Source organism: Balaenoptera acutorostrata, chromosome 1 (genome assembly GCF_949987535.1).
Source record: "Balaenoptera acutorostrata chromosome 1, mBalAcu1.1, whole genome shotgun sequence".
Taxonomy (NCBI): domain Eukaryota; kingdom Metazoa; phylum Chordata; class Mammalia; order Artiodactyla; family Balaenopteridae; genus Balaenoptera; species Balaenoptera acutorostrata.
This window is the reverse complement of record NC_080064.1, coordinates 109,230,494-109,374,672: the sequence shown is the minus strand read 5'-3', so window position 1 is coordinate 109,374,672 and position 144,179 is coordinate 109,230,494. Positions and strand designations below refer to the sequence as shown.

General features: G+C 39.0%; 2 protein-coding genes across 6 annotated transcripts; both read right to left on the bottom strand.

The window, feature by feature from the left end:
• Window positions 1–31,386: 31,386 nt before the first annotated feature.
• Window positions 31,387–42,347, bottom strand: PLEKHO1 (pleckstrin homology domain containing O1). Its single transcript, XM_057527369.1, has 6 exons — window positions 41,992–42,347; window positions 41,161–41,307; window positions 36,466–36,606; window positions 35,579–35,683; window positions 35,101–35,202; window positions 31,387–33,413 (listed from the first exon to the last, which is right to left on the bottom strand). The coding sequence occupies exons 1-6, from the start codon at window positions 42,019–42,021 to the stop codon at window positions 32,709–32,711; spliced, it is 1,230 nt and encodes a 409-aa protein (XP_057383352.1). The 5' UTR covers window positions 42,022–42,347; the 3' UTR covers window positions 31,387–32,708.
• Window positions 42,348–46,986: 4,639 nt separating this feature from the next.
• Window positions 46,987–115,116, bottom strand: VPS45 (vacuolar protein sorting 45 homolog). Of its 5 annotated transcripts, none has more exons than XM_057548128.1 (16): window positions 114,871–115,116; window positions 114,097–114,231; window positions 105,433–105,493; window positions 101,454–101,539; window positions 100,318–100,386; window positions 100,059–100,196; window positions 99,510–99,620; window positions 96,788–96,922; window positions 96,235–96,348; window positions 95,652–95,819; window positions 87,292–87,450; window positions 86,976–87,083; window positions 86,044–86,165; window positions 80,331–80,357; window positions 72,559–72,690; window positions 46,987–47,621 (listed from the first exon to the last, which is right to left on the bottom strand). In XM_057548128.1, the coding sequence occupies exons 1-16, from the start codon at window positions 114,961–114,963 to the stop codon at window positions 47,534–47,536; spliced, it is 1,746 nt and encodes a 581-aa protein (XP_057404111.1). In that variant the 5' UTR covers window positions 114,964–115,116; the 3' UTR covers window positions 46,987–47,533. The 5 variants fall into 5 exon arrangements, with proteins under 5 accessions (XP_057404111.1, XP_007178023.1, XP_057404122.1 ...); XM_007177961.3 differs by having other exon boundaries at window positions 101,460–101,539; XM_057548139.1 differs by lacking the exon at window positions 80,331–80,357.
• Window positions 115,117–144,179: the final 29,063 nt, after the last annotated feature.

The window sequence follows — 144,179 nt, the reverse complement described above, 5'->3', positions numbered from 1 at the left end:
ACCTGAGTTTTGTCAGTGACTCAAAATCAGGTGCAGAAATGGGAAAGCTTCATAGTGGAAAAAGGGAAGGCTTCAGGTGTGTGCTGATTGGAGGCTGCTGGCATGGAGAAGCTTGTAGGCAGGCTAACTAGAAATGCGGCATCCTGCGTGATTGGTTAGGGGTACATATTTGGCTTTCTATGGTTGGTCACACATTGGAAGTGGGGACCAAAATTAGGGAAGCTGTCAGTTATTAATGAAGTCCTGGCCATTTTGAGCCATTTGTTATAGAAGTTATTGTTTAGCTTCTAGGATTGTCACTATAGATAGCAACCTGGCTTCCTGCAAGTCTGACATAGCAACCTGGCTTCCTGCAAGTCTGACATAGCAGGCTGGCTTCCTGGGTTGTTTATTGTAGATAAGGGGTTGGTTTCCTGGGCAGGTGGGTGCAGCTTGTGGGTCAGGTTTCTATTTTCTATATGGTCTGGCCATTATCCATTTTTATATTTAGTCTCTCAGTCACTATAATTTAAAATTGTTTTGAAATTTCTGACTCATGCAATAAGATAGTAAATAAATAAGTGGTTTAAATCCTAGGGGGAAATAGATGATAGAATTTTTATGTTAAACTGAACATTTGAATTAATAAAGTAGTTCAGGAAAAAAAATCACTCAACTATTCTGGCAATAATTAGGTAGAAAATGTAATGAAAAATATCTCATTCACTGTATCAACAAATAAAATTCATAGGCATGCCTTTATTGAGGAATGTGTTTGACCTATATAATCCAAACTATCAAATTATTACCAGAGAGAAAAAATATTGGAAACACCCTTTAATAGAAACACCCTTAGTTTTTCACCACTGAATGAAAGGAGAGGCATGCTAAGTTTTGGATGGAAACCCTAAACATTTTGAAGATTTCACACTATCTTAAGTCAACTTAAAAATTCAATACAATTCCCATTTAAATTCCTTATGGAGTTTTTTTTAGGGGGGAACTGAAAATATTTTATAAAGTTAGTCTGAAAGAATAAACAAAAAGACCAAGACAAGTTTATTCATTCAATAAGTACTTATTGATTTCTATGTTCTAAGCCCTAGGGATACATCTGTGAATAAGGTGTTACAATTTAAAAGTAATCAGGTGTAAGTATAATGTGTTTTCTTCTCTTCTTATGAATTGTTATTATCATTAGCAAATGTAATTTTATGAAGATAAGAAGACATAGACCTGATATTAAAAAATTAGTGATAAAAATTTTTAAAGAAATCAAGTTAAAATAAAACGTGTTATTTTTTTTCTTACTAAATTCCTATTATAGCATAATATTGCTTTTTAAAAGCAGGTATATTAAAATGATAATTTAAAATTCTCATTAGATTAAGAAAATTAAAAAAATCCTTATTACTGAAATATATTTACATAGGATTATTTCTAAGAATTTATTCTAAGGAAATAATCTGTAAAGCAGATAGTGAGTGTACTGGGATGTTCACTGCAGGGTTAATTATATTAAGGAAAAACTGGAAGCAGCCTAAATGTCCAACAGCAGAGTAATAGTAAATCATTCTTTACTCATAAGTAGGATATTGTGGTGTTTTGAAACAATTTAAATGAAAAAGGGAAACACTGGCATTGAAAGGAACATTGGTAATCATAGCCTCTTCATTTTACTAGATAGTCTGGAGAGGTAAAGTGATTTGCCCAAGGGTACACAGTAAGGAAGTATGCATTGTGGTTACCGGCATGGGCTCTGGAGTAAACTGACCTGACTTCGAATCTTTACCATTTACTAGTGTTATGAAGTTGGGGCTCATATGATCCCTGAGACTTAATCTCCTAATTTGTAAAATGGAGATGATAATAATAAGGCTTTGTGAGAGTTAAATGTACCTGTTGCAGATCAAGTCCTTAATAAATAGTTGTTATTAATATGCATGTAATATAATAAAGAATATATCTAGTCTTTGTTGCCAGTTCCTGGCACAAGCTTCAAAAACTTGGAATTTCCTGAGTATCTTTCGTTATTCATTACAATCCCCTTTCTACCATACCTGAATTTATGCTAATGAAATGACTCTTGGTGGGCCCTTAGATAGTTTCAAGTGAGGGACTGGCCATACCAGAAAGACCTAGCACATGATTAAAGGATTGGAACTTTCAACCGCACTCCCCTAACCCCCACTCCCAACCTCCTGGGAGGGGAGAGGGACTGGAAATTGGATTCAGTCACGTGGCCAGTGATTTAGTCAATCATACCTATGTGGTGAAACCCCAATAAATATTCTGGATCTGAGGCTCAGTGGAGCTTCCTGGTTCATAGACACATTAATGTGCCAGGATGGTGCTGCACTGGATTGCATAAGGAGAAGGCATGGAAACTCTGTGTCCCCCTCCTCCCATCCCCCACCCCAGACCTTGTCCTATGTTTCTCTTCCATTTAGCTATTCCTGAATGGTATTTTTTATAATAAAATTGTAATTGTAACTACAGTGCTTTCAGTGAATTCAGTGAGTTGTTCTGGCAAATTATCAAACCTGAGGGGTTGTAAGAAACCTGAGAATTTGTAGTCAGCAGATGTGCAGGTGGCTGGTGTCTGAAGCGAGGGCAGTCTTGTGAAGGACTTTGCCCTTTACTTGTGTGGCCTGCACTAACTCTCAGTAGATAGTGTCAGAGTCGAATTGTAGGACACCCAGTTAGTGTCAGAGAATTGGTGTTAAAATGCAATACAATTAACATACTGATAATAATCGTACCACTATTCTCCGAGTCCTCAAATTCAGCCTTACCTCATCTCTTATCTCCTATAACCAGTCTCTCTCGTATGTGCTATTCTTTATAGACCTTATGAGACCATTTTATTTGAGGCATCACAAACACGTTCTATTCCTAAAGTAACTCTCTGACTTTGCATGTTATTTTGTCTTTTTCTCACATGAGTTTTACATAATAATGACAAGTTAATTTTCCCAAATGGATAGTTTCATTAGTAATACTCTTTTACCTAAAAATATTCTGTGGGGGAATTCCCTGGTGGTCCAGTGGTTAAGATACTGGGCATTCATTGCCAGGGCCCAGGTTCAATCCCTGGCTGGCGAACTAAGATCCCGCAAGCTGCACGGCGTGGCCAAAAAAATTATAAACAAACAAACAAACAAATAAATAAATAAATTTACGAAGAAAGCAATTCTGTGGCACAACCCATTGCTTATTCATCAAGGTCTTCTACAACTCTTTCCTGTGTTATTTTCATTCTTCCCCAAGATGTAGTCTACTTTCTAGCCACATTGAACTTCTCATTACCATATGTTGTGGGTTGAATTGTGTCCCCCCAAAACACATGTCCAAGTCCTAACCCCCAGTACCTGTGAAAGTGATCTTATTTGGTAATAGAGTCTCTGTAGATGTAATCTTTGTAGATGTAGTTAAGATGAGGTCATCCTGGATTAGGGTGGGCCCTAATCCCATATGACTGGTAACCTTATAAGAATAGGAGAAGAGACACAGACACACATGGAAGACAGTCATGTGAAGAGAGACATACACAGGAGAATGTGATGATGGAGGCAGAGATTGGACTGATGTGTCTATAAGCCAAGGAACACCAAGGATTTCAGGCAACCATGAGACGCTAGGAAGAGGCAAGGAAAATTCTCCTCTAAAGCCTTTAGAGAGAGCATGGCCCTGATAACACCTTGATTTTTTATATTTATCGTTCAGAACTATGGGAGAATAGATTTTTGTTATGTCAAGCCACTTAATTTGTGGTACTTTGTTACAGCACCCCTTGGAAAACAATATACCATATTTCTCTGGTTTTGGTCACACTTTCCCCTTTGTCTGGAATGTCCCCCATCTCTATTCACTAAGATCCTATCCATCGTCAGGGCAGTTTCTTTTATGGATCCCTCTGGATACAGTCTTTCTCTAACATATCCTTGGATTGCTTGTCTAGAGCTCCCACATGATGGGGCTGTTAGTCTCTTATCATCATTCTTCCGGTCCCCACCAAAATGAAAACTCCTGGAGGGCAGGAATTGTCTTTGCATCTTCCACCTTTTGCAGCAGTGCCTTGTTTATAATGCTTGTTTAGATTTTTAGAATTCCCTTAGTTATCAGTTGCCTCATTACAGAAGTACAAGAAGGGAAAAATTTCAAGTATAGGTTAAAAATGGCTAGAGTTTACTTTTCTTGAAATATTTTTCCTTAAACTCATACTTTACTTGTTGCACTTTTATGTAACTTTATGTTACATAAACCATAAAGTTCTCTAGAGGCATTTTACCATATCACAGAAGGAGAAAAAATAAATTGTATAAAGCATTCCATAAGAGAAATACAGTAAAATCTCTAAATTACTATATATATATGTAATCCATATATTGCCAATTCAGATTAAACTGCTTAGTACAAAGGACACCTTGATGCCCAAAGTGATGCCAGGTGAAAATAAAGAAAATGTTCTGTAATGAATTAATTTACTCTGTAGACACTATTTTAAAAGTTTAACTCACCAGATGATATTGAAACCTGACAGGAGGAGATGAAGCAAGAGAATTTCTGAAGCTTACTTTCTTAAACAACAAGTGCTAAGCTAAAATAATTTCTTCCATTTCAAATCAAGGAATACACCTTTTGGCCAATTTAGGAAACAGCATCTGGATTAAAAATTCTTGTTTTTCTTAAGTACTTTGGAAAAGATGAGAAAACAATCTGTATACAGAGTTTTCTTCATAAAGTTTCAGGAGTCAAAATCATAAGCAGTAATGAACATTGTTTGGAATTGTATCTTTTCCAAATTTGTCAGTGGGTTGGCAAAGGTAGGAAAGTTGTTTTCTTCTGGGAGTATATGCCATTGTTTAGTTATTTGAAGGTATTGTAACCCTTAAAGATTGTAATTATAATTCCTTAAAGAGTGTCTGAATAATACTTCTCCATGAAAAGGAAGAGTTTATGGATGCTTGCCATCAAAAGGATTATTGGGAATTACTATATCAGAATGAGGCACCGCAGGTGCTGTGTAATGAGCCTTCACAGTGACAGCTTTCACTGTTAAAATACTAGTGAAATGAGGTGAGAATAAAATTTCAGCCAGTTCTCTCTACCTGCATGAAAAGGATAGGCCTATTTTTCATAATATATCAAGCTCAGTTCTCTCCTACAATGACTTAACTTGTTTTTAACAACTGCTACAAAGGTCAGCTTTCTGCTAAAGGGTCACATCAAAGTAGCATTGTTAACTTTGCCATTTTTGTCTTTTGAAGTCAGATTCGATTTTATGAATCAAATTTCAACTTGTTTAACAGCCAGTATAGTTGGGCTACTGGACTTTTTTTATCTCTTGAGATTTGATAGGTCGCTATTGCCACATATTTAAATGCATGTTTCATGTCCACTAAATTTTTCTTGCAGTGCTAGAGTAGATTCTACTCATTGTATGTGTACTAGCCTCCAGGTTTTAATCTTGAGATTCATGTTATTAAAGGTAAATAGCAAGTATGTTTTAGTAAAATGTGATAGTTATTAGCAACCAGAGAAAGAGAGCACCTGTACCTTTAAAAATTATAAACATGGTAATAATATGAGAGGTAATTACTCAAATGCTGAAATTCTGACAGGATATTAAAAGTTCTAAAAGAGTAATGAAATGTTCCTGTATTAGTTTCTTAGTGCTGCTACAACAAATCACCACAAACTTAGTCACTTTAAATAATACAAATTACTTTTTGTATAGTTCTGGAGGTCAGAAGCCTGAAATGGGTATTATGGGAATAAAATCAAGGTGTCGGCAGAGCTGTGTTCCTTCTGGAGGCTCTAGTGGGGAATTCATTCCTTGCCTTTTCCAGCTTCTAGACATGGCCCACATTCCTCAGCATGTAGCCTCTTCATCTTCAAAGCCAGCTATTGCATCACTGAGACCTCCACTTCCATCATTATATCTCCTCTGACTTTCCTGTCTCCCTCTTTCACTTATAAGGACCTTATGATTGCATTTGGCTCAGCCAGATTATCTAGGATATGCTTCCCATCTCAAAATTGTTAATGTAATCATACCAGCAAAATCCCTTTTGCCATGTAAGGTAGCATATTCACAGGTTCTGGGGATTAGGACATGGACTTCAGAGGAGAGGTGGGGCGATTATTCTGCCCACAGTGCACGGGCTTCTAATTGCGGTGGCTTCTCTTGTTGCAGAGCACCGGCTCTAGGTGTGCAGGCTTCAGTAGTTGTGGCACGCAGGCTCAGTAGTTGTGGTGCACGGGCTTAGTTGCTCCACGGCATGTGGGATCTTCCCGGACCAGGGCTCGAACCCGTGTCCCCTGCATTGGCAGGCAGATTCTTAACCACTGTGCCAGCAGGGAAATCCCTTCCTTTAGCTCTTTACTTTGATCCAAGTCATGTAACTTTTCTATGTTATTGTTTTTAACTTTTCTATGTACATTGTATTTAAACAATATACATTCTAAATCATTTGGTTGTCCTTTAAAAGATTAGAGCCTAAAACCTCTTTGTCCCTGGCTTTATTATATGACTAGAAGACTTTCTAAGTGAATTTAATTAGAGAGGATAGAATGAAACCAATATGAACATTCAGCAAAGCAACAGCCTCTAAGAAGAGGTCAGGAGTGATCACAAACTGCTCTGTGCAGCTAAAATAGATATCCACTCCAAGGTTCTGCTAATAAGAGCTTGACAATTGTAGAGCTTTAATACTTTCAATTTCACTAAGCAATAAATAAAATATTAGATCTGAATGTGTTAATAAAAATGATATGCTTTTAATTATATAAGTGAATTAAAATTGTTTATTGATTCTTATTTCTTGTTTATTTCTCCAGTAAAACCAATTGGGCCAGTGAGAAATTTGATGAGGGGAGGAAGTTTCATTCAATGTCGGTCCAAACTATTTTTTATTTTTAAAATATCTAGTCCTCAGTTATTTGTAGGTTTTAAAATTCGTAGAATCAGGACTTACACACATAAAGCACTTACATGAGGAAAAAGTCATTCATAGCAGATCTGAATAAACCCTCCTAATTAACCTTCCTGAAGTCCAGATTTGAAACATCCTATGGTATTTTATAAGAATTTTCACATTATGTTTGCGATCAATACAGATTCTCTGTTGCCTGACCCTCTAAATTTTGCTAGAACACAGTACAGACACTCATACCTCCCCCCACCCTTTCCCGATCATGCTCCCTATATTCAGCTAGAAGTGCAAGCTTTATTTTCTGAGCACTTTGAAAGGAAGTGAATAGATCTAAGAAGTGAAGCTGGAACATAAAGGTGTAAAGAATTTCCCACCAGCCGAGATTTTGGGGGTGGGGGGAAGAGCTGAAAATCTTAATTCTCTATTTTTTTTTGTTTTTCATGCAGAAATGAAAGTTTCTTTTATTTCACTCAAATGAATGAATCTAGAGAGACTTTTTTTGTTTATAATTTTCAGGACTAATATGAATGTTTTGGACAGCCTTTAGCAGTTCTCAACCAGGGACGATTTTGCTCCCCAAGGGACATTTAGCAATGCCTGGAGACATTTTTGTTTGCCACAGTTGAGGTAGGGGTGCTACTGCATCTAGTGGGTAGAGACGCTGGGGATGCTGTTCAACATCCAATATTGCACAGGGCTGCCCCCACAGCAAAGGCTTATTGGCCCCAAATGTCAATAGTGTGAAGTTGAAAAATCTTTGGTCAAGAGGATGCTATCTAATTTTTGACAGACTTTGATATGTCAGTATTTAAAAATTTTATTCTAAAAGTGTAAGCACTAGAGGGCAGTACCTGCCCAACAGTTGTGACTGATATTACTTTACTTTGGGGGTCTTTGATGTTAAAAAGGAGCTCGTGATTTTAGGTTACTTGAAGATAAGTGACTTTAGGAGACCCTTAAAGAATTATTTAAGTAATTCTAGACCAAAAGGCAGTTTTAATGACTACTCTTTCTGAAATCAGTAAAACCAGAGCAAGCGGTTTTTTTTTTTTCTTCTTTTTATAACTAATGCCTTGTGAACTTTTGCCAGAGAAAGGGGAAAATTCACGCTAGGTTTTTCACACACAGAAACACTAACGTCATTGCCACCTACACGTCTATTTGCTCTGTCAAAGCAGGTGGTGGAAAGTCGCTGTTCCTAGGGCATGTGGATCATTGTAATGCTGTGGAGGATGTGTCTGGAACAGGGGGACTAAGAGCAGACAGGCAGAGCTGATTGAACCCATTAAATGAGGTAGAGAGAGTCTGACTCAGCTCTTTGAGTCTCCGAAACAGATAAATAATAACCAGTTTGTTTGAAGGTATTTACATTAGTTAACTATGCAAGAACGCAATACCATTTTCTGTTTTTTTCCTAAGGGTTAGTCCACGTATTTAGAATGAAACAATATTTTCTCTTTTCAGTGTGCGACATCCAGGCTGAAGCCTAAGATTTTGGGTATTTTAATAAAAATTGAACCTCCCTCCCCTAAACAGGACAAACCATTTGCTAAACTCACATTAAACCTACACATTCCTTTTTATTTATTATTAAACATTCAAGGTATACAACACAGTATAAAGAATGGACATTTATGAACCAATCCAACTGAAACCCTCTGTGCACCCTTCTCCAATTGCATCCTTCTCTTCCTGTCTGTCACCCGCCATCATGCTCAGGTGCACAGGTAAATGACTTTGATGTTAAACAATCCCATCTATTTCTTCATAGTTTTATTATATATGCTAAATATGCACAGTAATATATAATTTTTGCATATTTAAAAACTTTCTATAAATGGCATTAACTAAACCGTAATTTGTGTTTCCCTTTCAACATTATGTTCATAAGATTTATCCATGTTGATACAAGTATCTCCAGTTATACCAATATTATTTATCATCCTCCTATTAGAGTTATTTAGGTTATTTCCAATTATTTGCTAATCCAAATAATGATGTTGTGTATGTTCTCATATGTAGCTGCTTTTGTGCATGTGTGAGAGTTCTCTAATGCAGGAGTCAGCAAACTATGACCTGGCCCATAGGGCTTTCCACCTGTGTTTGTATGATCCAGAAGCTAAGAATGGTTTTTACATTATTGAATGGCTTTTAAAAGTTTAAAAAGAAACACTGATATTTTAGGACACATGAAAATTACATGAAAATTTAAGTTTCAGTGTCCATAAATGAAATTTTATTGGAACAGCCATGCTCATTTGTTTATATATTGTCTATGGCTGTTTTCAGGTCCAGTGAGTAGTTGCAACAGAGATTGGATGCCCTGCAAAGACTGAAATATTTACTATCTGACCCATTATAGAAAAAGTTTGCTGCTTTCTGCTCTAGTGTGTACACATAGGATGGACTTGCTAGGTGGCACATATTCATATTTTGCTCTCTTATCAATTAAATCTAAGTTTAAAAATGCAAAATCCTATAATCTGTTGCATCAGATTGTATATTTTCTCAAACTCTGAAACAGATATGAAAAGAATTCTCTGAATCTTATGCTTTCATTTGGTTTAAGTAATGAGCTTAAACACATCTTTGTTGTAGCTTCTTTCCCCTTAGCTCTGGGTAGGTACTAATTGGTGCAGTGGTACAGAATACTAATTAGGTTTATCATTCTTTTGAAAGGGTGCTGGGAATGGGGAAAAGACTAGGAAAATTTTTATAATTTTTGAGCTTACTTTTAAGGCCTTTTTGTAAAAATGAATTCATTTATTTTTGTCTGCGTTGGGTCTTTGTTGCTGCAGGCGGGCTTTCTCTAGTTGTGGCGAGTGGGGACCACTCCTCGCTGTGGTGTGTGGGCTCCTCACTGCGGTGGCTTCTCCTGCTGCAGAGCATGGGCTGTAGGCGAGCAGGCCTCAGTAGTTGTGGCTCGCGGGCTCAGTAGTTGTGGCGCACGGGCCTAGTTGCTCCGCGGCATGTGGGACCTCCCTGGACCAGGGCTCGAACCCGTGTCCCCTGCATTGGCAGGCTGATTCTTAACCACTGCGCCACCAGGGAAGTCCCTTAAGGCCTCTTTTAAATATCCAAGAATATGTGATCTTAAAAAAACCCAAGTAGTTCAGATTGACTTTATTGGTCATTGGCTTTACTGCCCTCTACTAGAATGTAAACCCCATGAAGACAGCAATTTTTGTCTATTTTTGTTTATACTTGTAAAAATGCCTAGCACATAGTAGATGTTCAAGGAATACTTAGTAGTTGAATGAATAGATATATAGAACATAATCCATCTGAATTAAAGCTTGAAATTCATTGAACTACCTGGATATTTATAATACATCCCTTAATATTAAGCAACACTATATTTGGAATTATACAAGATATTTCCTGTTTTCATCTAGGTATTTTAAACAGTAAGGGCATTGTTTGTGACTTTGCTCTCCTTGATGAATAATAATGATGAAAATAGCTAACACTAGTCTGTAAGTGCTAGGCACAGTTCTAAGTGCATTACATGTGTACACTCATTTAATCCATACATTGATAAGAGCTCTAGGAGCTAGGTACTATCATTATCGTCATCTCCACTTTTACCAGTGAGGAAACTAAACACAGAGAGTTTAAATAACTGCCTAGGATTATAAAGCTAGTAAGTGGTAAAACAGAGATTTGAAGCCAAACAAATTTTGGAAGAATATATATATATACTTTTTGCCAAGTCACATGGCTGGAGGATCTTAGTTCCCCCACCAAAGATTGAACCCGTGCCCTCCGCAGTGAAAGCGTGGAGTCCTAACCACTGGACCGCCAGGGAATTCCCTGGAAGACTGTTTAAATCCAGGAGGAGGGGTCTTTGAAGTCCTGTAGTCCCTCAGGGCAAGCTGTATAATAGGAATATAACGTGAGCCAATTTTTAAAAGATTAATTAATTTATTTATTTTTGGCTACGTTGGGTCTTCATTGCTGTGTGCAGGCTTTCTCTAGTTGAGGAGCGCGGGGGCTACTCTTCATTGCGGTGCGAGGACTTCTCATTGCAGTGGCTTCTCTTGTTGCGGGGCACGGGCTCTAGGCGCACAGGCTTCAGTAGTTGTGGCACACAGATTCAGTAGTTGTGACTCACAGGCTCTAGAGCACAGGCTCAGTAGTTGTGGTGCACAGGCTTAGTTGCCCCGCGGTACGTGGGATCTTCTCCGACCAGGGCTTGAACCCGTGTCCCCTGCATTGGCGGACGGATTCTTAACCACTGCTCCACCAGGGAAGCCCCTGAGTCACGTTATTTACTTTTAAAATTTTCTAGTAGCCACGTTTAAAAAGTTTTTTAAAAATTGGTGAAATTAATTTTAATAGTATATTTTATTTAACCTAATTAACAAAATATTATCATTTAAATATATGATCAATATAAAGACGGTTAATATTTTTACATTATTTTTTCATACCAAGTCTAAAAAATGTGATATGTATTTTACACTTACAGCATATCTGAGTTTGCAGGAGGCGCATTTCGAGTGTTCCATAGCCACATGTAGCTAATAGCTACTTTAACTGAACAGTGTAGCTCTAAGTTATAGAAGAGGGAATGTAAACCTTGGAAGCACATAAGTTGTCCAAAGTCATGCAATTAGTTGGGTGGCTCACAGGTAAAGGTAAAAATTTTATGATTTTGGAGGTTGTGGGAGCAATGCCAGGGATGATGGCCAATGAGAGTTTCTAAAACTCTGAGAAATGGACTGGGACCAGGGCAGACCTGTAGAAATACAGGGGTAATGTGAAGTCCTCTAGAACCACTAAGTAGGTCTCAAATGGATTGATTTTAATGGCCAAGAGGTTATTTGTTCACATTCTGAATTGAGGTTCATTTAGTCGTCTGGCATTTATTTGTCTGCCTAATATGGCGAGAGTAGTATTAATATACTGCATTTTTAGTAACTACCTGTCAATTATAGAAACTGGTCTCAATTATATTTGATCATTTCGCTAGCTGCACTCTACTTACTAGCTCTTTACCAATTAGAGAAACAAACAGTCATCATCACGAAGTTCTGATTATATGCAGAAGAGCTGGGGAGTGGGGTGGTAGGTTCACTACGTAAAAAACATATGATCTTGGCTCTCATTAAGCTTGAAATCGAGTGGGAAAGTAATATTAGTATAGAGATTTAGTTAAATTTTAAACTATAATCCTAAACTGCTAAACTCCCAAAGTACTAAATTCATGGTTCCAGAAATGCAAGAGAGAGAGTTCATCATGGATTCTGAGTTAAAATGAAATAACTAGTTATTTCAAAAACAACTTCATATTCATCCTAGCAGTCACACTGGCATTATTTACACATTATAGAGACAGTATGTTTTATTTATTTATTTTTTTTTTAATAATTTTTTTTTTTCCCCCCTACTTTATTTATTTATTTATTTATTTTTGGCTGTGTTGGGTCTTCGGTTCGTGCGAGGGCTTTCTCCAGTTGCGGCAAGCGGGGGCCACTCTTCATTGCGGTGCGGGGACCGCTCTTCATCGCGGTGCGCGGGCCTTTCACTATCGCGGCCCCTCCCGTTGCGGGGCACAGGCTCCAGACGCGCAGGCTCAGCAGCTGTGGCTCACGGGCCCAGCCGCTCCGCGGCATGTGGGATCCTCCCAGACCAGGGCTCGAACCCGTGTCCCCTGCATTAGCAGGCAGATTCTCAACCACTGCGCCACCAGGGAAGCCCGAGACAGTATGTTTTAAAGTTAAGCTTAATCTGTTTTGTTCCATTATGAAAAGGACCCTTTGAAAATTTTGAAAATATGAAAAAATGAAAAACATTAATCCATAATTCTAAAGACAACTATTTCTGTATATTTCCTTCCAAGTCTTTTAAAAACATTAAAAATACTTGTGATCATGAAATAGAATTGTTTATTTTGTTTTTTTCCTTAAAATTATATCACAAGCATTAAAAATGTTCATATATATCATTTAAAATACCTACTTGACAATAGTGAGATGTCATCATTTGTTCAGCCATGCCCATTTTATGCTTCAGTGACCATCTTTGTAAACAAACTCTTTTTTGTATTTAGGTTTTTTTCTTTAGGTCCAATTCCTGGAAGTTGAGCTGCCAAGCTAAAGAGTATACCATTTTTAAGGTTCCTGATATATTTTGACACATTGCTTACTGGAAGTATTGTCCCCATCAGTGAGGCCCATTTCACGGCAGTCAACAGCACTGAAGTAGTCTCATTTGTTTTTCATTTGCTAAGTTGGGAGACAAAAAATGTTATTTTATTGTTTTAATATCAATTCTTTGATGACTACTATTAAGTACGAACAATTCCTCATATTTATGGTTATTTCTTATTTATTTATATTATTATATACTTTGTAATTTTCTCAGGTTTTATCAGTTTGTTTGAGTTCTTGATGTGTTATGACATTGCTAGTTTTTTTTTTTTTAATGGATAGTGTTGATAGTTCTTTTAAAATAATATTCCTTTAAACACCAGTTTTCAACATGTAGGGTTTTTGGGTTTTAAAAATATGTTATTTGGGGAAAACATTTAGTTTCCATTCTTTTTAGGCACTCTTTGAACTGCTTTCTTATGCTGTCAATGGGTGTGGGCTCAAGTGGTGTAAACTACTTATACTAAGCAATTAAGAAAAATGAAATTACAAAGATACATTTTCTGTAAAACATACATTGGGCATACCAAAGTGTGGTAAAAAAATGTTTTTGGGAAAAAAATGCTTTGGGGAATATTTACTACTTTGAATTATCTGCACTATTTTCCTACGGTAGTGCCAATAGAGTAGATTGTATGTGAAAAGATTTTTTGAGTTTATTTATTTATTTATTTATTTAAGTTTATCTTTTGAGATAAAATTCACATGTGAAAAGATTTTTACCTTCAAATTTTGGAAGGCTATATTGTTTGATTTAGAAAGGAGGCATGGGCTGTGTACCTCTTCTTTTGTACCCCAAAACCTGAAGTATGCCTTATTGTTAATTCCTAGTGCTCAGGACTGACTTTTTTTTTGTTTTAAATTAGTGCTCGTTTCTATGGGCTGCAAACTTTTCCCAATAGCTGAAGCAGAGACTTCTGGGCACTGTTTTATTTCTTCTTTCTTCACAGTTTTAAAAGAGCCCCTTGCCTCCTCTGTTTGTCATTACGTGTACTGAAGTACAGAATAGAAAATGCAAAACAAGACAGCTGTGCAGGAGGTTTTTCTTTTTAAAGAAGTTGATAGACAAATGGCACAGGGTTCACTGTTCTCGCCAGCTGAGAGTTTAGCTTCTAGAAACCGCTACTTTAGAGGAACAAGTGAAGTAGTGTGGAAGGCCTGAAAGGCTTCATTGACACAACAGCCGGGAGGCTCTTGTACTACTTTGTCTGGTATGCAGTGCCCTTCGGAAACCAGCTCTTCAGATCTCTACACCCCCGACATCCCCAAAAGCTTAAAATATTAGGCTTTTTTATTTTTTATTTTTGGTGGGTTTTTTTTTTTTTGCCACTATACTTGGTTTTCTAAGTGAAATTACTGAAAAGGAGTTTGTTTTTGTTTATCTTTTGCCTTTGAGTGTCAGTCAATGATTCACATAATCTCTTGGCTTGCTTAGTGGTAACACTGGGGGTCTGGGCAGTAGGGCCAAATAGTTGTCCCTAACAAATTAGTGGCCCAGCATTAGTATTTGCTTTCTGAAATAGAATCTAAGTGCTGCAGCAAAAAGGAGTCCTTGGGTGGGGGAAATAAGACAAATTTGAAGCTGATGATTCTCAGCTGTCTTGAAAGTTGATCTGGAGAGATTTAAGTTTATGCTAAGGAATAACTTTCCAGTAGAACAAGGTATTAAAAGTTGTTAGATTTGTATCAGTGAAGTTGTAGACTCACTTGTAGACTTTGAGAGAGCGCTTCAAGGAAGACACAATCATCTGTGGCATGTTGGTTTGGTATAGAAGGGCTGAGGCCAGGCAACCTTTTCATCAATGGTTTTCATTCAAGTATTAATAGAGCTCCTATTATGTGTCTAGCCTTGAGAAAGGATGTGGCCTGTGGTCCCGAACTTTGAGGAGCTCAGAGTCATTGACCCATAGACTATGGAAGAGCCTTAGAGATAAGCGGTTCAGCCTTATTCTGCAGGGAGCATTGAGGCCCGGAAAGTTGACTTGCTCGAGATTACATGGAGTTAGTGGCAGATTTTTGACTGGAAGCTAGATCATTTTACTCCCAGTTTGGTATTTTTCCATTCGACTATTGTTGAAAGTGCCTATTGTTGTCAGAGAACAATTCAAGATGAGATATGCTGAAGTGTAAATTGAATAATCAATTGCCATTGCACATGGGGAGAGTTCATTGTTACCTGGTGTTATTTGGAAGTGTGACAGATTTTGAAGAATGGGTATGGTGTGGACATTACAAAAGAACCAGAAAAATCTGGTCTCTGTTCTGTGTTGTTGGGGGATATTTACATCCTTCAGTTCAAGTACCAGCCTTTAAATGTTCTCTCTGTTGGAGCACGTGCACACAGGAAGTTCCCTTAGTAAACATCAAAATGAAAGCTGGGTGAGGATTGGGAGGTTGGAGGTGGGAGGGGAAGTGGAGTCCAAGTGATTCACAGATTTCTGAGTAAACTTGGCCATCACACACTGGAGGATGAACTTTGAGTTCATTGCTAGAACTTTGAGTCTATGACAAGAGGGGCCCTTGTGGAGGTCTTGTGGAGGTCTTGACGTAAAGAACTTGAGCGACCCCCCTGGAACTTCTGCCTGGCTGCTAGGAATTAGTTCTTGGCCTTAATATTTGATCTCTTCTCACTCTATGCCTATGCCTATAGGTTTCCTTTCCCATTTAAGAGCATTGCTAAAAGCAAAAGTAACAATCTTAACCATCTGCTACTTAAACAAGAGGAGATTTATTACTTTTAATCGAAAGGATACTTGTTCCAACAGGAGAAGTGTATGCCTCGGAGAGGAAAGCCTGTGACAGCACATGTATTTTGGTCACTGCTCTGCAGTCAAGTTGTGTGTGTGTGTGGTGCTCCCCAAAGTGCAAGCAGCAGATACAAGAGTTTAAGGCCGGAGAGAGCACTGCTGGTTCAGGGAACAGAAAGTTTAGTGCACATGCAATACGGCTGGATTATAGAGCAGGGGGCGGGGCCCTGAGGCATCTAGCAAAGGGAGTGGGGAGAGGGAGATTGAGGCTGAAGAATCCAGATCTGGAGGGCCTTGTAAACCGTGTTAAAGAAAGTAGACTTTAACTCAAGGGCAATGGGGATATGACTATGAGATTTAAATTTTAGATCTCACTGATTGCTGTATTGGGTTGGATTATAGGAGAGGGAGAATGAGAAACAGTAGAATCAGTGAGACTAATTAGAAGAATGTTGCATTAGTTGAAGAGAGAAGGGTTGATGGCCTGAACCTGCAGGGACAGAACTGTGAAAAGCAATTTTGGCACTCAAGGCAAACAGCTAAAAATTGACCTTCAAACAATTCTGTAATTCAAGATATGGCTTGTAAGTGGGTGTGACTGTGATGTGCATTCCAATAGCTTTCAATTTAACTAAATATTGTGGATAACCAGGTGCTATTCTTTTAAAATAATTGTGTAAAAAAAAAAACAAAAACCCCAGAACAAAAAAACTTCCCTCTCTGCATTTTTGTCTCCAAGGGAAAAGCACCGTCACTCCCTAGCAGTTAGTCTGGGGCAGAGGCAGTGGGAGGGAGGGAGGTGATCAGATTTAGGAGATAGTTGAGAAGTAGGATGGACAAGGAAATCTTTTGCGGGAAAAAATTTTGAGTTCATTTTTAAAGTTGTTTTTTAATTGAAAGAGTAATACATGCCACGGCAAAATTCAAACCGTACTAAAGCTGTACAATGAAAAGTATGTCTCCTTAACCAGAGTCAACCACTGTTACTAGTTCTTGTGTATTCTTCTAGAAGTTTTCTGTACCACTGTAAGCTTAAATTTTTAGTATTTTCATTAAAAATATCTCTTTTTATTAAAACATTTAATATTTTTCTTTTTATAAAAATGGGAGCATACCATACACCCTGCTCTTCCCTTTACTAATTCACTTAACGTTATATTGTGGCAGTCTTGCCACATCTGCTTCATTCTTTTTAACGACTGTTTAATAGTCTGTTGAATGGGGACTTCCCTGGTGGCGCAGTGGTTAAGAATCCACCTGCCAGTGCAGGGGACACGGGTTTGAGCCCTGGTCCGGGAAGATCCCACATGCCATGGAGCAACTAAGCCCGTGTGCCACAACTACTGAGTCTGCGCTCTAGATCCCACAAGCCACAACTACAGAGCCTGCGTGCCACAACTACTGAAGCCTGTGAGCCTAGAGCCCATGCTCCACAACAAGAGAAGCCACCGCAAGGAGAAGCCCACGCACTGCAACGAAGAGTAGCCCCCACTCGCCACAACTAGAGAAAGCCTGCGCACAGCAACGAAGACCCAACACAGCCAAAAATAAATAAAAAGTAAAATAAATTTATAAAAAAAAAAGAATGATGCATTTAAAAAAAAATAGTCCACTGAACGAATGTGTTATCGTAATTTATTTAAATTGGTCTCCAAACTGATGGACATTGGGGCTATTTCCAATTTTTGGTATTTGAATTAGATTTTTACATAAGAGAAGAGACATGAATTAATAAAGAAAGAATTTCAGGTCATGAAAAAAGGTTTATATATAAACAGGGAACCCTGGCATTTTTGTGACTGAGGAACTACTCTTGACTTGCCTAAGCCTTAGGGTGAATGTAATTATGAGGGTGGAGGTGGGAGAGTAGTGAGTGTTTATGCAGACCTTTGAATCTATGTGACTTAAGAACTGGGCATGTCTAACAGGGATGGATTGAAGCTGGCATAGTCACTTCTTCACCAAGTAAAGATCTTTCAGGGGAGGAGGCTGCCACAGCTGTGAACACTGACCATATTCCCCTCCAGTAGAAATGCCCTCTTGTCCACCCATGACTGTCAGTCACTGTATTGTATCCTAAATCTACCTACTGTCACAGTTGTTTATCTGGGCCCCCTAGCCATCGTGAGAAACTGGAAGTATTTGTAAAAGACAGAGAGTAGGTCTGATAGCTTGGGAGGCATGAGAAATGGGCCATTTTGTAAGGCTACCGCCCACTTGTTCTTCCCTTTGGTTTAAGCACACTTTGTCCTCTCCCACTGATGTTGGAAGAGTTAGTTTCAGATGCAACCATTTACCAGTTGCATGATCTTGGGAAAGTCTCAATATCTACAAACTTCAGTTCTCCCATCAGCAAAATGGGTATAATAATTCCTGGTTGGCACGGTGTTGGTAAGATTTAATAAGCCAATGGATGTGAAAGGGCCTGTGTTTCATTTTACTTTTTTCCAAGACCTTGCCAGAATGGAGTTTGTAAAGCAATATGTAATCCAACCCAAGACAGTGAAGCATATTCTGTTCTTTCCTGGAATGTGCCTCCCAGTGTAAGCCTCCCATACCCTCGGCTTTTATGCTTTATTGAAGCTATTCCTGAAAGTTCATCACCTTTAGGAAAATATTACCAGATTTCTCTATATTTCTATAGCACTTATGGCTGGCAAAGAGACCTTAGCAACAATGATCTAATTTGAGCCTCCCATCAAACCATCTGGGGTAAATAGGGCATGTTTTATTCCCATGTAAAAGATGGTGTAACTGAGGCTCAGAGAAATTGATATAAAGAAACTGAGACTCACAGAAGACACATTGGTAATAAATAGCAGAGAGCAGGAAGAGGTCCCTCTAGACTACTACAGGACTGATGAGGTGAGAGATAGCTTCCCTGCTCTCAGTCTGCTTAGGCTTGGAATTCTTGAGTCTGTTTCCCCAATCATATTTACATCCTAGTAAAATACATGTCACTGTAAATATTTGTTTATTTATTTATTTGGCTGCGCTGGATCTTAGTTGTGGCATGTAGGCTCTTAGTTGTGGCATGTGGGATCTGGTTCCCCCACCAGAGATTGAACCCAGACCCCCTGCATTGGGAATGTGAAGTCTTAACCACTGGACCACCAGGGAAGTCCCCTTGTCACTTTATTAATTTATTAATTAATTAATTTATTTATTTTTAAAGATTTTTTTGATGTGGACCATTGTTAAAGTCTTTATTGAATTTGTTACAATACTGCTTCTGTTTTATGTTTTGGTTTTTTGGCCACAAGGCATATGGGATCTCAACTCCCCAACCAGGGATCGAACCAGCACCCCCTGCATTGGAAAGTGAAGTATTAACCACTGGACCGCCAGGGAAGTCCCCCCATGTCACTTTAAAAGTAATTTCTCACTGGAAAAAAAAAGTTGTATTAGTAAGATATTTTACAGTTTGCAAAATACCTTAAAATCCACATATGCATTTGATTCTTACAATAACCCTATGAAGTAAGTAGAGAAAATGTGAGTAATTCCATTTTGCAGATGCAGAAATAGATTTAGGAATTGAGACCTGCCCAAGGTCAAACAATCAGTAAGGAGAAGAGCCAGAATGGGAACCTGGCCTTCTGGCCAGCAATTTCAATGCCTTTTTTAAAAAAATAAATTTATTTATTTTATTTATTTTTATTCTTGGCTGCATTGGGTCTTCGTTGCTGCATGTGGGCTTTCTCTAGTTGCGGCGAGCAGGGGCTACTGTTTGTTGCGGTGTGTGGGTTTCTCTTGTTGTAGAGCACAGGCTCTAGGCACGTGGGCTCAGTAGTTTTGGCTCACGGGCTCTAGAGCGCAGGCTCAGTAGTTGTGGCGCACGGGCTTAGTTGCTCCGTGGCATGTGGGGTCTTCTGGGACCAGGGCTCGAACCTGTGTCTCCTGCATTGGCAGGTGGATTCTTAACCACTGCGCCGCCAGTGAAGCCCCTTAAAAAATATTTATTGGGGGCTTCCCTGGTGGCGCAGTGGTTGAGAATCTGCCTGCCAATGCAGGGGACACGGGTTCGAGCCCTGGTCTGGGAAGATCCCACATGCCACGGAGCAACTACGCCCGTGAGCCACAACTACTGAGCCTGCGTGTCTGGAGCCTGTGCTCCGCAACAAGAGAGGCCGCGACAGTGAAAGGCCCACGCACCGCGATGAAGAGTGGCCCCTGCTTGCCGCAACTAGAGGAAGCCATCGCACAGAAATGAAGACCCAACACAGCCAAAAATAAATAAATAAATTAATTAATTAAAAAAAAAAGTGTTTATTGAGTACCTTTGTAAACTGCTCACTATGTAGTTGGGAGAACGGTAAATAAACAAATGGTTACAATCAAAGACAAAATATACTTTGCAGTTTGGAGACTTAATAAGTGGTTTTTAATGACAGCGTGATGACAACTTTTCCTCAAAAGTTAATGATCACTATTGACTTTTGTAAAGAGTGGGAGAAAGAAGCCACACATACACATACCCATAACGAGCCCCCACTCCCTGATATCAGTGAAAATCATCTGAATTTTACATTCCAATAAGTAACTGGCATTTTCTTGGCATGTTAATCTGTAGGGAATTACAGGCTGCAGGGTAGTAGTGTATCATCAGAGAATGTCAACTAGATTACAGTATTATTTTACTTTGATGTCACTGCCCAGCATTGTTTTAGTCTTTTCCTTACTAACAGCTACATTTGCTAGATCTTATTTCAGCAACATCATGTAAAAAAAAAAAAGAGAATTTGTAATAATTTTCTTTATAAACAGCATATTTCTTGTTTGATAATAAAGACTTTGCTTACTTCTGTCTTTTGCTTGTTTTCTCGGGGCCATAATTGGTTGTAGGTCTGCTCATCCTTCTCAGTTCTCCAGGGCAACATGTGACCTGAAGCAGACTCTAAAAGAGGAAAGATAGGTCAGACTTAGAGATTCAAGATTAAACAGGGCAGTGTGTTTAGAGCACTAGGCTTAGAATTAAAAAAAAAAAGGAAGAGTAAATTTCCCTTGTATAATGAAGAATTAACTTTACCCAAAGAGAGGCCTGGCCTTTGCCCTCAGCTACTGGGAGGTAATATCTAGGCCCCTAAAATGTCCTACCTGATAGGAGTGTCTTTGTCTGCCTGGGGGCTTTGGCCACTGACCAGTCTAACAATGTGATCTATGATGGTGGCTTTGGAATATGCTGTATCAGTTCTGACCTCCAGAGGAACAGGAGACTACAGGTCAGAGGTGTGGGCAGTGTGTGACTGAGCCTCAATAAAAACTCTGGACACCAGAGACTTGGGTAAACATCTCTGCTTGGCAACACTCTTGAATGTCGGCACACGGTGTAACCGGGAGGAGGTAATGCTATCCAGGACTCCATGAGAGATGACCCGAAGCTTCATGTTTGGGTCTCTCCCACATTTCACCCCATCTGTCTCTTCTTTCAGCTAGTCCTGATTTGTATCCTTTGGTAATAATACTTTAATAGTAAGCACAGTGCTTTCCTGAGTTCTGTGAATAGTTCTAGCAAACTCTCAAACTTGACGGAGTAGTGGGACTCCTGCTCTTGTGACTGGTATCTGAAGTGAGGGCAGCCTTGTGGAGGGCTGGGCCCATAACCTGTGAAGTTTGGCCTAAACCTGGTAGTTGGTGCTGGACATCACTGCGTTTTCCCAAAACCTGATTTTAGATTTAGATTTTGGCACTTTCTAGCTTGGTTACTTCTCTCAGCTTCAAATTTTTTTTTTTTTATCCTTAATTTGGTGTCATCTCTGCCCTACTTTCCTCACAGGGTTAATTCTTAAGATCAAAATAAGTAATGTATGTAAAAGCTATTAATAGCAAACAAGAATATGCTATTTAAAAACTGTAATGGGTCATCAAAATATATTAATATTATTACAATGGAACTAAATGGTTGCGATGAATTTGGTGGATGCGGGCATGGGTTAGGTACCATTTTATTCAGTCATTCATTACGCAAACAATTTTTGCATTTATATTGTGTGCAGAGTGCTAGGGAGAGAACAGTGAACAAGTCAAGGCCCTGCCCCTATGGGGCTTATATTCTACTCAGGGAGAGAGATAATAACACAGTAAATGAGGCAAATAATGAGACTGTGCTAATTGTTGTGAAAGAAGCAAATAGATGACATGATAGGGAGCAGTTCCATTGGAAGGGGTGCTTCTTGAGACAGAGTGGCCAGTAAAGAGCTCTCAGAGGAGCTGACATTTGAAAAAAGATTTTAAGGAAGAGAACTAGTGCTTTTTTAGGCGGAAGGACTAGGAAGGGCAAAGGTCTTGAGGTAGGAAAGAGGTTGGTGTGTTTGAAGAACAGAAATGAAGTCTGTGTGGCTGCTTCTGGGCAACATAAAGTGGGAGATGTGCATGGGTCAGATGATGAAGGGGAAGAAGTTTGGATTTTTATTTTGAGAGTGACGAGAAGCTTGGATGGCTTTGTGTGTGTGTGTGTGTGTGTGTGTAAAATTTTTTTATTTATTTGGTTGTGCCGGGTCTTAGTTGCAGCATGTGGGATCTTCATTGCCGCATGCGGGATCTTAGTTGCCGCATGCAGGATCTAGTTCCCTGACTAGGGATAGAACCCACACCCCCTGCCTTGGCAGCTCAGAGTCTTAACCACTGGATCACCAGGGAAGTCCCTTGGATGGTTTTAAGTAGGCAAGTAACATGAAGTGCTCTAAGAATTCCAGCTGCTGAGTGGGGAAGAGGAGAAGCAGGGGGAGCTCTCCAGGGTCCTAAGGGACTTAGAAAAAGGTCTATGGGACAACCACTGGCTGTTGCTGTGGTTGGTCTTGGGGCTACAGCTGATAATTTATTGTCTCCCTGCTCCGTTATCTACTCTAAATTCCACTCTCCCTCTATTCTGGAGACAAGCAGGGCTTCCTGTGGTGGTTCAGGTGAGAGATGGTGGTTGGGGCCAAGGAGGTGGCCATGGAAATACTTCTTCTTGCTAGACTACAAACTCCAGGAAGGCTCGGAGCTGTCTCTTTTGTGTAACTTATGTATTCCAAGCTTCTAGAACAGTGCCTGGCCCATAGGAGGTACTCAAAAAATATTAGCTGGATCAATGAGTGAATAGTTACTTTCTGGAGTTAGACTGGAATCAGGTTTAGGGTAAATAAAAGTGTAAGCTCTTCTAAAAAAGAAAAAAGCTGCAACTTTGTATGTCTCCGAGTATATGGGCTACAGCAGTATTCCTAGGGGGTGGAACATACTGTCTCCAGAACAAAGAGGTCCACCAGGGATTGTGTTTCCTTCTTTGTGGATGCAAGATGCAGCAATTTGCCTTTTCTTTAGATGGGTGTCCTAGCATACCCCTACCACTGGACCCCAAATGACTTTACTGAAGGGGCATTTCCCTGAATCTTCATAGAGTTTATATCCCACCCTCTTGAGTGCTTGTGTCTTACCAAGGCTTTAAGGTGCTAGCCACCTTTTGCTCAGTCTCCTGAAACAGCATAATGCCACATATCATGTACTTGAAGTCATATTTATATGCTCTAGCAATGAAACCATGTCCAGCATGGTGGCTGCAATCGGGGTTGAGTTGAACTGGCAACAGTCTACAGTCATTCTCCAGGATCCATCTGTTTTCTGCAGGGCCCAGACTGGTGAATTAAACAGAGGTATGGTAGCGACCACCATCTCTGCATCCTTAATATCCTAAAGAGTGGCACTGATTTCTATCTTCCCTCCAAAATGGGATATTGTTTTCTATTTACCATCTTGTCTGGAGAGCAGAGGAGTGGGGAGAGGTGCACAGTTTTGGAGGTTTCCATTTGTCCTTCTCCACTGTGAAAGCGCTTATCACATAAACCAATAACCCAACGTGGGGGCTTAGCCAACTGCCAAATATAGCAATCCCAGCTACACGTTCAGGGACTGGGGCAACGACCCACCGACTAGGTGGGGCCATGGACCCAGTGGACCCCCTTTAAGCTGACTTCAGCCAGGACTCCATTTTGACCTGGCCCATGTCCCATCACTCTAATGGGGGTCCACAATGACATTTTAGGTCTCTGAATATCAGTATCATTTCAGAGCCTGTGTCTTGCTGGATATTCCCCCCCAACCTCCTAGTTTACAGTCACCCAAGTAAAATGGCTGTGAGTCCCTTTGCAAGAAGGACTGGTAGAATTATTACAGTGTATACTTGCTGTGACATTGCAGGCTCCTTTCTCCTGGGGACTTGGACACTTTTTCATTCAATAGATTTCAGGTCTGAAAGCAGTTTCAGGTCTTTGAACTGGACAAGGGATTATGACTTTTTTATAAAGTGTTTTTAAAAAAATATATTTAGCTGTGGTAAAAAACACATAAAATTTATCATCTTAACCATTTTTAACTGTACAGTTGAGTAGTGTTAAGCATATTCACAACGTTGTGCAACCCAGCTCCAGTAATTTTTCATTTTGCAATATTGAAACTGCATCTATCAAAAAACAACCCATTTCCCCCTCCTTGCAGCCCCTGGAAACCACCATTCTACTTCCTGTTTATATGATTTTGACTATTTTAGATACTTCATATAAGTGGGAGCATACAGTATTTGTCTTTTTGTGACTGGCTTTCTTAGCAGTCCTCAAGGTTCATCCATGGTGTAGTATATGACAGGATTTCCTTCCTTTTTTAAGGTTGAATAATATTCCATTGTATGTATATACCACATTTTGTTTATCCATTCATCCTTTGGTGAACACTTGAGTTACTTCCACCTCTGGCCCACTGTTAATAATGCTGCTATGAACATGGATATGCAAATATCTCTTTAAGATCCTGCTTTCATTCTTTTGGATATATACCACGAGTGGGATTGCTGGATCATATGGTAATTCTATTTTTATTTTTTTGAGGAACTACCATATTGTTTTCTATAGTGGCTGCACCATTTTACACTCCCACCAACAGTGCACAAGGGTTCCAATTTCTCCACATCAAGGGATCATGATTTTTTTTTTATTGGGGCAACAGTGTTCAGCTCCCTGTTCACCTAGTCTTGCATTCTTTTTATATATTAAACATTGTCCATCTATTTTGTCCCTAGGGATATCGTGTTCTATTAACCAACTCAAATCTCTGTGGGTTAAGCCCCCTTGGTTGGCCCTTCAATCTTGCTGTTCATTAAGATAATTGTGACCCCCTGGCTCCTACTTGCCACTTGGCCTCAACTGATGGAGACGGGGAGGCGGGTTTGATTATCTCCATTGCTATCAATGATCCCAGCTCTGTGATTGCCTCTCCTGCTCTGCAGAGACGATCCACCACTGAACTTAGTGATGCTGGTGCCCCTCTAATGGCTGTGGTGAATGGTTTGTCTTCTGGACCTTCCATGAAATATAATCCTTTGGTGGGTCTTCAGGCCTCAAATAATAGATCCATTCCACTATGTCCACTCCCTAAGCTTTTTAATCCTTTCCTCCACTGTCTGATGTGGCAATTCCGCCATTCCAACTTTGCTCAGTGTGGGACATCACTTTTTCCAGGCTTCTAGGAGCACTCTAAGAACACATTGGAACCACCTCTGGTGTCCTTGCTGGAATGTAAACCCTATATCCCAAGAGAGTGCCCCTAAGTTAGTAAACTCTTTCTTATCCAGTTTTATATTCGGTACCCTTCATCAAGCACACTCAAAATCTAATCCATGGCATCCTCTCCCGCTCCTGCTGTTACATGCTGGGTGTTAGTTCCTTTTCTTCCTTCTGAGGTCCAGCATGTTCTCAGCTGAATCGTGCTGTGACTTAGCACCAGTTATCATCCTGGCAGCCAGAAAAGGAGATGGGGTCAGATCCTGACCTCTGCCACCTTTTAGGGAGGGGCCTTTACTGGGGACAGGTGGTGCTAGCTCTTAATGGGGAGGGGTGGATCACTTTTGTATGGGAAACCAAAATCTTCAGGGACATCTACCATCCGAGGATACCAGATGTCCCCACTCCATGTGTCAGGGTTCCAGTACAGGTTTTCTCAACTAGGGCCCTGGCCCTGGCACAACAGATCTACCCTGTCTGAAGGTTCTAGTTTCCTGCCTCAGGTGAAAGTTTGTCTTTGAAGTTCTGCATCTCTACTAGTTTCTGAGTTGGGTCTTCATTCTCTACTGCTCTCTTAACAGCAGGAGAGAAGAACCTCTTTGTAAGCTACCAAAGAAGTCTCAGGCTTTCACACTTAATTTCAGTTGGTCGGTAATTGCTTTTCCTTGTCTCCCCATAAGATGCCAAAGCAGTTTAGTAACAATCAGCCAATTTTCATGTCCTTGTATGAGTCATTTCCCTATACTTTTCAAATACCTGAATCATTTCACTGGCCAGGAGGGTCTCCTCCATCAGATCATTCTCCTGAATTACCACTGGTGAAAGTTTTTCTGGCTGGAGACTGTTCCTGTCTCTCTATTATTTTTCCAATAAATTTTGCTTGCAAACTGAATGGTTCCTTCTTTGGTTCCTTTCTCTTGCAATACCTTATCATTTACAGCTAAGAAAAGCTTACTGGTACAAAGTACCATAGGTGACAGTTTCATAAATTATTCCACCACTATTTAACACAAGGTAACCCTTTCTCCAGCATCCAATGGTAATTTCCTCCCCGATCATCCAGCCTCTACTAATAGTCTCTTGGCTGCCCTTCTAACCTCTGTTTGCTGCCTGGTCCCAATGCCAGTGTCCTGTGTTTTGGGTTTTAAGTATGGCAGTTTCCCACTTCAGTGTTTCAGTTTCTAATGCTGAATAACAAACCACCCTCAAACTTAGTGGCTTAAGACAACAATGATTTATTAATTTCTCACAATTCTGTGGGCTGACTGGATGGTTGGTCTTTGGTCTTGCATGTTGTGCTGCATTTAGCTTGTGTTTGCCCAGAGGCTCGGATGTTTGGGATGGTTTCGCGGGTTTCAGTGCCTCTTTCTCCATGTGGTTGCATATCCCAAAGATGCTCGGCCAGGTTTCTTACTTGCAGCTAAATTTTAAGAGGGCCAGAGAGGACACTGTGAGACCTCTTAGGGCCTAAACTCTGGAACTTACACAATTGCACATTCTACTGGTCAAAGCAAGTCACAAGGCAAACCCAGATTCAGACAGCACTTGGAGAAATAGCAATGCCTCTTGAGTGGGAGGAGCAGTAAACTCACAATGCAAGAGCATGGATGGAGGTTGATTCATTGAGGGCCATTATTTAAGGATCTACCACACTTAAATTTAAGGTGCCTGTTAAAATGGAATACTATTCAGCCATAAAAAAGAATAAAATTTTGCCATTTGCAGCAACATGGATGGACTTGGAGGGCATTATGCTAAGTGAAATAAGTCAGACAGAGAAAGACAAATACTATATGATATCAGTTATATGTGGAATCTAAAAAAATATAACAAACTAGGGAATCTAACAAAAAAAGCAGCAGACTCACAGATATAGAGAACAAAGTAGTGGTTACCAGTGGAGCAGGGGATATAGGAGTGGGGGAGTGGGAGGTACAAACTATTGGGTATAAGATAGGCTCAAGGATGTATTGTACAACATGGGAAATATAGCCAATATTTTGTTATAACTGTGAATGGAGTGTAACCTTTAAAATTGTATTAAAAGAAGTTAATAGATACTAAGAGTTCTCATCACAAGAAAAAAAAAAAAGATGCCTGTTAGACACCCAAGTAAAGATGCCAAATTGGTACTTAGCTGTAAGTGCCTTGATCCCAGAGCCGGGGGTTAGGCCAGGGAAGGAAATTGGGAATCATCAACATACAGACCTGATGCTTATGTGAATCATCCTGCCCTGCAGGTTCCTGGTTGCTGCAGCAGGGGACTGTGGAGGAGTTGTGGTGATAGCAGGGCGCAGCGCTCTGAACGAGGCTGGGTAAAGGCTGGGGGAAGAAGAACATTTTGCTCTTGCGGTGCCTCCAAGTCCACTTCCCCACTCGGGTGTAGAGGATTCCACTAGCCCTCTCCTTCCACCTCCCACCTTGATAGAGCCACAGGCGCTAGGGATGAGGTTAGGACAACTGGTCTGCACGCAGAGGATATAGGACAGGCAACCATTCCACTGCCTTGTTTTGCCATCTAAAGAAAGGAACCCAGTAAAACGGGGAACGAGCCACATTGCCCTGCTCAATCTTCTTTTTGTTGCGCTGCATTTGCTGCCAGGTAGGACAAATTTGCAAAAGCAACTGCATTCCCATTGTTACCACTTCTGGCCGTTTCCTCTCATTCTTCATCTAGAAGACAGTTTAGGCATCATCCCCAAATGTCCGACAACACTTTGTTAACCCAAAACTGATTACCCTTATTTTAGATTTTTCTGTGTTTCTTAGGAGGAAGGGGCTGTTTGCTGTCATGGTTTTACTGTCTGGAAGAGGAAAAGCAAGAATGAGGTTGAGTCTAGTATGTTTGAAAGAAAGAGGTGATTTCAGAGCTATTCCAAACCAGCAGGAAAGACAGGGGAGATAAATCCAACTTGTCCAAAGGAGAAAGCAAAGAGAAGGAGGGAATAAGTCGGAGGCTGTGATGCAGATCAAGAGTTCTATGTTACCTGCTCTTCTCTAAGTTACTCTTCTCCGTATTGTCTTTACGAAAATGAAAACTGCCTATGTCCCTCCTTTCTGTAGCTGCATCAGCCTCTCCCTCCTGATAACTTAGGAAGAGCAGGGAATCTATATTCTCCAATTCTCCCCAACCTTAACGCAGTTCTCTCCATACTCGTTAACTCTCCAAGATCTTATTTTTAAGCTGGTTTTGCTAATTTTTGCATTCTCCTCAAGCCTGCTTTCAAGCCCAGGCTGGGGCTGGGGCCGGGGTGAGGCAAGTACAAGAGTTTCTGGCTCCATCTCTCATTTCCTGAGCTGAGCTGGGCTGTACTAATTGACCTCGAGGGTCTCAGCTGTGCTAAGTTGTGTGTTTGTTAGATCTCGTTAGGATTGTAATTAGTGCAGAGAATCTAGGTCAGAGGCAACTGGTTGGATTGATGGTCTCAGGGGGCATGAATAAAGGCCGGGAATAGCAAACAGGTTCCTCGTTCTTGGGTGGGGTGAGCCAGGGGCAGGGAATGGTGGGACTTGTGTCAAACACACAGACAAATAGACACAGGGTCACGTGCAGAGAGGCGCTCAAAAACTGTTAGCGTGTGTGTGTGTTAGGGTGTGTGTGTGTGTGTGTGTTCGCTCCCGCATTTACTCGGGTTTCTTTTCAACCTCTCCATATATGGTGTGGCTCTAGAGCAGCCTGGGGATTGGCTGCTGTTGTTGGGAGACTCGGAGGTAGGAAGAAAGCAGAAAAAAGAACGAACCCAGCAAGGGGAGGGAGTGTCAAGGGGAGGGGCTGTAGCCGAGCTTTGAGGGTTGCAGAATGGGGCTGGGTCCCCTTGCCTGTAAGGTTTAGAAAGGGGAGAGATTCTTTGCGACTGCTTTTTGTGTGTAATGAGGTAGAGCTTACTGTTGGCAGAGGGTCTGGGAGAGGGCAGGGAAGGAGGCAAAGCTATTTCCCTAGGGTGGGCACGGCATGGTTTGTGAAGGCTGGAGCGGAAGTTAGAGAAACTTGGTTTTTTTTCCTTTTCTTTTCACCCTAAACAACCTACAGCTATGCTGTGGAAGTAGCATGCAAATTAATTCATTCAGCTTTCCAGGTCAACACCTCAGATATTCTTCCTAATGGAAGCCAATCAGGACTGTACCGCACTCTGTTCCCCAAACCTCTACAAGTTAATGGGGGAAGAACAGGAAAAGTTGAGGAAAATGTCATTGAAATAGGAAATGGCATTTAGTTCTTTACCTGTCTCTACCCCTCACCCCATTTCAACTCTGTGTACTGGATTTCCTCATCTCCCTTGCCTGGCGCCTCCCAAAAGATTCTCCCTTTTCCAGTTCATTTGTGTAAGAAAAGAATATAGCAAAGATGTTGGAAGAGAGGAAAGGAGGAAGAAAAATACACATCCTGAAAAATGTCTATCGGCAACTGTGTAGTAAGCAGGTTGCCCCACACCCCTACTCAATCCACCCATTTGCCCCAGAACACGTGACTGAGAGGAAGTAAGGGAAATATTTCAGGTAAAGAAACTGGAGTGATGCAGTGAGGGAAGAGGGATCTGGGAGGAGGGAAAAGCTAGGGTTCCAGCATCATTATCCTCCAGCCACAGTGCCTGTGCTCATGCTTCCTTAACAGAGCTCACGCTAGCAGCCCACCACCAGCGTACGTACGCTCTAAGCTGCTTGTCTAGCGGGGAGCCTGGCTTTGTGCTGAGCTCTGAAATTCTTGAAGACAGGAGATCAAGCTCTCCCCCTTCTTTCTATCTCTGGCCTTTAGCCCAGTACCTGGTATTCTCTCTCCTTGAAGAAAGGCTTATGGGCACAGTCCGTAGACTGGATCAGCTCGTGTACCAGAGCACAGTGACAGTAACCCCATCCCCTAAGCCTCATTCAAACTGTACTCCTACCACCTGAGCTACTGTTAATAGCCCACTGAGTCAAACTAATAATAGCAGCAGCTGCCACAGCAGCTACTTACCAGCTGGCAGGCATTTTCCATACATTGTCTTTACACTTCCACTTTGCAGATGAGACAACTGACACTTGGAAAGCTTGTGCCTTGCCCAGGGTCTCATAACTAAAAAGTCAGAATTTGAACCCAGATCTGTCTGGTTCCAAAGCTGGCCTCATTTTACCACCTTGTGGCCTGGTTTTGGTGCCTTAAGACTCCAGGAGCCCAGTGCCCAACTCTTAGTCTCCCGGGGCCCCTGATCTTTTCTGCTTCCCCTCACCTTTCTCCTCTCCGGTGTCTCCCTCCATCCTCTAGCTCCCCTGGGAGCCACAGATAATTGGCATGTTGGGATATACATGTCATTCTTGCTTTTGTCTTTTTCTTCATTATGTGGGAGCGACAAGGAAGAGAAAGAGAGAAAAGGGAAAATGCTGGTAAAATAAATTAATACAAAAATGCAGACTTACATATAGAAAGTAAATATCATTTTAACCTAGACTTTCAATATTTGTGACAACGGGTAGCTCTGCTGACCGTGCTTAGAGTTTAGGTGAGCGAAACTTGTTTGGAGGACAGGAAGTCTGGAGACCCAGGCTCCCTCCCCTCCTACCCCAGGAGACTCCGGGAATGACATGTAGGTGGCACTCTGGTGCACTCTCCTCACTCAAGGATACATGCGATTTAGTTAACTACAGGGTATATCTAGGGAAAATCTTCATGACTGTGAGTGGTGGGGACCGAAAGAGCATGAGAATCTCTCTTCCCTACAGATGTTCAACTTGGACAGATTCCCCCATCTTGCTTACGGGAGTTATGGAGTAACGTCAGAGCAGAAGAGTGGCAATTGAGGGTCTGTGTTTTGCCCGAAGGATTTTCCTTGTTTCCCTCCTACCCCACCTTCCTGAATGTCACACGAGGGCAGCTTTGTGGCCAGGATGTACACACAGTTTGTCCCCATTTTCTCCTCTTCTCCCCTCTCACCCTTAGGTGAACTCTAGGTTTTGGCTCTTGGAGGTGAGAGGGGATCTAGGGAAGAGGATCAAGAAGCAAGCAAGGGGTCTACAAGTGACCCTTGAACAACATAAGTTTGAACTGCGCAGATCCACTTACATGCGGTTATTTTTCAATAAACACTACAGTACTACACAGTCTGCGGTTGGTTGAGCCTTCAGATGCAGAGGAACCATGGATATGGAGGGCTGACTGTTAAGTTACAGGTGGATTAACCCTCGCACTTTTCAAGGGTCAACTGTACTTCAAAGTGTTTTTTTTAACCCTTCATTACTTGATTCATGGGGCTGTCCCCTTCTTTCCAAAAATCATTCATATGTCGCCTTCTTCTCTGGACACTATCACTGTTATTAAACCTGATCTTAGAAACTTCAGAGGGAAGAAGCAATCAAAATGAGTTGTGTAATATCTACCACAGACAAGAATGTCGGGGTGTCTGGCAGCTCCAGAGGTGGTCAGGAGGGTGGTGGTGTGAGCATAAAGATGGTTTTCTAAAGCTGGGGCTTGATTAGTGTTGGAAGCAAGGTTCGAGGACAGACAGGGAGAGGCTACAGGAAACCCTAGCTTGGCCGAAAGAGGAACCTGGGCATATATTTGGTTTTCCCCTTCATCCTACCCAGCTTGCATCACAAATCAGTTTCCTTTTTAGTTTGGTTCTTCCGTGGGGCTGACTGTCCCCGGTTCCCCTGTGCTAGGCGCCCCTAGCCAAATGACCAAATCCATCCCATCCGTCCAGGGCTGTATCTCTGAATCAGTGTTGGGAAGGGTGTGAGAGATGAAGGGAGAAACAACTCATACAAGAAAGCCAGGCAGCTTGATCTCAATCAGAGGCTGCTAGGCGTGAGAAGCCAGTGCCTGGCGGCGGGGCTGGGGGTGTTTTAATTGCACAAACCCTCCTCGGGGCTGGGATAAATTTCACTTGTGTGTGCGTGGAGAGGTGGCACTGGCTCCCACATCTCTCGAGCTACGGCTGAGTGGCTGAAATTTCACCCTCAGATCGAAAACTTGGAATGGGACACGAGAGACGCCCCACACCTCCCCCTCTAAACTTAGGAGCCCAGATACATCCTCGGGAGCAGCAGTATATTCCTCACCACACCCCAGAGGGCTGGTGCGTGTAACATGGTCAGACTGTGCCTTCGTTACCCTCTCTCTCTTCATCCAGGTGAAAGCTTCTTAATACTGCTGTAGGGGTCACCTCCTCCCCAGATCTGTGGCAATTTAGGTCTCAGAGAGATAGATGGGGGGAAAGGAGTTTGGGAAATAAGGGCTGTAGGAGGGTTGGGCAGCAGCAAGAGCAACGAATTTGATCGTGTTTTTGTTTTCTTTTTCGACTGAGGTAAATAAAAAAGCTGTATCCTGCAACACTTGGAGATAAGAGTCTGTCCACCCCCACACGTTCCAGACTCTGTCACCTTCCTCTACATCAGGCTCTTCCGGTACTGGCTATGCTGGCTGGGCTGTCTGAGGTGGGAGTCGGGGGTCTGCAGGTCCATCTGTCTGTACAGGTCCCTCAGCTCCCTGACTTCCTGCAGCACCCTCTTCGCCTGGCTCCAATTTGATGACGCCTCTCCCAGCAGCCGCTCTGTCTCCAGCAGCAGCTGTTCTGACTCAGAATCGGGAGGAGACCGAGGGGGGTCCTTGGCCTTTCGCTTCCCGTCTCCCAGTCCCTGAACCTCTGCCAGCAGCTCCTGAGTCTTCTCCAGTTTCCTCGCTACCAGGTCCTGGATCCGGGACAGCTGCCCCGGGTGGGGTGGGATGGGGGTCGGGGGGTCCTCGGCCCGCAGTTGGAGGGTGCGGGCTGCGGCAGTGTCCCGCTGAGACAGGATCTCCTCCAGGGAGGCACAGCGGCCTTTTTCTGAGGGGCTCAACTTCTTGGGTGCCTGGGGGGTGTAGGTGGCCCCTCTGTCTGGCTTTTCCCAAAGTCGGGGAAGGCCGCTTGCCCGGTCCGAGGAGGGCTGGATGCGGTCTGAGTCTGCCCTCCGCCGGCTGCCTGCCAGCTGGGCCACAGACTTGTCCAGGTCGACTCGAAAGCTCTCAGCACAGGAGGTTGGTTCCTCAGGGGAAGGGTCTTCCTCCTGGATCAGGTCCAAGGTCAGCATGCCATCCGAGGTAGAGGTTGAAGCCTGGAGAGGGAGAAGGAAGGAATGAAGGGGGAAGATTGTCGTCAGTGAGCATTTCAGGACTGCCTGAAAGAGAAGCAGGCTGTGGTCATTTCCCTCCTCAACATGCCTTCCCTGAATGAGAAGCCCCCACTCCTGACACAGCCCTCTGACTTTGTTTGCTATTTCTTATTCCTTTGATAGTGACTTTAACTTCTTTCTTTTATTTTTCTGTGATTTAAAGTAATTTCTCCTGGGGGACTTCCCTGGTGGTCCAGTGGGTAAGACTCCGCGCTCCCAATGCAGGGTGTCTGAGTTCGATCCCTGGTCAGGGAACTAGATCCCACATCCTGCAACTAAGAGTCAGCATGCCACAACTAAGAGTCAGCATGCCGCAACTAAAGACCCTGCATGCCGCAACTAAGACCCAGCACAGCCAAAGTAAGTTAGCAAATAAATAAGTATTTTTAAAAAATTACCAATTTATTAAAAAAAATAATTTATCCTGCTTGTTTCCCGTATTTTCCACTTTACTACGAGCTTCCTGAAGAGTGTTTTTTTCCTCTGTATTGTGGACTCTAAGCATCAGTTGGGTTTGACACATACAGGATGCCTGGCATGGCAGGGTAACTGTCCTTTTCCATCTGTATCCTCTGAGCCACACACCTCAACCCCCTCTGCTATTCTGACCTCAGAACCTCTTGCCTTAAAATAAAACTTGTTCTATTTCCAGAATACTGTAATTTTTAAAAAAGTGATAAGGGTATTCAGCACCTTATATGTATTGATACATATGTTGTTTCAATCATTCCTCACAGCAACCGTTCAAGTGGGCATGATTACTGCCCCACTTTACAGTTGGAGGCGGGCAGCTTCAGAGTACACTGCAAAGCTAGGTTCCAACCCAGCTCTGTCTGATTCCAAAGCCCATGTTCTTTCTTTCTTTCTTTTAATTAATTAATTTTATTTTATTTATTTTATTTTTGGCTGTGTTGGGTCTTCGTTGCTGTGTGCGGGCTTTCTCTAGTTGGCGGCGAGTGGGGCCTACTCTTCATTGTGGTGCACAGGTTTCTACCGTGGTGGCTTCTCTTGTTGGAAGCATGGGCTCTAGGTGCACGGGCTTCAGTAGTTGTGGCATGCGGCTCAGTAGTTGTGGCGCATGGGCTTAGCTGCTCTGCGGCATGTGGGATCTTCCCGGACCAGGGCTCGAACCTGTGCCTTCTGCATTGGCTGGCGGATTCTTAACCACTGCGCCACCAGGGAGGCCCCCATGTTCTTTCTACTATACCTGAGCACCTCTTTCCCTAGACACTTAGCGCTCAGACAAATGAAAGAAAATCCTTGCTCCTCTAAGTGCCTGTGATACATAATGCTGTTATCCGTCAGGATAGCTAGCCACCAGACAGTAGCTTATGTTGCCTTGTACTGTATTCATCTCTTCTACTTTTCACTTCCCTTGTGGGTATATCTCATTTTCCCCAAAGGATGATACATTTATTGAGGGCAGGACTTTCAAATTCACAGTAGGTGCTGACTAAATATTTTTGGTTTGGAGGAATCAAGGAAGGGAACAGGGTGGAGGGACTTCCCTAGCCTTTGACCTTGGTACACAAATGCCTCTGGTGGGCTGTCTGAGATACAGTCCTGTCTGAGATGAACTGACATGGAATTGGCCCTTCAGCAATTTTTACTTTTTTATAGTCTTACATACCACAGCCATTAGGTGTCCCCGAGTTGGGGGGCGCCGGGAGTGCTGGATTTTTGCCCTGTCTCGAGTTGGGTGTGCGAGATAGCTGTCCTCCTCAACGGTGACCTGAAGAGATGCACTGTGAGTCATAGGTGCTATTTGGAGACTCTGTCCCAACCCAGCTTCCCCTGAGGCCTGAACATGCCTGGACTGGGAAATAATCCCACCTCATGAACCGTTACTGAGCAAATCCAAGGGCAAGGGATGTATTGGACATGAAGCTTAAGCTCCTTAAGCTGGCCCATGCATCAGAAAGCAGGGAAAGAGGAGTTGGCAGAAAAGACTTAGAAGTTAGAAGGAGAATAGGGTTTCAAAAGGGAAATAAAGGAGCAGAGCTGGTGGGGAGCTAGTAAGTGGGGCCCACACCATCCTCTTCCCTCTTCAGTGAGTCATTCTGCTCCCTCTGCCTCAGCGTCCCCTTCCCCACAATAAGCCTCCTGACCTCATCCAAGATGCGGTTCTTGGCTCGGGTGATGGCGGAGTTGAGGGCATTGATCCATGATTCCTTCTCTTCTGGACTCACTGCCAGGAAGATCAAGTTGGGTGCCTGTGAGGAGAAGATTCTTGTTTCAGTCAGGGGTTTACAGTTGGCCTCACCTTGATAGTGAAGAAATAAGAAATTATAATCTCATTCTCTTAGACCCAGCTCTTGGAAGGAGAGAGATTCTACTTCTGGAGTCATCCGTAACTTAAGGAAATCAGCCTCTATTCCTGCAAAATGCCATTGCTTGGAGGCTGTTTTAGAAACGACCAATGAGGAGCTTAGAAGGGTACCAGATATTAATACGGCACTGGAGATAATGAGAGGAGGTTTGGTAAAGGACAGGTACTAAAATAAAGATCTTTAAATGTTTGAAGAAATAGAATGTGACAGGAATGGCTTCCCTGGGTTTCCTCAGACAAGAGAAATTAGATTCAGAATTTCAACCACCTATCACGGTCCAGGGAAAAGTGGCTGTCTCCCAAGAGGGGTGTGTGTGTGTGTGTATGTGTGTGTGTGTGTGTGTGTGTGTGTGTGTGTGTGTGTGTGTGTGTGTGTGTGTGTGTGTGTTTGACAGAGAGAGAGAGAGAGAGAGAGAGAGAGACAGAGAGACAGAGAGAGGGAGAGAGATATGGTCTTCGTGGCTGGACAGTTTAAAGGTTGGCTTGCCTGGAAGGAAGGAAATGGCCATGATATTCTCAGGTTAAATAATAAAAGCTGGCAGGAGAGCAATCATTCAGGGCCTCTGAGCCAAGAGAGCCGAGAGAGAGGTCCTGAAGGGGAAGGATCTGCTTCCCACACCCTGAGCTGGTCAGCGTCCCCGTGGCTGAGGCGGCAGAGTGGCATACCGTGGTCCCGGGCTGCTTGGAACGGGCAAGCGTGAACTTGCTGTGATTCTTCTTGCTCCTGCTCTTGGATTTCCGGAGCTCTTCACACTTCTCGTAGTCACTCAGGTCAAACACCTCTTGAATAGTTTTCTCATCTTTTACCTAGGGGAGGGTTGGAGGTGAGGTGCTGAGGATGAAATTACTTAGTCCCTTCTCCCAAATTGTTAGTTATAGACCAGTCTTGGGAACCAGAAGAAGCCTGAGAGGGAAGGGATGACCATAGGTTAGGGAAAGGCTGTCCTACCCAAGGCCCACAGAGGCCTGACAGTGGGGGGCAGCCCCCACGTCCTGATTCCTCAGGTGGGTTTCCATTTAAACCCCTTGTCCCCACTCCCCTCAGCCAAGCTACTGTTTCCAGAGCCCCAGGAGGTCTCTCTTCACTGTGACTCCCACTTTGTCCTTCAAAGGACATGGTTACAGGGCTAACAGTTTAATCCTATCATCCTGAAGTAAGCAAAACGCGGATGGCCCTTGATTGTCCAGAGGGAGGAGGTAAAGGCAGGGCCAATATCAGGGGATGTCTGGAGGGAACAAAGGGCTGCCTCCGCCCTTCCCTGTCTTTTGTTTATGCTGTTGCTTTCTTATCCCATTATCCCTTGGCTCCTTCCTTAAATATATACTATTATGAAGAGACTGATCTATCTCCTTCTTTTCAGAAGCTTCAGCACCACAGGAACAGCAGCCCCTGTGTTCAGTTTGTTGAGTTTGTTCAGACAGGGTGAAAAATACACCTGTAGTTCCTACCCCTCCTTCTTCTTTCCAAGGTACCGTGACAACCCAACCTAGCTCCTGTGGGCTTGAGAAGCCACTTAAATCATCCACTGCTCTCTAGGCAAAGATGCATTTATACTCTCCCTGGAGGACTACTTGGAAAAAAGTGTTCTGCTACCAGTTTCCATGATTCCAGTTTGAGCCCTTACTGCCAGGAAGTTCTTCCTTGTGTCTAAACTGAGCCCTTCCTGCTTGTAGAATCTATCTTGCACCCGGTTCCACTCTCAGCATTTCTATCCATCATTTGGCTCTTAACTCTCTTGTTGAATGTCTAATCAGAGACCACAGTTCCATCTACATCCTCCAACCCCAACCAGCCTTTTATGAGTGCCACAAAGCAAATTCTACTAACATTTCTGCCAAGGTCCGTTTTAAACTTCTCAGGGTTTTTTCTCCTCTCCCCTAAGGTATTCCCATAGCCCTGATCCTCTGAAGCTGTGATTTGGCTTGCAAGAGGAAAGAAGCCTTCATCACTGGCCTGGACGGAGCAGCCTGTGATCAGAAAACCCTTTCACCCTCTGCTACTTACGCCTGGGATTGGAAGACCCTGTGGGATGAGCTGTCCAGGCTTTCCTGGGATGAGGATGGAAACCACCAGCATTTGTCTTGTTAAAACTAAACAAACAGTCAAAAGTAGCCTCATATGTTCCTTGGAAGACATCTGACCTCCCTGACTGGAGGTATTTCACAAGAGTCCCCACGTCTCAAGCTCTGAAATAGGAATTGTGTGCCTGGAGGTGACTTCATCTCTCCACCTGGTTCTCTCTTCCATCCCCCAGCCAATCTCTGCTCTTGTATCTGCCTATCCTTCTGACTTGGCGCTGGACCCAGGGGGCTGACACAGACTCATTCAGGTGAATGGCTGCTCATACACCCACCTTTCTTTGTTTCCACGTGGCCTGGCTCCTCCAGGGCTCTCCCCTATCCTGAGCTCCCGGGTTTTGGACTAGGAAGTGACCAGAAGCCTTGAAGGCTTGTAGGTGAAAGTGGACAAGATGCTGGCAAGGGGTGTCCCAGAACAATTCCCAGAAACATGGAAGCAGGGATGCAGGGTGATGCATCACTCCTCTTCCCCTCCTCCCTCAGAGCTGAGACTATCAGCAGAGGCCAGAAATCTTGGAGAGGAAAGTGCTGGGTGTGTGTATGTAGCCAGGGGAAGAGAGTTACTTGTTCCGTTTTCCTTAGGGGAGGGGAACGGAAGGGGAGGGGAACAGAGGGGAAGGGAAGGGAAAGGGAGATATTCTGGCTTGGACACGACTGATAAGGAGCTCTGGGGAGCAGAAGACATTGACAGAGGTTAGCCCCTCATAAGGCAGGGGTAGGAGATGGGGTAAGGCAAGCAGTGAAACAAGCATATTCCAGTGCCCAGGGAAGATGGACAACTCCAAGACCCTAGTTCTCCACTGTATTGTTTTTGCCCATCTAATTCCCACAGTCTCATTTATAATTACCACCCACAAAAGTCAACCCTTTCCCCTGATTCTTTCTCCTTAGCCCACAGAAAGGAATTTTTCCCATGCTTGCCAAAAAAAGATGCCCTGAACTCAATTTCCTCTACCATGAGGTCTCCCTAAGGTCTAGTTTCTGTTCCTATACATCAGCTCCATGATCATAAGGTGCCCTTTGACTAAGAATGAAGAAAACGATTATTAACAACAAATACAGAAGGATTTCTTCGGTGGGGGCAGTTGCAAAAAAAGACTGTCGCAAATTCTAGGGGAGAGGGTTAGGGATTTCCTGCATTAACATGTAAATTACTGGGACTTCCCTGGTGGTCCAGAGGGTAAGACTCCGAGCTTCCCAATGCAGGAGGCCGAGGCCGGGGTTCAATCCCTGGTCAGGGAACTAGATCCCGTGTGCATGCTGCAACTAAGAGTCCGCATGCCACATCTAAAGATCCCACAGGACGCAATGAAGATCCTGCGCACCGCAACTAAGACCCAGTGCAGCCAAAATAAATAAATAAATATTTTAAAAAAAGCCCATGTAAATTACAAACATCTATTAAAAGAAATCTTGACTCGGCTCTGGAGCTTTTGGGAAGTGAACAGAATAAAGCCTATAGTCCTTGATCAGTTTCACCTTTAACCTAGGCCTTTGTAGCGTGGAAACTGGCCCCAAAGAAGAGTACTACCAACAGGCTTGTTCCCTCTTCTCCTATGCCTTTCTCAGCAGTGGGCAGTTGGCCCCATGATCGGTCAGATGCTCCTGACTCACAGGACACCAGACATCCTAAGCTGAGGTCATTCCGTCGTTTCCCCTGTCTCAGTACCCCTTCCTCCACAAACAAGGGTCAACTACGCTCTTTTGCCCCCTGACTCTGTTCTTTGAACAAATACAAACAAGAAAAAGATGTCTTGTTCCTTCTGCCCTTTCCCTGATCACATGTTTTCCCCACTGACGTGTGGGAAGTTCTCCCTGATCGCTCACTAGAGTTTCCTGCCATTATGGAGTTCAGGGAAGACAGGAGATACACTTTGACACTTGCCTAAGAAAAAAAAAAAAAAAAAAAGCCAGAAAAAAACCCTGGAAAGCCCACAAATTGTGGAAAAACCTTGGGTAGGATTTGGGGTTGGGTAGAGGTGACCCTTAAAAATAAATTCTCCTGTCAAAGTGTTTTCTCACCTCGCTCCATCACCAAGTTCTCAGCTTAGTGTAAACAGCAAGGTTTAAATACCCTTATGAGGGATCTCTTTGGCCCTGGCACAGCTTAGTTCTTTCTTAGCTGCCTCAGTAGATGTCCTGTTCAGATGAATACTTTCTCTAGGACTGCGCATGTGTCTACTTCAATACCATAAAAGGATTTATTTACCTAAATATAGTCTATGCAGAAAGCAGAAGAGGTTAGAACTCAGGGAGGACTTCCCAGTTAGCCCTGGGTGAGGGCATACAGAATGGGGGCGGGTGGAGGGTCATCCTACCAGGGGAACTCAGGACAGTCTCCTAGGCGATGCTGACACAGTCGCAGAGGTAGGGACTGGAATGACTTCTAACCCACGGAGGGGCAATTTCAGTTTCTCAATATTACTATGTGTCATTTATCCCAAGAATTAGAGATAACGGAGAGAATAATCTGGATTCCATATGTGGGCGCAGGTTCTGACCCAATGTGGACTGTGGTTTTCATTTTAACTATAGCCCCAAAGACACAGAGACACACAGGGGTTCATAACTCCATTCTCCCTTCTGATATAACTGGTGGGGGGCAGCTGGGCAGGAAGGAATGGAGAATGAGTTCCTTGCTTCTTTTTTTTCAGCGGAGTGGGGATGGAGAACAGAGAACATGTTGGTTAGGGACATTGGCTTCAACAGAAATAACTGCCACTTACAAATACTCTACCTGAGGTCATGTGAGACTGACCCTGGGTTGTATGTGTGTTTTCTGTGATTCAGGGCAGCTGTACTACTGATATGACTTGCATATGTCCCTGTGAGAGACAGGAAAGGGGAGGCTAGCTGGGTTGGGGTGGGGAGGGCAGGAAGGAGTGGAGAATAAGCTGAACAGTGTTTCAGCAGCAACAGCAAAGAAAAAATAATCCTACGATCAGCTAGAGGCCAGGATAGGGTAGGGGACAGCAGGGGACACTTAAAACTTTTGGGACATTCTTGGGAGGGAGTTATAATGGTTGTCAGAAAGATATTTCCAAAGAAAAATTTTTAAATAAGATGCAAACTCAACTTCTAATTCTAACTCCGGTCTCCTCATTAAAGGGTGACCTTTCTCTGCAGATAAGATGGGGGTAGAGACCAACCCGACGGCTGAACTAGCTTTTGGAACAAAATGAGGGATGAGGTAAGGGGGAGATGAGAAGTAGATAAGACCCCTGCGGAGAGAGAAAGTGGGGGCTGAGAAAACAAGGATAGTTAGCGGCAAAGGGCACCTACCTCTTTTTCGGAGATGTAGAGCTGGTCCCCTTTCAGAACCACGTAGCGGTTTTTCCAAATCTCCCTGAAAATCCCTTTCCCGCAGAATTTCCGGACCCAGCCGACCTTCTCAGGCGGTGCAGACTGATGATTTCCATCCTGAGGCCCCTGCCCCCCGAGCCAGATGAGAACCACACGGTTAGGTGATCACAGCTTTTTCCTCCTCCCGTTTCGTCCCCGGCGCCCCCCTCAGTCCCCGGTCCCCTCCTTCCCGCGTCCGCCCCGCCGCAGCTGGAGTCTGGGAGACCCGCGTTCGCTCCCCACTTCTTCAAAGCCTTTCACTCCAAGGAACTCGCTTCCCCATCGCTCCCCTCCCCCTTCTCCCAAATAAACAACTGGAACTGCCAGTGGAAGGGGTGAGGGCCGGGCTGGAGCCGAGGGGTGGCCTTCGGGTCTCCGCCGGGCCCCCCGCCCCCTCCCCCAGCCTCCCTCCTCGCCGCGCCGGGATTAACGGCATTTTATTTTATTTCTCATTGTCTTCTCGCCGCTGCAGAGCGCGATGCCGGCGGCCGCCCGCCGCCCGAGGAAGGGGAGGCCGGGGGTCGGGCAGAAACTCAGCCAAGTTAACCCCCAGCCCAAGTAAACAAACAAAAGCCCCCGCCGGTGCCTCGTCGTGGGGCCCAGCGCGCCGAGGCCGAGGCTAAGGGGACCGGCGACCGGGCCACGGGCCGGAAGGAGGGGGCTGGCGCGGGGCGTCCCCGGCCCCCAACCCAGCCGCCCGCGGCCCCGACGGGGCTGGGGTCCTCGGGGCACAAAGTCAGCGGCGGGCACGGGGCGGGCGGGCGCACTCACCCGCTTGGTGGAATTGTTCTTCTTCATCATTCCGGGCGGGCGGGCGCGGGCGCCGAGGGGCGGCCCCGCATCGGGGGCCGAGGCCGCTTCGAGGGGGCTCCTGCCCAGGGGGAGGGTGCGGAGAGGCCCCCGGAGCCGCCGCCGCCGCTCCTCCCTCCCTCCCTCTCCCCTTCTTTGTAGCTCCGGTTACACTAAAGGCCGGCCTCCCTCGCGCTCGCACACACACGCACGCCCGCTCCCCGCCCCTCGGCGCCCTCCATCCCGGCGCCCACGCGGCCCGGGCCCCCGAAAGCTCCCCCGCTGCCCGCCCGCCCGGCCCGGCCCGGCCGCTCCCCCGGCCCGGCACGCTGTGGGCGGCCCAGCCCGCGCCCCGCAGCTCCATCCACCCGCCCGCTGACGTTGCGAGTTCAGAATAAAGGGCGAATCGCCGAGCCGGAGAGAGTGCGCTCCCTCCACCCCCCTCCTTTGTTTCTGACTCACTGAGGGTGAAGAAGACAGACCTAAACCCCGCCGAAGGACGGCGTCTGGAGGGGCAGGGAGACCGAGACTCGCACAGACCGCCGGAGCGAGAGGTGGAGCCAGAAAAGACAGCCCGGGCCGACCTGCCGAGACAGACGGCAGGGGAGGATGGAGCGGATGATAGAGAGACAGGGAGGTTTATAAGACCGGCGATAACCTAGATCGGGATCCTCTCCCCCTCAAAGCCAAAACAAAAACAAGAACGTGAGCTGGGAGGGCGCGTTACCCAGGACTGGCAACTGGAATTCACACTCCCTAGGTGGTACAGATAGTGGTCTGGGCAGGTCAACCGTTGGGGAAAAGTTTTATGCTTCGGAGAGTACCGATGTGTAGGGCGACTCCGTGGAAGAGAAGTTAATATTAATACACATTTCTTACAGTTTACAAAGCCTCAGGCCTTATTTGAGCCTCAGGAGAATAGCCATAAGTATGAGGTACATATTATGCTCTCCATTGCACAGAGAGAAAAGTGAGATTCAGAATGGCTGAGGGATTTGCAGACACACTGTAAGTGCTGGCAGGAATAGAACTGTCTGTCTCTAGAGCCCTGGTCTGTTAGACCAAGTGGCTTTAAAGACAAGCTCCAGGTGAGGCTTAAACTTCCTACTACCTGGTACCTCTCCCTGATGCACTGACGTGTAAAAATTCCATCCTGTCTACCGCAATGCCCAGAGGATGCCCTGGCTGGGGAAGGCTCTGCTGATCACCCCTAAGCCAGATCTGCCTCAGAGCCCACACACCAGCATCTTGGTAACTTCATTTTTTCCCCAGTACCCATTTAATGGGAAGAGGAAAGTCAGGAAACCTAGGTTTGGGTACTAGTTTCATCACTGCCCCGTGGCCTTTGGTCAAGTCACTGAATTTCTTTGGGCCTCAGTTCCTCTACATATTAAGTACTGACTGCCAATTCCATCAACAAGGAAAGATAGGGGAATATATGAGATAACCCATGAAAGTCCTTTAAAAATACAGTATTGCCCTCTAGGGCTAATTACTAAATAATAATGAGCTAACGAACACATTGCCTGGCATATGGTAGGCACGCAGTAACTTCAAAATGAATAAAAATCCCTGGCACAGAGAAGCAGGAAAAAGAAAGAACCCCTTTTTTCAGAGATGTCTCAAGATAAAAGAAAATGTTGGCCAAATTAAGGAGTGGAGTGGTCTTGGCTTTTTCTGGTATCTGTCAAATAAAGGAGGGGGCTTCTCTCTTTTCCAAGCCCCCCTTTCCCCTAATCCAATAATATTCCTCTTAACCTCTTTTCATTTACCATACGAATTAATTCCTGTATTTTAGACTCATATAGAAATGTATCCTTTCAAAATGCTCTCATATACCATTTCTTTAAATCTTTAGTGCCACCTTGTGAGGTATATATCAATAGAATAAATATTATTCCCACTTGGAAAATGAGGAAACAGGGCATGGCAAATCAATGGACTTGCCCAAGTTTACACAGCAAGTTACTGGCTAAATAGATTAGAATCCAGGTTTTCTGACTCCACTCTGTTTAGGTTTCATACACACACACACACACACACACACACTCCCCTTCCCACCATCTCTATTTCCCACCCTCTCTATTTAAAAAGTGATTTAAAAAGAATGAGAAAATCCAGGGTATCTTCATAAGTAAGGAAGCAAAATGTCCCATCGTACTGGTGAGAACACTACCCTGTTTGATCTTTTGAGGGCTTGCTTGCCAGGTAGATAGGAGTGGTTTGAACTTTTAGTTTAAATAGATTCCAGTTTATGGGGAAAAAAGTAATTCATGACTTGCCCCATCTTCCTTTAGTCAGCAAATATTTGAGTATGTCCTGTATGCAAGGTACTAGGGTCCTATGTGCTATATCAGGCAGGAGCTGGAGCTTTGTGGAACATCAGGCAGAGGGACTCCTAAAAAATCAAAACCCTCCAAAGTAATTTTCAGATTCCAGAACAGATGCATGTGGGCTGGAGAACCTTCCCTGCCTATTTGCTCCTGGAGATGTTACATAAATCTCTGGTTTTCTCTCTCATTAACCTGCACCGCTGCACTGCCTCATCTTATCATCCTGCCCCTACCTTCCCTTACTCTGTCTCCCTTTGTCTTGCTACTCATCCCTCTTCCCATAAGCCATACTCCTCCCCTGGCCTGTTCTTCAAGCTTTACTTCTCTCCACCAGGTGAACCTTGTGGCACCTGACTTGGGATCTGTGAATTGAGACTATTTCTGAAGACCAACTCGTAAGTGAGAAATCTCAGAGTAACAGCTTATGGGTTCCTTTTCTCATTTTCACAGCACTGTCTCCTCAGTGAGCTTGACATTACTGCACATACAAACCACAAAAATAACTCAGATAACTCAATGTCCTTCTTTGGTGGAGATAAGATACTGGGGGTACTCATTGGGGGGTTACCTCCCTAACTGCATCACCATGGATAAGACACAACTGTCAGTAGCTTTATTCTTAAATTGACTATTTTATAAGTAACTCCACTTAAGCGAAGAAGTGAGCCATCAGAGATAAAGATTTTGAATTGCTGCCTGCATATTTACTGGGCAAAAACTGTTATCCAAACAGTTGTTTACCTAAAAACAAGCACCTTGGCTTTTGTAGAGTAAATGGGACATGGAGGTTTTGACTAGGCATTTCAATCTCTGGAAGAGAAGTCATTAAAAGCATGAGACCGTAATTAAAATGACGTTTTTAGGGACTTCCCTAGCGGTCCAGTGGTTAAGAGTCCACGCTTCCACTGCAGGGGGCCCTGGTCAGGGAACTAAGATCCCACATGCCGCGTGGTGCGGCCGAAAGATTGAAGAAAAAATAAAGGACCGATAATAATGTAATCAGCTCTGTAAATCTTAAATAAAAATATGAATCTTTGATCCTTAATAAAGAAATGCCAACTTCTGGCATAAAACATCCTGAAGGTAAGGCTCATTTCTTAGACTTAAAAAAAAATTATTTTTGGCTGCACTGCACGGCATGTGGGATCTTAGTTCCTTGACCAGGGCCCCCTGCAGTGGAAGCAAGGAGTCTTAACCACTGGACGGCCAGGGACGTCCCTAGACTTCTTGATATTGTTAGCTGAGTAGGCTCAATGGAAGCAGGTGAATGAGGAGAATGATATTAGAAAAGTCTCTGTTCTTATTCTTATTCCAGAGTTATCTTGCCAAGAGAAAGGCAAGCACAGGTAATCCTGCTTGGAGGAAGGTTTCTGTTTATTTGAAAAGACTATGTAACTTGTAAAACGCTGCATTTAAAACTTGTCTCCCCTAGCCTTAAAAGTAAGGCTGCCTTACTTTTTTTATTATTTAAAAAAAAAACAACCAAAACAGAACTTATTAGGTCTTAGCTCTTAGCTGTAATATAGACAAAAGGCTTAGGGCTTCGCATGAGTGTAAGGCGAAGAAACAGTGGTCGAGAGCTGAGAGGAATGGGGAAAGGGGGGATGGATCAGATGACCCTTCAGCTCTTCCCTCTACTTCTTGAACTGCTGATTAATGTAGTGGAAGGATGACAGGATCCAACCATTTTGTGTAGTGATTTTGTATCCCCAACTTGGAGACAGCAATCAATCTTATTTACTATTATTAGTCAAATTTCCTTGGGTGGTTTACTATGTACCAAAGTTCTAAGTGTTTAAATGTATTCTCTCATTTCATTTAGTCCTTATGCTCCTATGAGGAGGTACTTTATTACTCTCTTTTTATAGATGAGGAACCTGAGCCACAAAGAGACTTAGTAACATTCCCAAAGCCACATAACTTGACACAGACTTGAGCCTAGGCTATCTGATGCTAGAGAATGTTAATCAACATAAAAGAAAGGTTTAAAAAATTTATTACAGAGCACCAAGGAGAGACTGTGATATGATTTGAGCACACCATAATTTCCTGGTATTAATGACATTATCACCTTCCACTGCTTTCAAGAGAAGTGAAATTGACACCAGATTTTAAAAAAATAAACAAACAAATAAATAAATAAATTTATTTATTTATTTATGGCTGCATTAGGTCTTTGTTGCTGCACGCGAGCTTTCTCCAGTTGCGGCGAGCGGGGGTGACTCTTTGTTGCAGTGTGTGGGCTTCTCACTGCAGTGGCTTCTCTTGTTGCGGAGCACGGGCTCTAGGTGCGTGGGCTTCAGTAGTTGTGGCACGTGGGCTCAGTAGTTGTGGCTCGCGGGCTCTAGAGCGCAGGCTCAGTAGTTGTGGCGCACGGGCTTAGTTGCTCCGCGGCATGTGGGATCTTCCCAGACCAGGGATTGAACCCGAGTCCCCTGCATTGGCAGGTGGATTCTTAACCACTGTGCCACTAGGGAAGTCCCATTGACACCAGAATTTATTATTTGCCTTGACATACTTTAAATATCCTTTGGGTAGAGGCAATGCCTTCTCTAAGTTTGGTGTAAAGCCAGCTCATGGCTCATCACATAAATTCCCATAAATAGTTATTAACCTCAAAGAAACAAAAACAAATCACTTGTGTCTTTTCACAAAATGGATTTTTATTGTAGTCATACATGGTTTCTCAGTTCCACAGAAAATTGCAATTTAGGGACAATTTTTGGATGGTTCTTACAGAAATATGATGGGTTTTCAGAAATGAGTTGTTCAGGAATGTGGTTAATGAAAAATAAAAGGGGTCAAGAGAAGAGTCTATAGTATGTGCATCTAATTTTTACTTTTTAAAACTCCTTTAAGCTCTGATAACCCTTTTCTCAAGTAAGATCCCAACAAAATTCGCCAGAAACTGAAGTGATTGTGCTATCAAATACAAGGAATACATTTATTTATTTGATAAAGAAAACATGAGAAAAGTGGGTTGGAATGGGCTCAGACTTATTCTCAACTCACCACTGGAGTCTTGGTGTCTGTGCCAACAGTTCAGGAATCAGCAGGCTACCTGGAGATGGGTTATAACAAGAAGCACAAAACCCAAGGCTCTTCTCCAACACCCTTCTGGTCAGTGGAGAAAGCCTGCAGCGAGGCAAGAGGGGAAGTTGCGCCATTCTTCTCACCTCTCCATCACCATTTCATCTTCTGCTTGCTAACCTTGATGTAACTTGGGAGCTCTCCTTGCTTCGGCTGTGCAGTCCAGAAGCCAGAACTTCCTCTAGGAAACTGACCAGTAGACTTGAGGTTACTCAAGGGAAAAAAAAAAGCATCTCCAAAACAGAATGTCTTGCTCATGACATTTAACTAGATGAAAGGATATCATGAATAGAATGGAAGAAGCACTGGTCTGATATTTGGGTGCAGAATAGAAGCATCAGTTGAGCACTAAAACATCCAGACTAGAAGGAGAACCCCTTTGTGCGCTTCCCCAGGGTTCTCACTGTGTCTTTTAGTGTTAAACTTGTAAGATCTGTTAAGACTAATATTTCAAGTTTGAAATTTCTAGTCAGGAACCCAGAATTTTTAAGGGCAAGGCTACTATTGTACATCAACTCAGAACCATGTTATATCAGCATCTCTTATCTAAACTCTTGAAACTGCCTCAGAACTTGTATTGTGCCTCTAGCTTTTCTTTATCCAGTCTACTCTCCAAAGTGGCACCAATTTTCTAAGATACAGATTATATCCTGTTGCATACTCTCCCCTCTTCTGCTTTAAAACCTTTCTTTTGCTTACAGAATAACATACAGATTAAAATTCAAGGCCCTTCATAATGTGGTCTCATAATACTACTTGTATTTCTTTTGTTCTGAGAACTGGTTTAAGCTGTGTGTGTATACATATAAACGTAGTATATGTATATATGCTATTATCCTCATTTAAAAAATGAAGAAACCAAGCTATAGAGAAGTTAAGTGACTTGCCAAGGTCACAACAGCTAGTTAGTGTCTTAGCTGGGATTCAAACCCAGCTCTAGAATCCGTGCCCTTCAGTACCACACAATACTCTCACTTGTCTGGTTCTATCTCCCACCAACCATGCAGCCTATGTGCCTTCCATGCCCAACCATTCACTGTTCCCTAAACATGTCTTGAGCTTTCATACCTTTATGCTTTTGCTCTTATTATGTCCTATGTCTGAAATGATAGACTACCCCTTCTTTGTCTGATGAAATCCCTTTTATCCTTTAAGGCTGAGGATTAAAAGCCACCTTTTCTGTGAAGCCTTCCCAAACTCTCCTCCATGCTGAACTAATCACCCTCATCATTATTATCACTTTGTCCTAGTGCTATTTTAGCACCATATTATTATTAATTAGGTACTCTGTACATTATTGATGCCAAAATAGACTCTGAGTTACTTAGGGTGGGACTAACACTTATTCATCTCAGATCTCCAGGGTTTACCACAGAGGCTGACACCTAGTAGGTACCCAATAAAGGTATATGGAATAAATGAGGTAATTAAAATAGCTACCCATTGGCAAGAAAGCCTTCTCTATAACACAGGAGTTTGGGGGGGCATTACTTATAAGTATGCTGGACTCGTTCTCAGGATACAGGTCTATAGCAGATTGAGGGTTGGAGAAATGACCAGGTACCTTATTATTACCACAGCTGTGCAGTCTTAGACCTGGAAGATTCTAGGCTTAGAAAATTTAAATTCCAAACTCCTTTGCAAAAGAAGAAAATGGTGAAGTAGAGGGAAAGGAGTAGAAGCTAAATTCATCTATTCCTCTACTGAACACCTCTGTTATACTGGCACCTCTGTCTAGCCTGGCTCTTTGGCCAGTTGGACAGGAGACACTTTGAGGTCAGAAAACAAGTGTCAGGAAATGAGGCAGCATTGCCTTTTATTTTTGAAAGATAACACAAGAAGTTATTGATTAGGGACTTTCAATGAATGTAAGAATGTAACAATGAATGTAAGAATGAAACAAACATGCTGGGAAACCCTATAGGAATTTATGAGGTGATCTTTGCTTCACACGAGACTCCTACATGTGCAAAGGAAAGGAGTAACTTTCCTGAAATTATACTTAAAGATCCTCCTCTGTGTATTAACAAGACCCACATTCTTCTTTTTTTTTTTAATTTTAGGTGTTTTAGGTATCTTTTTTTAAAAAATTAATTTAATTTATTTATTTATTATTTTTGGCTGCGTTGGGTATTTGTTGCTGCGCACAGGCTTTCTCTAGTTGCGGCAAGCAGGGCTACTCTTTTTTTTTTTTTTTTTTTAATTTATTTTATTTATTTATTTATTTATTTATTTTTGGCTGTGCTGGGTCTTCGGTTCATGCGAGGGCTTTCTCTAGTTGCGGCAAGTGGGGGTCACTCTTCATCGCGGTGCGGGGACCGCTCTTCATCGCGGTGTGCGGGCCTCTCACTATCGCGGCCCCTCCCGTTGCGGGGCACAGGCTCCAGACGCGCAGGCTCAGCAGCTGTGGCTCACGGGCCCAGCTGCTCCGTGGCATGTGGGATCTTCCCAGACCAGGGCTCGAACCCGTGTCTCCTGCATTAGCAGGCAGATTCTCAACCACTGCGCCACCAGGGAAGCCCCAGGGCTACTCTTTGTTGCAGTGCGTGGGCTTCTCACTGGGGTGGCTTCCTTGTTGCGGAGCACGGGCTCTAGGCACACGGGCTTCAGTAGTTGTGGCTGACGGGCTCTAGGGCACAGGCTCAGTAGTTGTGGCGCACGGGCTTAGCTGCTCTGCAGCATGTGGGATCTTCCCGGACTAGGGCTCAAACACGTATCCCCTGCATTGGCAGGCGGATTCTTAACCACGGCGCCACCAGGGAAGCCCAAGACCCCACATTCTTGACTGCAAAGAGAAAACACTATTTATATTTGCCGGGCCTAATTTTGTTCCCAGGGCCATTGTGGCTTTTTAAAAAGTATCTATTTGGGGACTCTGATGAGTCATTGCAGAATGCTTTAAAAATTATAGGTGATGAACATATTGGTATCTGTACCCCAAACTTTAGACTATGTTTAAAAACAACAAAAAATAATGATTTTTCTTTTCTAGATTTGTTTTAAATCAGTCTTACTTAAAAAGCAAACTCAAAAATCCCCTTCCTCTGTGGTACTATAATCCAATTCAATTCAGCTCAGTTTCATTAAATTTAACAAGTATTTACTGAGCATCCATTATGCGGTAGGCACTGAACTAGGTGTACATATGAACACTTGTTATGACTCCTAACTTTAAGGGGCTCTCAGAGAGATACACAATCACAATGCAACATGAGAGATGGTATAAACAGTGATGGTACCAGGAGCTAATCTAGTGGATTAGCGCTATTGTTTGCCTTGGTTTGTGCTGTCATCAAGGGTGCTTTCCCAGCTCTATGCAGAGAAGGAAGGTGGGCAGAAAAATCCCTGATTTTAAAAAGTCAACCTCAAAAAGTCTTGCATCATACATTGAAAAACAAGTTTCTTCACTTTTAAGTCTTTGGTAAGGGACTAGACACTAACATTTATAGGATTTTAAATTTTAATTACTAAAATAATTGAGCTGAACAACTGTGTTCCTAAACAAAGCTACATCTTATAACAAAACGCTATCTATCTATCTTATCTATCTATCTATTTCCTCTTTTTTTTTACTATACTCCACAGATAGAAATTACATGTGAGTTTCTTATTATAACAAAGACATTGGAGGAATTTAGAATCAAATCTGAAGAGTGGTATGATGAAAAAAATGAATGGACATTCTGGGGAGCAGGAAAATAGAAAAAGACTTACAGGAAAATAATGAGAAAATAACCCAAGATATTTGCCTTAATGGAGTAAAAACCTTCTAATTATAGCCAAATACTTAGCTGGAACATAGGAATTAGTGAGAGAGAAGGATAAGATGGAACTTTTATTTTTCTTTTTAAGACTTATTATTATTTATTTATTTTATTTTAATTTTGGCCGCGTCGGGTCTTAGTTGCGGCACACGGGATCTTTCGTTGCGGCGCATGGGCTTCTCTCTAGTTGTGGTGTGCGGGTTTTCTCTTCTCTAGTTGTGGCCCACGGGCTCCAGAGCACGCAGGCTCTAGCTGGGGCGTGCGAGCTCAATAGTTGTGGTGCGTGGGCTTAGTTGCCCCACAACATGTGGGATCTTAGTTCCCTGACCAGGGATGGAACCCATGTCCCCTGCATTGTAAGGCAGATTCTTTACTACTGGACCACCAGGGAAGTCCCAAGATGGAACTTTTTTTTTTAAAACATCTTTATTGGAGTATAATTGCTTTACAATGTTGTGTTAGTTTCTGCTGTATAACAAAGTGAATCAGCTGTATGTATACATATATCCCCATATCCCCTCCCTCTTGCGTCTCCCTCTCACCCTCCCTATCCCGTCCCTCTAGGTGGTCACAAAGCACCGAGCTGATCTCCCTGTGCTATGCAGCTTCTTCCCACTAACCACCTATTTTACATTTGGTAGTGTATATATGTCAGTGTTACTGTCTCACTTCGTCCCAGCTTACCCTTCCCCCTCCCCGTGTCCTCAAGTCCATTCTTTATGTCTGTGTCTTTATTCCTGTCCTGCCCCTAGGTTCATCAGAACTTTTTTTTTTAGATTCCATATATATGTGTTAGCATACGGTATTTGTTTTTCTTTCTGACTGACTTCACTTTGTATGACAGACTCTAGGTCCACCCACCTCACTACAAATAACTCAATTTTGTTTCTTTTTATGGCTGAGTAATATTCCATTGTATATATGTGCCACATCTTCTTTATCCATTCACCAAGATGGAACTTTTAATACATCAAAATACTGATTACAGTTGTCAGAGCTACCGCTGTGTTTTATACCTCTTTGCTTTTTGCACATACTACTCCCTCTGTCTAGAAAGCTGTCCCACCCCTCTCGCATTTTATCTAGTGGAACGATGCATCTTTTAAAACCCAACTTGCTCTCACAATATTCCTCTAGGAATTTATTTGTTTACATGTCTATTTTCCATGTAAGCCTATGAGTTTTTTGAGGGCGCAAGTAATACATGAATACATTCTTTTTGTAAAAGTTTTAAATAGTATACATAAAGCTCAAGTCTTCCTTGACTCTTCTTCTCCCCATTAGTCTTTCTAGAGATAACAATTTGATCAACAGACATTTATTAAGCACCTATGTGCCAGGCACTGTTCCAGAAGCTGTGAATATAGCAGTAAGTGAAGTAAAAAAATTCTGCTCTCATGGAATTTATATTCCACTGGGGGAGGAGGGAAGATAAGCAAAATTGATAAGTAAAATATAATAATAATAATAATGGTGAAAACATATCACTTACTATATGCGAGGTACTATTCTAATGAGATAGAAACTATCCTACTTTACAAAGAAATTGAGGCACAGGAATCAAGTCTTATATCTTGAAAGTGACCAGGTTGGGATGCAAACCCAGACAATCTTGTGCTCTTATTCAAGAGAACTCTCTCTAGTATGTTAGATGGCTCTCTCTAGTATGTTAGATGAAGAAAATGCTATGGAGAAAAATAAAGCAGGTTTGAAGGAGACTTGGAGGTGATAGTGGTGGTGTGAGATTTTAAATCTAGTGGTCAAGGAAGACCTCACTGAGAAACTGACATTTGAGCCAAGACTTGAATAAGGCAATGGAAGGCATATCTGGGAGAGGAGCAAGTGCAAGGGGTCCAAGGCCTGGTACGTTCAGGGCACAGAAAGGAGGCTGGTGTGGCTGGAATGAAGTCGGGTAGTAAGAGATGAGATTAGAGAGATTAAGGGAAGGGGATGGAGGGGAGTGTGAAGAGGAGATCATGTAAGGCCTGGTAAGGATTGTAAGGATTTTGATTTTTACTTTAAGTAAGATGGGAAACATCTGGAGGGTTTTGTGCAGAGATGTGACATGCCCTGAATTACATATTTTCTCAGGATCGCTCTACTGCTGTATTGAGAACAGACTATAGGGGTTAAGGGTAAGGCAGTTGTAATGATCCGATGGGAAGTGATGGTGGCATGAACCAGGGTGGTAGTGGTGAGGGGGCCTCAGATTCTGGACACACTTTGAAGGGAAGGATCACAAGATTTACTGGTAAATCAGGATGTAGGTGAGAGAAAGAGGGGAGTCACGAAGACAACAAGGTTTTTGGCCTAAGAAACTAGAAGAATGGATAAGTCTGAGGGGTATATATGGTTTGATCATTGTTAAATATGGATGTTTATTAGACATTCGAGTAGAAGTGTCAAATAGTTGGATATATAAATCTGGAGTCTGGGGGAGAAGCTCAGACTAAAAATAGAGGGTCTCAATGGGGAAGGGTGTGATTTTATGCCCAGAGGACATTTGGCAATGTCTGGAAACATTTTTGGTTGCCATAACTGCTGGAGTGCTACTGGCATCTGGTGTGTAGAGGCCAGGGATGTTGCTGACCATCCTATAATGCACAGGACAGTTCCCCACAACAAAGAATTATCTGTCCTCAAATACTAACAGTGCTGAAGTTGAAAAACTCTAGACTAGAGATGTAAATCTGGGAGCCATTAGAGGATAAAATTTAAAGCCATGAGACTAGATGGGAGTGAGGTGCAGACAAGAAGAAAGGTAGTCCAAGGACAGAGTTCCAGGAATTCCAAAAACAGGAGAAATGAACAAAAGAGACAGAGAAGGAATGGCAAGTGAGGTAGGAGGACTAAGAGAGTACAGTTTTGGGAAGCTAAGTGACAAAAGTCTTTCAAAGTGAAGGAACTGATCAACTGTGTCAAATGCTGCTGGTATGTCAAGTAAAATGAGTACTAAAAGTTGACTCTGACTTTAGCCATGTGGAGATCCCTGGAACCACTACAGAAGCAATTTTGGGGATTGATGGGCATGAAAGCCTGAATGGAGTGGCTTAAGAGAAGAGGTAAGGTTTAAAAGAAGATGGAGGTTTAAGAGAACATATAAGGAGAGGAATCAGAGGCAGTGAGTAAAAACAAGTCTTGAAGAATTTTGCTATAAAAGAGAACAGAGAAATAGTACAGAACGTGGAAAGAGATAGGAGGTTAATAGAAGGTTTTTAGAGATGGGGATAAAACCTAGCATGTTTCTACGCTTCTGTGAATGATCCAATAGGGTGGGAAAAACCCATTCAGGATTGAGAGAGGAGCAGGTTTGGAGTGATGCCCTGGGGTAGGTGAGGGGATGGAATCTGGCGCCCCAGTAGGAGGGCTGGGCTTAGCCAGGAGCATTCTCCACTGTGATGTGAAGGCAGAGGATAGCAGCGGTAGTGGGAGCCGTGGAAGTTCTCTTCTAATGACTTCTCTTACCAGTTAATGTACACCTCAAGTAATAGCTTCTTAATGTGTGTATCCTTAGTATAAAGTAGATGTTGAATTAAGTATTTGCTGAAGGAATACATGAATCAGATTCATATTTTTTAAAGAAGTTAAGACCTCAGCTTAAATGTCACCTATCGTGCTACACTTTTCCTAAATATTCAACAGCAATTTTGTCAGGAGTAAGCAAAAAAGGCTGGCATTCAACATTTATGTCGGAAAATATTAGGAATCTCACACACACAGATTATCTTGCTCCTCACTGGATGTATATACTTTACCCAGAAAGAACTCATTATTTCTCAAATGGGCGGCACATTTCCCCACCACCTCCTGTCCTCAATTATGCTGTTTTCTCAGTCCTGAATGCTCTTTCTTCCTATGGAAATCCAACTTACTCTTTAAGGTCTAGCACAAATGCTATCTCCACTGTGAAGCATTTCCTGATTACTCTGCCAGAATTAATTATATCTATTTTGGATGCATTTTATTTAACTTACATACATTAACACTTCTCAAATTTCTGTTCCTAAGAACCTGTAACAACAGAAGACAATGAATTTATTAGTCCCGAGGGTACAGTCCAAATTGGTTTACCAGCTTACATCTTTCTTTGAGGTCTGGTATTTTGTTTTAAAAATACATAACGATTTTGTTACTTTTCATAAAAGGACCTTTTACATTTCAACATAAACATATTTTTGATAAGGAATTTACCAGTGGAAGTGTACTTTATATAAAGCAGCTACTTAATAAATATCTTCCCTCTTGCTCCCAAACAGTATAATCATAACATTCTGTCAATATCCTTGGCTCACATGTTTTTTCTTGCTGCTCTTTGACTGAAGCAATAGTAATAGCAATAGTAAACAAAACAAAACAAAACAAAAAACCAACAACTCAAATATCTATGGACAGCTGAATGGAGAAGCAAGCTGTGGTATGTTCACACAGTGGAATGGTACACAGCACTGACAAAGGAATGAACAAGGTTACATGGAACAATACAGATGAATCTTAGAAGCATGTTGAGTGAAAAAGTATGACATAATTTTTTTATTAAGCTCAAAAATAAGTAAAACTAAACAACGCATTGTTTAGAATTAGTGATAAAAATACGACTCTCCCCATCAAAGCAAGGGAATTAAACACAAAATTTAGGATAGTGCTTACTTGTTGTAGGGAGATAAAGGATGTAATTTCAGCAGATCACACAGATAGATCCATGTTATTGGCAGTTTTCTAGTCCTTAGGTGAAGGATCCAAGGGTATTCATTATATTATTATATTTTCTAACTTATATTTACACATACTCTTTAATAAAAACATATTAAGATAGAATTAAGAAAAAAAGCTTCTATATCTACAGGGTTTCTATACTCTGAAGTTTCTCACAATCTTTAGCATGCTAATGTGAATATCTCTCCTTTCCAGGAGGATACAGTGATTTTTCCAAACTTAGCTGGCTAAGAATCTTTTTAAATGGAATATCTATCAATATCTCCCCAAACAAATTTTCTATAGAACAGACCTTGGGAAACACTGAATTAAGATATAAGATATTTCCTTGATTATAACCAATTCCATTGAGGTTACTTTACCCCATGATACTTTCTTACAAACAGTGTAACTGCCTATTAAAAAATGTAGCTACTCCTTCCCAGTTCCCACCTTAGTACTGGACACCTGATTTATGAAAAAACAAAAAGCAAAGCAAAGCAAAACAAATAAATAGGAGCCCTTGGTCCTACTTCCTCTCCCCCTGAGAAGAAACAGGACAGAAAAGCAACCAATGGGATTCTGCATGTATCCAGCACCGTGCATGTGTCATTCACTGGAGTATCATGGGAGGAGAAAGGATTATCCTCATGGTCCACAGGGCAAAAGATGGACTCCTCAAAGACTGAACCACCTGTCATATCAGTTACATAAAGATATGAAAGGAGGTTATCATCTGAGAATGAAGAGAGCTACAGATGTACTTTCTCACCACTGGGAACATTCAAGACCACATCAATTTGTCAGAGCAACCACAACTAGAGGAGTAGAATGGTGACCGCCATATCAAAACAAACAAACAAACAAACAACCCCCCCAAACCCAACAAGAAACAAAGCTCCAAATAACCTATCTGTAGCAAACATGCATGTTGAAGACTCTGTGCAAGTCTATTAATTATAGAGGTACTGAGTCTGGAGGCTTCAAAGGGGAAATTTGTGTGAGCACAAAGGGAAATCAAGCTACTAAAGCTTTTTCTCCAAAGACCACAAAAGTCACCTGGCAATTGGACTACCGTCAGAGTAAATTTTAGCACTGCCCCAGTATATTCCTACCTGGCATAATAATATAATTCTGCTCTTGAATTACGTTAAAGTAGCTTTCAAAACAAGTGATTTGGAAGTATGGGTGACAATAGAGGTGGTGACAATGAGTATCCAAAGTCTTTTTTACTTTATTTCCCCCAAATGTAATAGTAATAATAACAGCAGCAGCAAGCAACACATATTAAGTGCTTATCCTGTGCCAGATTCTCCTCTAATATTTTATATATATCACCCAATCATCATAACAATGATATAAGGAGCTATTATTACCTCCATTTTACAGTTGAGAAAACTGAGGCCCAAAAAAGTTAAATAATTTGCCTAAGGTCATACAAGTGGACATATGGCAAAACTAGGATTTAAAAAAGGTAGTCAGTCTGTCACTAGAGCCCTTGCTCTTAATTGCTGTGCTACACTGCCTCTTACAGCAAAGAGTACAATAAGGTGATTTATAAATAACAGGTCTCATTCAAGCCCAGAAATTCTAATGATAATCCTAGTGAAAGAACTTATGTCCTAAAGGATGCATCATTCAGTTGGGGAAGGTAATACAGTTTTGCAGGACTGTGTATAGAGGATAATCAACTACATACTTTACTACTTAATAATCCCAAGGGACATCAAATTGACCTTTAAAAATTTGTAGAACATCTTAATAGTTTTTCTCATCATTAAAAAACATTAAAATGTAGATAACATAGGAAATAAAGCGTAAACGAGTCACTCGTGTGTCACTACACATAATTAGCATTTCTGAGCTTTTCCCTTCATTTAAAGTTTTTTGTCTAACCCAACAAATCCTGAAACAAATATGCAAACACTGGATAGGGTCTTACATACTACACAAAAAGGCACATCCTACAAACTTGTAAAAGATAATATCATTTTCCTAAACTGCAACCTTCTGGCTGCAAGAGACAGAAACCCATTCAAACTAGCTTAAGCAAAAGAAAAAAAGTGTACTCAACGACATGGGGGTGGGGGTCTATCACTGAACCAGTGTAAGATCAGTGCCTCATAAGAGGCTGGAATCTGGAACTGGAGGCTGCTTTGAAACCAGACAGTACATACCTCTCTGACTCTGTCTCTATTTCTGACTTTTTCATTTATTGGTCTCTTCTTTTAGCTTCGCATTATTTATCTGCTTTTTTCTTCTTTCTTTTGAGTTGAAGTAAAATGTTTTTTAACTAATTTTCTCCATACAACTTGATGATTTTTTTCTTTTCTTTAATCTATTTTTAAAAAATTATTAGTTTTATTTGTTTATCTTTTGGCTGCGTTGGGTCTTCGTTGTTGCACGCGGGGCTTTCTCTAGTCGCGGTGAGCGGGGGCCACTCTTCGTTGCAGTGCACAGGCTTCTCACTGCGGTGGCTTCTCTCATTGCAGAGCACGGGCTGTAGGTGCGTGGGCTTCCGTAGTTGTGGCTCACAGGCTCTAGAGCACAGGCTCAGTGGTTGTGGCGCTCAGGCTTAGTTGCTCCGTGGCATGTGGGATCTTCCTGGACCAGGGCTCAAACCCGTGTCCCCTGCATTGGCAGGCAGATTCTTAACCGCTGCACCACCAGGGAAGTCCCAAATTGATGATTTTTAAAATTTGTTTATTTTTAAGAATCAGGAGCAGTTAACTTCAGGGTTGGAAGGGCATGGTGTGAAGCTATAAACGTAAAATTTTTCTGGCTGGCAAATTAGTATTTAAGCATCTTAAAAATGTTAATATTCTCTGATGCAGTAATTTCATCTCAACATTGCTAGTAGCGCATTGAATCTAGGACCACAAAAATCTGAACCTGAATTCTAGCTTTGCACTTCCTTGCTATATGACCTAAGGCAAACTACTTAATTGTCTTCTCTTAATGTTCCAGTTTCTTCACTTGAAAATTGGAACCACAGCAATATTACCTTTCGGATCACGAAGATTAAATGAGATAATATATGAAATGAAGTCAGCAGATTGGCATATAGTATATGCCCAATTACTATTATCCCAAGTGAACAAATGGACAAGTGTGTAAATATGTATATAAAATCATGTTTGTTACAGCACTGTTTATAAGAGTAAAAAAATTATAAACAATGAATATCAAAAAATATGTTTTGTTCACTGCCATATATCTAGTCTCAAGATAGCTCTTGGAATACATAGGTGCTCAATAAGTACTTGTTGAGTGAACAAAAAACAGGATTGGTTAAATAAGTTGTGGCACAATTGGACAATAGAATGCTATTCAGTTATTAAAAATGACATATATATGTATTTTCATTGAAAGTACACATATAGTATATTCCACTTTATTTAAACATACATGTGTATACATTAATAGGAAAAAACCTAAAAGGGCATACATCAAGATGGTTGACATTTCCAATGGTGTGATGGTGGTAGTATGAATATTTTTATTACCTTATTTTTGCTTAACTGTATTAAATTTTTTTCCTATAAGGATTACGTATTGATTTTGTAACAAAAAGCTATTTTGAATTAAAAAATATGTTTCAATGTACAAATAAATTGGAATCAGGGGACACAGATTTGAATCTTGGCTTAAATTCAGTTTTTTTAAAAAGCATCTTGTTAGAGTTATTCATTTATATGCCTATTTTTCCATTAGACACTGAGATCTTTAACGACATAGGATATGTCTTCATCTTTCTAACACCTTGCACAGAACTTTACACATAACAGCGCTCAATAAATGCTTGTCAGTGACAGGTGATGCACTCCATCACAGCTCGTGGCAATGGTGTTTTAACACTTTGGTTACAGGAGAAAAGTAAACTCTCCCAAAAATCTCTACCAAGAGATGGTAGATGGTGATGGTTCCAACAGTTTCAAAACTGATTCTGAAATACCTACAAGTGAAGAAGTGTCCTCTGAATTCCTCTTCCTTTGAAATGTAAATTCTGTCACAGGATCCTAATTTTTCAGTAAATAATTCAGAGATCAAACCAACTCGTGGTTACAGGAGAAGGTCCAAGTTTCTAGTGTTACTTGTTTAGGTAGAAATCTATAAAGAACCTGTTGATAATATGAATCGGCATCCTCCCAGCTTCAAACCTATCTACAGAAATTCAAAATGCCAACTGTTTTCTAAGCTCTAAACTGTACTCTCTACAAAAAAACACGAATGTCCTGACTTTGTCAGAATTATGTTATTACCAAAGCTCAGGCATCATCTCGGGTAGTAATGAAACTAACAGCTGCCACTAGTTAATCAAGTTAGTCATTTTTATCCAAAGGGCAACACTGTCTTAAATCTCATTCTTAATTATCTCCGCATGACAGAAATCTTTAAACAAAACTAAATGATTCCTTACTTTTATACTGTTTTTTCCCTGCTTTGGTTTACAATATTTTTTAGTAGGCAGAAAGCTTCACATATTTTCCATTAGGTAAAAACATATTTTGCTATCTTATAAGTGACATTTATAAGCAAGGGATTTAAAAAAATTATAGCTAGATAAATCTTCCTAAAATATTATTTCAACTGAGTGCCCAGATTGGAAACAAACTGAGTTCAATTCCAGCTTTGCCACTTACTAGCTCTATGACTTTGGACAAAGTACTTAACTACTCTACGTCTCATCTGAAAAATAAGGTTGATGATAATAATAAAAATACCTACCTCACTGGGTTGTTATGAGAATTAAATAAAAATTTAATGAATAGAGCAGCACTATCCAATAGAAATGCAAAGCAAGTCACAAATGTGAGTGGCTATGTAATTTTAAATGTTCTAGTAAGCACATTAAAAAGGTAAAAAGAAAGAAGTAACATCAATTTTAATAGCATATTTGACTTAATCCATATATCTAAAACATTATCAACTTAAAAAATTATTAATGAGATATTTTACACTTTTTGTGTACTAAGTCTTTGAAATCCAATATGTATTTTATACTTGTGGCACACCTCAAACTAGACTAGCCACATTTCAAGTGTTCAGTAGTTACAAAGGCTAGTGGCTACATTTTGGATAGCACGGGTATAAAGTATTAAAACCGTGTCTAACACATAGTATATGCTAAATAAATTTTCCTTCTTAGTGTCATCATAATCCCCTCTTAGGAGCTGCTATGGATCAGTGTTTCTCAAATCATGTGCTCGTAACACCAGCTAATATCTGGTGGTTCTAGGGCATGTTACTAAATAACAGTGAAATACATAGTAAGAAAACTATTTCTTTTTATCTTTTTAGCTTTCTATCTTTCTAACCATATCAAGGAAAAAGTGTCAGTTTGGTACTACAGTGCTTTGTTTTGTAAACTTTTAATTTTTTAATTGAGATATAATTTATAGGCAATAAAATGTACCACTTTTAAGGATATCATCTGATGATTCTGACAAATGTATACAGTCATGTAACCATCTCCTTGATCAAGATATAGAACACTTCCAACACCTGAGTTAGGGCTTCTAAAAAATCAAGAAACTAAAAAAAAACCTCAGTAACAACAAGGGCCATGAAGTCAACCCCATGCCCTTGAATATATAATGTCAAATTGCTTTCCAGAAAAGTTATGGATTTACACTTCTACTAGCAATATTTGAGACTGCCTCACTGTACATTTATCTTGAGGAAATATTCAGAGATAGGACAAGGGTTTATCAATATACAAGATGTTTACTGTGGTATTTATATCAAGCAAAAAATTGTAAACAATCTAAATGTCAAATGGTAATGGTTAAACAGAGATACATCCTTAAAATTGAAACTATAGAGCCATTAGGATCATTTTAAGTAATTTTAATAACATGGTAAAATGTTCTCAGTATAATTAAAAGTGGGCAAAACAAGTACAAAACTTTATAGACAATGTAATGTGATCCTTATTATGTCAAAAACAAACATAACACACACAAAACTCAAAAACCTTCAGGTAAAGAAAAAAACAGTAGGAGAAAATATACCAAAATATTAACAGTGGTTAGCTCTGAGTTGTGTGGTAGTATGAATGATTTTGACTATTATATTTAATTATTTTTATTACAATGAGCATGAATTACTTGGGGGGGGAGCCCATTTTTCTTCATCTGTCTTTGCTAGTTAGAGAGAAAATAACTGAAAAATGAGACCATTAATTATTGTGCAGGCTTGTTAATGAGGGTTTATTTGAATCCAGTAGTGTTATAGAGAACCTACTATGTGTAGTCATTATTATTGGTTTGACAGGGAATCTGGCAGTAAGAGGATTGTTGATCTAGGGTTACTTTTCCTCCTTGTCAAAAGTCTTAAGAAAGTACTGAACTGACTGACAGCACTGGGAAAGACTAAAGAGTTCTCTTCATCCACAGTTCAGGCAGGGCTCAGGTAATGTTGGCAGCACTACTGACTAATACATTCACCTCACCTCCCTTTTCTACCCCACTTCTATCCTGTTTCTGAGAAGACAGAGGGATTTCTTCTATTGGGAGAACAATTCCATCCGTACTGATCTGGTTCTTGGCCTCTCAGCTCACACAGCTAACCTAACATGTCAACTGCTGCCAGCAAGGACCAGAACTCTTTAACACTGATTGACTTGTGAAGTGATAAGGCAAGCCAGCTCAAAACCCAAACCAAGATGCTCATTTATTTGCAAGGTACGATCATGTGCTTCAGAAACACAACAAGAATAATGACTCAGTAGGTGAATACATAATGGGTATAGTTCATTTATATATGTCTAGGAAACTTGCATTTTTATAATAACCCATATTCATTCTGAATATTTTAAGATAAATAATACTTCTCAATTCATATTAACTTGATCTCCAGGGTGATTCTGCTAAAATATAAGTCAGATGCCACGGTTCTACTCAAAACTCTACAATACACACAAAAACTTGTACACAAATGTATATAGCAGCATTATTCATAATAGCCAAAAGGTGGAAATGACTCAAATGTCCATCACTGACATATGGATAAACAATATATGGTATTTCATTTCACACAATGAAATATTATTCATCCGTAGAAAGGAAAGAAGTATTGATCTAGGCTACAACATGGATGAACCTTGAAAACATTATATTAAGTAAAAGAAGCCACTCACAAAAGACTATATATTGTATGATTCCATTTATATGAAATGTCCAGAACAGGGAAATCTATAGAGACATAAAGTAGATTAGTGGTTGCTTAAGGCTGGGGGATTCTTTCTGAGGTGATGAAAATGTTCTAAAATTGACTGTGGTGGTAGTTGCACATATCTGTGAATATACCAAAAACCAATGAATTGTATACTTTAAAGGGGTGAATTGTATGGTATATGAATTTTACTTCAATAAAGCTGTTAAAAAAAACCCCAATGTCCTACAATGCTCTCTAACTCATAGTGAAAACCAGTCCTCAAAATAGTCTACAAGGCCCTCCACGATCAGGCGCCTGATACCTCCCTGACTGCAACCCCAGACTCTTCAGTCTCCTTGAACACACTGCATGATCCTGCCTTAGGACACAGCGCTGCTGTGCCTGAGATTCTCTTCCCCGCATCTGTTTTTGGCTCATTCCCTCACCTCCTCCAAGTCTTTGCTCAAATCTCTTCTTAATGAGGCCTTTCCTGATACCATACTGAGTAGTGTGACTGAACCCTACTGCCTCTATGCATTACTGATTTCCTTTCACCTTGCTCTGCTTTTTTCCCCCATAGAATTTATCATCTTCTGATTTACTATAAAATATACTTATTTATTAAGTTATTGTTTATTTCTGTCTCTGCATTAAAATGTAAGCTTCTTGAGGATTAGGATATTTGCTTTTATTCAGAGGTATACCAATATTCAGTAAATATCTGCTGAAAGAGTGAATGAACTATTGACTTTATGCTCTTCTCATTTGTTCAATAAATGTTTATCTATTCTAGAACTCATAACTAGGGCAATATTACTTCTGACTGTTTCACAAAGACTTTGGAGAAAATATTTGTGGTGAGTAGAACACCCATGTCATATATAATTTCAGAAGTTGAAATTTGACTTATTCCCCGCTAACTGAGGATCTATTAGGCCAGTATGACTAATGAGACAAATGAAGAGGGAAGTAGTAAGGGCCAGGGGGAAGTATATCCATAAGATGTGCAAATACTGACACAGGAGATGACAGTCTGCACACTGCAAACCTGCATGGACCCCAGAGACATAACAGACTAACTGCTTAGGGCAAGCACTTGCATGTGTTCAGGCCACTGCTGAATCTATTTACCTAGATCCTTTTTCAGGGCAGGTTCTCTGCCTTGAAAAAGGCATGAAAATTATGCCTGTAAAGAGGTCCCTGTGATCAGTTACTATCTTTTATTTCTTTGATTTCATTATGTATAAAAGGAGAAGGGAAAGCAATACAAAATTCATATTTAACTTCATATGGCTATGGAGAGAGAAGAAAATATTGACTACCTCTCTCCATTCAGAAAGCAGTTTTATTAAGAATGTTGCTAAGGAGATAATTAGTTTCTGCAAAGTTCCTTGGTGTCTTAGCAAACACACACCATCTATTTTAAATAGTGTTTAAAGCTAAACAAAGATAATTACAATTACACATCATCAGAGCAGGTCCTATAGAAACAACTCATATAACTACAAAAGGCCTGTAGAACTCTGTTTCACTGTGATCAGTGCTTGAAGCACTGAAAAATATTGTCACAAAAGAACTATTTTAAAGAAATAAGGTACTTAAGAGAGAGCAGCTGAAATTAGAACTCTAAATGGCAAGTTGAATTTCAGATTCAACTAATGTATATTTCCTTTTAAAATCTAAGGGACATTTTAAGTAAAACAAAAAACTTAAGAAATAAAAAATGTTAGAATTTTCAATGCTTTCACAGAGAATGGCGACCACATTTAACATGGAATAATAGTCCTTTATTCTTAAAAATAAAGCAGATATTTTATAATAAAAAAAACCCCTCTAAGTGACATTTATCTTCAGCTACCTCCTGGCTTAAAACTTAGCTTACTTATACACAGGCCCTATTCTCTCACCAAAAGTTACTTTCATTTCTGGAAATACATACGTCAGGGAGGGAAGGAAAGAATTGCTTTTCATTTTTTTGTTTTGTTTAACACAGATTTTGTTTCAATTCACAGTGAAGGCAATCACAATGTATTTTAGAAACAGAAGGTATCCCAGGATGAAGGCTGTTCAAATTGCTACATGAGAGGTTCATGTGATTTTCTAAGATGCAAGAGAAGAGTTTTGACCCATCTACCTATTACATTAAGTATCTTGCTCCAAATCGTAAACTAGTAAGTGGTAGTGCTGGGATCTGACTGCAAAATAAATCTGTCATAATCGCAGATTTTATTTAATACATCAGGGAAATCAAGTGACCTGTATCACAGAAATATCTTGCAATAGGTATTTCCCACTCTGGAAGGATAGTAGCTTCTATATCAGCATATAACACTCTGAGCTACAAGATATGATTTCTTTTTTCTTTTTTTTTTTTCAGTTGCACCGCAGGGCTTGCGGTATCTTAGTTCCCCAACCAGGGATTGAACCCGGGCCATGGCAGTGAAAGCACGGAGTCCTAACCACTGGACTGCCAGGGAATTCCCAAGATATGATTTCTTTTCTGCTTATTGCAATGCTCACCAATCCAGATCTTTGTGGGGCATATCATATTTTACATAATTCCAAGTATAAAAAGAGGGCACGGGGCTTCCCTGGTGGTGCAGTGGTTAAGAATCCGCCTGCCAATGCAGGGAACACAGGTTCAAGCCCTGGTCCAGGAAGATCCCATATGACGTGGAGCAACTAAGCCCACGAGCCACAACTACTGAACCTGCATGCCACAACTACTGAAGCCCACGTGCCTAGAGACTGTGCTCCCCAACAAGAGAAGCCACCGCAACGAGAAGCCCGCACACTGCAACGAAGAGTAGCCCCCACTCGCTGCAACTAGAGAAAGCCCGCGCGCAGCAGTGAAGACCCAACACAGCCAAAAATAAACCAATCAAATAAATTAAAAAAAAAAAAAAGAAAAGCTTAAAAAGAGGGCACTCATCATGGCACATCTAAAAGTATACTCTGTCTCCTGGTTGCCACAGTCTCTCAAAATAATACTTCTGTATGGTAGAGTTTTGAGGTTAAGGCTGTGTCTTTGTCACTTATTCCTTTGGACTTTTAAGAAATAATCCATGTATTACATAGGAAATTGCACAGACTCCCACAAAAATTAAACCCTAACAATTCACAGAAACAAATTGTTCAACTTCTCCCCCCATATTTTATTGCTGCTCACAGCAGCCCTACTATATGCAGGTATAAAACTGAGTTTTAAAAAATATTAACCTGGGCTTCCCTGGTGGCGCAGTGGTTGAGAGTCTGCCTGCTAATGCAGGGGACACGGGTTCGAGCCCTGGCCTGGGAAGATCCCACATGCCGCGGAGCGGCTGGGCCCGTGAGCCACAACTGCTGAGCCTGCGCGTCTGGAGCCTGTGCTCCGCAACGAGAGAGGCCGCGACGGTGAGAGGCCCGCGCATCGCGATGAAGAGTGGCCCCCGCTTGCCACAACTGGAGAAAGCCCTCGCACAGAAACGAAGACCCAACAGAGCCAAAATCAATCAATCAATCAATCAAACATACGCATCTGATTCAAGATCCTCATTAAAAAAAAAAAAAAAAAAAAGTGCAAGACTCAAGATTATAAAAAAAAAAAAAAAAAAATTAACCTTCCCATTTACTGAGAGTCTGGGATTTCAATCTGTATTAAGAGTTGTGAACTCTTAATTACTTAACAGTCTAGTAATACCCAAGGTAAACCACATTCATCATGAAAATTGAGCCTTTCCTCTAAAAGTTCAAACTGTTGCTTTCAATTACTTAAGCCTTTACAATAACTGGACTCTGAAATACAAATTGCACTATCTTTTTACTGATAGTGAAAAATTTCACTATTTACTTATTGCTGGAGGCTATATATTTATGAAAGTAAATTTAAAAAACCAGATTTTGGAACATTTATGTATCACAAACATTAAATTTTTTCCAGGTTGGTAATTACCATAGCAACACCCTCTTCCTAAAAATTTCATTGATCAGGGACCAGTGAACAATCCCATTCAAGATTTTATTGACCCTTCTATTGCTTAAGGATATCTGCTCAAATGTAATTTAGTGTACTGCTTAGCATATTGTTAGGTCAGACAAAGAAATACTGAGCTGGCTAGTTGGAAGAATCTAGTATAAAGCTTTTACAAAGCTGCCTTACTTTTTTTTTTTTTTCTGCCTTTCTTAATTTTACATTAAAGATTATTTTCTCAGGACCTGGGACACTAATTTAAGGAAAAACCTAGATGTTTAGGTTCCCCCCCCCCCCATTTTTAATAGTAAAATGCAGTTTTATTCACAGTACTATTAATTAGCCAAACACATCTGAAAATATATGCATTTTTATTTGTATGTAATATGACTAAATTACAAAGAAATATATAAAAATCTTTGCCAATCTATCTTTCCATCTAAATCCAAAGTATTTTCAAAACTGAGATACAGATGTTTAGTTTTAAACGTCTGTTTCAAGTTAAAGAGAAAATGCTATAGTTCTTTTTTTTTTAATATAAATTTATTTATTTTTGGCTGCTTTGGGTCTTAGTTGCTGCACGCGGGCTTTCTCTAGTTGTGGTGAGCAGGGGCTACTCTTTGTTGTGGTGCGCGGGCTTCTCATTGTGGTGGCTTTTCTTGTTGCGGAGCACGGGCCCTAGGCGCGCAGGCTTCAGTAGTTGTGGCACGTGGGCTCAGTAGTTGTGGCACGTGGGCTCAGTAGTTGTGGTGCACAGGCTCCGCAGCACGTGGGATCTTCCCAGACCAGGGCTCGAACCCGTGTCCCCTGCATTGGCAGGCGGATTCTTAACCACTGCACCACTAGGGAAGCCCGCTATAGTTCTTAAGTATGGGCCATGGGGCTACAAATACTCAGTGGGAAATATTAACTCGCAGAAAGATCATTTAAAAGTCAATTAGTGTGGGCTTCCCTGGTGGCACAGTGGTTGAGAATCTGCCTGCCAATGTAGGGGACACGGGTTCGAGCCCTGGTCTGGGAAGATCCCACATGCCACAGAGCAACTAGGCCCGTGAGCCACAATTACTGAGGCTGCGCGTCTGGAGCCTGTGCTCCGCAACAAGAGAGGCCTTGATAGTGAGAGGCCCGCGCACCGTGATGAAGAGTGGCCCCCGCTCGGGGGAACAAGAGAAAGCCCTCGCACAGAAACGAAGACCCAACACAGCTAAAAAAAAAAAAAAAAAAAAAAGTCAATTAGCCTTTCTGAATTCTGATATTAAAGCCTATTTAAAAGCAGATAATTATATATACATTCATGAGAGAACTCATTTAGATTAAGAAAATAAAATCCATTATGCCTATCTAGTAATAAAACATTTTGAACACTAAATTATTAAATATTATTTAGAGAACAATACAGTGTCAGGCATTCAAGTAATACTTATGAAGGAAATGCATAGTGATTAAAAGCATGGACTCTGGCTTTGAGTCTTGGCTCTAACTCCTAGCAGCCATGTTTACTTGGGCAAGTTATTTAATCTCTCTGCCTCAGTTTCCATGTACAGAGTGGAGATAATAATAGTACATACCTTATATGAGGATTAAATGACTTAATATATGTAAAGTACTTAGTAAAGTGCCTAGCACATAGTAGATGCTCAATAAATATTTATTATGATTATTTTTATTAGCAGCAGCAGGAACAAAGGGAAAAACTTGCATAAAATAGTTCTGATAGTATTGTGTCACTCTGTGCTCAAAATTATTTAATGGTACCCCACAGACTACTGAATTAGGTACAGAATCCTCAGTCTGACATTTTAGGATGCACGGTTAAGCTTCCAAATACTACCTAAGAGTTTTCAAATTAGAGTAAACTTTGCATAATGTCATTACCATTTTAAACTTTTCCAAGATCATAACCACACTTATACTTCGACTTCTGAAATCAAGGCCAACTAGATAAGGCGAAATTAAATAAAACACATAGAAATGCTGGATAAAAAATGACCTACATACTTTTAAATGAATAGCTTTACCTCTTAAGAAATTAAGGGAAATCTCCAAGAGTCATCACAAAAAGGGAACCAAAATTTAGGTTGATAAGTATAAACCAATGCTTGCGACTACCCGATAGGTATATGCCAATGTTCATAATATGCCAATGTTCATAAACAAGGGCACTGTATTTTAACAGCTGCAGAGGGTCAGGAGACAGGGCTTAGGCCTCAGTAAGAAAGGGAATTAGAATTAAGACTCTCGCATAATGTAGAGGCCCTCACTGAAAAGAGAGAATAGAAAAACAAAAATCTTCTATCTGCACAGGAAGATGACAAGGAAACTTGAAAATAAACCAGTATAAGCTCTGTATGGTTCAGGAACCCTTCAGTACAGAAATTAACATTAAAAAAAGTTCTGAACTGATAATACTCTTTGGGTACCTGGCATAAATGAAAGACAAACTACGCAGAAGAGATATATCTTCAACTTAGGCTCCTCATGAGTCCTGTGAGTCTTCTTTAAGATAACTCGTAATACAAAATTACATGCAGAAATGAGCCATCATGAGCTAATGTCAGCAGACACAACAGCAGAATTAGACCTCCAAGTACTTCAGATTACAGAATTAATGTGGTTAAAGAAAAATTTGAAAAGGATTTGAAAACATGAGAAGGGAAGAAATTAATGAAAAATCAGGCAAATTTGAAAAAGAAGCAAATAGACATTACAGGCGTAAAAATATTATCTTTGAAATTAAAAACTGAATGGACAAATTAAACACAGATTATACATAGCTGAAGGGAGAATTACTGAACTGAAATACTAATGTGAAAAAAATTACACAGAAGGCAGCACAGAGAGATAACAGGTGGATAATATAAATAAGAGGTTAAGTGACATGAAAAATAGATAAATGCCTAACATATAGCTCCCAGGAGTTCCAGAAGGAGAGAACAGAATAATTGGGGAAAAAAATGCAATATTCAAAGAAATAACAACTGGAAAATTTCTAGAAATTATGCCAAACATGTATTTTCATACTAAGTAACATAAATAAAAATAAATCCACATTTAGATACATAATACTGAAACAAGAACACCGAAGACAAAAAGATAATCTTAAAAAGAGCCAGAGGAGAAAATATTGCCTACAGATGCAAAACAATTGTACTGAGAGCAGACTTCTTAACAGCAACAATTGAAAATAGTATTCCCTTGTCTTCTTTTTTTTTGGGGGGGGGCCACACGGTACTGGCATGCGGGATCTTAGCTCCCCAGGGATCGAACCCACGCCTCCCTGCAGTGGAAGCATGGAGTCTTAACCACTGGACTGCCAGGCAAGTACCAGTATTCCACTGTCTTCTGATATTCTAAGTGCTGAAAAAAAACTATCAACCTGAAATTCTAAACTTAGCTAAACTAAGATATTTTTAGACAAAAACGTCAAGTTGACCAGAACCTGAAAGAACTACTAAAAGAGGTTCTTTAGTAAGAAGGATATTGGATCAGAAAGAAGGGCCAGGATGAAGAGGGGGTAGAGGCAAATATGTAGGTAAATCTAAACAAATATTGACTATTGAAAATAATAATGATTCATTTGGGGATTATAAAAACAAAGTGGAACCAATATGCTGGACAATGATAGCTTGTAAGTTGGGAGGAAGGTGATTAGAGATTCTTCTAAGGATCTGTTTGCGAGAAAGGTAGAAATAGATTAATTTTAACCACTGTTTCTTCATTCATTCAACAATTACCTTTTACGGACAGGTAAAACTAATCTATAATAACAGAAGTCATAATATTATTTTGTGTGGAGTTGTGCAAAGGAGGGGACATGAGGAGTAAGGGAGGCTTCTAGAGGTACTGGTAACATTCTATTATTTGATCTGTGTGGTGGTTACACAGATGTATTCACTTTGTGCTATTTCATGGCTTATCATTTGTGTACTTTTCTGTATGTAATGAAGTATGTACATGTAATATTTCTATAAAATTTATAAAAGGAAACTACTGCACAGTTTACACCAAAATAAAATTTTGATAGATTATAAATATATAACTTTAAATACAAGTCCTAAAAATAATGGAAAAAATAGAGGTTAGTATTTATATAATCTTGACTGGAAAAGAACTTTCTAAGCATGACATCAAAGGCAGAAATCACTGGTAACTTTGACTACATAAAAGTAAAAAAAAGAAAAGTTTTATACAACAAAACACGGTGAATAATATAAAACAAAAATATCAAATAGAGGAAAATATATTTTGTAAATATATAATATTAGAAAAATGGTCACTATCCTTAATTATACAGATATAATTCTTGCAAAGAATATGAACTGGCAATTCACAAACAGAAATATATAAATGGCCAGTGAGCTCTGGAAATTGACCAAGAGGTTAACTAATCTGCCTAAATTCACAAAAATAGTAAGAGGGAAATATTCAAATCCAGCCAATCTTACCTTTCAATTAATATTTGTTTAATGAATGAATGATTATATATTTAAGACTATAAGATGTTTTTAGCATAGACTACAAAATGCAGGTTATAAAACAGAATGTACAATGAGGCAAATAATAATACAAAGTGAAAAAGTACACAAACACCTCTAATGCCTCCCTGTGTATCTATGTATACATGGCTCAGCATGGATCTCTCAGGGTCCCAATCATTAAATTCAATTATCATGCCATCGGTCTCTAGTTTCCTCCTCATCCTGTCTTTCCTACTCTTAGTTTCCAAATTAATCTTCCTAAAATACTATGACCTTCTTGTAATTTTACTGCTTAAAACTTTCAATGATTCCTCATTTTCTACACAAGAAAGTAGAAAAAAATTCCTCAGCATGGAATTCAAGACCTTCTACAATTATGGCATTCAATCAACATTTTCACTTATTACACACATTCCAGCTAATTGACTACTCGCTGTTCTTTTTCTATGTATGTTGCCTGTAGCTTTCTGTAACTTGTTCATGTGGCTAAATCTGCCTAAAATGTACTCTCCCTCCATATGTCCATTTTTTATCCAAGGCTCAGGTTATACACTATCTTCTCCATGAAACATTTGCTAGTTTCTCTTAGCCACTCTGAGAATCCATGGCTCTTTTACCTCTCTCTCCAGGCACTTATTTTCTTATTTTTTATGTTCTATCTTTCCTAATAGACAATGACTTACTTGAGGCAGGATCTTTATCTTCTTCATCTTTGTATTCTTCTTACTAAATATTTACTGAATGAATGTACTTAATCAACAAAACAGAAAAACTCACAGAATTCAATAGTATTATGTTTGGGTATCTTTAAAATGCCAGTCTGTTCCTTGAACATAGGAAACAAAACTGTTAACAGTGCAGGTTGGTCATTACTCTCCAGGTCTTTGACCGAATTAAGTGATTTATGAGCTTAATAGAGTATACATCCTTCATCTCACACAAACTCTAAATTATTCTATGAACTGATGCATTTTGGTCTACAGCAGTTTGGTCAGCACTGACCTTACTTTTCCTAGATAAAGGGAATTTAAGCCTTCCTCTCTGGGAAAGGGGAAAGAATTACAGGACTGAATGTTCTCCCTTACCTTTTCGTGTTATGCACAGTGGTTCCCCCCAGGACAATCCTCACTCCAGGAGTGGTACGGTTCAGGTTATAAACTGTTAGAGCCTCTTCATAGGTGGCTCCTCCAATTATAAACACAATGATATCCTGAGGTCTATAATAATGAAGGAAGTTAATATCATAGGATAAGGGGGAAAAAAGGCAAAATTTGCTGTTACTATCATATACAAAGTTTTAATTTCTGAATCTTTCTTTTTTGGTAAAGGAAGCAGAATTAAAGCAGAATAGAATAAAAGGTTTAAAAAAAGTTCTAATTATCTGAAATTGGCAGGAAACAGAGCAGGAAATGCTGAATAGTGATTTGCTTTCTGTTTATGAGCGGATGTCATAATTTCTGTGCTGTGGATTTCAGAATAGCACAATAGTATTTGCTGGAACCAAATGTAGGAATATTCTTTTATATTCAAGAGGCTGAAGAGTACTTCACTGTGATATGGTATCAATATAGCAGTAATTTATGCTTGTACTACACATCTCCTTTCATGTATAAGCCGTTCGTCAAATACTTAGTACAGTGTCATTACAATGGCCTCTGTCCAAGGACCTCAAAGTATTTTGGAAAGTACTGGTATATTTGGATGTCCCCATAACACGGGAACAAGAAACATTTAGTATTTTGAGTGCAAAAAAAGAATGGGATACATAAATTAATGGCGCTTCTAGAAATCCACCTCTTCTTAAAATCTTTGTTCCTCAATCCTTTGATAAACCAAGAAAAAGAAACCATGGAAACAAACAAAAAACCCGTGGGTGTAGTTTTGATATTGGACATGCTGACGCATCAGCTCAGTCACTAGCCTCATTTAGGTTGCACTGTGTAGTTTTACGGTGTTTCAACCTTTATCAAAATAGCTTTATAACAAAAGTGAGTGGTCCTCCTATTAGATCCTTCTGAAGATATGAACAAGAAGGAGATCACATTATTTTCAAAACTGTTTAAGTTTGCCTTGTTTTTCTTTTCTCATGCCACCAAGAGAAGATAAAATTACTTAATCTTAGTAGGCAAATGATTTTGTTAAATCACTTACTGGCCATTATTTAAAATGACATCAAGCAGAAGCAACCATTTTGGAGGTTATAGCACAAAACTAAATAGAAATATCTTTAGTCAAAGGATGTACATGCTTATGTATAAATCATGGAAAAAAAACCAACAACCAACCCTATATTTCCTTTCTGTTTGTCTCTCTGTCTCTTTCTAAAACACCTTGAAGGAATCACTAACTGAGAGAGTATTTGTTCTTGTGGGACTTCATGAAAACAGAATCAGATGTTGTGGCTATTTAAAAATGTTCTGGTGCAGCCACTATGGAAAACAGTATGGAGGTTCCTCAAAAAACTAAAAATAGAGTTGCCATATGGTACAGCAACCCCACTCCTGGGCATATATCCAGACAAAACTATAATTCAAAAAGATACATGCACCCCTATGTTCACAGCAGCATTATTCACAATAGCCAAGACATGGAAACAACCTAAATGTCCACTGACAGATGAATGGATAAAGAAGATGTGGTACATATATACAATGGAATACTATTCAGCCATAAAAATGAATGAACTAATGCCACTTGCAGCAACATGGATGGACCTAGAGATTATCACTTACTAAGTGAATTAAGTCAGAAAGAGAAAGACAAACACCATATGATATCACTTATATGTGGAATTTAAAATATGACACAAATGAACTTATCTATGAAATAGAAACAGACTCACAGACATAGAGAACAGACTTGTGGTTGCCAAGGGGGGGAGGGGGGATGGGGGATGGGGGAGGGATGGACTGGGAAGTTGGGATCAGTAGATGCAAACTATTACATATAGAATGGATAAACAACCAGGTGCACAAGGAACTATGTTCAGTATCCTGTGATAAACTATAATGGAAAAGAATATAAAAAAGAATATGTATTTGTATAACAGAATCACTTTGCTGTACAGCAGAAATTAACACAACATTGAAAATCAACTATACTTCAATAAAAAAGAAAAACTTAAAAAAATAAATATAAAAATGTTCAGATAATCTCTGAATTGCAGAGATACCCAACAAAGGCTCCCAATAATGAAGGGGTGGTTATTTTGCAATTGATTTAGCAGAGTCAATTATGACATTTCTATGTGAACTTGGGACTTAAAATCATGCCTTTGAAATGCTACTTTTTAAGACAATGTGAGCTTCATTCGAACCTACCCACCTGAAACAATGTATTTAGCATCACGATGCTTTAAGTGTTCCATAGTGTTATATATTCTACAATCATTTTTTGCTACTTTAAAATATACTGTTTTGGGGAATTCCCTGGCAGTCTGGTGGGTGGGACTCTGTGCCTCCACTGCAGGGGGCCCTGGTTCCATCCCTGGTCAGGGAACTAAGATCTTGAAAGCTGCGCGGCACGGCCAAAAAAAAAAAAAACTTATAAAGTAAAATATCTGTTTTTGACTAGATAAATGTTTGCACGTGGTATAATATAAAAAAAGGGCATATTGTAAAAAAAAAAAGTAAGTTTCCTTCTCACCTCAGTCCTCTTGCATCCCAGTTTCTCTCTAGAGGCAAACACTATTACTCATCTCTTATGAATATCCTTTCAGAGATACTATCTATGTGTATATACATATATTTACAAATTTACATATTCATATTATAAGATACATGCATATGTATGTATATATTTAATATATATTTTATATACAGTCTATAAACTGCATTTTATATACAGTTGTGTGGACATACTGTGCATTTTAAATTTTGGTAGGTATCTCCAAGGTGTTCTACAGATGTCATTCTACCAGCAATTCAGGAAAGTGCCTATTTTTCCACATCCTGACAGTACTGTGTATTATCAAGACTTCTGGTCCTTTCAAACTAAGTTGATCACTTGCTCCTCCTCAATACTTTCTTTACTTGGTTTCCAGGACATCACATTCTTTTGGTTTTCTTCTTACTTCATTAGTTGACATTTTTCAGTATCTCTTGATGGTCTCATCTCATCTCCCTGATCTCTTTATTTCTTTTCTTTTCTTTTTTTTGGCTGCGTGGGGTCTTAGCTGCAGCACACAGAATCTTTCGTTGTGGCACGCTCGCCCTTTGTTGTGGTGTGCAGGCTTCTCTCTAGTTGCGGCGCACGGGATTCTCTCTAGTTGTGACATGTGGGTTTTCTCTCCCTAGTTGTGGTGCGAGGGCTCCAGAGCGTGGGCTCTGTAGTTTGCGGCACGCGAGCTCAGTAGTTGTGGCACGTGGGCTGAGTTGCCTCGCGGCGTGTGGGATCTTAGTTCCCTGACCAGGGATCAAACCCACATCCACTGCATTGGAAGGCAGATTCTTTACCACTGGACCACCAGGGAAGTCCCTCCCTGAACCTCTTAATGGTAGAGTGTCCAGAATCCATTCACCGATCCTCCTTTCTTCTTGATCTATACTTACTCCCTATATCTGTGTAATGTAGTAGCTACTAGCCACATATGGCTATTTAAATTTAAATTAATTAAAATAAAATAAAAAATTCAGTTCCTCAGTGGAACTAGCCATATTTCAAGTGCTCAATAGTCACATGTAGCTAGTAGCTACCTTATGAGATAGCATGGATATAGTACATTTCCATCATTGTAGAAAGTTCTATTGAACTGCACTTCCCTAGATGATCTCACCTAGTTTTGTGGTTTTTAAATACATTTATCTGCTGATGACTCCCAAATCTCTATCTCCAGCCCAGACTGCTCTCCTAAATGCTAGACTTAAGCATCTGTCTATTCGACATTTCTACTTGGCTGTTTAGTTTATTTCTGAATTCGGCATGTCCAAATCCCTAATCCTCTCCCCCAAGCTTGTTCCACATATAGCTCTCCCCATCTTAGTGGATGGCTAACCTATCTTTTCACTTGCTTAGGACAAAACTTTGGAGCCATCCTAACTTCTCCTTGCTGCAGATATAGTGAGAGGAAGAGAGAGAGAATCTTGAATCTTATAGGCCACGGGGGGATCACCGAAGGGTTTTAACAGGTTACCATGATCAAACTTGCTTTTCTGAAGGATAATTTTGGCAGCTATGTGAGAATGAATTGGGGGTTGCTGGTGGGAAAACCTGGAGAACAAAAGGCTACTGTAAGACTTTTGGGAAGATATGATAAAAGTTGGAACTAAAGAAATACCAGAAGTGGAGGGTAAGGACTGGATATAGAAGACACAAAAAATGTAGACTCTTCATTCAGTAGTTGGTCAATGATTAAATGTGAAGGATGAGGATAAAGGAAGAATCTGTGATAACTTTAAGTATTCTGGTTTTGGTGACTAGGTATAGTGGTTTAAGTGTGAGAACAAAGAAAGCAAGACTGACTGACGTAAAGGAAGACAAAAACATGCTGTTTCTGAGATACCTGTGGAACATCCCAATGGAGATGTCTACCAGACATCTGGACATTGAGACCTGATGATGCCCTGAACACAGGTGGCAGCTGAAGCCGCAGGAATAGATGAGTTCTACCTAGGGGGATCATGTAGAATGAGAAGAGAACCAAAAGACAGAGTTTGGGAGGATTCTTTAACATCTACAGGATAAGCAAGAAGAGTAGCTAGCAAAGGCAATTGAGAAGGAAACTGTCAGAAATGTAGGAGGAGAACCAGAGGGAGAGGCCAAGGGACAAGTGAGTTTGAAGAAGAACAGAATGGTTAAGTGTTAAATGCAGTAGTGAGGTAAATAAGTGAGGATTGAAAGAGACCACTGTGCACATTCCTGCAATGTGATTTTGCAAGAAGAGTTTCAGTGTATTATAGTGGAGCAAGAAGCCAGGGTACATGGATTGAAGAGGTGAGAAGTGAAGATAGCGACTTTATCCAAGAAGCTTGACTGAAGAGAAGACAGGTTAGAGGAGAACCCAGGCTCAAGGGCTTTAAATACTTTACTTAACAGGAGAAACATGAGTATGCGTGTAGTCTGTGGAAACGTAATTAGAGGAAGACAAGCCAAAAATACAGAAGAAGGAAGGAGGGAGAGGGAGAAGAAGGGGGAGAGAAAGAGAGAGAGGAGAGGAAGTGCAAATAATTACAGAAAGTGCAAGTAAATGATGGTAGGAGTCTAAAACGAGTGTTGGCAGAGAGGTTAGTTCTGAATTGGAAAAGAGGATGTATTTCCTTTAGAATGAAGGAAGGAGATTAAGGTAGATATATGTAACTAAGTTTATAAACATGGGGGCTAGACACTGAGGGAGCTAATGTCTGACAGACTCAATTTTTTCCACTGTGAAGTAGGAAACACTGGTGTGGGTTAGGTGACTTAGACATTATGGAAAACATTCTAAACTGATGTAGTGAATGAGACAGAAAGAGAACTACTAAGTTTGACTGAGTATCCCTGAAGGCCCAAGTGAAGTGAGAAACAATGAATTTGTAGTGGCCCTAATCTATAATTTGTATGATTTCCTCTAGTAGCACAGAAAGGAGATATGAGCCTTAAGCCTAAATTATTAATCCAATATTAATCTGGTGCTTTAGGCTGCAGGGAAAGAGGTTCTTTATAAACTTATAGGAAAGCATTACCACTGTTCACGAATGACTAAAATTTTCTATACTATCAAGGTTTTTTCCTTCAAGTATTTGCCTCCAGTTACTGGCCAGCTTTTTCTTGCTGAAAAAGGTCATTTGCTTAGGATGAGCTGTATAACTGTGATAGCAATATTTTTCTACCAAGTATGATAAACTCTCAATTATTTGGGGACTGAATATTCAGGCAAAATACAGGTTCTTGTCTTTTTCTACATCTGATATGTGTTGTTTCAATTCTTACTAATATTTCTACAGAAGGGGAAGGGGAATATGAACATCTAAAACTCAAGTTCAGTTCTTGTCAGCATCTTTAGGGGTGTATTTCATAAGAAAGAGATCAAATAAACTACAATTGGTTGTAATTTTAAAAACTGATATGAGTCCCTGTAACTTTTACCATAGTATTACCCTCAAGAATATACACTAAATTTCTAAGGATATATATTTTTAAATCTTCCCACTATATTGGTTCTAGAGGTACCAATGATCTGAGATAATAATGGCTTCTGAAGTGCAGTCCCAACTGGTTTAATATTCATTAAAGGATGAGTTCTTTGGAAAAAAAAATTCCAGTGTTATAAGAATGTGCCATCAAGGAGACAGAGGACACTCTACCAATAGTTTGGTCTGTGTTGTAACTATCTAGGGTCAGCCTAGGTGCAAAACAGGAGGAAAAAAAAAAGGCTGTTACAGTATTCAGAAACAATAAAATCCTCAAAACTGAAATGAGTTTTTTTGCCAGAAAATGAGTAATTTTTACAGTAACATTCCATAAGCAGTGCTCCTGATGTTGAGGGACAAATCTAGCTTGAGACCCATTATGCAGCTTATCTTGAGTAAATACTCATGAATTACACAGAATACTCCATTAAGAAGAAGGGAAGTAGGTTTCTCCCTTACAGGGGTACAGTGACTGATGAGAAGAATTAGACAGTAACACGTTTGTTTTGAGCTCTTGATCTGGTAAGTCAATTTAAAAAGCAGCTGAGGGACTTCCCTGCTGGTCCAGTGGTAAAGAATCCGCCTTCCAATGCAGGGGACGCGGGTTTGACCCCGGGTCAGGGAACTAAGACCCCACATGCCACAGGGCAACTAAGCCCATGCGCCACAACTACTGAGCTTGCATGCCTCAATGAGAGAGCCCACGTGCCGCAACTAAGACCCAACACAGCCAAAAATAAATAAAATAAAATAAATAATAAATAAATCTTTAAAAAAAAAGAAAAGCAGCTGAGTGGAGTAATAAGGATCACCCTGGAAAATGATGTTGCTTTTCCATAGCTGCCCTCTGCCTATCACCTGCCTCTAGAGTACATATCTTTCTTACGGAAAAGAAAGACAAGAACTGGGAAGGAATAAATTCAAGCAGGTTTCTAACATAGCCAGAGAACACTATCCTTTAGTCTGATAATTTCAGGGTGCCAGAGTATTTCGTATTGATGGAGAGGGAAGAAGATGCCACGGGTGGTAACGGTGGGTGTAGGTTATATCAATGTAAGGACAAAACTTACATGTAGGGATAGGCTCTTAGAGCTTGACTCAGTTGTGTACCTAACAAAGATGACTATGTCACATTTGGTTATGAAAACATTAATAAATGTTTTCCTGAGCCTCCTACTACTTAGTCAGGCTGGCTTAAGCCTTAAGGAGGAACATCGGTGAAAAAAAAATTTAAAAAAACATCCCTGACATTTTTCCTTTTAATTCCTTCCCCTGGTGAATTTTAAAAGTAGATGTTCTGATGAGGCCAACAGTAAAACATACAGCAAATCATTTTTATATGATGGTTGAAGCTAAGTGGAATACACAAGTTCAATTCTTTGTACACATCTTCCTGTGCTCTGTAATTCACCATAGCAACCAAAAGCATTAATTAATGCAGATAGCAAACATTAGAAAACAGCAGTCTGTTCATGCTGTGTGTGTGTGTGTATATATACACACACACACACACACACACACACACACACACACACACACACACACGGACACCTTGAGAACCCAACCAATTTATATCCTATTGTATTAGAAAAATAAAAAATTTTTCACACATAGTGTTTCTGGAAATCATTACTTTAATCGTTAATCATTCAGTTAAGCAGAAAAACAAACTTTTAAGAGGCAGTATTTTATCTACTTTGTGGACTGTTACACTTATGGCTAAAATTCAAATTTTTGAATCTAGTACTTACAGGTAGTAAAGATCATATGAGCATCGACTGTAGGAAAAAAGGCCAATGAGAAAGGACTGCTGCTTTTATAGAAACAAAAACAACAAGATTCTACTAAATTTGTATAAATGTGAAAGAGTACTTCCTTTTTGAATTGACTAATTCTGGAATGCATGACCAGATAGCTCCCTTTTCTCACCAAATGTTTAAGTTGCTTGTTTTTATCAGGGGTAAGAAGCAATTCTGGAGTGAGAAAAAAAAAATCTAGCCTGATAAATAGGATATGTGGGAGTCCCATCTGCCGAGAAAGAGCAAACCCAATTTGTGGGTATAGCTATACTGCCAAACAGGTTAACCACTAACTTAAAGCTAAGGGCTAAAACATTCCTACAACTGTTCCTGGTTTTGCAAAGTTGTGTTCTTGCCAGATCTCCTTTGATATCTTCTAATATGACAATAACAACAAAACCAAGAAGTTCTATCATGATGAGACTTAAGTTAACCATAAAGATGACTAAAATCAATGACTCTTTTAAATGTGATAACCCAGTGTGAAGATGGTGCCTAGAGCCGAGGGTGGGTCTAAGTGAATACAGAGCCAAAATACCGTACAGGAAAACTGCAAAAGTCGAAATTGTCTGGTAACATCAACCAAATTTACTCTCTAGTTTATATTTCCCAACTGTAAATCTTGTCATATCAACTACTACAGATGCCTACATAAGAAATCTGACAATATCTATTGAACATCTATATGTAAAGCACTGTGCTAAATTGTGAAAAACCCAAATATTAATAAAACATAGTTCTTACTTCAAGATTACAATGCTTAATACAATACCTAGTGGGAAGGACAGATATGTATACAACTAACCACTGTCTCAGTATCCAGAGGTAACCATTATTAACAATTTCTTATTTATTATTTCAGAAATATTTACTGTATACATAAACATATACATGCTTGCACATATATATTATATATATGTATAGTCAAGCACAGACATTTATATACACATATGTACACAATCACGTTTATGCTTATATAAAGCTTTTTTTTTTACACAAAAGGAATATTATAGCATCTTAATTTTCTATCTAATATATCTTCGAAAGTTTTGATATTATCCCATGAAGAGTTATGCCATTTCTTAAGAAGAATGCACAGTAATGTATTGTAATCTAGGTAACCAGTTCTCTATTGATAAATATTTAGCTTCTTTCTGTTTTTTTACCATTACAAATAATGTTTTGGTAAATATCCTTGTGTACATGTCTTTGTGTACTTGTGCCAGTATATCTACATGGCAAACTAAGAAGTGAATTGTTTAGTAGGTCTTTTCAAGTCCTCTGTGGTCTTCTTTCTGTTACACAGGGCCAGGAGGTGGCATAGGTATCCCCTGTGCCCCCTACTATAGTTTCATAACCATTTCTCTGCCTTCTTCAAAATTTCCACTATCTTAGAAGCTTATGATAGAGTTGCACTGTTTTCTCCTGACCTCCTTTCCTGGTCACTTTCTTATTCCCTGAAGACTTCAGCTCTGGTTTACTGTCCTCCTTTTCATTCCTGCTCCTTTCAAGATTTTCAGTGACTTTAACACCAATGTGGATTACTCATCTCACATCCTGGTCTCCTCACCCACATTGATTTGTTCTTTCATCCCTCACAGCCACCAACATCCATGATTATAACATAAACTTTTGCATTACAAGTATCCACAATATGAAATCTTGAACTGAAGACCTTTTTCTCTAATAACCACTCCCTCAACTTTTTTTTTAAAATTTATTTGTTTATTTATTTTTATTTATTTATGGCTGTGTTGGGTCTTCGTTTCTGTGCGAGAGCTTTCTCCAGTTGTGGCAAGCGGGGGCCACTCTTCATCGCGGTGCGCGGGCCTCTCACTATCGGGGCCTCTCTTGTTGCGGAGCACAGGCTCCAGACGCGCAGGCTCAGTAATTGCGGCTCACGGGCTCAGTTGCTCCGCGGCATGTGGGATCTTCCCAGACCAGGGCTCGAACCCGTGTCCCCTGCATTGGCAGACAGATTCTCAACCACTGAGCCACCAGGGAAGCCCCACACTCCCTCAACTTTTAATTCACTTATGCTAATGCCTCTAGTGTAATATTTCTCTGACTTCATCAATACCTCCAATTCATTCAACAATATTTTTTTCACTATCCAATACCCTCCTTCTTTTTTTGTTTCCTAAAATCCTGGTTGGACCCAGCTATCAGCCTTCTCCTCATTTAATCTAGTGCAGCTAAAAGTTGCTAGAGAAAACCACACAACTAGGCTCATGGGCTGTATTTTAAATTAATGACCACAGAACTCCAGTGGGCACTCAGTCGTGCCTAGAAGTCCTACTACATTTCCCTAGTAAATCTGATTACAAGCCTACAAGATAACAATTTCACAGTGTTTTCTTTTTTTATCCTGTACTTTAGCTGATAACTTGACATCATATTTTACTGAGAAAATAGAAGTAATCAAACAAGATGGCCCCCATGTTCTCAACATCAAAGCTGTTACAGTGGGGACTTCCCTGGTGGCGCAGTGGTTAAGCATCCGCCTGCCAATGCAGGGGACATGGGTTCGAACCCTGGTCCAGGAAGATCCCACATGCTGTGGAGCAACTAAGCCCGTGTGCCACAACTACCAAGCCTGTGCTCTAGAGCCCGTGAGCCACAACTACTGAGCCCATATGCCACAACTACTGAAGCCCGTATGCCTAGAGCCTGTGCTCTGCAACAAGAGAAGCCATCGCAATTGAGAAGCCCGTGCACCGCAACAAAGAGTAGCCCCTGCTCGCTGCAACTAGAGAAAGCCCACACGCAGCAGTGAAGACCCAATGCAGCCAAAAATAAATAAATTTAAAAAAAAAAAAGCTGTTACAGTGAAAGAAGTACCTCTGCTCCTATCAAAATCTTCTCTGCTTGTGTTCTAGATCTCATAAAGACTTCACTTCTGCAACTCTTGCCCTTTCTCTTCTGCATTACCTATTCCTCCTTCTTTAGGATAATTCTCATCAGGTTATAAGTATGCTCTAGAATCTCTCATTCCCCTGAGCCTACAATCTCTTCTAGCTACAATCCCATTCTCTGACCCCTTCAAGCAAAACTTCTTAAAAAGTGTTACATACTGTTTGTTATCTCCATTTTGTCTTATCTCTTGTAACCCTCTCTAATTTGGCTTCCAAACTCATTGAACCTGGGGAACAGTCTGATGGATTTTTCACTGTCCTCACCCTTTTTATGTCTCAGAAGACTGGTCTCAGGTAACCACTCACTTCTTGATATTTATGACACCAAGTTTTTCTGGTTTTCCTCCTATCTTTCTGTCTCTTCTTCAGTCTCCATTGCTGACTCCAATCCTCTATTCAGTGCTTAGTCCTGCGTCCTCTTCTTTTCCCCTAAGTGATCAAGTCTAGTCCCATGGCTTTAAATCACCAAAATCTTGTTGACTCCCAATTTAGCATCGAACATTTCCATTTGATTATCTACCAGGCATCTGCAATTTAACAACAAAACTCTTGATTTCCCCCCAAAACCTGAGAGTTATTCTTGGTTTCTCTCTTACCCTTGTCCCATTACTCTACTCCATTAAATAAGTCTATTGATTCTAACCTTCTCTCCTAGGTTCCTTATCCAAAGCACTTTCATTTCTTACCTGGACTACTGCAGCCACCTCCTAAGTAGTCTTTCTGCTTCTAACTTTGTCTTCAATAATCCATTCTCCCCACAAGGTGATCTCTTAATACATAATTCAGTTTATGTCACTTGAATGCTTAAAGCTCTTCAGTGGGTTCCTATGACACTTAAAAATTTAAAAAACCTCTTTACCAGAGTCTATAAGACCCTATGTGATCCAGCCCTACTTATCTTCTCAACTTCTTATTTCCTTACTTGTTATGCTCCAACCACACTGGACTTCTTTCTGTTCCACGAACTTGCCAAGTTCTCTTTCTTCAAGGACTTTGTTCTGGTGTTCCCTCTACTTGTGATGCTTTTCCTCCTAATCATTATGAGATTGGTTCTTTCTTGTAATTCAAAGCTCATCTTAAGTATCACTTCTTCAGAGAGGTTCTCTCCATCTAAAGTAGCCCTCCCCACCTCTACAAAGTTCCTTTGTAGCTTATTACCCTATTTATTTCCTCAATAGCACTTATCTCATTCAAATTATATTCTTTATTTGTTTACTAGTTTACTGTCTGTCTCCTTCATGTAAGTTCCTTGAGGGCAGGTACCTTGTCTTTCCTGTCACTTCTATTTCCCCAGCAGTTCTTGACATATTGAAGGCATTCAAATATTTGTTATATAAAAGGATGAAGTAACTGAATTATTAACTATATATATATTTAGGTAATAGTGACAAATGCCAACAGATGCTGACAACTGATAAATGTGCGTTTCGTTGGAAGAGCCTCATTTTGAACTTTGTTTGGAAACGAATTCCCCAAATTAGAAAGGTTTGCTGTCATGAACTAATCATCCACAATATTCTTCTGGTGGTCTATTATGTCCCTTTAGCAATAAGTGGCTAATTTCTTATTCAATGATTCTTAGATGAAATTCATAAGAAAATTAATATTTTTACTTTTATCATGTTAATTAGAAGGCTATTTAACAGAGTTATACTGTTTTTCAAAAAGCCTCTCAGGTAGGTGAATAGCTTTGGGCTGGTTTTCATTCTTGCCACTTAGCTGACATTTCTAAATTTTGATGCCAAATGAGTATACTCTCTGAATTTAACCCCAGATGTTCTGCTTCTCAACCTTGGATTTTTAAAAAGATTTCTTTCTTTTTTTTTTTTTCTTTCTGTTCTGTTACCAAATTACAGTTGTTTTTTTTTTTTTAAGGAAAAAAGTGAAAAAATATATTTTATCATACAAGAGTTATTTATGTACCTCAAAATATTTTTCTCCTTTCAGAAATTCATTACATTTATAAAACACTATTCTTCCAAGGCCTTAGATTATGATTAGCTGAAATAATATAAGAATTATACCAACAGTAACAATTCTCACATCAATCTATACAATAGGATTCAGCTACATATATTAGGCTCTTTATAATATGTGGTCCCAATAAAAAATACACAAGAATATAATTTATAACTAGGTAGAATTTGTGTATATTTAAAATTTCAGGTTGGCCTATGTAAGTTGTTCTGGACAACTTTTGTTTTTATTAAAACTAACAAACCACTGGATTAAAATGACAATTAATTGCTTCCTTCAGTTAATACTCAAAAAGAAAGCCATCCTTTTCTCCTGTGTGACAAAAGGCCTTTGTCAATTAGGTCTCAGTTTACATACCGGCCACATTTGGCAAAGTCCAGTCCTCACCAAAAATAGTAACAACCTGCTCTGGATGGCAATCAAGCAGCAAATCTATTTTCGGCCTTAATGTTTGAAACTCCAAATGCTAGATGCCATGGAACTGAACCTTAAATGGCATAAGTAAACTGGTCTGATACTAAAGGACAGGGCACAGTATTTGGGGCTCTCCAAAATATCTGTTTCTTTATTCCAAAAGAAATAATGTTTCAGGCTTAGTAGGGGAATTTAAATCTAACTTTGACACATGTAAAACCAAAAGAATCTTAGAACTGAAACAACTGGGGAAGGAAGATTAGAATGATATAACCTTTGTTGTAGTCTCTTACATTACCCTAAATTTCCTATTTTCTTAGTGTCTCTGGTTTTTATTATTAATATCTTTGTTATCTTACCTGTCTCTGAGTGTGCTGGGGCCTAGATAAGGATACAGGTTTTCCTTGAGCTTTCCTTTGATGAGATGGTCCAGGGTCTCATATAAGAAAGGCTGATGCTGAGTATATACATTTTCTACTCCCTAAGACAGGGGGAAATGGTTCTTATGTCATTTTTTTTGGAACTTGCAATATAACAGTTAATGATACTCATATCAGAAAATGACATGCACTCAATAGAGATTTCATGGGACAAGAGTCAAGCAGGAATTTTAGGAGAATTTTATAGTTAATTATTTTCATCAATTAGAAATGTTCTAATCTTATGAAAAAACTCTGTAATTTAAGGTTAGCTATTATAAAGGAATTTTTTAAATGCAGTTGCTTAACTCCTTTATTATCTCTTCACTGACACCCTTCCTTTTGTGGAAATATTATATGATATGTAGAGCAAATAAAAGAAAAGGACTATGTAGCAAAGGAGACTAGAAACACTCAGGAAAATGGAAAAATTTCAGGAAACATAAGAAAGGCTAGCAGATTAAAACTAGTTTTTGACCATTTTAAGAAAATAGGTTAGTATTTTTAAAAGATCTACAATTGTTTGCTTCATCTTTAATTTCCGTCAAAAAAAAAAAACAACTGAACAAATCTTAAACAAATGGAGTAAAATAGCTATGACTAACAGAACTGTCTGCCTTTTTACTCTTGGGTATTTCCTGGAAATATCTCATTATTCCCTTCTCAGCTATTTGGGCCAATGATGATACGGTTCCAATACAGAAAGTATTTAAACAAAAAGCTTTCAAGAGGATGTCTGCTTTAATTTCCTTTAACTGACATAGTACTAGATCAGCAGCAATCCTGAAGTTACTTTGAAGATCATATTCATTCACTCTCAGCTTCAGGGACTTCAACTGTTTCTCATTTAGGAAAGCACAGAGATATCATACCTTCAATCCTTTGAGGAACTGTTTGGTAATAGCCACAGCATCTTTGGGGCTGAAGAGGTCACTTCCTCTGACCCGTTTACCACCATATTCAACAACTGTAGACACAAGCTTTTTTAAAAAAAAAAAAAATAGAGAAACAACCTCTTATTGCTTGTGGAACAGGAAGAAAATAACTTTATTAAGGAAATGAAAACATGAGAGGACAGAATTATACATTCCTGTGAAAAAAAACAGTATGACATCATTTGTCAGAGTTCAGGCTATAATACTAGAGTTTGGTTCCTGTTTGGTGGGATTAATATATAAATCTGGTTACCTTTCGATACTTCTCAGAAACACCTTTATTCCTAAGGTCCATCATTAATCCTGGTAGGCTATTGCTGCTGTGTCGCTCATAATGTAGCGCATAAAGCATCACCAGGCGCGCAGCATCAAACTCTGTCACTTTGGGGTTCTGCAGGAGCCTCTTTACATTCTGAAAAAAGAGAGAACTAATATTTATCCTCCCTTCACTTGGGTGATGTATAATATCTTAGTTCTAATAATTATTGAATGGTAGTGATACATCTGACTAAAATACATATGACTAAGATCACTACTATGGCAATGTACAAGTCATAGGTTTAGCGACTGTTTCAACTACAGAAAATTAAATGCCTTTTGCCTAAGATAAGAATTAAATAAGGACATAAATTCTCATTGTAATTGCTTTAAGACAAATATGAATTTAACTATGGTTATTTCCCCTTTTCTTTCCTTTGATTGAGATGGTCCAGGGTCTCATGTAGGAAAGGTTGAAATTTCCTCACTGAAATAAGGAACACATACTATTTCCACCACTATTTCTACCACTTCAATCAATACAGCACAGAAGAGAACTGACCAGTTGACTTGTAAGACTCTACTGCCTTTTTTAGTGTCAGTGACCAACCAGTGAAATGGAGACAATTTGGTAGAATTTTACATAGGAGGACTGGGCTTAATCTCCAAGAAGCATCATATATAACAATATGTCTCAACATGGCTGACAGAGATATGAATATGTAACAGCATATAATCTCTAAACTGAATACGTAAGATCTTAAGAGGGCAGGTACTGACAGCAAAGGAAGCTGAACAAAATCATGTTTAGGTTGTATCAGTCCTCACATTAAGGGACTTCCCTATACTATAGATTTATATTTATTATGCAGCAGAACAAACTAATTAGAGCCAACAAATACTTTTTTGATCGCTCTCTAAGCAAAAGGCACTATGCCAGGCACTGGAGGGGATACAGAGATGAGCTGGAGACAGTTTCTGTCCTCAGTGAGTTCACAGACAATGGGGTAAAGGGGGATAAAACAAGTATGTTCCATTCTGCTATAAAGTATGTTTCTTAATGCACTTAGCTCTATGAGATTGGTAACTATGGGAATAACACAGAAGGCATATTGGTTTACATGTAAATTTTTCAGCAAGTTAATATTTAGAAAAGATCAGGCACAAGTTTCCTCTTTAAAGAGGAAGCTTTACCAATATGTTAAGGAAAAAAGATGAAAATCCTACAGAAGTGTTTTTTTTAGAAGTAACTGGTTTTGTAGCTTTAAGAACTGCTGTGCTTTCCACAATGTTAAGCTATGTGGGGAAAGGGCAAGTGCAAATGAAAAGGATGCAAAGATATTTCTGTGTTAAAAAGCAAAACAAAACAACAACCCCAAACTGACTGATATCCCCATATTGTATTTTTAATTTTGATGACACAAGTCTCTATGAGAAGCAAATATTTTTGAGACCTTATATGTCGAAGAATAAAACATGAGCCCCAGGAGTAACCACAAAGGATGGTCTGAGTGCATTTCTAGGTGCAAATGCCAGCGAAATTTAACTGTGCTAGCATTTTAATTAGGATTATTATTTTATCAGGGCTCTGATTACAAAGTTATATAGATTTTTCTTTCTCTTTCTTAGTTCTATAAATTTTAAGTGATCTGCTTATAATCCTATTTTCCCATAACCTTTGTTTATTTTTAGTGCATGATTTTGCAGAATGTGAGGTTTTTTCAGGAACACATATGTGGTATTATAACAGAAACATATGCATGCAAAAACCAAAAACTGAAAATCAGTGCAATGGGGGACAGGGGACACAAAGTGAAGAGAAGTTCATCTGGTTACTGAGGGATCAATTATAAAAGGTCTTAAAAACTAAATTTTGGAATTAGTGTGAGAGACTGAAAGAGATGCTATTAATAGGAATATGGAAATCAGAGAAAGAAATGAGCTGGGTTGAAAGACTAGTAAGAGCCTTGGAGGGCACTGGATTCTGAGGACATAACAACTAACATCTGTATAGTACTCTGCAACTTACAAGATGCATTTACATACATTGTCCTTTTAGTACTTCACAACAACCAGGTCTAATGACTAAGAACTCTTTTTTTCACACTAAAGAGGGACTATGATGAAATGGGCAACCTCCCAGGTAGCTTTCAAGTAGAAAGTTCTCTGGGTAGGATTCTTATTGTTGCTTTTCAGGTGAACATTTCACTACCATCGTCCTTACAGGATCAAAAAGGAATAAATTTCTCTTCTACAGATTTAAACCCTGCAGTCATAAAATTTTCCTTACCTCTTTTTCCTTTTGTGGTAACGTTTCCACACAGCAGTGACTAAATACAGACTATTTAGAATATTTGTTTAAATGTTCCACTAATTTCTACTATAATATGGAGAAAGTTCAGGATACAAATTAATTATCAAGTAAAAATACACAATTTCATATGTATCTCAGTCAACCTGGCATAAGTTTAAAACATCCATCTGGGATCTCTGTTGTCGCTTTTCTTACAGGCACAATGTTTCATTTTCTGCCCTTGCAGTCACTCTCTTTTTACCTTAAATCTACTCAACTTCTGACTGACCTGTCCCTGTACTTCTAAGCAAATCTGAGATACTCAAGTTAACTGTAAACCCACAAAAACTGGTATGGGGACAAAGACTATTTGCAGCAATCAGTTTATACCCTTCCTATTTGCTCCTTTCTAATTACCTTTCCTTGAATCTTGACTCTTGGCTCTGTTTCCCATTTAAAAAATCCACTTCTAATCCTTGAGATTTGGTACTGGTATTTAGAGTCCCCGGCTTGACTCTTAGCTCTCCCTCAATGGGAGGCCTTCTGACCCGATAGCCCAGATCTGGTCCAAGACTACGCTGAGTAGAGTACTTTACTTACTTTTGAGCTCTTAGGACCCAACCCATGGCTCAGGTCAGTGTTCCAGTTAGACTTATCTATTCCCTCATGAAAAGAAACCTGTAGATACAAGCTGAATTCTTTCTTCTTTTTCAGCTATATAAGTACTTGAAGAAGCAGGGCCTTTTTGTCTGCCTGGATCCCACGTTATCCTTTGACTTAATTTTGAACTATTTCCCTCATGGCTACTTGACTCATCAACTTGACTGACAGTGACATACATTATATTGAGATTCCAGGGTACTAACCAGAGAAGAGGAGAAAAAGAATCTGAGAGACTTTAATTACATAGGAGGTATGTGTTACACAGTGGTATTTATATGTTGGAAATATGACTGAATTATAAAATGAACTTTTTGGTATCTCTTTTCTCATTAAATTTCCTGTAAACCTTGAGATAATCAAGGGAGAAAAGTATACTGTTACATAATAACAACGGCTGAATAAAGAGTGAAACAGAAAACTATTGTCCACTTATGAAGATGAGATTCAAAAATCTTCCATTGAATTCTAACATTAGTGTAGGCCCAATGAAGGAATAGGAAAAGAAATGCAAAAACACTATCTTTGAAGGTCAAGTTTCAAAAGGGAGCTAATGTTCATTCAAAAGACATTGATTACAAAACAATTCTTTTCTTCTGATATTTAGAGATTCTTCCATTATTTTGGCCTGACTACTTTTATACTTTTCTGTTTTCTTCTACCAAAACTATGATATAGCAGTACAAGAAAAAACTTTTGTAACGACATACCTATACTTTAAACCATTGTACAAATTACAGTTGAAGTCTGCAATTAAAGATAGTCCCCATTTTTTTTTTGCTTTAATTTAACCTAAAGAATAGGATCTGTACCTTGTTATCAACTATCACAGTAATGTAGTAAAACACTCAATGAATAGCATTATAAGCCAAAAGATTAGAACAGCAAGATGAAATTGGTGGACGTCTTCAACATGCTGGTATGATTAAATAATGAGTCTAATCTAACAGTTTGAGAGAACAGTGTTATGGGACTATAAAGAGCTTATCTAGGAAAAATGATAGAAAGTAGGCAGGACCCAATTCCACTAACTGGTAAATACATGAGTCAGTATTCTTTTACTTAATGACTAGTCAGATTTAGCTTTGGTGTAGGTCTTCTGCTGGTCAACACTGTTTCTGAAATACTTAGTCAAATGATAGTTTAGAGAGAAAAGGAAAAGTAAAATCGTCAGCTCAATGTGTCCAAAACAATTTTCTTACAATTTTAACGAGAAGCAAAAAAACCCTTCTAAAATCAGGGAGAGTTCCAAGATCATGAGTGAATTAAAGAACATGTCCTAGATGCCATAAAGAAAAGAGAATGTACCATCAAACAATAATACTGAAAATAGTGATAGTTAATATTCATTGAATGTTATAAGTACCAGGTACCATATTAAGTGCTTTACATGTATTAGCTCATTACACCCTCACAAAAATTTTTGAAGTAAGTACTGATATTTCCCCCCATTTTACAGACAAAGAGACTAAGACTTGGAGTGGTTAAGAATCATTTTCAAACCCAAGCCATCAAAGATTCAAGCTCTTAGCCACTATTCTATACTGCTTCAAACAGAACTCTTTATCTTTATTTCTCTAATGAATATTTATTGTCCTTACTACGTGTTATTAATGGGATGATTTGAGATCTTTTACCCAAGGTCAGGAAAGAAGGATATAAAAAGACTAGATCTTCCTTCCAAATGAAAAGCTGTAATATGACAACAAAAGGGGGAGAAATTATTTACTTTCTGAAGATTTTTCTCTTTATGGTATGAAAAAAAATCTTCCTTACTAATCAAATGAGTCTTTTCCAAGGCTATGCATATGTCCCAATGATAGTACATTGCAGTTTGGTTCTAGTGAAATTCTTCTGAATCAAATTTTTTTTACCCTGTAGGATAACTGGTTAGAAGTGGCAGCAATTTATAGGTTAATTTTTAGCAATGTATGAGCTTTTTTTTGCCTCACCATGATACAGTTACTATTCAATAAAGCAAACCTCATCTTTACTCAAAAGTCAATTCATTGCTTATTATCACCTAAGGTCAAGCCAAGGAATGCTGTAACCCATCTAGGGGTCAGGCCCCTGGCATCTACTCATTATTAAACAAAAGTTCTCTTTATTGACTATTTAAATCATGTTGTCAAAGAAATCCTTTATGATGGGGAAGTCCAAATCAACTGCTCACTGTAAAACCCTAATACCCTGGGCAAGAAAACCTTCAAAAGATAATTTTTAAAAATATAAAGTGGATCACAAATGGAATTCATATTTTAAAGTATCTGTTCTTCTTTTAAAATGAACAAAAAATAAGATTTCAGGCAAGAAATTACAGTAGCCTTTTCTAACTGCTTTCCATATGGTGAGATACAGATAAAGATACTAAAATTGGCTAGTGATTAAGTTTGGTTCTATTGTTTTAAAGGGAAAAATAAAATGATAAAGAAACATAAGGAAATTTAAATTTAGTTACAGGACACAATTCTATTTTTATTTAATAAGAGAAAAAAATTCATTTTATTGAGAAAAATAAAAAGTTTTCACAGGAATACTTCTATTAGGCCCACAAACCAACTATAAACTGTTATTAATAGTGCTGTTTAAAGTAAGTTGGCCAAGTTAAATAGATTGTGATGTATCTTTACAAAGAAATACTATTTAGTGATTTAATAGAATGAGTGTTTAGGTTCTGGTCTGGAACAATCTCTGAGATACACAGTTAAGTGAAAAGCAAAATGCAGAGCTATGTGTACAGTACGGTATCATCTGAATTTTAAAAAGAGAGAGAAAGAAATATACACACTCATAGAGGCTTGCACACACACAGAATAACTGTAAGGATGCAAGTGAAACTAACAGACTCAGTTTTTACTATGTATCTCTTTCATCACGTACTTATATTATCTATTTAAGAATTAGAATTTATGATAAACCATAATGGTTTATCATAACAATGATATAAATAATATAAAACAATGCTGATATATGTATAACTGAATCACTTTGCTGTACAGCAGAAATTAATACAACAGTGTAAATCAACTATACTTCAATAAAAAAATAGATTAAAAAAAATTAGCATTTAATACAACTAAAAATATAAAGTCAGCCTAAAAGTTCTTTGTGAAGATTTAAGAACACAGAGATAAAATTAAGTGTTGACAGAAATACTTTTCATAAATATAAAGCAAATAGCATCTTTATGATTTTCAAAATGATGGTGTTTTCAGAGGAACTCTTGATAAACATTTTTAAAAATTAAAAACCAACAACTATCAACATAAATCACAGTGAAGACTTTGGTATAACTAGAGCAACCACAGGTGGGTGAATTTCTTTCTTTTGATTGTACCATATCTTTAAAAAATTATGCTTAGAGGAAGGAAACTAACCTTTACAAAGTACCTACCATATGGGAAGCATTTTATATCTCATTAAATCCTGATAACGACCTAAAAGTTTGAAATCATTATCCCTGAGGCTTGGGCAAAATAAGTAATTTTCCCAGCGAAACTTTGATACCTAAATCTATAGGACATAAGCCAGGACAGTCTGGCTCCAAAGCCTGTGTTGTTTCCATTATACCATGCTGGCTTTATTTTATAAAGCAGAATTGCAGCAGGGAAAGAAACAGACTAAGGTTTAGAATATAGGGTCCTATTAATAAGGAAATGTGCTTCTTATAATAAGTGGCTTAGAAACAGCTATTTCCCAAAGGACTCTCATTCCTAAATTACTTACTGTCAGTGATACCACATTTTGCCACTTCTCAGGAATTTTGGAATTATCTCTGATTTGTTCTGTCTTGTTATCCTTATATCTAATCTGTCGCTAAATAGTTATTTTCTCCCTTTGAAATGTCTTTCATATTTGCCCTTCTGTACATTTTTACTACTATCACTATGAGTCTTCTAGCCTCTCTGACTTCAAATTTTTTCATCTCCAAAGCATCCTTACTAGATTAAATTTCCTAAAATACTGCTTTCATCATATCAACTTCTACGTAAGACTCTACACTGGATCTCTTTGCCTATCTCAGCAAGTACAAATCCCCCTTACAAGCATCTTCATAAACTAGTTCCTGTTTACCAATTCAATTTTATCTCCTATGTCTCTTGCACACCCACACCCACTCTCAACAGGTCATGCTGTTTATTATTTTCTGCATAGCTCTGCATCTTTTCTTTGCTGAAATCCTCCTCCAGATTCTATTCATTATTTATGGTCCATCTTAATATAACCTTCTCTAAGAAACTGTCCCTAATAACCTCAAATCTTATTATAGTCAGTACCACAATTTTGACTTAATTAAATATTAACGTGAAACACTGCCTAATTGTTACTCATGCTTTAGTTTTGTCTCTTCAACTTATACTGTAAATTTCATGAGGCTAGGGTTTGATTATGTCACTTTTTTCTAAAATCCTCTGATAGCTCTCATCATTTTAAGATTAAAGCCCAACCTCCTTTCAATGGCCATAACCAGGCCTCAATCTGTCCTTCTGGCTTATCTAAGACCACTCCTCATCTTATATCCAGCACTGGCTACATTGAATTAGTCTGTGTTCACTTAAAAAAAAATTTTTTTTTTTTTTTCACATCTCCATGCCTGCATTCCCTCTGCTGAGAATTTCCTTCCTTTTCTCTGGTTGGTGCACTTCTACTTATTTACTTGTCCGGAACCAAACCTAATATCATCGTCTCTAAGAAGCTCTAAGAAGACTCATCCTTAGGGAAAACAGTTGTCCTTCCTCTGTATTTCCATATCCCTTTGTAATACCTCTAGTATAGCACTTATTGCATATATTATAATTCCTGGTTTAAATTTCTTTCTCCCCTACTAAAATGTGAACTTTTTGAGGAAAAGGATGGTATCTTATTCATTTTTGTACCACTAGATCCTCACAGCACCATGAACATGGAGCAGGCATTCTCATGTTTGTGGAATAAACAGCAGATGTTCAATAATAAAAACCTAGATAATGCATTTTAATATATTATATCTTTAAAATCTTCCTAACAACCCTGTGAGATAAATATCATTATACTTATTTAACAAATGAGGAAAATGGCTCAGAGATTAAGCCAACAGCTCCAGGTCACAAAGCCAGCAGTGGCAAATCAAACACTGAAATTCAGATCTTCTGATTTTAGTCTAGCATTCTTTCTAGTTGACTAGGCTGCCCTCCTAAACAATTAATTGCCTGAACCCTTTGAGATTGCACATTTTTCTTCTACTATCCCTCTTATCATACATCTATCTTAAATAATACTAATTTGTGTTCTTGTCTCAACTCCCTGTTACACTGTAAATTCCATGTTGGTTAAGAAGGATTACTTGCCTTTGTATCTCTTGCTCTGCCTGGCACAGTGCCTTACACATAGTAGGTGCTCATCAAATTGGATTGAATAGATACCTGGAGAGCACTAGAATGGTCATTTTGACAGGCCAGTTCTTGCTCAACCTCCGAAACCTCCAGCAGATTCCGCTCACTGACCAACCGAGACAGCTCTCCAACCACTGTCACGTGCTTTGATACAGTTCCAGACATCTTCTTGAATTGTGGGTAATTCTCAACAAAGGCCTGCCATGGGAAAAACATCAATTGGGGGTTCTGTTATTTCTTGATGAGGATAGGCATGTATGAAGAAGGAAAAAAAAAAAAAAAAAGGCAGAGATTATTCTTCTGCCCAGACTAAGGCATCTAATACTTTCAGTCACATGGCATTTTGTTATGCTTAAGAAGAGAAGAACGAGTATATGTCAGTAGACTGAGTCTTTAAATAGTCCAAATATGACTGATGAATGGAAAGAAGTACATGGCTTATTATGAAGTTTTCACTATATTTTTTCCTAAAGAGAAGTATTACAGAAAATAATCTCAAACCAAACAAAAGGAATCAAGGCAGAAATCAGACCAAGAATATTCCAGAAATGCTGCTTACATGAATAGTTCCAAAGTCTTGCATGTTAATCATCCATGTACATGTTCAATTTACCTTCATGTCTGCTATTGATTCTAGTTTTTGCTGTTCTTTTGGTTTCTTCTTCTGAAAGTCTTCCATGAGATTCTTTATGTTGCTACCAATCTCAGCAAAGTTCAGGTACATATTCTATGAAAAAGGAAGTTGGAAACACAGTTCTATCAACAAGTCTGACTTTCAGACAATTTAAAAGAAGTGAAAAAGAACACTGAATACAGTTAGAACTGAAGGGCAAGAAAATTTCATTATCATTACCAAATCTGGATATTGGCCAGGACACTGGTGATGAATACCATTACCATTTTCACAAAGGGCTAAGGACAGGAGGGAAGTAAATAAATTGGGTTCTAATTTTAAAAGTACAAAACTAAGTATGTGATTACTGTGAAAAAATACTGTTAAAGGGTCAGAAAAAAGTCTGCCTTCCCTTGAGATGCAGTTTATCTACAGGATGCCTCTATCATCCTTCTACATGAAATCCCAAACCTGCTCTCATTCTAACAAATCAATATTAACCTTCTTACATAAAAACAACTAAAAAAATTTAAAAGAATTTTAAACCACTTACGTTAGCGTAGAATTCATCATTTTCAGCAGATAGGACCACCTCTCTCAAGTCTTTACTGATCCCTGGCACTCTGGAAAGATCAATCCGATTGTTGTTTATGCCCAGTAGTTCATGGACCATGGCCTGATATGTCCACTAAATAAAGAATTATGACAAAAAAAGAAATTGGTAACTGACAAAACATGGAAATAGTAAACGTTCAGGAAAACAAATAAAAACTGATAACATTCTTAGTAACTAGTCTTGTTTACATGGAGGTTCTCTATTTAGCTCAAATTTTATTAATATTTTGTGCTATACTAAGCATTAAGATTGTCATTTTAATTGGTTAAACATCTGAAAGTCAAAATACTTTTAGATTTCACACTTTTGGAAGAAGGGCAGCCAGATTAATATTCCTGATAGAAAGAAAACAAATTAGATCTATCATTAGCTCCAACTTTTGTCTGTGAATTAAGAGTATATTTTTGGCTTCATAGATAGGGCTATATTGGTACTGCAGTTACAAGCTGTACCATTTCCTGTACACTTCTGTGGTTTTCTGCAGCATGAGAAGTGTGCTCTTGCAGATCTGAGTGGTGCTATATTTATCCTGGGAACACTAATATTACCAGAAAAAAACCTTGTGAGTTGATCAAAACACACATATTCAGAAGCTTGCCTCTGAATCCATTTTACTTTATAGCTTTACTTAATATGCACTGTGAAGAAGGACCAGTTTCCAGTCTTAAAAAATGGGAACTTATTTCGTAAAACTGGAAAGGAGAAACCCCCAAATTTGCCTTCTCACCTTTTATGGAGAACAGGTTACTTTTAGTCACAGGCGCATTAGAGAAAACTAAGTATTTTCCAGCAAATTACCCTCTAAATCTAAACACTAGATTTGTTAAAATAACTTCAGAGGTTATAAAAGTAGGTGCTTTATTTCCTAAAATATTTGCCAATGAGTCCTTGAAAAAGCAAGTTTCATTATAGCATTTAAAGTAAGTACAACAAAATGTTTTATGCTTCCATAGACAGCATGCTGTGCATGCTTTTGCCATTAGCACATACTTCATAATTAAAATGATATTTACTTTCTCCTCATTGGATCATGAACTCTTTGAAAGCAGAGACTGTACCTTTTAACCTTTTATCTCTAGTACTTAATACAGTACCTGGCACATAATAGGTCCTCAGTGAAATTTGTTGAATGAATGATTGCTTTTCTTTGGGAAGCTAAATTATAAGCAATTATTTTTCTTTCTACTTTTTTATATCGTCAAAATTTCTTTAGTTATATTATTAAAATGTATATAAAATATGTAACATATAATATGTAATATATAGAATATTATTAAGTTATATTACTTTGAATTTTAGGAATATAAGGCTATCTATCATATCATAGAGAAGTTGCATTCCACAGCACAGATTTCCCCTAGCATTAACATTATTATAAGCTGGGATGGAACTTAAATACAGACTGTGCCTTTTCCTATAAATTTAGGGCCTCCCTGGTGGCGCAGTGGTTGAGAGTCTGCCTGCTAGTGCAGGGGACACGGGTTCGAGCCCTGGTCTGGGAAGATCCCACATGCCACGGAGCAGCTGGGCCCGTGAGCCACAATTGCTGAGCCTGCGCGTCTGGAGCCTGTGCCCCGCAACGGGAGGGGCCGCGATAGAGAAAGGCCCGCGCACCGCGATGAAGAGTGGCCCCCGCTTGCCGCAACTGGAGAAAGCCCTCGCGCGAACCGAAGACCCAACACAGCCAAAAATAAATAAATAAATAAATAAATAAATAAAAAAGAAAAATCCTTTCATTGCCTTTCCAGGCTTGCAATTAAAAAAAAAAAAAAAATTTAAAGTCACTATTAATAAAGTGTCTACAAAGTGTAAGGCACTGTGCTTGTATTCACAGAAGAACAAACATTAGTAAGACACAGTCTGCCTTGAAGGAATGTATAACCTAGGAGACTGTGAAAACAATCAAAGGTACAACATAGAAAGTGCAGCATGAGACATAAGATGTTTCAAAAACACTTAAAAGATGTTTCAAGTGGTTTTAAAGGATAAGAATTTTGAGAGGTGAAGATGGGAAGAGAATGTATTCCAAACATGCCAGAGTTCAAAGAGAGGTCACAACATGAATAAAATGATGGCAGGAAATCCTGAGGTATAGCTACACAGTAGTGAGCTGCAGGTTTTCTATAACGTTGAGCCTACATTGTAAAGGCTCATGGACGCCAAGTTCAGGAGTCTGTATTTCATCCAGTAGGCAAATGGGAAACAATTAAGATTTTTAAGCCAGGAGTAATAGGATCAGAACTGTGCTATAGTAAAAGTAATTTAACAACATTGTGTCCGTGAGATACGTTAGAGTGGAGAGAAATTAAAAGTGGGGAATCAAGAAGATGACTATTTGAGGATTCCTGTAAGAGATTAGATACAGCAAGATAATGGCAATATGAATGGAAAAGAACAGACACTGGAAAAGTAGAATCTACAGAACCCAGAAGTTGCCTTAATTAGGGATGGTGGCAGAAAGGGACAGGAAGGATGAGGCTGAAGATGACGGTGGCTGGAAGAACACTGATACCAGAATGCTAGGAAACACAAGGCAAAAACAAGAATAGCTGAAAGTAAGGAGGCAAATAAATGGACCATGTTGTTCATTTCCACATCTGCATTTTGATGAATGCCACTTGAAATCATCCTTTCATTATGCTAACAAAGGGCTCTGCACCTGGTTTAGCAATGGGGTGATGGCATCATCGCAGCGATCTAAAATAAGTAGCAACGGAGGAACCTCAGTCCGCCGGAATTCAAACAGTTCGTATTCTTTAGTTATCACTTGCTGTGGGTAAGAGAGAAAGACGGTTTGGTGAACCAATCAGTAGCAGATAGAGACGATATAAATAGAAAATTAATACACAAAAACCACATTTAACAATAGTTTCTTGCACTTTCATAGGCCTTCCATAAAAGGATTCAAAAGCTTGACAAAGTTTAGTAGCATTCTGTTTAAGGGGTTAGGATTTGAAACTCTATTTTACAAGCGGTTTAATAGGATCAAAAGAAGTTAAGTAGCTTGCAAATGTTTCTTGGGTTAAACCTAAGAATCTTAGCTCTAATTTGTTGCTTTTGGTCTTGAATTACAAATGCCTACCTCTTTGCCAGTAAACCTAACACATCATCTCCTTAGTTTTAGATAAAACATTCCTTTAATTTCTGAAATATGAAAAAGAAATGAATGGTCTTGATGTTTTGGAACTGGAGATAGAGAATGCCATACCTTAACACATTCTGCAAGTCTCTTTGCTGTCTCTGATGAAAGCTGGTAACGAATCATGGGACATTTCTTCAGAGATAAAAGGAGAGCTGTCAGTCCTTGAGTTGCTCTGGATAGTTGGACTGGATCCCAATTTCGACCCTTTTTGTTAAAAACATATATTCAGAGAAAATATTTGAATTTTATCTTACAAGTCCAATTACTTACTGAATTAACTCCTACCTGATAAATAAACTTAAAAATAAATCCTTTCTTTCCATACCTGGCAGCAACCCAGAATATTGAGGGAAAACAAATGTGGATTCACAGCAATGTAATCACCATAAAATTCCTGCAAACAAAGCACCAGGATCAGTCAGTCATTCCATAAACTCCTAACTGTATCATGCAATAATATTTTTCATATGTGATATAATACTATGTGATACAATCAAATTTGAGGAAATACAGGTATAAAAGAGAAAAATTGATCAATTAACAATTGAGTAACAATAGTCAATGTGAGAGAATTAATAAGATAATCATAAAATAGTAGCAATAATAATAAATCTTTAACAAAAAAACCAAAAAAACAAAGTTGTATAAATATACATATCATACTTAAGGAGACTTATCAATTAGTAAAAATAAAACACTGCTGAAGATATACAATGTTACACTCAGTTAGATGAATAAGAACTTTGCTGTCCAGTGTATTCTCATGAGGGAGAATATGATTTAAAATAGGTCATTCTTTTTTCATTCATTTATCACCTAGCACATCCTCCTGAAAATCCAAAACTTGTTTATTTGCTTCCCTGAGGACGATATTCTTCACTTAGGTGATAAATGTATTCAAACATCTGTGATAAATGTATTCAAGAACACTAAAGGGTTTAAGAAGGAAAAGGTAACATGAAATGTTCTAATGTGAAGTATTACATAGCATGCAGTATAAATATTTAGGAGTTTCAAGTTTTAACCTAATGACAAATCTGCTTACTACTTCCCAAAGCAAGATAATCACAAACAGAACTTTAATAAACCTCATTCACATCCTTTACTTCCTATTCTCTCCCAATCAGACATAAACTATAACTGTTTAGATGAATATTCTTATAGTATAGCTCATAAAACTAGCATAAGACATATCTGACTCTGTCCCCAACCCTGTGAAACCCTCCCTACCAATCCAGTACCTTTCCAATCTCCAATCTCATTCCCACTGCCTCCTTTAATTCTATTCCCACTCAATTTGATACCTCTTCCAAACTTTCTAAATATGAGTATAGTCTGGTGCAATGCACATTTATTGTGTCTGATCAATAGCTTCCTTTCTTATGAGACAACGCCTTCCTTATTTTTAGACTCAAATCTTTAGAAAGGGCCAATATAAGATATGTATTAGAGGACCAATACCTTTACCTGAACCTCAGCCACAACTTCCTGTTCATCAGCTTCAGCTAATGACTTCACATCACTCTTGCTGATCACATTACTGAAATCTGAAACAGACATATAAGTTGTGGTTGACTCAGAGGAGATCATCTCTGCTGCAATTAGACATAAATGGGCCTGACAGTTAAAGTCTAATGACTAAGTGAAATTTAGTATACATTGTGGTATATGTCAAACACCTTCACATTGGAATGAACAGCACAAATACGTTTAAGTCTGTAAATTCATAATACTTAAAAAAAAAAAAAAAAAAAAAAGGGAACCACCATTGTAGGCATTGGAGGATGCTAGGGAACCAAATCATTATATTGAAAATAGCAAATACTGGGAAAGAAGTAAGCTTTTATCCTTTTATATGCAAACTGTACCACCAGATAACCAAATGGCAGATGAGGGGAAACTCCTCTTTAAAGAAATTTTCCAGCTAAAAAGCAAAGAAGGAATGATAATGATAGAATTAAAACACCATCATTTTGGGACTTCCCTGTTGGCACAGTGGTTAAAAATCCGCCTGCCAATGCAGGGGACACAGGTTCGAGCCCTGCTCTGGGAAGATCCCACATGCCATGGAGCAACTAAGCTCGTGCGCCAAAACTACTGAGCCTGCACCCTAGAGCCCGCGAGTGACAACTACTGAAGCCCACGCGCCACAACTACTGAAGCCCATGTGCCTAGAGCCGGTGCTCAGCAACAAGAGAATCCACCGCAATGAGAAGCCCGCATACCACAACGAAGAGAAGCCCCCGCTCGCCGCAACGAGGGAAAACCCACGCACAGCAACGAAGACCCAACACAGCCAAAAATAAATAAATTAAATAAATAAATTTATAAAAAACAAAACAAAACAAAACACCATCATTTTTTTCAACCTCTAATGAATCAATGGATGGAACTAGGCATTGGGCATTGACCTCTGCTAGTATCATAGTAAGAGACAATCAGTGGAAGCACACAACACTACCTATGAAATATTCTCATCAAAAAGAAATTAAATCTGAATCTAATTAAGCCTCTGTATCCAAGTACCAATTTACAAGAACTAGAGGACAGAGGGAACATTTTAAATTGCAAAGAACATGTTAAAATACCCCATGCAGACGCAATCGGCAAGATCCAGGCTGTGGAAAACTTTAATAGAACAATGTAGTTTCTTCAATAAATAGACTGCATGGGGGTTGGGGTAGAGACAGGACTTATAGAAGATTAAAGAAACTTAAACAACATATCAACCAATAGCAATGTGTGGACCTTACTATGATCCTGATTCAAACAAACAGTGGTGAAAAAAAAAGGCATGAAAGAATTTGAAATTTGAACACTGAATGAATATTTGAATAAATAGGAATTTTTTTCATTATTTGGATATAATAATGGTACTTTTTAAAACAAGTCCTTATCATTTAGAGATGCACATGGAAATATTTATGGATGAAATCATGTGATGTCTTAGATTATCTTCAATATAATATTGATGGGGGAGTAGATAGCAGTATAGCTAAAACAAGATTGGCTATGGTACGATAATTGTAGAAACTGGGTGATGGGTACATTGGGATTTATTAGACTATTCTATTTTTACATATTTGAAAACTTCCATAATAAAGAAGTTTTTTTTAAATAAAGGAAGGGAGGAGGCTGTTATACAAGAATATACAAAAATAGAATTATTAAAAAATGACATGAGCAGAAGGCCAGTTTTGTGCTAATTAATATAAATTGTGCTGAAAGTCTGTAAAGAATAAAATCACCATATATAAACTCATTTTAGTTTATTTCAATCAAATAAAACTGTGAACTTGATTGCTCCACCCAAGACATTTCAACAGTCCATTTTTCCTAGGCTTTAGTGCTAACTACTTTAACATATATAATTTTTTTCGACTTCATAGATTTACAGCCCAAATCAAACAAACTTTACAACCAGAAGAGTAAATATTAGACTTATTATTGGTTATTAATCTCAACCACTGCATCAAATAACTCTTTTCAGAGGAAAAGGGAGTCTTTCATCTCATGATCTATTCAATTTTTAGCTAAGAGACTCAGCAAAACATTAATTCTGTTAGATGTCCAGATAAATTTGACAGCATGGGGAATCAATCTCTCTCTCTCTATAAATATATGTGTGTGTGTGTGTCTATGTGTGTCATTGAATACAAAAGTTTTTATACTTTCCTATCCTCAGTACCTAGCTTGTAATCAGACTTAAAAAATACTGGAATGACTACACACCTAGCAGGATGGCTAAAATGAAAAACAGGGACAACACTAAATGCTTGTGAGGATACAAAGAAATTAGATCACCTGTACACTGCTAATGGAAATGTAAAATTGCATAGTCATGCCAGAAAACATTTAGCAGTTTCTTAAAACACTAAACATGCAACTACCATATGACCCAGCAATTGCTCCCTGGGTATTATTTATTACAGAGAAATAAAGACTTATGTTCACACAAAAACCTATACACAAATATTTATAACAACTTTATTTGTATTAGCCCAAACTAGAAACAACTCAGATGTCCTTCAACAGGTGAACAGTTAAACAAATTGTGGTACATCCATACCATGGAATACTACTCAGTAATTAAAAAAAAATAAAATAAAATAAATGAGGACTTCCCTGGTGGCACAGTGGTTAAGAATCTGCCTGCCAATGCAGGGGACACAGGTTCGAGCCCTGGTCCGGGAAGATCCCACATGCCGCGGAGCAATTAAGCCTGTGCACCACAACTACTGAGCCTGTGCTCTAGAGCCCGTGAGCCACAACTACTGAGCCCGCATGCCACAACTACTTAAGCCCACGCACCTAGAGCCCATGCTCTGCAACAAGAGAAGCCACCGCAATGAGAAGCCTGCACACCGCAATGAAGAGTAGCCCCCGCTTGCAGCAACTAGAGAAAGCCCGTGCGCAGCAACAAAGACCCAATGCAGCCAAAGATAAAATCAAACAAATTTAAAAAAATAAAATAAAATAAAAAAAGAAAAAAAAACCTTAATTGAAAAAGAAAACCCATGATTATTAGCCAAAAATAAAACAATTACAAAAACAGAAGTAGGATGACAGAAAAGAATAAAATTGCCTGTTTTTACCTCCTGGGATTGTTTTAAGGGCTGAATAAAATATGAGAGAGTTCTTATAAACTACAGTGTCTTATCACAAATGTTAATTTTTTGTACCATTATTAAATTGTAGTATATGCGGAAGAAAGTATATATCTTAGACTATAGTTTAAGCCCTAAAACTCCAAAGCCTTCAAGTAAACAATACAAATGCTATGAAGATCAATAATGACATCTAGAGGAGAAAAGATGTAACTTCCAAAGCAGAATGTATTACATTAAAAAAATCCATATAAATTGTATAGTAACCACAAACCCAGTTTATTTCCAGGCTTCCACCCCCTTTCCCCTCCCCAAAAGTTATGCAAATAGGAGATATCTACCTGATGACTTGTACTTTCAAGTATTACATAAAGTTGCAAAGAGAAGTAGACTGTTTTCATCTGGTATGTAAAGTAAATCTCTGCTTTTCCAACAAACTCAAGTATATCCTCCCTACAAATAAATAAATCAGCTTCTATGCCTCAGTTCATAAGAGTGTAAAATAGAAATAAGTATACATACTTTTTTGGCAAAGGTGAAATGTGAAAGTTGACTACTTATAACTTTTGACTTATAAAGAAACTTGAAGGGCAAAGTAAAACTTAAAAAAAAATTTGTTTTTAACCTAAGCAGTCTATGATGAGTGGAAATCACATTTAGCTCTCAGAAACAGAATGTTGGTCCAACACTTTTAATACTTTGAAAGGACAAAAAAACTCACCAGACTCTTACAGTGATGGATTCAATTAACTTACTGATGATATGAAGTACCCAATAGAACATATTAGCTAGGATTTAGTTACATGATTGAACAGGTGAAATAACATACTTACAAATAAAATATATACTGTATTTGGGTCTTCGGAGCTCCTGAATCAGATAATCCACATTCTCCTAGAAAAGAACAAACAAACAAAATATGAGAACTGCTTAAGTGAAAAAGTAATAAATACGTATCATCCACTGATTTATTTAAGTATTTACTGAGTGCCTACTGTGTGCTGAGGTCTAGATTAAGTGTGTGTATGTTGGGAGGGGTGAGGGCTGGGGATAAAAAAGAGACACATTAAATATAATGATCAGGAATCATATGTAACATTAACTAGCTGCATTGCCTTGGCCAAATTAAGATTAAAAAATATAAAGGACATAGATGTTGAAATATAACATAAGATAGATAATAATTCTGCAAATTTGCCTCAAGCTGTTTGCTTATAAATTTTATTCATCTGATCAAAATTCTTATGTGGAACATCAAAATGTGTCTAGTCCTTTAAAAATCAACATTCAAGAGAAAATATAGGGGCTTCCCCAGTGGCGCAGTGGCTGAGAATCCGCCTGCCAATGCAGGGGACACAGGTTCGATCCCTGGTCCGGGAAGATTCCACATGCCGCGGACCAACTAAGCTCATGTGTCACAACTACTAAGCCTGTGCTCTAGAGCCCGTGAGCCACAACTACTGAGACCACGTGCCGCAACTACTGAAGCCTGTGCGCCTAGAGCCCGTGCTCCACAATGAGAGAAGCCACTGCAATGAGAAGCCCGCGCACCGCAATGAAGAGTAGCCCCCGCTCGCTGCAACTAGAGAAAGCCCGCGTGCAGCAACAAAGACCCAACACAGCCAAAAATAAATAAATAAATAAAATAAATTAAAAAAAAAAAAAAAGAGAAAATATAGTTAAATATATTCACTTGGGCTTTTAACTAATTGGGACCAGAGGCTGCAGAACTTCAATATTTGTGAAGTATCTGCAAACAGTAGGCTAAGACCTTTTGTATAATTACATTATTTAAAAATAAAACATGAAATTTAGAACTAAAAAACAGTTGATTTTCAAATGGTCAAAACATAATAATTCCAATTACATACGATCATAATGCAGGTCTTATCTACTTTTGATACTATAACATATGGTTAAATTTCAGTATAAAGTTGATCCCCAAATTATACATGATATAAAATATCATTTTTGAATGTTAAAAAAACATACATTTCCTTACAGAATTAAAAGTAACGTAAGCAATACATATTGCTTGTTAAATGGGAAAAAGACTTTAACAACTGTCATTTAAACTTAAAAAACACATTAAAAATTAACTTTATAATGTAATCTTAAGGAAAAATTGTTTTTAACAACACATTTTGAGTTTGAGAGAACATACATATGGCGCTGAAAGAGCTTCTCTAATAAAAAATGTTAGGAAATGATGGACTGATAATCTCTAAGATCCCTCCCAGAGCCAAAATTTCATGACTAATATGAAGCAATTGGAAACTACTGTATCAAAGAATTAATTGATGTATTAATTAATTCAGGAACTATTTATTGAGTATCCATTATGTGGCAGGCATTGGGGACATAACAGTGTGAAAATATGGACATCATCTCTGCTCTCCTGGAGCTTACTGCTGGTAGGTGAGACATATTAATTAATCACACAAACCATATGAGACTTCAACCACAACAAGTGATAGGGAGAGGAAGATGGTGCTGTAAGTGTTTATGAGAGGGGGGTTTGACCTGGTCAGCAAGGCCAGGAAAGATTTGCTTGAGGGAGTGAAAACGTTCCAGGCAAAGAGAAGAACCTGTGCAAAGGTCCTGCAGCATGACGGAATATAGTGGACTGAAAGATTAGTGTGGCTAAGAGCAAAAAGGGCAATGGTTTGAAATGAGGCTATAGAAATAGTAGGAGCTAGACCATACAGGGCCTTGCAGGCCATACTTAATGGAGTTTTGTCTTTATCATAAAAGCAATGAGAAATCATTCAAGGATTTCAAGTGTGGTGACATGGTCAGATTTGTATATTGGAAAGTAGATAATGTACAAGTACTGGAGTTAAGAACATGAATATAAAACAAGAGAATATACAAAATAAGATTGAAATAGTAAAGGATTTTTAAAGCAGGACTCAAGTTAGATTTAGAAGATGATGGATGAAAACTGACAGAAGGCTAAAGAATCTTTAATCAGGGGAAGAGAACAAACAGAGGAAAGGACTGAGCATGTAGAGGGATCATAAAAAGGCCTATCTGGCTGCAGTGGAGGAGCAGAGGTAGGACATAGGAGGTTGAATACATAAGGGCAGACCAGACCAGCTAAAGGAGGGCTCTGAGGGCTACTAAATATAAATTTAATCATGGAAGTAAAATTGAGCCATTAAAGGTTCCTGAGCATAGATGTGAATAAAATGATAAAGACTCAAAACACTGATATAAGTATGTAAGATTAAATGGCAATGGTGGCCCTGAACCAAGATGGCGGAGTAGAAGGACGTGCTCTCACTCCCTCTTGCAAGAGCACCAAAATCACAACTAGCTGCTGGACAATCATCGACAGGAAGACACTGGAACTCACCAAAAAAGATACCCCACATCCGAAGACAAAGGAGAAGCCACAATGAGATGGTAGGAGGGGCGCAATCACAGTAAAATCAAATCCCATAACTGCTGGGTGGGTGACTCAGACTGGAGAATACTTAGACCACAGAAGTCCACCCACTGGAGTGAAGGTTCTGAGCTCCACGTCAGGCTTCCCAACCTGGGGGTCCAGCAACAGGAGGAGGAATTCCTAGAGAATCAGACTTTGAAGGCTAGTGGGATTTGATTGCAGGACTTCGACAGGACTGGGGGAAACAGAGACTCCACTCTTGGAGGGCACACACAAAGTAGTGTGCATATCAGGACCCAGGGGAAGGAGCAGTGACCCCAGGGGAGACTGAACCAGACCTACCTGCTAGTGTGGGAGGGTCTCCTGCGGAGGCAGAGGGTGGCTGTGGCTCACCATGGGGGCAAGGACACTGGCAGCAGAAGTTCTGGGAAGTACTCCTTAGCGTGAGCCCTCCCAGAGCCTGTCATTAGCCCCACCAAAGAGCCCAGGTAGGCTCCAGTGTTGGGTTGCCTCAGGCCAAACAACCAACAGGGAGGGAGCCCAGGCCCACCCATCAGCAGTCAAGCAGATTAAAGTTTTACTGAGCTCTGCTCACCAGAGCAACAGTCAGCTCTACCCACCACGAGTCCCTCCCATCAGGAAACTTGCACAAGCCTCTCAGATAGCCTCATCCACCAGAGGGCAGACAGCAGAAGCAGAAGTTCTTCTAACTACAATCCTGCAGCCTGTGGAACAAAAACCACATTCACAGAAAGACAGACAAGATGCAAAGGTAGAGGGCTACGTACCAGATGAAGGAACAAGATAAAACCCCAGAAAAACAACTAAATGAAGTGGACATAGGCAACCTTCCAGAAAAAGAATTCAGAATAATGATAGTGAAGATGATCAAGGACCTCGGAAAAGAATGGAGGCAAAGATTGAGAAGATGCAAGAAATGTTTAACAAAGACCTACAAGATTAAAGAACAAACAAACAGAGATGAACAATACAATAACTGAAATGAAAACTATACTAGAAGGAATCAATAGCAGAATAATTGAGGCAGAAGAACGGATAAGTGACCTGGAAGACAGAATGGTGGAATTCACTGCTGCAGAACAGACTAAAGAAAAAAGGATGAAAAGAAATGAAGACAGCCTAAGAGACCTCTGGGACAACATTAAACGCAACAACATTTGCATTACAGGGGTCCCAGAAGGAGAAGAGAGAGAGAAAGGACCCAAGAAAATATTTGAAGAGATTATAGTCGAAAACTTCCCTAACATGGGAAAGGAAATACCCACCCAAGTCCAGGAAGCACAGAGTCCCATACAGGATAAACCCAAGGAGAAACACGCCAAGACACATAGTAATCAAATTGGCAAAAATTAAAGACAAAAAAAAATTATTGAAAGCAGCAAGGGAAAAACGACAAATAAAATACAAGGGAATTCCCATAAGGTTAACAGCTGATTTCTCAGCAGAAACACTACAAGCCAGAAGCAAGTGGCATGATATACTTAAAGTGATGAAAGGGAAGAAAGTACAACCAAGATTACTCTACCCAGCAAGGATCTCATTCAGATTCGACGGAGAAATCAAAAGCTTTACAGACAAGCAAAAGCTAATAGAATTCAGCACCACCAAACCAGCTCTACAACAAATGCTAAAGGAACTTCTCTCAGCAGGAAACACAAGAGAAGAAAAGGACCTACAAAAACAAACCCAAAACAATTAAGAAGATGGTCATAGGAACATACATATCGATAATTACCTTAAACGTGAATGGATTAAACGCTCCAACCAAAAGACACAGGCTTGCTGAATGGATACAAAAACAAGACTCATATATATGCTGTCTATAATAGACCCACTTCAGACCTAGGGACACATACAGATTGAAAGTGAGGGGATGGAAAAAGATATTCCATGCAAATGGAAACCAAAAGAAAGCTCGAGTAGCAATACTCATATCAGATAAAATAGACTTTAAAATAAAGAATGTTACAAGAGACAAGGAAGGACACTACATAATGATCAAGGGATCAATCCAAGAAGAAGATATAACAATTATAAATATATATGCACCCAACATAGGAGCACCTCAATACATAAGGCAACTGCTAACAGCTATAAAAGAGGAAATCGACAGTAACACAATAATAGTGGGGGACTTTAACACCTCACTTACACCAATGGACAGATCATCCAAAATGAAAATAAATAAGGAAACACAGCTTTAAATGACACAATAGACCAGATAGATTTAATTGATATTTATAGGACATTCCATCCAAAAACAGCAGATTACACGTTCTTCTCAAGTGTGCATGGAACATTCTCCAGGATAGATCACATCTTGGGTCACAAATCAAGCCTCAGTAAATTGAAGAAAATTGAAATCATATCAAGCATCTTTTCTGACCACAACGCTATGAGATTAGAAATAAATTACAGGGAAAAAAACGTAAAAAACACAAACACATGGAGGCTAAACAATACGTTACGAAATAACCAAGAGATCACTGAAGAAATCAAAGAGGAAATCAAAAAATACCTAGAGACAAATGACAATGAAAACACGACGACCCAAAACCTATGGGATGCAGCAGAAGCAGTTCTAAGAGGGAAGTTTATAGCTATACAAGCCTACCTAAAGAAACAAGAAAAATCTGAAGTAAGCAATCTAACCTTACACCTAAAGCAACTAGAGAAAGAAGAACAAACAGAACCCAAAGTTAGCAGAAGGAAAGAAATCATAAAGAGCAGAGTGGAAATAAATGAAATAGAAACAAAGAAAACAATAGCAAAGATCAATAAAACTAAAAGCTGGTTCTTTGAGAAGATAAACAAAATTGATAAGCCATTAGCCAGACTCATCAAGAAAAAGAGGGAGAGGACTCAAATCAATAAAATCAGAAATGAAAAAGGAGAAGTTACAACAGACACCACAGAAATACAAAGCATCCTAAGAGACTACTACAAGCAACTTTTTGCCAATAAAATGGACAACCTGGAAGAAATGGACAAATTCTTAGAAAGGTATAACCTTCCAAGACTGAACCAGGAAGAAACAGAAAATATGAACAGACCAATCACAAGTAATGAAATTGAAACTGTGATTAAAAATCTTCCAACAAACAAAGTCCAGGACCAGATGGCTTCACAGGTGAATTCTCTCAAACATTTAGAGAAGAGCTAACACCTATCCTTCTCAAACTCTTCCATAAAATTGCAGAGGAAGGAACACTCCCAAACTCATTCTATGAGGCCACCATCACCCTGATACCAAAACCAGACAGAGATACTACAAAAAAAGAAAATTACAGACCAATATCACTGATGAATATAGTTGCAAAAATCCTCAACAAAATACTAGCAAACAGAATCCAACAACACATTAAAAGGATCATACACCACGATCAAGTGGGATTTATCCCAGGGATGCAATATATGCAAATCAATATATGCAAATATATGCAAATCAATCAATGTGATACACCATATTAACAAATTGAAGAAGAAAAACCATATGATCATCTCAATAGATGCAGAAAAAGCTATTGACAAAATTCAACACTCATTTATGATAAAAACTCTCCAGAAAGTGGGCATTAAGGGAACCTACCTCAACATAATAAAGGCCATATATGACAAACCCACAGCAAACATCATTCTCAATGGTGAAAAACTGAAAGCATTTCCTCTAAGATCAGGAACGAGACAAGGATGTCCACTCTCACCACTATTATTCAACATAGTTCTGGAAGTCCTAGCCACAGCAATCAGAGAAGAAAAAGAAATAAAAGGAATACAAATTGGAAAAGAAGAAGTAAAACTATCACTGTTTGCAGATGACATGATACTATACACAGAGAATCCTAAAACTGCCACCAGAAAACTGCTAGAGCTAATTAATGAATATGGTAAAGTTGCAGGATACAAAATTATTGCACAGAAATCTCTTGCATTCCTATGATGAAAAATCACTGATGATGAAAAATCTGAAAGAGAAATTAAGGAAACACTCTCATTTACCACTGCAACAAAAAGAATAAAATACCTAGGAATAAACCTACTTAAGGAGACAAAAGACCTGTATGCAGAAAACTATAAGACACTGATGAAAGAAATTAAAGATGATACCAACAGATGGAGAGATATACCATGTTCTTGGATTGGAAGAATCAACATTGTGAAAATGAGTATACTACCCAAAGCAATCTACAGATTCAATGCAATCCCTATCAAATTACCAATGGCATTTTTTACGGAGCTAGAACAAATCATCTTAAAATTTGTATGAAGACACAAAAGACCCCGAATAGCCAAAGCAGTCTTGAGGGAAAAAAACGGAGCTGGAGGAATCAGACTCCCTGACTTCAGACTATACTACAAAGCTACAGTAATCAAGACAATATGGTACTGGCACAAAAACAGAAACATAGATCAATGGAACAAGATAGAAAGCCCAGAGATAAACCCACGTACCTATGGTCAACTAATCTATGACAAAGGAGGCAAAGATATACAATGGAGAAAAGACAGTCTCTTCAATAAGTGGTGCTGGGAAAACTAGACAGCTACATGTAAAAGAATGAAATTAGAATACTCCCTAACACCATACACAAAAATAAACTCAAAATGGATTAGAGACCTAGATGTAAGACTGGACACTATAAAACTCTTAGAGGAAAACATAGGAAGAACACTCTGACATAAATCACAGCAAGATCTTTTTTGATCCACCTCCTAGAGTAATGGAAATAAAAACAAAAATAAACAAATGGGACCTAATGAAACTTCAAAGCTTTTGCACAGCAAAGGAAACCGTAAACAAGACAAAAAGACAACCCTCAGAATGGGAGAAAATATTTGTAAATGAAATCAACGGACAAAGGATTAATCTCCAAAATATATAAACAGCTCATTCAGCTCAATATTAAAAAAACAAACACCCCAATCCAAAAATGGGCAGAAGACCTAAATAGACATTTCTCCAAAGAAGACATACAGATGGCCAAGAAGCACATGAAAAGCTGCTCAACATCACTAATTATTAGAGAAATGCAAATCAAAACTACAATGAGGTATCACCTCACACCAGGTAGAATGGGCAGCATCAGAAAATCTACAAACAACAAATGCTGGAGAGGGTGTGGAGAAAAGGGAACACTCTTGCACTGTTGGTGGGAATGTAAATTGATACAGCCACTATGGAGGACAATATGGAGGTTCCTTAAGAAACTAAAAATAGAATTACCATATGACCCAGCAATCCCACTACTGGGCATATACCCAGAGAAAACCGTAATTCAAAAAGACACATGCACCCCAATGTTCATTGCAGCACTATTTACAATAGCCAGGTCATGGAAGCAACCTAAATGCCCATGGACAGATGAATGGATAAAGAAGATGTGGTACATAAATACAATGGCATATTACTCAGCCATGCAAAGTAACGAAATTGGGTCATTTGTTGAGACGTGGATGGATCTAGAGACTGTCATACAGAGTGAAGTAAGTCAGAAAGAGAAAATCAAATATCATATATTAATGCATGTATGTGGAACCTAGAAAAATGGTACAGATGAACTGGTATGCAGGGCAGAAATGGAGACACTACTGTAGAGAACAAACGTATGGACACCAAGGGGGGAAAGCCGTGGGGGGTGGTGGTGGTGGTGTGATGAATTGGGCGATTGGGATTGACATGTATACACTGATGTGTATAAAATTGATGACTAATAAGAACCTGCTGTATAAAAAAATAATTAAAATAAAATTCAAAAATTAAAAATAAATAAATAAATAAATAAATGGCAATGGTGTTCAGTGTGATAGGTATGGAGGTTAATCCAGGAATAAAGTGATGTGGGTCTCTGTTAGTATAGTTAGTGGCTTTGGAAGTAGCTGAGAACCTTAAAGACATCTTGAAGGAAAAACTGGCTGTAAGCAGTGACAGATGTGGAAAGGAGGAGAGTCATGGTTATAACTCTGATAAACCAGGATAATTATGATGCCACAAATGATGATAATATAAATTTATTTTGCCTTAATAATACTTCCAGATCATAGTGTGCTGTATTTGCCTAGGCAGACGGAGCTGTTTATGTAGTACCTTTGTAGGTCGAAGAAAACAAATTGCTTTCAGGTGTTTCATGATCTCTCGATTTTGAGAATCAATGCGTTCAAAAAGGTACACTTCCTTCTGGAGAATTTCCGATTGTGTGTATACCATACTCACTATGCCGGTCTGTAAAGAAAAAGAATTAACTAATATTATGCTAGTCCAGAATAATAAGAACAAGCAGCCATACCTAAGCCTTAAAAATTTTTTTTCATTAATACTACTTAGTTGGATAACTTAAATACTAACATATGTGATAACATTTACTGAGCATCTAAAATAATAAGTAATGTACCACAATGAAACGCTCTCTCTGAACACGGACAACCCATAAATTTCCAAATAAAAAATTTCCCATCACCTTAAAGAGTTCTTTTTTTAAATTTTGTAACCAATAAATAATAACCTGTCACCTCAGTTTGAGCCCTAACAGCTTTCCTTTAAAAACATAATGCTGAGTGGAAATAACAGGACCATCCCAAAGTCCTCCAAGTGCGCTGTCTTATATATTATTTCTTGGCAGAGGCATTTAGAAAACGATTTCTGATTTCAATAAATTGTTCTGGGTACAAGAACCTCTGGCAGTGGTTAGAGCCATTCAGACTGAAATCCTTCTAGGCAAGCTTTATACAACCTTTCAGTTCCACACTGAACAGACCCTCACTTATAAATCTTTAATTAAATACTAAATCCTACAGTGGAATGGGACCAGCTATTCCAAGGGAGGAGGGTTCCCTCACAAACACTGAGCAAAAGCAAACTCACCGTCTCTTTATCCATGAGAAGTACTTTCATGCCCGGTCCGCTGTCCTCTATCATTTTGGAAATGTACTGCTTCACAGCAAAAACCACGTTCATGGTGGCGAATTGACAGGTTAGCCCTATAGCTCTTCCCGCCCCCCGTTTTTCTTGCTAAATTAACCCCCGGCCTCTTGGCCGGATCTCAACAGCTTCCTCCCCGCCCGGCTTTGGCTTCCGGAAGTCCGGTCAGCTGTGGTCCTGGGAGTTGTAGTTCAGCTACGCGGTTCGGACATCCAGCCTCCCGGCTGCATGGAAGAATTCGGCTGAGACACCCTAGGCCGCCACGCCCGGACTTGATTCTCGACCCACCTCCAGCCCGGAGGTGTTTGAGGCCCGGACGCTCAGATCTCTCCCGGCCCTTGGCCCGGGGTGCGGGCCGCGGCCTGACGCCCCTCCTGCTGGCTTGGGGAGAGGGTGGCGCCTCGCGGTGTGGAGGAACTTGGCATAATGCTGGCTCGGAGGCAAGAACAGCAGAGCTTGGCCGTGGTCGCTATTTGCCATTAACGCTTTCTTGGGTGGCAGTGAAGGATGGAGGGAAGGGAGGTGGCTTTATGTTCCCGGCAGATGCTAGGGACTCGGAGATACGGCATTTGGTAAATCTCACGCGGTATTTGCTAAATAGTGGCCGAGATTCGTCTTCCCCGGCATATTTGTGTCATTAGCAAGGCGAGGACACTGCACTGCAAGGTGAGGCCCGAATTGCTTTTCCGAAGACTGAGGGGCATCGGAAATTGAACAAATACTTATTGAAAGAATAAACAGAGGGAACGCCCTTTAGGAATGTTCTGGGAGAGGCCTCGGATCTCCCAGGAGGGCCTGGAGGTGGGGTCTGCCGCCGAACTCGCAGGCCGTGGGTCCAGCGGAGCCCGGAACCACCCAGTTTTCGGCTCCCCTGGGCGTTTGGATTCCGTGGGCTTCAACTCTCCCGGGGTGCTGGGGACTTGAGATGCTTAAACAGCGGCAGGAGAAGAGTTAACAGGGTCAAAAATGGGTAGGGGGCATGTATTCGGTGGGGCTAAAGCAAAGTAGCGCAGGGATTTTAAGGAAAAACTCAAAATTTTAATTTAAGAAACGACAGAAACTTAGCAACAAAATGAATCTTAAAGCCATCAACTTCCACATGTCTGCATTTGTGTTTCTAACCCGCAGGTCTTCTCTCCATCATGCCATTTCTCGAAAAGGATGGTAAATGTCAGTTTTCTGCACCTTTGCGTTGGGGAATTGTAAAATCAGGAAGACAACAAGAAACAGCTGCAAGAAATCAGTGATTTTAATTGCTTGTAAATATTTCTACCCAAAAAATGACCAGTGTTTGCTGTGTTCACAGTTTAATCAATAGGTTCAGCATTACCAAATCAATTTTCTTTCATTACATTGTATGAAGTTTACAGTTAAAACTAGACCCAGAGCACGTCAACAGGAATCGGGCTGTTAAGATTAATTTATAAAACTTTGTATACAATTTTCAAATCTTTTAAGGGAGATCAGAAACCACTTGAAATACCATAGGTTTTTGTCACCTCTGAAATTGTGAAAATGTGTTTATTTTCTTTCCTTTTCAATTTTTCTACCACATAAATAAAACTTTGGGCATTTTTTTCTATTTTTGAGATATATTTTGCAAGAAAAGTTATATTAAAATGAAAATGAATCTTTAAATGGATACAAATGAGAAAAATCTAATGTTATCTGAAAATTCTATTCTTATTCATTTAAAATGTTTAAAAAAATTTTTAGTACATTAAATATTTTCTTTAAAGTATATTACAATTTAAAATATAGAAAACAGCAAACCAATGCTAATGCAAAATTAAGTAACTGCAAATCCTGTAAGTTACCAATATTTGAAAATTAATTTCCACTCGTGTCATTTGGTTTTTGTTTTTTCTTACCTATAATTTGGATTTCAGTATAGTATAAGGTTGTTTTCCATTTTATGCATTTTTTAGAAAGAACAAGGAGAGAGAGGCTTGTCTATGAACTTTGTGCTTTTTTTAGACAATTGTCAATCTGTAAGTAATACATGGAAACTGCATCCTTTTAAGTATTTATATTTGGACAATTATAACATTTTAGAGGAGTAGGAAAAATGCCTATTTTGACAAAACTTACTGACTCATTCCGTTGTCCATGAAATTCCACTGATGTCAGTGGCAGTGTTATTTTACACGTGGGTAAGATACAATGTTGAATAGAATGTAAACATTTTGTACAAAATATTTATTATATATTTAATGGATTCTCTGATGGTCCTGAAGTTTGGCAGCCCTTTTCCTTTCTGAAGAAAACTAAAAAAGCCATTTTAAATGTCTCCAGATTAAGAACTTCTTTGTATTCCCATACCTCTAAAAATAGGACTGAAACCAATGATCAAGTCCAAACTGTTGCTCTGTGACTCATCCAGGATAAACCCAGTGACTTGTTTTGTTGTAGGCAAGACAGCAAATCCAGAAGCCAATATGAAGCACTTTACTTATTTTTTTAAAAATCAAGGATGTAAATAAACTGTAATAATAAGAAATATTTTTAATAATAGAAACTTCAAATTTAAAAAATAAATACTTCAAATATAAATGATTACATTAATTATAAACTTTCTAATGCAGTTACTTGAAAATTTTTTTACTAGGTTCAAGGAATCAGTGCTTTAAGGGTGGAAAACAGGAAGTTAAAAATTATGGTGTTTATATCTGTACATTTTGTTTAGACTTGTGAAGATGTGTGTAAATGAAGTAATCAAGAATGATTACCTTAATAATGACATGTGCTTCAGCTTCTTACAAAGTGTGTACTATTTAGAGGTTTAACTGTCCATTTTATATTTAATCAAAATCATGTTTCTCCATAAGAACTCAAAGTTTGATATAAAACAAAGGATATGTAAATAAGTTCAGTATAATTATACTATCAATATGGCCAACTCTTAATTATCTTAGATTATTAATTATTTACCATTCTCCTTGTTGCTGTGTGTTAACATAGCCCTGCATAGGAGGGAAGTGAAGATGAAAGTCAATGAAACTCAAATTAACTAGATTTTCTGCTTGTTAGCAATTGGAAAAATATTTAGAAAAAGAATGACAGTATTGCTTGTGTCAGACAACCCATCCTTATGCAGTGTTTTTAGCCTTTCTAGCCATTTACTCATCTGAGAAGTGATGGTAATATAATCTACCTTATGAAATTGTGAGAATTTAATGAAATAATGTGCAAGAAAAAAGTGTGCCTGGTACATAGTAAAGGCTCAATAAATATCAGCTTTAATTATTTGAAATCAAAAGGTACACATACCTTTTATTTTTTTACATATGGCATATTTCAGTTTCCTTTGTCAATAATATTTAAAAATAGAATGGATTTCAGAATTTGTAAACTATAGCTTCCAAATATAATTTCCATAATAACTGTATCTTGCATTGCTATACGATAATAGAAATATTAATGGGAATATTTGGCCTGCTCCATCATAATTTCTTTAAAGCATACAGTTTTCACGAAGACAAAACTTAGGAAAAATGCTTCAAGTGATTTCAGAGACTTAGTGCCTACCCAGCCTCAAATCAAACAGAATTTGTTAAGTTTTTGTCACAGTTGGTAGTTTAGTACCAAACTTTATGGTAACAAAAATACTGAAGAGCTTTAAATCATTAAGTAAAAATTATTTGCATGGAGGGTTCTGTCTGTACATTCAGTAATTACAGTGATTCCACCTTTCTGGTGGTGATGTTAACTTTGATCACTTTATTTAGGTTGTGTCTGCTGGGTTTCTCCACCGTAAATTTACTATTTTTCTCCTTATAATTAATAAATATCATATGGAGAGATGCCGTGGTGAGTTGCAAATATCCTATTCTCATCATACACCTGTTAATTTTAACTGGAATCCGTTGATGGTTCTTCCTTGCAACAGTTGGTGTTTACTGAATGATAATTATTTTCCTCATTCCTTCTATAGTTATTATTTGGAATTCTTCTGTAAAAAAGTGATCCTTTTCCCCCATTTATTTATACAATCATTTATGTCAGACTCATGGATATTTAAGAAAACTGTCACTTTTAAGTAATAGAAAGGTATAGATAGAGGTTGAGAGTGCAGACTCTGGAATCAGGCAGCCTGGATTTGATTCTGCTGTGTACTAGTTGCAGGACATTGGTAAGTTACATAAGCGATTAGTGACTCAGTTTCCCCATTTGTAAATGGAGAAAATAGCACCTATATCAGGTTAATGTGAGAATTGAGATAATACATGTAGTCTTTAGCCTAGCTTTAACTATTTTTTCTTAGTGAATATTTTGTACTGTGCTTAGTTTTGCTATTTATGTTTCCCCACCTACAAACTGAATAAAAAATTTTTTGTTATGTGCTTGCCCCCCCGAGAAATTATTAAAATTCACAAAATAAATTTTAAAGTGCTTTGTAATGTTAAGGAGATGCATAAGTTCTTATTTCTAAAAAGAAAAAAAAGATTGAACTAGAAGTTGCTAAGATCCCTTTTATGATCATGATTCTGTTCTTGGGCTGCTTTTATGTTAGAAATGTAGCTGATCATGAAACACAATGAAATTATTTTCAACATTTTAGATATTTCAAGAGAATAGGCAAGGCATATGAAGTAAGTACCAGAAAATGCATGTTCTTATGAATCCTAAATTTTGGTAGTGGTAAAGGAGTCTTAACTATATTTTTTATACTGAAATAATTCCTTTAGAAATGGCTAATTATTGATTTAATCAAGCACTTGATCAGGATCACTTATTTTTCTTCACTAGAAAGAATAATGTTGAAAAAAATGAGATACAAAATATTTTGTTTACGCATCTTTCCATTTGAAGCAAGTGAAATTTAATGTAGGATGCTGTTATTTAAGATTTCTCTTAATATTAATAAATAAAAACAACCACCTTTTACTGAGCTTTTACTATATGCTGAGTCCTTTGCAAATATCTCAGTTAATGTGTGCAACTTTCCTTTGAGGTGAGTATTATCTCCATATTACAGATAAACTGAGGTTCAGAGAAGTTGAATAACTTTCCTGAGGTAACACAGAAAGCAGCACTGAGAGAAGCATATCTTTTTCAGTGGACATCTTACCCTATATTTCTTTGTTCACATCCTTATTAAGAAAGTAGATTGCCATTTCTTTGAGAATAGAGAATTTTTTCCCGATCCTTTTCACCGAGTGCAGTGTCCTGTACACAGAGATGCCCAATAAATATTTAACATTGGTGATACTCATTACTGGGCAAACGGCTACAATGGCATGTTAAATAAAGTATAGAGTTTTACATGGACAGAACAAACAAAGAGATCAATATACTTACGTAGGTGATCCATGCCAACAATTTTATTGAATGATGTGGAATAAATTCTGGGGAAAATAGCATGGGTTTTCTTTCCAATTCCCAGGTAAATTATAGGGATGTAAGACCTGACCATTCTGGTACTCTTGTAACAATGACATTGTCTTTTCTGACAATATGTTAGCAGTGATTAAAGAGAAGATTAATTTCATAGACTTGTTAAGAATTTACTTGAAAAGCATCAGCTTTAAAAAAGTAATTTAGCATTGAACTTTTTCTGCACCCAGACAGAGGGCGCCCTTGGACCACTAAGAAGGTATCAATAATTTACAGGATCTTTTCTTCTTCCACTTACAATGGGGTTACATCCCAATAAACCCCATTGTAAGTTGAAAATATCATAAGTTGAAAATGCATTGACTATACCTAACCTACCAAACTTCATAACTTAGCCTAGCCTACTTTAAATGTACTCAGAACACTTACACTAGCCTATAGTGGGGCAAAATTATCGATCACAAAGCCTATTTTATAATAAAGTGTTGAATATCACACACACACAAAAAAAACTTACAAGATCTTTGTAACATTGGGTGCTGGTTCACCAAGTAATGGTTACACAAATGAGGGAAAAATGCATTGATTTGGCCAAAATAGATCACAAAATGCTTTAATGTTGAGTATAATCTGTTTTGGTTTTAAATCTTATTGAACTGTTACATGAATTCACTGCTTTATAATTTTTTCATTTCTTGAGGAACTAGATAAAGCTAATAACTACCAGGTTCAAATCAACAGGCATTCTGTTTGGGAGATTATTTTAATAAACATAAAGTCTAAAATTTGAAGGGTGGGAATCTGATTATAACTTCTATTCATGTCTGACTGCAATTGACAGTAGATCTGTCAACATGAATATGTATGTTTTAGGCCATGTGCTGAGTACTTTCCATTGCAACTAAATACAGCATGTGATCCTATTTTTTTTTTTTTTTTGCCACATCGCTTGCAGGATCTTAGTTCCCCAACCAGAGATTGAACCTGGGCCCTCGGCAGTGAAAGAGCAGAGTCCTACCCCTGGATTGCCAGGGAATTCCCTGTTAACTTCTTTTTAAAAATGAGAAGATTGAAGCTTAGAGAGATTAAGAAGATTTCTGCTAAAAAGTGACGGAACTGGGATATGAACCTGGGAGATGTGAACACCAGAATTCATGTTTATACCAGAAAACTATACTGCAAATGACAGTTTCCTCTGTTCATGGCAGGAAATATGCAATTAATTGTGAAACTGGTTTTTTTCCAGTTATTGTTGAAAGACTACAGCAACATCCAGGCTCACCACAACTTAATTTAGGCATAATATTGGGAAATTAGACTTTTAATTTCCTGGTGATGTAGTAATTTAAACTCAGATGCTATAGAACTCCTGGTCAAGGAACACTCAAGTTTAGAGAGTACCATGATAGAATGAAAAGAGTAATGAATATGGAGCCAAGTAATCTGATTTATAGCTTGTTTCACTACTAATATTTAGATGAGTTTCAGAGATGATTTAAGCTCACTAGACCTCTGTCTTTCAAATGAAGGAAACAGACTAGAAAACCTCAGTTCATAAATCTTTGAGTTTTATATTTTGCATATGGAAATCATTGTTTTATATCTTCATATTATACATCTTATTCAATTTCTGGGAGCAGTATATTAATAGAAATCTAACAGTGTCATGCGTCTGCTTTAGCACTGGTGTGGAGCCCCCAGAATAGTTCTACATAGGCATCTAGTTCTCAATACTGGTTACTAGAGGATTTGTGGAGGGTATTTATTCTATCAACAAGCATTGAACACCTACTATGTACTAGCCATGGAAATACAGTCATTTGTCTTTGACGTTTCTTAGGACATGCTGTCATTTTCTTTCTCTGCATAGGTTCCTGGGGATAGCTTGTTCTTGCTTTCTTAAATTTTGGTTAAAGCATTTCCTTAAGTGTGGGAAGAAGAAGGATGTATCTCCCTTCTTAAACTCCTGGAGGGAGGTGTGAATTTTATCAACTTTTTGAAGAAAGACTGTGTAAAAGTAAGGGCAGAGTATCTCTATTAATATTCTTTTGCTTTCTCCTGCAGAATATTTAGGAACTATTTCTTTCTGGAAGTAAAGTAATGGCATCCAGACTTAAGATAGGAAAGCGGTAAAGGGAATGGTGGTCTAATTTTTATGTGACTATTTAATGCTGCTATTTTTAATTGAGTTAAAACATCTAAATTGAATGACACTTAACTTCCCCAAAGTCATTTTTCTGTGTGGTTCTTAGAGAAAATTGTCTGGGTCACCTATATAAGCATCTAGTTCTCAACTCTGGTTACTAGAGGATTTGTAGAGTGTATTCATTCTTTCAAAAAGCATTTATTTAATACCTACTATGTGCTAGCTGTGGAAATAAGCATTGCAGGAATTCCCTGGTGGTCTAATGGTTAGGACTTGGCACTTTCACTGCCCTAGGCTGGGGTTCAATCCCTGGTCGGGGAACTAAGATCCTGCAAGCCATGCAGCTCGGCCAAAAAAAAAAAAAAAAGAAACAAGCATTAAACAAAACAGACAAAAATTCCTAACCTCATGGAGTTTACAATCTAGTGAGGATAGTCAGACAAAGAAAATAGGTAAAATTTATGGTAATTAGATGGTAATAAATTCTATAGAGAAAAACAAAACAGGTTTAAAGAAGGGAGATGGAGGAGTATTTATAGATTATAGATGAATTATAGATAAATCTATAAATTATAAAATATAAATTATAGATAAATCTATAATTTATTTTAATACTAAGTGTCTCTTTTTTATAAAGTTCACAGTTATAGATAGGGTGGTCAGGGAATCATTCACTGAGAAGTGGGCATTGAGCAAAAACCTCAAGGAGGTGAGAGGAGTAAGCCATGTGTTATCTAAATAAAGAAACTTCCAGGTATCAATCAACTATACTCCAATACAAAAAAAATTTTTTTAAGATATTTTCACTGGGTACAGAATTCTAAAAAAAAGAAAAGAAAGAAAGAAAAGAAACTTCCAGGTAAAAGGAAGAACAATTGCAAAACCCCTGAGGTGAGAGTCACCTGTTCATAAAAGAGCAAAGTGGCCATTGTAGCTGGAATTGAGGCCGGGAGGGGGAAAGATAGATAATGGGAAACAGTTTGTGTAGGACCCTATTGCGAGAGCGTTGACTTTTATTTTGAATGAGATGAGAAGTCACTGGGGAGCTTTAAGGAGTGGATCAATCCAGCTGCTGGGTTGCGAGTAAACTGCAGAGAGCAAAGGCAACAAGCAGGGAGACTAGTTAGCGGCATTTACAATGATCCAGGTGAGAGGTAGGAGGTCTTAACCAGGGAGACGGAGATGGTGAGGAAGTGGATGGATTCTGGAGACTGTGACAGAATTAGCTGGTGGTTTGGATGAAGGATATGTGAGACAGAGAGGAGTCCCCGCAAGATACCAGGTTTTATTTAGCCTGAACAACTAGCAGGATGAAGCTGCCATGAACTGAGATGGAGAAGACTGCAGGAAAAGAGGTTTTGTGAGGGAAGACTGCCCATCCCCCTTCAATTTCACTGTTACTACATCATTCACATGCCACACACCAGGAACTCTACAACAACAGATTTTTAGCTTCTTCCTTTTCCAATCCACCCTGTATGCCATAGGAATTAAGATTAGTTTGTTTAGATTGGGGAAAAGCAAATGCTGGGTCAATAGCTAATGCATTTATTTTGTTCCTATAATAAGGATTTGCCTTTGTATTTGTTTTTGAAGTTCTTAATTGTTCAATGAACGCTGAATAGAACTACAAGCAATATAATTATTGCCTCCGCTTTATTAGAGATGGTTTATAATCATGTTAATTATGTTTTAACTAAAAAAGGATTGCATCTCTTCTTTATAATTGATGTTTATACCTTCTGTAAGATAAATATAAAGCCTGTTGTTCACATTTTAATATTCTTGAGGACCTGCTGTAAGATTGCAGGGAGTTTAAAAGTTGGCAGTGGAGTGGATTTGTATTATTAGTCTGATCTTAATGTTGTAACATACTGATCATGTAAAATATGATCAGTTTTTGTTATATGATATGTTTTTGTTATTTCACATGCAGAACTGTAACAACACAAACTAGAGAAGATGACATAACGTACAAGAAAGCAAGTAAATTACTATCTAATTAAAACATTTAATTCTAATATTAGCAGAGTTCTCTAGAAAATGTTATCTTTCTCAATGCTTTTTTGTCTCCTTTTTCCAAAAACTTCCCTCAACTCTGGAGGGTGACTGTTGAGGAATATTTCTGATTTTAAGAGCTTAGTTTAAGAGCTTAGCTTAGTTTAAAAACAAATAAAATGTTATCTTTTTTCAACTAGAACTTGAAATCTGAATCTAACACTTCTTGATACTATTACGATCCCCTTGGCACCGCTGGACAATATTCTGTTTAGGGACCTTGGCTACAACTACTACATAAACATAGTGATATATAATTTATCTATTTTAATACTAAGTGTCTTTTTTTTCTATTAAAGGTGCACAATTGAAGAACCATTTTCACAGATTAATACATCTTGTCTCTGCTTTAAATTTTAAACTCATTTTTTCACCTTATAAAGATGGAAGGAGTAGATGAGTTATTGTGTAGATAGATTGTAATATTGGCTTGTTATATATAGTTTTCTTTGCCACATTTCCTTGACTTTCAGGTAAGCAATGAATGAGTTTATTTGTTCATTGCATACCTGATTTTGATAAGAGTTTTGTATTTTTAGCTCTTAGGTTGGGATTAGCCATCACATATATATATGCAGAAATATGATCTAAACTAAACCTTTAACAACTCTTAAATTTGAAAAAAATATAATAGTGTGAGATTTTATTTACTCAGACCAGTTTTTGTATACATTGTATTAAACCACCAAATGTATTTGAATACTTGATTATGGAGAAATAGCCTTCCAGTATCGTCTGGAAGTGTTATAATGATTATAACTCTTACTGAGATCATGAACCTAAAATTAGAGAATCTTAAGAATCCTAGGAGTTGGAAGGGAATGTAGAAATCATCTGGCCTGGTGTAAAGTCTCTCTTCATCATCTCTGGCACAAAATCATCTGTGATCTGCTTGAATATGTCCAAATAGAAGTGAACTCACTAATTCACAAGAAGGCTATTCCATTTTTGAAGAGTTCAAATTGTTAGAAATCTGTCTACCTCTAATTTTTGCCCTTTGGACTTACCCTCTAAAAATGATATGGCATAAATTTAAAGTATCTTTCATATGAGTGCCATCTCTTTTGTTCTTCCTATCAAGTTTTTTTCTAGCTTTAAACATCCTAGGTTTCTTCAAAATTCTTTATGTGACATGGTTCCTAAGACCTTCCTACCTGGTTGACTTGCTCTGAACTTACTGAAGTTTATCAGGGTTTCATGTAAAGCAATAGTTGTTAAATTTCAGTGTGCTAGAATAGACTCACATGGGGTGCTTGTTAAAAAAATGTAGATTCCAGGACTTCCCTGGTGGCGCAGTGGTTAAGAATCCGCCTGCTAATGCAGTGGAGACGGGTTCGAGCCCTGGTCCAGGAAGATCCCACATGCCGTGGAGCAACTAAGCCTGTGCGCCACAACTACTGAGCCTGTGCTCTAGAGCCCGCGAGCCACAACTACTGAGCCCGTGCACCTAGAGCCGGTGCTCGCAACAAGAGAGGCCACCGCAATGAGAAGCCCACGCACCCCAACGAAGAGTAGCCCCCGCTCGCCGCAACTAGAGAAAGCCCGCGCGCAGCAACGAAGACCCAACGCAGCCGAAATAAATGAATTTATTTTTTTAAAAAATGTAGATTCCTGGACCCTATTCCCCAGAGATTCTCACTTACTAGATCTGAGATGGGGCTGTAGAAGCTCTGCTTTTAATTAGTACTGCCTGGTAATTCTGATGCGTGAAGTCTCTGGGCCTCCTTTTGAGAAATATTGCTTCAAAATGAAGTACTAAGAGATCTCTGAATTCCTTACCAAAAGGCCTCAGCTGGTGAGAAAGATGAATGTGTAAAATGACCCTTAGAAGGCAGAACAGGGTGAAATGAACGTTGGGGACCACAGGCTGGACAAAGCTTGCTGATCTTTAGCTAAATTGATGGCGCCAGTCTTGGGGGCAGTCTTCCCTGAAGTGGGTGCTGGTTCTCTGGGCAGATATATGGGAGGGGAGGGGTGGGAGGAAAAAAATGTATACTGCCAACAAGTAGCTAAAAAATAACTATCTGCTTGTAAGGTAAGAAGAACTCTTGTAAATAACTTTTGGGTTGAAAAAAAGCAAAATTGAAATTGAAGACAATACTGAGAACATTACATAGCAAAACCTATAGCATACAGAAAGTAGTATTAAAAAGAAAATATATAGCTTTAGAAACGCACTTAGAGGGCTTCCCTGGTGGCGCAGTGGTTAAGAATCCGCCTGCCAAGGCAGGGGACACAGGTTCGATCCCTGGTCCGGGAAGATCCCACATGCTGCGGAGCAACTAAGCCCAGGTGCCACAACTACTCAGCCTGCGCTCTAGAGCCCATGAGCCACAACTACTGAGCCCGCGTGCCACAACTACTGCGTGCCTAGAGCTGGTATTCTGCAACAAGAGAAGCCACCACAATGAGAAGCCCGTGCACCCTAACGAAGAGTAGGCCCTGCTCGCCGCAACTAGAGAAAAGCCTGCATGCAGCAGTGAAGACCCAACGCAGCCAAAAATAAATAAATTAGAAAAAACCCCAAAAAAACTCTATACTGGGCTTTCCTGGTGGTGCAGTCGTTGAGAGTCTGCCTGCCGATGCAGGGGACCCGGGTTCAAGCCCTGGTCTGGGAGGATCCCACATGCCGTGGAGCAATTGGGCCCGTGAGCCACAACTACTGAGCCTGCGCGTCTGGAGCCTGTGCTTCTCAACTAGAGAGGCCGCGACAGTGAGAGGCCCGCGCACCGCGATGAAGAGTGGCCCCCGCTCGCCGCAACTGGAGAAAGCCCTCGCACAGAAACTAAGACCCAACACAGCCAAAAATAAATAAAAAAATTTAAAAAACCCAAAAAACTCTATACTGTCCAGATTATACCCAGAGTATTGACTTTTTATAATTAGCAAATATTCATGTAATTTTTTAACTAAAAAAAAAGGAAAATATATGATAAGGCCTGAAATTTGTGAAATAAGATGTGAAGTTTGTTAAAGTAGATACTTATTATCCAACTTTCAAGATTTTGTTGCTGTCATCTTGTCTCTCATTCTATTTGTTCCGGAACGCATATGTTTTTATTGCCATTTTAGTGGGGTTTACACAAGGTAAACACTTGAATCCACTGTCTATAATCTTTTTCTTCAGATTAAAAAATGAGCAATAAGATAAAAAAGCTTTTATTTTAAAAGGGGGGTGGTAGTATTTTGTGCTACTTGTTGAACATTTTGAGATCTATTCTACCAAGGGCAGCTAGCATACGTTCTTAGAGATTGATCTTCAGTATCACTTTCATTAGATAAAATTCTGAGTTGACTGGACCATATCTGACCTAATTTTTGCTAGCTCTTATTTTCTCATATATACTTGAAAATATGCATAACTAAAGAAAATACCTGATGTAAAAATTAGCTATTGTATTTTGTGTCTATAGTATGAATATTAGCACTGGAAAAGCAGTTTACCATTACTTTTTAAAGGCCTGAACCACAGAGTATTTATATTGCTTTAGTATAAATCTACCTGATGAATAATTCAATTCTAGGAGTGAATTAAAGACATACATGAGCTCAAACGATTCAGTTTTATGGCTGTTGTTGTTAAATTGTTGTGGGGCAAATATTTGTTAAGTAAGATGAGTTAATTATTTCTATCAATATGAAAATCACCCTAAAGCATATCTTAATTTCACAATATTTTTCTGGATTCATTCCCTTGTGGATTATTCCATTGAAATGATTTTTCTTATATTCACCATAGCTTTATTTATGATCATAAAAATTTCAGCAATGGATAAATGATTGATTACATAATGATGGCTGTCCTCCTTGGAATACTGAGCAGTCATAAAAGTTGTGATGAAGAACACACTTACATGGTAAATTCTCACAAGAGAACAATGTGTGAGCAAGTAGCAGGCAAAGATATTTCATGCGGGAGGCAGTGTGATGTCATGAAAAGACACTGACTTTGAACCGAAAGCAACCAAGGTCTCAATCTCAGCTTAACCCCCTCACAAGTTGTGTGGCTTGGCTCCCTGGACCTGTGTCCCCATCTATCCAATGAGATATTGTTAACTACTCTGCAAGTTTATTGTGAAGATGAGAATTAAACCCCTACCTAGCACTGCCCTTGGCACACAGTGGTAACATTATTTGAGCACCTACTAATATTGCAACCATAAAAAAGACTTAAACCTAAGGGAGCTAGCAGAAACATACAAATATGGTAACCCCAGTGCTAGGGATATGGTTGGCATGTTGCTTTTCTAGAAACTGGAACCCAGGCAGTTGACAGTCCCGTGTAAGAGGACATTAGATGTTCTAAATGTCACTGTATTTTGTAAGTGAGGGCACCCATGCCACACGCACCTGCACCTTGTGTTCCTCTCTCTGAGGCTTTGGCCTCGGGGACTCAGGTTGCCTTTTTCTTCCCCAATGCAACACCACTGGGCTCAATCTCTTCCAAGCCTAGCTCTGGATTGGAAGACTGTATTTATCATTCCTCCCAGGCCTTTTTCATTTAAAAATTTTTATTACAAACCACTTTGGGGAGTCACAAAGAGCAAACACTGGGAAATTACAAAGCACATGAAGGTCTTGTAATAGTGGCATTGGGCTATGGTGCCTGCTTCTCTTTGGGATGGTAACTCAAGGATGGAGCTCACTATGGTAAGCTGAATAATGCCCTCCTCCTGAAAGATTTTCTCATTAGCATTAGGATACTTGGAACTTGTGAATATGTCATGTTAGATGGCAAAGGGGCATTAAGGTTGCAGATGGAATTAAGGTTGCTAATCAGTAGACCTTAGTTAGCAAGAGTATCACTGACAATAGTAGTTGGTGACTACTATAGTAGTATAGTATATTGGTGACTATAGGAGTTGCAAGGTTAAACGACTTTCAAAAAATTTTTAGACATGATGTACCTTTTTCCCCCTTCTGTTGATATTACACTGATAGTGCAAAAGCAATTGTGGATAAAACTGTTAGTCCTTTAACACAAATTAAGCAATGGCACCAAACTATACTATTTGTAGTCATTATATTCTTCACTGCCAGGCAATTGCAGAAATAAAGAAGGGAGAGGGGAAGAGAGGAGAGAAGGAGCAAGGAAGGGAGGGTGGGAAAGAAAGGAAGGAAGGAAGGAAGAAGAAGGAAGGAAGGAAAGAAAGAAAAAAGAAAGAGGAAAGAAGGAAGAGAGAAAGCAAGAGAAAGAAAGAAATGCCAGTTTCACTTAAGACTGCTGATGAAGCAGGAAATTTTATTTTATTAAACTTCGACCACTGAGTACATGTGTTTTTGATATGCTGGGTGATGAAATAGGTGAACATAAGCACTCCTGCTGTATACCAAGGTATGAAGGTTGTTTTGTGGAAATGCATTTGTGCAATTGTTTGAATTGTGAGTTGAACTAGCCACTTTTTTGGTCATAGAACACCATTTTACTTGAAAGAATGTCTGACAGTCTATGGATATTGAGACATGGGTATATGGCAGGTATTTTCTCAAAAATGAGCAAACTGAGCCCATCACTTCAAGGGAAACAACTGACCAAATTTGTTGCCAATGATAAAATCTGGGCTTTCAAATAAATACAGGAATTTTGGGAAAGTTGTATCTGCCATTGTAAACTTGACAGCTTCCCACACTTAAAGATTTTCTAATGAAATTATATTCGTAAATGTAATATATTGATATTATACAATGAAGTGTGTTAACATTTGGAAGATCTGCATAATTCAGTGGCTCAGTATTTTTCAAATGACCAGTACAAAATAAGTGCAAGATAGAGTAATGGGTTTTAATGTAACAGAGTGTGAAAAATTCATTGATATGCTTTCAGATTCCATATTGCAACTAGCCTTTTAGAAACTACTACTTGTTGAGTTTTGGTGTAGTATCAAAGAAAAATATCCACAATTATTTGAAGAAACCCTTGAAATATTCCTCCTTTTTATAACTATACATCTGTGTGAGGCTGGCTTTTCTTCAACTATTTTAACCTTTTAAAATAACATATCCCAACAAATTGAATGGAAAAGAGATATGAGAGAGAATCCAGATGTCTTCTATTAAACCATATATTAAAGAGATTTGCAAAAATGTAAAACAATGCCATCCTCTTCTTTATTTTGAAAAATATAGTTATTTTTCTTAAAACGTTGTCTATGTTAACATATAATGGGTTTATTTTTAAATGAATTAATAAGTAGTTTTGACCAGATGAACTGTTGAGGTATCACTATGGCAGCACTGTGTTCAGGAAACTCTTATTTGACTTAAAAATGGCCCCAAACTGCAAGAGTAGCGATGCTGGCAATTCAGATATGCCAAAGAGAAGCTGTAAAGTGCTTCCTTTGAGTGAAAAGTGAAGGTTCTTGACTTAATAAGAAGAGAAAAAAAATCGTATGCTGAGGTTGCTAAGATCTATGATCACGTGGAACAGAAACGACACACTTAAAGAGAGTTGGCCTCATCCTCGAAGTTTCTGATGTTTTTTCCAGCATTTGCTAAATAGGTAAATATTTATAGAGCTCAAAACTTATTACAAGTTATTTTAAAGGTTTGGCTGATACAGATTTTCCATTTGTACTGGCAGTGTGACCACCAGTTAACAAAGCATCTCAGCTCATGAATCTCTGCTGCCACTCATCCAGACAAGTTGGAGAAGAAGAGGCTGCCTACAGGTGGTGTTTCAACCGTGTGGTTGACAGGGTCTTGGTGCTCTGGCCAGGTATCAGGCCTGAGCCCCTGAGGTGGGAGAGCCGAGTTCAGGACATTGCTCCACCAGAGACGTCCTGGCCCCAGGTAATATCAAACAGAGAAACCTCTCCCAGAGGTCTCCATTTCAATGCTAAGACCCAGCTCCACTCAATGACCAACAAGCTACAGTGCTGGACACCCCATGCCAAACAACTAGCAAGACAGGAACACAAGCCCACCCATTAGCAGAAAGGCTGCCTAAAATCATAACAAATTCACAGACACCCCAAAACACACCACCGGATGCGGTCCTGCCCACCAGAAAGACAAGATCCAGCCTCATCCACCAGAACACAGGCACCAGTCCCCTTCACCAGGAAGCCTACACAACCCACTGAACCAACCTTACCCACTGGGGGCAGACACCAAAAACAACGGGAACTACGAACCTGCAACCTGTGAAAAGGAGACCCCCAAACACAGTGAGTTAAGCAAAATGAGAAGACAGAGAAATACACAACAGATGAAGGAGCAAGGTAAAAACCCACCAGACCAAACAAATGAAGAGGAAATAGGCAGTCTACCTGAAAAAGAATTCAGAGTAATGATAGTAAACATGATCCAAAATCTTGGAAATAGAATGGAGAAAATACAAGAAACTTTTAACAAGGACCTAGAAGAACTAAAGAGCAAACAAACAGTGATGAACAACACAATAAATGAAACTAAAAATTCTCTAGAAGGAATCAATAGCAGAATAACTGAGGCAGAAGAACGGATAAGTGACTTGGAAGAGAAAATAGTGGAAATAACTACCGCAGAGCAGAATAAAGAAAAAAGAATGAAGAGAATTGAGACAGTCTCAGAGATCTCTGGGACAACATTAAATGCACCAACATTTGAATTATAGGGGTCCCAGAAGAAGAAGAGAAAAAAAAAAAGGGACTGAGAAAATATTTGAAGAGATTATAGTTGAAAACTTCCCTAATATGGGAAAGGAAATATTCAATAAAGTCCAGGAAGCTCAAAGAATCCCATACAGGATAAATCCAAGGAGAAACATGCCAAGACACATATTAATCAAACTATCAAAAATGAAATACAAAGAAAAAATATTAAAAGCAGCAAAGGAAAAGCAACAAATAACATACAAGGGAATACCCATAAGGTTTACAGCTGATCTTTCAGCAGAAATGCTGCAAGCCAGAAGGGAGTGGCAGGACATATTTAAAGTGATGAAAGGGAAAAACCTACAACCAAGATTACTCTGCCCAGCAAGGATCTTATTCAGGTTTGACAGAGAAATTAAAACATTTACAGACAAGCAAAAGCTAAGAGAATTCAGCACGACCAAACCAGCTTTATAACAAATGCTAAAGGAACTTCTCCAGGCAGGAAACACAAGAGAAGGAAAAGACCTACAATAACAAACCCAAAACAATTAAGAAAATGGCAATAGGAACATACATATCGATAACAACCTTAAATGTAAATGGATTAAATGCTCCAACCAGAAGACATAGACTGGCTGAATGGATACAAAAACAAGACCTGTATATATGCTGTCTACAAGAGACCCACTTCAGACCTAGGGACACATACAGACTGAAAGTGAGGGGATGGAAAAAGATATTCCATGCAAATGGAAATCAAAAGAAAGCTGGAGTAGCAATTCTCATATCAGATAAAATAGACTTTAAAATAAAGACTATTACAAGAGACAAAGAAGGACATTACGTAATGATCAAGGGATCAATCCAAGAAGAAGATATAACAATTGTAAATATTTATGCACCCAACATAGGAGCACCTCAATACGTAAGGCAAATACTAACAGCCATAAAAGGGGAAATCGAGGGGCTTCCCTGGTGGCGCAGTGGTTAGGAATCCGCCTGCCGATGCAGAGGACACGGGTTCGTGCCCCGAGCCGGGAGGATCCCACATGCCGCGCAGCGGCTGGGCCCGTGAGCCACGGCTGCTGAGCCTGCGCGTCTGGAGCCTGTGCTCCGCAACGGGAGAGGCCGCGACGGTGAGAGGCCCGCGCACCGTGATGAAGAGTGGCCCCCGCTCGCCACAACTGGAGAAAGCCCTCACACAGAAATGAAGACCCAACACAGCCATAAATAAATAAATAAATACATATATTAAAAAAAAAAAAAAAAAAAAAGGGGAAATCGACAGTAACACAATCATAGTAGGGGACTTTAACAGCCCACTTTCACCAATGGACAGATCTTCCAAAATGAAAGTAAATAAGGAAACACAAGCTTTAAATGATACATTAAACAAGATGGACTTAATTGATATTTATAGGACATTCCATCCAAAAACAACAGAATACACTTTCTTCTCAAGTGCTCATGGAACATTCTCCAGGATAGATCATATCTTGGGTCACAAATCAAGCCTTGATAAATTTAAGAAAATTGAAATAGTATCAAGTATCTTTTCTGACCACAACGTTATGAGACTAGATATCAATTACAGGAAAAAAATCTGTAAAAAATACGAACACATGGGGGCTAAAAAATACACTACTAAATAACCAAGAGATCACTGCAGAAATCAAAGGGGAAATCAAAAAATACCTAGAAACAAATGACAATGAAAATATGATGACCCAAAACGTATGGGATGCAGCAAAAGCAGTTCTAAGAGGGAAGTTTATAGCAATACAATCCTACATCAAGAAACAAGAAAAAAATCTCAAATAAACAACCTAACCTTACATCTAAAGCAATTAGAGAAAGAAGAAAAAAAAAACCCTAAAGTTAGCAGAAGGAAAGAAATCATAAAAATCAGATCAGAAATAAATGAAAAAGAAACGAAGGACACAATATCAAAGGTCAATAAAACTAAAAGCTGGGTCTTTGAGAAGACAAACAAAATTGAAAAACCATTAGCCAGACTCACCAAGAAAAAAAGGGAATAGACTCAAGTCAACAGAATTAGAAATGAAAAGAAGTAACAACTGATACTGCAGAAATACAAAGGATCATGAGCGATTACTACAAGCAACTATATGCCAATAAAATGGACAACCTGGAAGAAATGGACAAATTCTTAGAAAAGCACAACCTTCCAAGACTGAACCAGGAAGAAATAGAAAATATAAACAGACCAATCACAAGCACTGCAATTGAAACTGTGATTAAAAATCTTCCAGCAAACAAAAGCCCAGGACCAGACGTCATCACAGGTGAATTCTATCAAACATTTAGAGAAGAGCTAACAACTAACCTTCTCAAACTCTTCCAAACTATAGCAGAGGGAGGGACACTCCCAAACTCATTCTACGAGGCCACCATAACCCTGATACCAAAACCAGACAAAGATGTCACAAAAAAGAAAACCACAGGCCAATATCACTGGTGAACATAGATGCAAAAATCCTCAACAAAATACTAGCAAACAGAATCCAACAGCACATTGAAAGGATCATACACCATGATCTAGTGGGGTTTATCCCAGGAATGCAAGGATTCTTCAATACACACAAATCAATCAATGTAATACACCATATTAACAAATTGAAGGAGAAAAACCATATGATTATCTCAATAGATGCAGAAAAAGCATTTGACAAAATTCAACACCCATTTATGATAAAAACCCTCCAGAAAGTAAGCATAGAGGGAACTTACCTCAACATAATAAAGGCCATATATGACAAATTCACAGCCAACATCGTTCTCAATAGCGAAAAACTGAAAGCATTTCCACTAAGATCAGGAACAAGACAAGGTTGCCCACTCTCACCACTATTATCCAACATAGTTTTGGAAGTTTTAGCCACAGCAATCAGAGAAGAAAAAGAAATAAAAGGAATCCAAATCGGAAAAGAAGAAGTAAAACTGTCACTGTTTGCAGATGACATGATACTATACATAGAGAATCCTAAAACTGCCACCAGAAAACTGCTAGAGCTAATTAATGAATATGGTAAAGTTGCAGGATACAAAATTATTGCACAGAAATCTCTTGCATTCCTATGATGAAAAATCACTGATGATGAAAAATCTGAAAGAGAAATTAAGGAAACACTCTCATTTACCACTGCAACAAAAAGAATAAAATACCTAGGAATAAACCTACTTAAGGAGACAAAAGACCTGTATGCAGAAAACTATAAGACACTGATGAAAGAAATTAAAGATGATACCAACAGATGGAGAGATATACCATGTTCTTGGATTGGAAGAATCAACATTGTGAAAATGACTATACTACCCAAAACAATCTACAGATTCAATGCAATCCCTATCAAACTACCAATGGCATTTTTCACAGAACTAGAACAAAAAATTTCACAATTTATATGGACACACAAAAGACCCCGAATAGCCAAAGCAATCTTGAGAAAGAAAAACGGAGCTGGAGGAATCAGGCTCCCGGACTTCTGACTATAATACAAAGCCACAGTAATCAAGAAAGTACGGTACTGGCACAAAAACAGAAATATAGATCAATGGAACAGGATAGAAAGTCCAGAGATAAATCCATGCACATACGGTGACCTTATCTTTGATAAAGGAGGCAAGAATATACAATGGGGAAAAGACAGCCTCTTCAATAAGTGGTGCTGGGAAAACTGGACAGCTACATGTAAAAGAATGAAATTAGAACACTCCCTAACACCATACACAAGAATAAACTCAAAATGGATTAAAGACCTAAATGTAAGGCCAGACACTATCAAACTCTTAGAGGAAAACATGGGCTGAACACTCTTTGACATAAATCACAGCAATATCTTTTATGAATCACCTCCTAGAGAAATGGAAATAAAAACAAAAATAAACAAATGGGATCTAATGAAACATAAAAGTTTTTGCACAGCAAAGGAAACCATAAACAAGACTAAAAGACAACCCTCAGAATGGAAGAAAATATTTGCAGACGAAGCAACTGGCAAAGGATTAATTTCCAAAGTCTACAAGCAGCTCATGCAGCTCAATATTAAAAAAATAAACAACCCAATCCAAAAATGGACAGAAGACCTAAATAGACATTTCTCCAAAGAAGACATACAGATGGCCAACAAACACATGAAAGGATGCTCAACATCACTAATCATTAGAGAAATGCAAATCAAACTACAATGAAGTATCACCTCACACCAGTCAGAATGGCCATCATCAAAAAATCTACAAATATTAAATGCTGGAGAGGGTGTGGAGAAAAGGGAACCCTCTTGCATTGTTGGTGGGAATGTAAATTGATACAGCCACTATGGAGAACAGTATGGAGGTTCCTTAACAAACTAAAAATAGAACTACCATACGACCCAGCAATCCCACTACTGGGCATATACCCTGAGAAAACCATAATTCAAAAAGAGACATGTACCACAATGTTCATTGCAGCTCTATTTACAATAGTCAGGACATGGAAACAACCTAAGTGTCCATCAACAGATGAATGGATAAAGAAGATGTGGCACATATATACAATGGAATATTACTCAGCCATAAAAAGAAATGAAATTGAGTTATTTATAGTGAGGTGGATGGACCTAGAGACTGTCATACAGAGTGAAGTAAGTCAGAAAGAGAAAAGCATAGACTGTATGCTAACACATATATATGGAATCTAAAAAAAAAAAAAAGTTCTGATGAACCTAGGGGCAGGACAGGAATAAAGATGCAGAGGTAGAGAATGGACTTGAGGACATGGGAAGTGGGAAGGGTAAGCTGGGATGAAGTGAAAGAGTGGCATGGACATATATACACTACCAAATGTAAAATAGATAGTGGGAAGCAGCTGCATAGCACAGGGAGATCAGCTCGTTGATTTGTAACCACCTAGAGGGGTAGGATAGGGAGGGTGGGAGAGAGACGCCAGAAGGAGGGGTTATGGGGATATATGTATATGTGTAGCTGATTCACTTTGTTATACAGCAGAAACTAACACACCGTTGTAAAGCAATTATACTCCAATAAAGATGTTAAAATAAATAAATAAATAAATAAATAAAAGTTAGTAAAAAAATAAGTAGTTTTGAAATATCTCAGTTTTAATTTTTAATATGGTAAATATCAGTAGCTATAACCCACATAATAAAAAACTCTTTGAAGTCCTCAATAATTTTTTAGCGTATAGTGTTCCTGAGACCAAAAAATTGAGAGCACTGAAACAGAAGCTTAATATGACATTTTATTGTGTGTTGATCTTATGAAGAAGGCTGCTAAAATTAAGTATGCAATGAACCTTGTTATTACTCTAAATCATATTGACATTTTTTAAAGGCCCCTAAGTAAATAAAAAAAATAAAATATGCTATTTTGGAAAAGTCAAAGCTTGCATTTATATTTATTTTTTTGGCCTAATCTAATGCCATAACAGCCCCCAAAAATTTATAGTAAAAAACTTAGGAACTTTTATACAAGCATTGGAAAACAGATTTCTAGATTATTCTGACAGAGTCCTATTATGCTAAAAGCCAGAGGGCTGAGCTGCTTCGAATGTTTGCAGAAATGATTTCTTTTTTTAAAGTAGCTCTGTCAGCTGGAGAACAGAAAAAGAACAAACTTGCTGAACGAGGATGGTTTGGAGTAGGCCAGAACTCCTGTCATAATTCTGTAATTGGCATTCCTGCTGCCACTAGGAGAAACCTAATTGTGTGGGAGATCTATAAGGCTGTCATCTACATCTAACTCAAAGTGCTGATGTGAGTAATTTTTAAGTTCTAATGCAAGTATAGAACTGGTTATGACCTTAATGGAGAGTAATGACCATGTGAGATGTTGTGTTTCTTGTTATCCTGCAACAGACGGCTGCAGTAACATAATCTGTGAACTGATCACGAGGTCTCTTCATTATGTTCCACAGACTTATTATCATCAGCACCAAATGATATATGTGAAATCCTTTTGAGAAATTAAAAGCATTTAATGAAAGAGATTTATTTTTGATAACAATATTCTTAGAGACATTTTAGTATAGTGGTTTTGGAGTTAGACTAGCAAGTCTTGCATTCTGGCTTTGCCACCGATGATCTTGTAACTTGAAACGAGTTTCTTTAACCTGTGTGACCCTCAGTTTTATCTGTTATAATGCTTAAAATAATACTTATCTCCTGGGCTACTGTGAGGATTACTGAAATTATATTACAGCCCCTCAACATAATAAAGTGTACAGTAGATGATAGCTGCTGTTATTAACGATTACAATAATAATTACACTGATGGTAATTTCATACCTTAATGATAGAGGTTAGGAGAGACTGAAGATATTCCATATCTTACTCCTATTATTTACCACTGGCAAGTTCTTTGAGACATAGAGACATTTGGGTAATGTTGATATCAGTTAAGGACATAGCTAAGATTCTTATCTTCTTCTGACCATTTCACTTAGTTGTCTGGACAGCAAGGAAAAGAATGAGGTTGGCCAGCTGGAGGAAAAAATATTTTGTCCTCAAAAGGCCACATTTAAATGATGCTTATTATTGTTTAGTAGACCTTTTCTGGGCAGTATCAATAGCTGTTCAAGGAAATGAGCCAGTGGAAAGGTAAAGCGGTACAATATTTTGGTCAGGCAATTCAACAATATGTATTAAAGATCTTTAACCCAGCATTTCTATCCTTTAGGAAATTTTTCTAGGGAAAAGAGACAAGGATGTATAAAAAGATATGTGTTTATAGATGTTCTTCACAGCATTATTTACAATAGTGAGTTGGAAACAAGTTAAAAGCCTAACAATAGAAACAGCTTATGTAAAGTATGGCCTAGTCATAGAATGAAAGAATATGTAACTACTAAAAATCACGTTGGGTATAAAAAGCTTAGCCAGTAAACTAAATGTGTGAAGCATCTGAGTATGAGAGTCTAGCAAGTGGTGAGGACAATGATAAACTGGAGAGTTCGTGCACCACTCTAAGGCATTAAAATTCAAATTATAAAACAATACTTTTTGGCCAAAAAAGGGTGAAGTCTGAATTCTGCCCATAGGTTTACCAGCTTGAGACACCTACTGTTGAAGAATATTAAAATGTGGGAAAATATTCATGGCATACTTAAAAGTATTTTTATTTTATTGAAGTATAGTTGATTTACAATGTCATGTTAATTTCTGCTGTACAGCAAGGTGATTCAGTTATACATATATATACATTCTTTTTCATATTCTTTTCCATTACGGTTTATCACAGGATACTGAATATAGTTCCCTGTGCTATACAGTAGGACCTTGCTGTTTATCCCTTCCATATATAATAGTTTGCATTTGTTAATCCCAAATACCCCATCCATCCCTCCCAAACCCACCTCTCCCTTGGCAACCACAAGTCTCTTCTCTATGTCTGTGAGTCTGTTTCTGTTACCTAGATAAGTTCATTTGTGCCATATTTTAGATTCCACATAAAGTGGTATCATATGGTATTTGTCTTTCTCTCTCTCTCTTTTTTTTTTTGGCTGCACCATGCGGCTGGCAGGATCCTAGTTCCCTGACCAGGGACTGAACCCACGCCCCCTGCAGTGGAAGCGCTGAGTCTTAACCACTGGACCACCAGGGAAGTCCTGTCTTTCTCTTTCTGACTTACTTCACTTAGTATGATAATCTCTAGGTCCGTCCATGTTGCTGCAAATGGCATTATTTCAATGCATGGTATACTTTTAAGTGACAAAAGCAAATAAGAAAAGTGGTATAGTAAAGGATGATTCCAATATTTTTTAAAAAACATGTTTTTATAGACCTATCCTTTTCTTGTCTGTTGGTTGGTCTTATCTATCTGGAAGAATGTTTGCCAAAACAACAATAGCAAACACTTACATAGAACTTACAATTTGTCTCGGATTCTTTTGAGCACCTTATACATGCTAATTCATTTAATCCTCAGGGCAAAAATAGATTCTATCACTACCCCTATTTTATAGATGATAAAACCGAAGCACAGAGAGGTTAAGTAACCTGCTCAAGGTCACACAGCTAGAAAGTAGTAGAGGTGGGATTCAAGCTAAGGCAGTAGAGTCTGGGCTCTTAACTACTATGCTATACTAACACAAAAAAGGTATGATTTCTTCTCTGAGATTTTTTGTGTGGTTTTTATTTTCTTTATGTTTTTTGGTAGTTAAAATGTCTTCCATAAAAATATGTATTTTACATTAGAGAAATGCAAATCAAAACTACAAAGAAGTATCACCTCACACCAGTCAGAATGGCCATCATCAAAAAACCTACAAACAATAAATGCTGGAGAGGGTGTGGAGAAAAGGAACCCTCTTGCACTGTTGGTGGGAATGTAAATTGATACAGCCACTATGGAGAACAGTATGGAGGTTCCTTAAAAAACTAAAAATAGAACTACCATACGACCCAGCAATCCCACTACTGGGCATATACCCTGAGAAAACCATAATTCAAAAAGAATCATGTACCACAATGTTCACTGCAGCTCTATTTACAATAGCTGGGACACAGAAGCAACCTAAGTGTCCATCGACAGATGAATGGATAAAGAAGATGTGGCACATATATACAATGGAATATTACTCAGCCATAAAAAGAAACGAAATTGAGTTATTTGTAGAGAGGTGGATGGACCTAGAGTCTGTCATACAGAGTGAAGTAAGTCAGGAAGAGAAAAACAAATACCATATGCTAACACATATTTATGGAATCTAAAAAAAAATAAAAGGATTCTGATGAATCTAGGGGCAGGACAGGAATAAAGACACAGACGTAGAGAATGGACTTGAGGACATGGGGAGGGGGAAGGGGAAGCTGGGACAAAGTGAGAGAGTGGCATGGACATATATACACTACCAAATGTAAAATAGATAGCTAGTGGGAAGCAGCCGCATAGCACAGGGAGATCAGCTCTGTGCTTTGTGGTCACCTAGAGGGGTGAGATAGGGAGGGTGGGAGGGAGGCAAGAGGGAGGAGATATGGGGATATATGTATATGTATAGCTGATTCACTTTGTTATAAAGCAGAAACTAACACACCATTGTAAAGCAATTATACTCCAATAAAGATGTTAAAAAATATATGTATTTTATAATCAGAAAAAGCACAATATTTTATTAAAAGTGCACATTTATTGCCTAAGCGTGTGCTCCTTTTGGCTTCTCTAATTACTGTTCTCCATTAATGAAAATTAGTTTGTCTGATTTGCTGGCTGAAACCTCAGGCCCTGAGGAAATAAAAAATAGGACAGGTAAATTTTATGGAGGTGAAAGGGAAAGCACATCAGTAACAGGTTCTTTGGGACAGCAGAAGAGCACTGAGCAAGAAAGAACAAGACTAGGTTAATGAGGAATGCAGTGTAGGGGGCTATTGCTGGAGAACAGTTTTGTTTGGGCCTGCCCCTATACCTCATCTAAAATATGATGTTACAGAGTGCTCTTCCATATCACTTAAAATTTTCATTGATGTATTTAACAAATAATCGTTAGATTCCTCCTTGCTAGGCACAATCAGGCACACAATTAAAAATTGTTTAAGGAGTCTATAACTTAGTAAGCGAGGTTAGGGAGTACTAGAAAATGATCACTACAGTGAAAAGATACTATGTACCTTGAGAGGTCAAAGTGGGGAGAGCTTTATTATATTTTTCCAGCTTTATTGAGATATAATTGATATATAACTGTATAAATTTAAGGAATACAAGGTGATGATTTGACACACTTATATGTTGCAAAATGTTTACCACAATAAGGCTAGTTAACACCTCCATCACCTCACTTAATTACCATTTGTGTGTGTGTGTGTGTGTGTGTGTGGTGAGAACACTTAAGATCTACTGTCTTAGCAACTTTCAAGCATATAATACAGTATTGTTAACTATAGTCACCATCGCTGTACATTAGATGTGCAGGGAGAGCTTCCTTTATCCAAATTTTTTTGAGCCCCTGCCAGCTGTTAAGCACTGTTCTTGGTACTGGGAAGATTGCAGATGACAAGACAAACACAGTTCCTGCTCTCACTGAGCTTATATTCCCACATTGAAGACAGAGAAGTAATTATAACTTAGCCTAGTGTAAAGGCACAGAAAAAGAAAGAAAATGCTCCAGTTCGCTTTATAACCTGGCAAAGCCAGGATATCAAAAACATACAAATTAGCACCAGAAAAGAATATTATCCGCCATTTTTACTTATTAACACAGTGCAAAATCTTAAATATTAGCAAATAAAGTCAATAGCGTATTTTTTAAAAATAAATATATTTATTTATTTATTTTTGGCTGCATTGGGTCTTCGTTGCTGCGCGTGGGCTTTCTCTAGTTGCGGGGAGCAGGGACTACTCTTCCTTGCGGTGCACAGGCTTCTCATTGCATGGCTTCTCCTGTTGCAGAGCATGGGCTCTAGGTGCACAGGCTTCAGTAGTGTGGCTCACGGGCTCTAGAGCGCAGGCTCAGTATTCGTGGTGCATGGGCTTAGTTGCTCTGCAGCATGTGGAATCTTCCCGGACCAGGGCTCGAACCTGTGTCCCCTGCATTGGCAGGTGGGTTCTTAAGCACTGCACCACTAGGGAAGCCCAAATGTGTATTAAAAGAATAATCCATCATGACCAAGTAGGATTTATTCCACGTTTATAGAATAGTTCAATATTAGAAAGTCTATAAATATAATTCACTAGATTAATGTACTAAAAGGGGAAAGATCATTTCAGTAGATGGATAAAAAAGATTTGATAAAATTCAACACCCATTCCTGAATAAATAATAAAAATTCTTAGCAAAAAAGGAATAGAAAGAAAAATTCTTAACTTGATAAAGAGTTCTTAATGTATACACAGACATTATACTTAATAGTGCAACTTTAGAAGAATTTCCAGACAGGGGAATTCATCACTACTATTCAACATTCATTGGGAGGCAAACAAATATGATAACATGAGAACAATAAAAGGCATACACTCTGTAAAAAGAAAATTGTTTTTAGTTGAAGGTGACATGATGATCTACATAGACAAGAAAATAAATGGGCAAACTATTTTTAAAAACACCATACACAAAAATAAACTCAAAATAGATTAAAGACCTAAATTTAAGGCCAGACACTATAAAACTCTTAGAGGAAAACATAGGAAGAACACTCTATGACATCAATCACAGCAAGATCCTTTTGACCCACCTCCAAGAGAAATGGAAATAAAAACAAAAATAAACAAATGGGACCTAATGAAACTTAAAAGCTTTTGCACAGCAAAGGAAACCGTAAACAAGACGAAAAGACAACCTTCAGAATGGGAGAAAATATTTGCAAACAAAGCAACTGACAAAGGATTAATCTCCAAAATATACAAGCAGCTCATGCAGCTCAATATCAAAAAAACAAACAACCCAATCCAAAAATGGGCAGAAGACCTAAATAGACATTTCTCCAAAGAAGACATACAGGTGGCCAAGAAGCACATGAAAAGCTGCTCAACATCACTAAGTATTAGAGAAATGCAAATCAAAACTACAATGAGGTATCACCTCACACCAGTCAGAATGGCCATCATCAGAAAATCTACAAACAACAAATGCTGGAGAGGGTGTGGAGAAAAGGGAGCCCTCTTGCACTGTTGGTGGGAATGTAAATTGATACAGCCACTATGGAGAACAGTATGGAGGTTCCTTAAAAAACTAAAAATAGAATTACCATGTGATCCAGCAATCCCACTACTGGGCATATACCCCGAGAAAACCATAATTCAAAAAGAGACGTGTACCACAATGTTCACTGCAGCTCTATTTACAATAGTCAGGACATGGAAGCAACCTAAGTGTCCATCGACAGATGAATGGTTAAAGAAGATGTGGCACATATATACAATGGAATATTACTCAGCCATAAAAAGAAATGAAATTGATTTATTTGTAGCGAGGGGGATGGACCTAGAGTCTGTCCTACAGAGTGAAGTAAGTCAGGAAGAGAAAAACAAATACCGTTTGTTAACACATATATATGGAATCTAAAAAAAATATAAAATGGTTCTGATGAACCTAGGGACAGGACAGGAATAAAGATGCAGCCGTAGAGAATGGACTTGAGGACACGGGGAGGGGGAAGGGTAAGCTGGGACGAAGTGAGAGA

Bases quoted from the DNA above. Each gene is read 5' to 3' on its own strand.
- PLEKHO1 (XM_057527369.1), bottom strand. From the start codon at position 42,021: ATGATGAAGAAGAACAATTCCACCAAGCGG. The intron at 41,308-41,991 runs GTGAGTGCGCCC...CTCGGGGGGCAG, and splicing joins AGAACAATTCCACCAAGCGG to GGGCCTCAGGATGGAAATCA. The intron at 36,607-41,160 runs GTAGGTGCCCTT...ACCCTCCCCTAG, and splicing joins TCTACATCTCCGAAAAAGAG to GTAAAAGATGAGAAAACTAT.
- VPS45 (XM_057548128.1), bottom strand. From the start codon at position 114,963: ATGAACGTGGTTTTTGCTGTGAAGCAGTACATTTCCAAAATGATAGAG. The intron at 101,540-105,432 runs GTAAGTATGTTA...TGTCTGTTTCAG, and splicing joins ATACAGTATATATTTTATTT to ATTTCAGTAATGTGATCAGC. The intron at 95,820-96,234 runs GTAAATTGAACA...TTCCCATGGCAG, and splicing joins AATCAATAGCAGACATGAAG to GCCTTTGTTGAGAATTACCC.